Source organism: Larus michahellis, chromosome 3 (assembly GCF_964199755.1).
Source record: "Larus michahellis chromosome 3, bLarMic1.1, whole genome shotgun sequence".
Lineage (NCBI taxonomy): Eukaryota > Metazoa > Chordata > Aves > Charadriiformes > Laridae > Larus > Larus michahellis.
Window position 1 is genome coordinate 95,206,481 of NC_133898.1, and position 144,179 is coordinate 95,350,659.

General features: G+C 42.5%; 2 protein-coding genes across 6 annotated transcripts; one reads left to right on the plus strand and one right to left on the minus strand.

Annotated features, from left to right (window-relative positions):
* Positions 1-47,800: 47,800 nt before the first annotated feature.
* SH3BGRL2 (SH3 domain binding glutamate rich protein like 2) lies at positions 47,801-92,665 on the minus strand. Its single transcript, XM_074579374.1, has 5 exons — positions 92,565-92,665; positions 92,127-92,469; positions 68,515-68,700; positions 52,430-52,510; positions 47,801-51,300 (listed from the first exon to the last, which is right to left on the minus strand). Exons 1-5 carry the CDS (start codon positions 92,663-92,665, stop codon positions 51,286-51,288), a joined length of 726 nt encoding a protein of 241 aa, XP_074435475.1. The 3' UTR covers positions 47,801-51,285.
* A 24,504-nt stretch (positions 92,666-117,169) lies between these two features.
* LCA5 (lebercilin LCA5) lies at positions 117,170-140,606 on the plus strand. 5 transcript variants are annotated; one of them, XM_074581321.1, is made up of 10 exons: positions 117,170-117,258; positions 117,782-117,851; positions 123,981-124,364; positions 126,798-127,327; positions 128,838-128,975; positions 130,215-130,311; positions 131,470-131,615; positions 133,587-133,725; positions 135,546-135,922; positions 140,387-140,606. In XM_074581321.1, the coding sequence occupies exons 3-10, from the start codon at positions 124,166-124,168 to the stop codon at positions 140,471-140,473; spliced, it is 1,713 nt and encodes a 570-aa protein (XP_074437422.1). In that variant the 5' UTR covers positions 117,170-117,258; positions 117,782-117,851; positions 123,981-124,165; the 3' UTR covers positions 140,474-140,606. The 5 variants fall into 5 exon arrangements, with proteins under 5 accessions (XP_074437422.1, XP_074437421.1, XP_074437418.1 ...); XM_074581320.1 differs by lacking the exon at positions 140,387-140,606 and adding an exon at positions 137,234-139,725; XM_074581317.1 differs by lacking the exon at positions 140,387-140,606 and having other exon boundaries at positions 117,170-117,264; positions 135,546-138,664.
* The last annotated feature ends 3,573 nt before the right edge of the window (positions 140,607-144,179 follow it).

Below are 144,179 nucleotides of genomic sequence, written 5' to 3' on the forward strand. Positions count from 1 at the left end.
CTGTTAAATTGTGACAAACGAACAGCCAGTTACTTCCTGGAAATAACGATGATTCCCAGCAAAAGCAAAACTCCACCCATCAGGTTGGTTCAGAAATGAAAGCTTCGACCGTGACCAGTGTGTGGCGTAAGAACAGTGCATGAGGTCCAGCTTCAGTAGCCACGTCCAAAAGCTCCACAAGAAAAGACAACATTAAAAAACCAAGGTGAACAGCCAACATAAGACCAGGAGGGGTCCAGAAGCCTTTTAAGCCAACAGAGGTACTGTATTTTTTATGAAATATCCATCAGACCAGCATGGAGCTCGTGCTCCTGGAGAGAAATGAGACATGCAAAGGACAAAGTCTGATGGATGTCCCTGCAAAACAGCGGGCAGCAGCTGCAGCAACTTCCCTCCTAAGGAGATGGGGGAGAAGAGGTAAAGACAGATAAACATTTCTAGTATGCATTTAGAAAGAAGCAGGTTGGTATATTCAAGCAAAATGAGAGAAGTCATATTGTTTTTAGCTGCTGAGTTGTAAGTAAGAACATTAAAAATCTGTATTAGACATAAATAGGTTTAAGGCTTGCTACGTACTCCGGAGGCCTGGAAGATCTACCTAGGAGATAATTGGCCCACTCATCTTCATTTTGAATACATCCTGGTGTACCGGGGAAATTCCTGAAGCCTTACAGAGTATTAGCATTAAGCCACTGTTAAAAAGGCATAAAGCCGAGCCTGGTAATTGTACGACATTTAGTCTGACGTCAGCCCAAGGCGAACTGATGAGACTGCTGACAGAGGGCTTGGACTGGTAGATGACAGGAACAGAAACTAATAATATTCACTGTGATGAAGAGGAGAAAGGCATGGAGGTATTTTCTGCACGGAGACTATTTGTCTGCACGCCATGTAAGCAGATATTTGGGTTTCTGCGAATCTTTTGGTTCGGTAGGATGGAACACTAGTGAAAGCGTTGTCAGTAAGTTGCATCAGAAAGGGCAGAAAGCGCTGGATGGGCAGAGGAGGAGGGGAAAAGTGAGAAACAGCGGAGGGGACACCATGGTCGGAGGAGGAGTAGGAAGGGGGCAGGGGAGGAGGTACTCCAGGAGCTGGAGCAGATATCCACCACGCCGCTGAGGACCCAGGCTGGAGCAGGTTTATCCTGAACGACTGCAGCCCATGGAGGACCCCACACCGGAGCAGGGGAAAAGGCATGAGGAGAAAGGAGCAGCAGAAAGGGGCTGTTAGGGACCGACCCCAGCTCCCAATCCCCATCCTCCTGTACAACCTGGGGAGAGGAGGAGGTAGAGGAGTTGGGAACGAAGCTGAGCCTGGGAAAAGGGGGAGAAGAAAGGTATCATTTTAATGTTTGTCTTTGTTTGTCACTCCCTGAATCTATTTTAATTGGTAACAAATTAAAATGTTTTTCCCCCAGTCAAGTCTGGTTCCCGTGATGGTAATTGGCAAGTGAGCGCCCTGTCCTTACCTTAACACAAGTTCTTTTTCTTCCCATTTTCTGAGGCACAGGAGTGAGTGAGTGGCTGGGTGGGAGTCTGGCTCTTTGCAAAGTCTAACCCGTCACATAGAGTTCTCAGGAAGCAGAAAGACAATGCATTAGATAATTTTTAAAAAGGATAATTAATAAAGCTAATAAATAAAGGGTAAGGAGGCCAGTCACAGGGATACATCGTTGCTCCTTCCAGGAGCTCCTGCCATAATTTCCAGCCTGTCCTTGGATGCCGTAAGTTGGGGGTCTGATGCTATCCCAGGCTATTTCCAAAACTGAAAATGAAGGCTGTTGGCAGATTGATTTTTTTCCTTACATGTATTTTCGCCCTCTATGATTTTTGCCACCTCTACTAGTTCAGAAAAACGCCAGCAGCTTCTCTCTGAAGTATTGATTTTTAATCTTGTTTGCCCTTCATGTTTGATTTAACTAAAGAGAAGGAGCTCTTGTAAGAGTCTGCAACTGTTAGCATGTGCTGCACTTACAGTAATCCATCCCCTGGGTATCCTAACTATAAACACAAGGCTTCCCAGAGAGCTGCTGCTAAGGCTCCGGAGACCAAGGAAAGAGCTGAGCTATATTTTCCAAAAATATCCACTAGAGGGTACTCGATGACCTTCCAGTGAAGGCAGGTTTGCAATCTAGCGACTGGGAGAGGAAAGCCAAAAGAAGATGTCACTGTTAGTTGCATTAACAATAGCAGAGCACAACGCAGGACCAGAAAGCACAGTCAGGAGGATTTTAGGGGAAGGAAATGTTGGACTAGCTTAAATCCAGCAGGAACGGCTCTGTACCACAGCTCCAGCGACTCCAAGCTGCCAGATGGAAACTGGGCGATGGGAAATGGGGGTTTGGTGGCCCTTTGCCGGGGAGCGGAGCGGGGAGTGTGGGCCCGCGTCCAGCCCGACTGCGGGACGGCCGTGCGGGGCTGGCCAGGACCCCGATTCACAGCCCCGTGACAGCACGCTGCTGGGTTTTCTTTCTTTTTTTCCCTCCTTTTGTTGTCCAACTTGTAAGGAGAGAAGCTTTGGGGGTGACCTCCATGCTAGCTGGTTTGACACAGCTGAGGTTTTCTGAAAAATATGCTTTTTTTTTTTCTTTTTTTTTCTTATACTGCTGGCCACTGAGAGAATTGATCTTAGATGTTGAGGTATGAAAAAAATCTTGTAAAACAACAGTGATTGCTGTTCCACAGCGATTTATTTTTATTGCGCTAATCACTCGCGATCATTTTAAATGGGCAGCAAATGACTGTCCTTTGTAGGCAGGCTACAAAATGAGATGATTTTACCATGCAGATAAGTCACAAACACTCACAGAGGTTTTTATCAACCCGGCAAATCCCCTAATCATAAATTTCTGTTCATATTATTATTCCAGGCTTTTATTTCCCCATCAAATGCTGCAAAGGGCGTGTAAAATGCTAGGCATGGTCTCAGAAAGGCTGGCCCTGCAAGGATATGCCATTCATCTTTTGCCCTCTGCTTTCAAAAAATCAATAATAAGCATCTTATTTCAGGGTTGAAAGAGAAGATTTTTACTATCCAGCAGGACATCTGAGTTATTGACCTTGAACGCTAATCAGTATGTTTGAATGTTCTCACCAGGTTTAGAGCCGAGGCTAAAAAAAATTTAATTAAATCAGCAGGGGGCACGATTTCTTCAAAATATCACAGGATTACACAGCCGTGTGCCGGGTTTTCTTTCTATTACACAGCGCAGGGCTGCCCACCAATACTGTTTTTAAAGATCTAAAGTGTTTTTTCCCAGTTAACCTGTTCAGCCCCTGAGCTGCCCCACAGGGAATCCTCAGGTGTTACCAACACAATTCGGGGTCCTGCAAAGGGACCTTTGCCCACCCCATCAGTGGGTCAGTCTTGCAGGGTGTCACTTTAATCATCCTGAAGTCCTTTTTTCTTCTTTTCCTGGATGTCCCAGTTTCCTGGGGGCGGCTCAAGCCTCAGCTTCTTTGCCATTAACCTGTGGTGTGCCAAAGAAGCGGCGTGGAATCACATCTGCCCGTAGCTGTGGGCCCCAAGCCCAAAGGTCCTTGCGGGCAGTGGGAGCCTTGCCTGCACCCCTAAAATCCTTCGTAGCAATAAGCAAAAAGGAAGGCAAAACTGAGATAGACATAAACCAGCGTGCAACATCTAGGAGAGCAGGTGCAACTTTTGGAGGTGGCCGGAAAAAAATCTGGGGGTTATGACACCAACATAGGAATTGACACACCAGGGGGGACCCTAGAAAAGACCAGAGAAAGGTCCACCCAGCTCAGTGACCTGGCTCTGCCAGGAGACCGTACGTCCATAGGGAAGGTGTATAAAAAAGGGCGCATTTAGGGTGTCCGTCCTCTCCCTCCAGAAATCAGTCAGTAGCATCGGGATTTCCTGAGGCTGGATCTGGTCGATGGTGCTGTATAACCGTGAGTGGCTTTAGTCGTGGAAAGGCTGTAGTGGGGAGGCAAACAAACATTTGGGTCACCGTCCTCCCAGTTGAGTCTTGCTGTGGGTTTCTATTTCATTCCAGATTTTGAATGTGGAGAAGCTCAGGTTCTCTGTCCTGTTTTTTCCTCTGAAAGCCGATCTTTAAAGGCCAGGCACTCAAGCTGTCTGGCATTACCAGCAAAAAAGAAGGAAGAATTACTGAAAAAGTCGACTCCTCACATTTTTAATTAGCAAACCCCAATTAATAGCTGTGAGTAGCTTTAGGTGTGTACTTTGTTCCCTTCACAGACACACTCATGAAATGGCTTTGCCTGTTCCCAGTACGTGTGGTACCCCTCTGTCAGAGCCTCCTTTGAGGAACACACCGGTGGGGAGAGCACCTGAGAGGCACGGAGGTGACAGTGGCAAAAAAAAGCAGTGCTGATTATGAGCATGGATAAGGGAGCACTGTAAGTACTTTCTTAAGGAAGGCTTTTAAATGCTAAAATGCTGACTGTGAAGATCCTCCAGTAGCTCCTCTGGGAATTCCCCCCCCCCCCCCCGTATTTAACTCATTCTCAATTATGTCCCATTGCAAACGCTTTGCTTAAATACGCCTGCAGATTGGATTCAAAACTCAAGGACAAAGTAAAGGTATAGTCAAGGGTAACTGTAGGTGGATGGGGTTTATCCACTTTTAGTTCCAGGTAATGCAATTTCCCACTTCTCTAGCACACCGGCTGGATGAGCTTGCCATTTCTTTACCAGTTACACCTCCAGCTGGTTGTCGTTGCTTTCACCTCCAGAATAAGCAGGACAAAAGCAACAAATGTGCAGAAGGTGGCCAGTGGGATGGTGTTCTGAGATGGAAAGCAGTCAGGTCTGAGTGCCCACAGCCGTACGGACAAATAAGAAAAGAAGGATATCCTCCTTCATTTTTATCGTCTTCGATACCTGATCCAAAGGCTCGTGCCATTTTCATGATGAATTCTTATTCAAACTCCGCCTTAGGTTCTTGGAAAGTTCAAGTTCACCTTCAGCCTTTGATCATTAGAGAAGGGGATTTTCTCCTTGGCATCAATGATCGCACGTAGATTTTGGGGGCTTAGACTGACTGTGCTTGTTTTGTCTTGCTATAAAAGAAGTTGGCAATTAAGACACAACTGTGTGAGTAAATCAAAGTTGAGAATACAGCATAACCCTAGATATGTGGTTCATCGGCGTTTATAAAGCAACATGTTAGCTATTTTAATAATTACACAGTGTCTTTTTGTTTCATCCAAATGCCCTGCCTTCACTTCAGCGCGCTTATCTAGGCCTCTAACTAGGTCCCTTTGATTGAGCTGCTAGTAACATTTCACGTGCAACTCCCCCATCCCGGCTTTTTGATACCTCAGAAAATAAAATGGGGCTGGTGAGAGGCCTGTTTGGACTTCATTTCACAAGGCTGAGTGACAGTTTCTACTAAGGCAGACTTTCCAGAAGATGAAGTACTTCAGCTTTGCTGCTTCCCCGGTGAATACGTAGGTGTGGATTAAGGGCCACCCACCTTCTTCTGATCTCAGGGATAAATCATGCACTCTGAAGTGGGCGCATGTTACTATTGTCCGCCAGTTGCTAGAAAACCTCAGTGATATGTTTAAAAAGAGCTATTAAATGCTGAGGAAAAAAAAACAACAAACAACAACATAAACAAACAACTGTTTTCCACTTGGGAAATATTTTCCAACCATCTCCCCCCACTACTCCACTCTCGTGAGACCCCACCTGGAGTACTGTGTCCAATTCTGGAGCCCCTACTACAAGAAAGATATGGACGTGCTGGAACATTTCCAGAGAAGGGCCACGAGGATGATCAGAGGGCTGGAGCACCTCTCCTATGAGGACAGACTGAGAGAGATGGGGTTGTTCAGTCTGGAGAAAAGGCGGCTCCCAGGAGACCTTATAGTGGCCTGCCAGTATCTTAAGGGGGCCTACAAGAAAACTGGTGAGGGACTTTTTAGGATGTTGGGTAATGGTAGGACTAGAGGGAATGGATTAAAACTAGAGATGGGATGATTCAGACTGGACGTTAGGGAGAAGTTCTTCACCATGAGGGTGGTGAGACACTGGAACAGGTTGCCAAGTGAGGTGGTGGAAGCCCCATCCCTGGAAGTTTTAAGGCCAGGCTGGATGGGGCTCTGAGCAACCTGGTCTAGTGGGAGATGTCCCTGCCCACGGCAGGGGGGGTTGGAACTGGTCTTTAAGGTCCCTTTCAACCCTGACAATTCTATGATTCTACGATTCTATGATTAATGGCTGCAAAAAGCCAGTAATTTTTTTTCTTTCCAGTTTGCCCCACGAATGCACATGCAACTCTCATTCTGCACACACATGTGCCAAGGAATTCCATAGTTTGAACATGTAGGTCTCTATGTCTCCTACCTGCAGGCCAGGCAGAGGGTCTTATGCCTGCCCACAGCCCCTCTGAGACTTTGCTGTAGACAAATGTGTCAAATGGGTGGACTGGGCTGGATTGCTCAGTAAAGTGGCGTGACCCAACTGAAGAAGAAGTGACCCAGGAAGAGTTAATGATCCCATCACCCAATCCTGCCAATTTACTGTCTGGGTATTCCTGAGAGAGGGAAAAAAGAAGGGGACATACACAAATAAAATCCGACTTTGTAGCTTCATGGCTAAGGAGAGGAGCAGGTGTTCCACCTTCACGCACCATAAAATCCATGCATCTCAACCAAAGGATATAAAATAAGGAATATTTAGGTGTTCTTGGTAGTTTCTGGATACTTCCTTATAGCCAGGGCATTGCAGTTTCTCTGAACTCATTTCTCCCAGTGCACAATCATGCCAAAGGCTGCACAAGCAAACCCTTGCGGTCCCTCGCTATGGCAGCTGCCTGCTCCGCCTGGGTGTCTCTCTTCGCAGGCTGCTCAGGGGAGGACATCCCTCTGCAAAGCTGGATGGTAGGTCAGTTTGTGATTTGCAGCCCTCCGTGACATAGAGCAAGTGTCAAAAGCCTAATTACTCTTTTGAGACTAACAGAAACCCTTTGGCTACCTCCACCTTGAGGTGCAAGTGAGAAGGGGTTTTCCTTGAGTTCACTTGTTTGCTGACCCCTCTCTGGAGCCCACCAGTTTCAGCCTCATGTGCTTTAAGATGATGTGACCAAAACTGGCTAAAACATTTGGAATGCGGAAGGACCACTGATTTCTTAAGTGGCATTTTCTCACTTCTCTATCCCGGTCCTTTCTGTGTTTTGCTGAGGGCACCTAGATGGGAGCCTGCTGTTGGATCATAGCCCCAGAGGTTGTCCACGTCTTCTCCAAAATGGTCAGATTTATCCGAGACATGAACAAGGGGACAGGACAGCTCAACTTATTTCTTTTAAGGCTTATGATCTCATACTGACAGCAGTCAATTTCCTCTGTCATCTCGCTTCCTAGGTGCCTTTATTTTACCGCTTTCTCCTGGAGTTTCCCTACTCCAGGAAGGACCAATTTACCTTTAAAAAAAAAGTGATGTCCTCTTCAAATTGTTACCTCTGTGGGCTGTAATTTTAAGGTCTCTAAATGTGTCTTAAAATGGTTGCTAGGTTTCCTTCTTTCCAGTCGCTCATTTCAGTGTCTGCTTTTATTAAGAGTTTGCTCTTTTTGATGTTTTGGTTGGGTTTGGTTTTCCCCATGCGAAGACCTGAAGAAATCTCGTCTACGTAGCCCCCGCTCTTTAGCCAAACTCATAACTGGTGTGTGATGTGTGGGTGGATGTACACACTCTTGAAAGTCTCTGTGGCTTAATATCTTGTGAATGACTTTCAATTTTGTTATTTATTTAGCAAAATTTAGTGGCGTTATTTGGGTTTTGGTGGGTCAATGCGTTTCCAGGTAAATGCCACGTACAAGATGATCATCACGTAAAATATTCATGAACTTAGCAACTGGGAGAGAAAGTACACATCTGTGCTTGCAAACCTGCCTGCTACCAGTCTTTGGTATAAAAATATATATATATACACACACACATATATATACTCTATAACCCGGATACCCTTCAAAAGAGGGATGCTGCATCCAACCTGTCCATGGGGAGCAATGCCGCTGGGAGCAGCAGGGATTAGCCAGGCTCCTTCCCATGCCATGTCCATGCTTGTTGAGGAGAACACGTGCCGGCCAAGTCTCCGACAAGCTCATTGAGCTGGAGCAGACCCCAGACTCTCCATCACAGGGCTGACACCTTTCTCACACCACCCACAGGTATCACCCCCGTCTGCGATATTGCTGCATCCCAGCCACAAGTTCGGCAGCTCAGAGCAAGAGCTCTGGGAGCCAGAAACCAAGAGAAGCAGCATGGTGGGGAGGGGAGTTTGGTGGGCTGAGTCTCATGGGGGCTCCTTTTGGTTTTTGGAGACCTGCGGGAGAGCCATGTGCCCTCAGATATATTTCGTCCCATTTTTAAAAACTGAGGCTGTTCAGCTGGCACCCAACTTATCATACGCACCCGTTGGGCTAGATTTCTGAAGCAAAATGAGTGATATTACAAGCAGAGATGGGTTTCTCGCTTTACTAGATTATGTCGTCATATTGATGTATGGACGCCCAGGAACGCATCTGTCTTGATTTATTCATTGCAAGTGGGCAACGCTCTCTTTGTTTTCCAACTTCTCAGCAATGCAGGCCATTAATTAAAATGTATGGCTCTCTCAAGTGCTATTTTAATTGCATTTCAATTCCAACTTAAAGGGCCAGAAAATAATAAAACTGGGTATTATGTACACTTCGAAATGCTGAGAGACGCAGGGGGACCAGACAACTCCTGCAATCAATTTGCTCTCCCACACTGCTCAATTCCTGCGTGTGCCATTTGTTTGATTAATGGATGTTATTTTTTTCTGTGAAAAATCAACAATTTTAATATTGTTTTCCATCAGAAACTATTTGTGCCTTGCTTGTGGATTAAGGAGAAAGTTCTTCAGCATCTCTCCCATGTGCTGGTGAAATCATTAACCAGAACAGCCTCTCCTGACCTGGAAGGATGGGAGCCGTACCAAGCACAGCACGCACGTGTGGCTCGGTCTCTCCACCTGCTCGTTCCTGTCCGCGTTACTCCTTTGCCTGCCCTCCTCTTAACAAACCTCTCCTGGCCTTTTCTTCTCACCTCCTTTCTCCCTTCACTTTTCCTCCTCCCACCCATTTTGGCGGTGGGCTGTATGGAAAGTTGGTGTGCCCATCCAGCAGACAGCAAAGGCTCGGTGCCGCATCAGCTACAGCGATAGGGTAGAGGTTCAACACCTCAAGCTCCCAAACCTGATAAGACCATTAATACCTTCTTGTTCGACTCGCTGGCATAAAAATCCGCATTGCTCATGGTCCTCCTGCCACTCCGCTCCTGCCCCCTGGACCCCAGGACCCACCATGGAGGGGACACCTCTGCAGGCAGGTGAGAAGCCCCAGAGCTGAGTGGCAAGACCTGGATGTCACTGTCATCTCATGCACCCTCTTCCACAGGGATCTCCTGTCCAAGCAGCTTGTCTCATTCCCACTCAGTGTTTATCAGCAGAGCTTTAAACTTTCCCTCCTTGGTCAATACTGTCTTATCAGAGTTTTCTCTTGATAGAGAGATTAAGTAATTATGTTGTGGTTGAGCAGCTGCATCCTGCTCCTGGACACCACTGACTCCACCAGAAACACCTCCCATCAGCATTTCTTCCCACACGCCACTTTTCTTTCTTAGCAGGAAAACTAGAGGAAGATTATAGGATTGAAAGCTCTTTTTAAAGTTCCCATTAATCTTCTTACCAGAGTTACTAAAAATATGTATTTTTAAAATACAGGATGAGCTTTCCAATAAGAAAGTCTGCTTCTTGTTTTCTGTAGCGATTGCTTCTCCAGCCTCACTTCTTTTGACTTGGATGGTGCAAAGGGGCTGGAGCCCACCCTCAGCCCCAGCCCGTCCTGGGTTTCCCGGGCTGGGGCGAAGCTCTACTACCTGCTTGCAGGTGAGGCAGAAGAAGGCTTGCTGAACAGTTTCCATTCTGCCGAGGAGGTGCTTTTGGCTTTGGGAGACTCCTGGTCATTTCTGACCTTTGTAGGAGACTTTGCACATAACCTGGGGTGGATGGAGGTGCCTCTGGTACGGACATCGGTTGTATTTCGGCTCCATCTTGCCTCCGTGAACTCAGTCCTCAGCCTCCCTCTTCCCCATTTCCAAAATGTCGCTAACAGTATTTCACAGCTTCATGAAGGGACAGTGGGTCACAGTGAGTTTCAAGAGGCTGAAGGTTGTAGAGGATGCCGAGGCACACACATTTAAAGGTAGTTTAAAGTCAGCATATGGATATTTGCCGGAGCTGTACTTGTAACAGGAGTCACTGTTCCTTGCTCTGTATTCATGCCTTCCCAAACATACCTGCTCACGTGTGCTGAGCTTAACACACGTCTGCCCATTGATTTCATGTCCATATGTATGAAAATTAGGAATCCTAAATCATTGTTGTAGAAGAAATGTTTTTCTTTATTAACTATTAGCCTCAGAGTAGCCCATTTGGATGCAGTTCACTTTGCACTCTCATAAATTTTATACCACCCCTAGGAATATATAGGTTAGTCCTCGGTTTAAGAGTGCAGCTAGTATCAAAAACGATGAGCAGACGAAGAGACACCATTGACTTTGACAAGACGAATCTGTGTGATTCACATATAAGCAGGTGAAAAGGGCAGCACCTGATGCCTGCCATAACACCCCACTACCAAACATCAGACATGCTTATCACGTGCAAATGGTGAGTGTAACAGATTTCATTCCAAGACCCCTAAATTCTAACCCTGGGACTTATCGTTTTCCATTTGAATCACAGACCTTTGAACCATTTTGGCAGACCCAATTATTATTTTTTAAAACAATTTGGTTGCAACAGATACTTCTTTAGCTTACATGGTATAATAGCTTTGCTGCCTATTTCATTGCTCGTTTCATAATATTTGGTCCAATCTGACACCTATTTGTTACACAGTAAAGCTTGTCGCCTTCACTGGAAGGAGCATTCCTGACTTAGACAGTAGCAGACTCCTGATTTATTAAGATTTCCTCTCCCTTTTTTAAAAAGAGGAGCAAGAGTGAGCTAATACAGAGAAGAGCATGTCTAGTACTTACTAGACAATCCAAATTTGTCTAGTATTCCTTTAAATATTTTAATCAGACGAGTGGGAGGGGGAAGCTTGGTCTCATTAAACGGTACACTGGCAATATTCATGGATAAGCTCCTGAGGGAAGAATTGCAGGGTGTGGGTTATTTTAGGCAGCATTTGCCAGTCCATGCAGAACTGAAAATGCTTGTGACCTACAGCAGTCAACAAATAAAAATTTGAGGAATGACGTGAAGCCAAAGGAACCTATTCTGTGCTGAATTACAAATCACGCTACATGGACAGGTCTGGGGGAGCAATTGCACTGGCTAATGAAAGTCCAAACAAGCCTAATTACATAACAACGACATCAAATCCGACTTTTTATCTCCCTGCAGACCCACATCAGTATGAGGAAGGGAAAATCTTGGAATGTTTAATTCATCATCAAGAATTTAAAATGTATTAAACACCCAGGGAGCCTTAAGAACTTAAAACCTCTGCTATTTTGAACAAATTAAAGTTGGCTCTAAGTAAATGTTAATCTCCCTTCTGCATGTTGCCTCTTAACTCAGCAACGCATCATCCCATATCCTTTCCCAGTGCCGTGTGCCGGGGCAGGTTTGGTTGCACCAGTCAGATACTGACGTGAGCTATGGTTAAATTGCTTGAGATAGACACCAGCCAGATGTACAGGCTTACCAAAAGCACATTTTAGATCAATGACTACCCATAACTTAGCAGCTGGCTTACTGAAGACACCAGCCATGCTGCCTGCCAGGCTGTCATTTGACAAAGGTTCCCTTGATGGTTCCTGTCCTACCCTGTCTCTCAGCACTCCCAGCCCTGTGTCACAGAATCACAGAATTGTTGAGGTTGGAAGGGACCTCCAAGATCATCGAGTCCAACCTTTAGCCTACCCTGACAAGAGCCACTTCTAAACCATGTCCCTAAGTGCCCCATCTACCCTTTTTTTAAACACCTCCAGGGATGGTGAATCCACCACCTCCCTGGGCAGCCTATTCCAATGTTTAATAACCCTTTCAGTGAAAAAATGTCTCCTAATATCTAATCTAAACCTCCCCTGATGTAACTTGAACCCGTTTCCCCTCGTCCTATCACTTGTCACCAGGGAGAAGAGGTCAGCCCCCATCTCTCTACAACCTCCTTTCAGGTAGTTGTAGAGGGTGATAAGGTCTCCCCTCAGCCTCCTCTTCTCCAGGCTAAACAACCCCAGCTCCCTCAGTCGTTCTTCATAAGGTTTGTCCTCCAGACCCCTCACCAGCTTTGTAGCCCTTCTCTGGACACGCTCCAACACCTCAATGTCCCTCTTGTAGCGAGGGGCCCAAAACTGAACACAGTACTCGAGGTGGGGCCTCACCAGTGCTGAGTACAGAGGCACGATCACTTCCCTAGTCCGGCTCACCACACTATTCCTGATACAGGCTAGGATGCTGTTGGCCTTCTTGGCCACCTGGGCACACTGCTGGCTCATATTCAGCCGGCTGTCAACCAACACCCCCAAGTCCTTTTCTGTCGGGCTGCTTTCGAGCCTCTCTGCCCCAATCCTGTAGCGCTGCATGGGGTTGTTGTGACCCAAGTGCAGGACCTGGCACTTGGCCTTGTTGAACCTCATACCATTGGTCTCAGCCCATCGGTCCAGCCTGTCCAGATCCCTCTGCAGAGCCAACCTACCCTCAAGCAGATCAACACGCCCGCCCAGTTTAGTGTCATCTGCGAACTTACTGAGGGTGCATTCGATCCCTTCATCCAGATCATTGATAAAGATATTAAAGAGAACCGGCCCCAGCACCGAGCCCTGGGGGACACCACTTGTGACCGGACACCAACTGGATTTAAATCCATTTACCACCACTCTCTGGGCACGGCCATCCAGCCAGTTTTCTACCCAGCAAAGAGTACACCTGTCCAGGCCATGGGCAGCCAGTTTCTCCAGGAGAATGCTGTGGGAAACAGTGTCAAAAGCTTTGCAAAAATCCAAGCAGATAACATCCACAGCTTTTCCCTCATCCACTAAGTGGGTCACCTTATCATAGAAGGATATTAGTTTTGATAGGCATGACCTGCCCTTCACAAACCCATGCTGACTGGGCCTGATCACCCTGTTCTCCTGCATGCGCCGTGTAATGGCACTGAGGAGGATCTGTTCCATGACCTTCCCAGGCACCGAGGTCAGACTGACTGGCCTGTAGTTCCCCGGATCCTCCTTCTGGCCCTTCTTGTGGATGGGTGTCACATTTGCTAACCTCCAGTCAGCTGGGACCTCCCTGGTTGTCCAGGACTGCTCATAAACCTCCTCGGTTTTGCCTTCACAGCTTTTGTGGGATCACCAAATGACCCTGATTTGGGTCTTAAAAGGACCTTCTTTAATGGATTACTCTCGACCAGATCAGTTCCTCAGCCCAGTTCACTGTATGGCCCCAGACGCAGAAGTATTGGTGTGATTTTCCCACCAGCTCTAAGTGCTGCTTATTATCTACTCTAACAATGACTATAGAAGGACCTATAGTCTTTATATGTTCCGGAAATAAGTAAAAAAAATGCTTAAATAAAGCGCAATGGCCACCTTGTGTAAATGTTCTTAGGTTTGCCTGATTCACAACGTTTGAGATTCAAGATCCTCCCTACCTCACTGCACACAGAGGACATGGGGGTAACACCTCAAAAGAATTGTCCATTATCTTAGCACTCATAAATCAATTAAGCTGATGATAGTTATGCAACGGAGCCTCCCATTGCTGCAGTACCTCTGCTCACATGTATGTTTCACCCAAACAAGACCAACAGGAGATAAGGAAGTATCTTCACAGAAAGAAGCACTGAAATTTTTAAAGCTGAGACGTTGACTTATAAAAATGCGCATTGGCCCACAAAGATGAAAGGTCACTTCTTAAATTTGCAAAAACACCTGGCATGCTGCACCACATCCAAGTACATTGTCCAGAAACCATTTACGGTGGCGGTGACTGCAAACAGGCCAGGTCCCCAGCCCCAGCCAGAGGGAGGCACAGAGAATGACTAGTTTGGACTCAGTGCCCATATTTTTGTTAGTAAATTAAAGGGACCAGAGCTCATTTTCTAGGCTCAAGTGGCCTGGCAGAGTTCACAGAGGACTAAGTTCCCTAAATCCCCTCTCCCCCTACCCACGTTTAAGTGTGGTGGATAATGATGTGCCAGGACCCACTACCCCACCTCCATCTGATCTGCTCCAACAGACATATCCTTTGCATATCTGCAGTGGTTGAATGTAAGATTGAAAGTATAATTAAGGTCCCAAACATGAGGCAGGAATATTGTAATCCCCTCAAAACATACAAAAATGCAAAATGGTTTGTTGGTGAAAAAAACCCCAACACCCAGGCTCTACAAAAAGTCCAGACCCTTTCTAAGGGTGCCTGGTCTGTCACCTGGGGTCCTGGTGGGGGTGGTCCTGGGGTCCTGGTGGGGTGGTCCTGTGACACCTTCCCATTTCCACCTGCGCGTTTGGGCTGGCCTTCACCGCTTCATCCTCTCACACAACACTTGAGTGATCCTGGCCATTGGTTACAACCCACAAGCGTCCATGCTGGAGCTTTTCACAACTATAACTGGAAGGCTGATTTAGAGCAGCTCAAAAATGGCTGTTTGGGATGCGTCTGTAGAAAGGGGCAGCTTCTTCTGACCAAGGTCGGGACGCTCTTCGTTAGCGAATTGGAGAGCACCACGGATCCCAGACGAATCCCCATAGCATTCACCCCTGTGGCAGGATGGGCTGACGGAGAGGAGCCACTGGATCTGACAGTCTCTGGAAAATGCTCCCTCTTTCCCACAGGAGTGGTCTGGAAAAATACACACCTGCTCTCTTCCACCTGCACTTCCACAATGGCAACAGCAAGCTCACATCAGCTTTGAAGTTGAGGGAGGGAGACCTGGAGACCCTTTTTTAGTGCTGCGGTGCCATATTTTGCCTGTTTGTTTCTGCAGTTCGGGTGCAGACTGCAGCCAGCAAAATGTGCTGCTGCTCCTCCAGGAGCTCTCTGGGAATAGTGTCAAGGAATGGCGCCAATTCAGAACGGTTGATTAGGTCTTATGACAAGCAATAGCATTACTTATCTCTAGTATCCAAAGTCTTTGGGAATCTCATTTTGTAAACTTCTAAATCTTGCTATGCTTGCTGGGCAGCAATAAAATGGACAATGAAACCACAGCTGAAATATTTGGACAGATGAGCTTCTATGAAGTACAGCTTTAATGATGGATGATGGAGGTTGGCAATGAGGTTAAAATTCATGGATTTCAGCAAAGTACTAGACTTCTAGTTAAACTCCATGATTTTTTATAGAGAAGTACTTGCAACCTCCGATAGCCTCTTCAAAAACCTCTGTCATAGCCTGACTGCATGCATGGGACTGCATTTTATTAAAGATGACACGTGGTACCTTAGTGTTTAGGGCAGCCAGACTCGTGAGAGACATTTTACATATTAGAGAAAAGATTCCTTCCCCAGAGATTTTGGATGAACTGTGGGTACTGGGGAGCTGAAGGTAATTGTGGGATAGTGTAAAGTGGCACAAAAGCAGAAGCCATGTTCTGCAGTAGCAAAAAAAAATTAAATTGTTGCTTTGGAGACGTCTTAATACTGCAGTTGTGACCGTGAGATCAAGCTGAGGTTTTGGAAGAGAATAACATGGTAGAAGGATGAGAGGATTTTGTGGGCTGTGATTTATTTACGTGAACTTTTCATTGCTCAGAACTTACCCCCGAAGCAATCTAATATCCCATCGAATAATGGCCCATGTACGCTCATCTCAGCTCCATCGAATACTATGATTTAGAGAACAAAGACAACATCTTAAAGGGTATTTTGTTACTGTTGCTCTAATGGATCTAAAAAAATAACATGAAAGAGGTTAGAGATGCTGCTTGCTAATATAATCCTGCAAGTTTACTTTAGCAGCTGTACAAACCAAGTTAGGGATGTAATTGCAAAAGCCAGCAAGTTTGAGTCCGTGTTAAAATAATGACAATATTTATTCTGAAAAAAAACCCAAACCACCCTTAAAACATGTTTTGTCAATGAAATGCATGTTGGTTTTATATAAACTATATTAAGGGAGAAATTTTGAAACATCTGGAAGGAAAAAAAGCTGTGATTATCTCTAGTGGCAGTTAATGCATACCCTGAGAGAAGACAGAAAAAGTGAGATGGGAACTTGGTGCTATAGTATTTCTCTTTTTTCTCAGCATAACAAACCAATGTAAATAAATAAGCAGCTGGACTCCTTCCCCTCTCCTCCCTCCACAAAAAGTTAGCAGATCTTTTCCCAACTGGCAGGAAGACGATGGGAAGTAATTATGATGTTTGTAATCTAGGAATGGGAAAACCCACCAATTACCATAGCAAGACATTTCATATGCCATCTTTTGGGAAGTCTTACGTTTCTAAATAATATGCTGCCTAATTGGAATGTGACTGCCACTGAGCATCTATGCACATAAAACTAAATATTAAAAGCAATGCAGTGTCTGGGGTCCAAAGGTGAGAGGACTCATAAAGTGAGGATGCGAATGTGTTTCTGGCAAGCAGGGGGTTACAGAGCAGTAACGCAGCACCACCGCTTTGCTGATTTCAGGGCTGCTGTTTTCCATTTGACCTTCCCCTTATTCCTCATACATATTCTCTTCACAGAGAGATGGCGATTTGCTCCACGTCTCTGATAATAACATGCCATAGTCAAACCGCCTGTTAGGGCACAAAGGTAAGTTTTAGTATCTCCCACACCAGAAGTTATTCAGGCTTACAAAACCTGGGGTGGTCACGCCTTGGCCTTTGCAGTCCAGGGATAAAAGGGCCATATTCACACAGCGCATGTTTAGGTGTCTAACACAACTTGCCCAACTCCCTCCGTCAGCTGTAGGGCTACAATATGGCAGCAGAGAGTCTACATCGGTCATTGCTGTTGTCAATGCTGGCTCTGTTGCAGATGGTCTGAGCACATCCCTCTGTGACTACCAGCTGTTTCGTATTTATTTCTCTACTAGTTAATAAAGCAAGATACTTGAAAATGGAAAGTTAGAATTTCAGCTATCCGTTCTTTTTCTTTTGCTCAGTTGTTTGGGGTCTTGTTCCAGATGCTGGCGATGCCATCTCCTGCCACCAGTAATCTAATGCACTGTCCCGATGCTTCTGATGAGCAAGCTGCAGGAGTTACAAGGAGGACGGAGATGTCCCCACTTGTTTCACTATGGTACCAGAAGTCGTGGTCCTAGCCCAGTGCCTTGGCATGTCAGAAAGGACAGAGAGTAACACCCAGTTAGAGCATAGAATCATAGAATCACAGAATGGTTCGGGTTAGATCATCTCGTTCCAACCCCCTGCCATGGGCAGGGACACCTCCCACTCGACCAGGCTGCTCAAAGCCCCATCCAGCATCTCCTCCTGACTTCAGGTAGGGCAGGATTTTGCCAATTCTGCACTACCTAAGGGCTTCAGGGGGGGGCTCTTAAGCACATACAGGCTCGAGCAAAATTCACTGAAGTTTCCTTCTGGCTCCTCCTGCCCCCTCCACGAGCTCGCCTCGGGCCAGCCCTCGGTAGGCAGCTGCTTGCCTTCATCACGCTGTGCCTCAGAAGGGCGGGAAGCGAGGCTGCTGCAGGCATGTGGCGAAGGTAAGGTAATTAATGTTTGTGAAGCAGACACATTATGGGATAATCAATGCCACGGGAATAAAGTATTAGAAAATTAGTATTTGAGAGCAGGGTTTGGCTAGCGTGCCAGTAAAGAAGGCCTGGGGCCACGCGTTCGACAGCGAGGAAAAACGAAATATTGAACAGCTTGCTCCCAATGCAGGGCTAGAGCCTCCCCAGCTCCAGACTGGGCAGCAGCCCCATGGGAAAAGCCAAGCAGGAGCCAGTGACGACCAAGCACGGAGGGCCTGGCATTGGCTGCAGTGCTGCCCCAGCGGGGACACCGCCTCTCCTTGGGGCTTTTAACGCAGCTGCGAGTTCTGTGTGCACGTGTGCGATGTTGTTACCCAAGGAGAAGCAAATCAAAGCATGCTGAGCTGAAGCTCGCAACCTCCGACTCCCCACGAGCCGGGGGACGGTGCCAGATGATGCTGGAGATCCACAGCGATGTCCAGAACTGGGATTTTCTGTATCCCTGCTGACATCAGGGCTGTCACACAGCCTTAGGCGCTAGTGGAAACTAATATGAGAAAGGGTAATTTCAGCCCTCATCCCGTAACTGTCTTTTGTTTGCTGAAGGAGTTGAGCGTAGAAATGTATTTCTGTGACGCAGAGAGCTTGGGGTGAGTTAATCATGCTAGCAGCATACTTCGCACTATCGCCCAGCAGCGTCTGTCTATCTACCGTAGCATCTCATTAGGCTTGGAGCTCTCCCTGGGAAATACTGTTTCTGTGAAGAAGTGGCGAAAGGAGAAATGTTGTGGCTGCAGAGAGCCAGATGTCCTAATTTACCTCTCACGGAAATTTGGGTGTATAAACGGTCAAGGAAATGTAATGCAGGCGCCTCCAAGCTTTATTCACAAGATTAATGTAAAACCCCCGTTTCGAATCAGCAAGGGGAGGAGGGGAGAAATAGTTTAATTTAAGTCGTGAAAGGACGCTGATTTGTTTCCACATGGAGCTAACAGGCAGGGAAACGTGCCTGGCTGCCGGCACCCCAACGCCGGCGCGGAGCCGGGTGTTAATGGCACACAAATACCTTCTCGGGCAAACGCTCCGCCTGGATTTAAATCCAATGAAGCCAGCTTTCGCGAGGAGTGCTGAGAGAGCAATAACAAATGATTCTATTACTATTAATGCAGTCGGCTTGTGCTATTCATAACGTGAATATCATCTGAGTATAAAAATTACCTCTTTGGCAGAACAGAGGTAAAAATTCCATTTATCATGTTTTGAAATAGCCTAATCACACAATATGTATTTGGTAACCATAAATGAAAGGTTTTCTTAACATAAAGATGATTAATAATGGGCAGGTATGTCTTATGTATTTTCCTACTGGTGGAAAACATAAATATTTTGGCCCATACACAAAAGCTCTGATTTTATAGTGAAGTGTTTACGTTAATCTACCAAATGATTTCTTTTTATTCCTGCAGGGATTAGGGCCTCTAAAAGCACATAAAGGAAATGTGATTATATCTTATTTGACTGAAGAATGAAACATGCCGCAGGAGCTCTACACACACTTAAGTTTTTGTTTTTTCAAACGTTTACGTTTGAACCGCACCACTCCAAGGTGGGAGATCTCACCAGCAGCTCCAGACCACAAACAGTGGCACCATTTTGTGCCAATGTAGTCAGTGGAAGAGCAGCCAGAAGGTGAAGAAAAGACCTTTTGTGGGTGCAACGCCTCAGAAATACCTGGAACGTTAAGTGTGAAGTAATAAAAATATCTCCCTCCCAAAGGCTTCATGGGTGCTTGAATGTAGGACGGAGCAGGAGATGTAGCCCCCAAAGCAGAGGTGCCTGTCCCCAGCACATGTGTGGCACAGGGGCCCTCCCCACTGCCGTTCCACTGTTCCCCGCTCCCCACAGTGGCTACATCTCCTCCGCCAGAAGGAGCCTGACGCCACTAAGCAGCTCAGAGTGTTATCTCCCATCTCAGCCATAGAAGGATTTTCAAGCCAGGCATTTCTGCACCTGCCTTGTCTGCAAGGTCCTACCGACCCCAGAGCTTTTCTCAGAGTCTCTGAAGATGCAGGTGCTCACCTGACATTCAGAAGTGTGGTTTTAAAACCCTGGCTTGCCCAGTTCAATCTGAAACACTCATCCTTGGAAAATACCTGGTCCCCCTGGTCACTGGCTGGGGTGGACCTCCCCACCTGAGCATGTACTGCCATGCATTAGGGACCGCTGGTGCAGAAGGCATCGGATGGGAAGCTAGCGCTGTGCCCCATTTAACAGGCTCCTTGCGTCACGATTCAGACTATCCCATGAAAAATAAATTCTAGCACATAAGTCATTGCAAGCGAGGCAGCTTATGTGCTTACTTACTTATCTCATCCCTCCCATGTATTGTTTAAAGACTGCTTTGAAAGCAGGTGTGCTCTCTGCATTTAGCTGGAAGTTAGTCCAGAATTTATGTCACACATGGTTAGAATTTTTTGTTTCCCAGTGTAAGTTTATTCGTGGCCGGTTTACACCGCTTGTTCTTGTGGCCATGCTGCCTATAGCTGGAATAGCTCCATCCTTTCTGCTTATCCCCTCCACCCTTGGAGTGTCAGAATGCAGTAAACGCATCCCCTCTCTGCCTTACTTTTGCTACGTATAACACACCAAGCCCCTCCAATGGCATGCAATAAGAAGCTCATGAGAGGAAAGAGAGCCTCATGATCCTTTTCTGCCCCGGCGCCAGCTTGTCTGTCATGAACATGGAAGACCAGGACTGTACACAGCATGCCAACAAAGCCAATTTACTCATTTGTTGATGCTTCCTTCTTGTTGCTTTGAGAGATTTTCAGTTTGGCTGGTGGGCTCCGAGGTGCTCTCAGGGGCCATCACCCCGCAGGGAGCCCAGGCGTGCATGTCCCCGAGGGGCAGGATGCCAAAGGCTGCGTGCCACAACTCTGGCACCTCTCTGTAGGTTTCGCCCTTAGGTCTAGGAGGTGCCACTGGTTTCAGACCTGGAGAAGGTACCTGGCAGAAGTGGCCCACTGGATACTTTGGAGGTTCAACTAAAGGCATCATTTACATTTTCAGATGCATGTTTCTGACTAGAAATATTGCCCCAAATAGGGAGCAGATGACAAAGCGTAGGTGAGATTCTGACACAGTAGACACTTTTTCTCCCACTTTAACTATCTCATAAGTGAGGGAAAAAGTTTGGCAGAGACTATCACACAAACCGAGACTGCTGAGACAAATCACTTGGAATTGTTTGAAATCCAAATAATGGTCAGGAACAGTGAACTATTGTTCCAAAATTCCTGTCAGAACAAAACGGCCCTTAACACTGCCGTACTGCTCTGGCAGCTGATGTGAGCAGTGGTACCATCCTTAACCTACTCTACAGTGACACTTTCGGGTGCTTGCTCATAAGAAGTGCCGTGACTTGTAATTCTGCCTCCTGCACCACCAAGTCCCCTGTTAATTCAAAGGACTCAGCACAACTCAGCAGGACAAGCAAGGCAGGCTGGTAATGATGCAAGTAAAAATAGCAGCGAGCGATGCCCACGCTCCATTTTAAGCTCTCCTTCATTCCCCCACTTGTCTCTCAGCAGAGGTAGGTGGCTGTGATGAAAAACACCCACTGCCAGGCACCATACCTGCATTTTAAAAATGTAGCACCTCATATTCCCCTCACAGCCGCAGGGTGTGCTGAGCCCCAAGTCCAATGCTGCCTTCCAGCCAGCACAGAGATGGGCCTGGTGATGCTGCCATGTCCCTGAAGAGAGGACAGGATTCTGGAGGCATCTGAGCCTCCCTCTGCTGCGTCAGCCCTCATGTTGATGTAGGAGGACAAGGGGACCCTCGCAGGGACTGAAGTGGAGTTTGGCAGGGACCTGACCTGCAATTCCCAACCCAAAGATTTTCAAAATCTATTTTATCATGTAGCTCACCATTATGGAAACAAAAAAAGACTTCCAGATTAGTTGGGGTTTTTCATGCAAATGTGGCATCCAGCACTTCAACTTTTCCAGAAGCAGAGGGATGTCAGGGTTTGTTCTTCTTTGCTAAGTTTACATTGTATTTATTGTATAGAAAATGTACTTAATGAAGAATTTGATATGAAATTTCCATATGCAAAAGGATCATCTTAACAAAATCTGAAAAAGCTGCTGACAGAAAGGGAAAAAAAAAAAGGACATTATATTGTTTTAAAAGGACAGAACTGTGACTGCCAGCACTTTCCAGGAGTATGATGCATAACCAAAGCCTTTACTCTTCAAAATCTCTCTGAGACCCAGAAACAGATTTTTCCCTCTAATCTATGGGGTAGCCTAGAAAGTATTACCTATTTTGTTGATGTGACTTGTGGAGACACTGGGAGGACCACTCTCCCATGCCCAGGGATTCCTCAGCACTTTATAGGTGTCTGTGCCTGTAACACCTACTGAAGGGATGGTGGATAGGAAAAAAAATGTTTTGGAAGCTCAGATAAACTTGTTCATGGATAGGCTTTTGTTGTCAGTATAGTCTAATAGAATAAACTTTATAAACGAGGGAGAGAAAGGGGGGCAAAGGCAGTCCGAGACCCTTATTTCCCACATCCTTGCAACTACAGACAGAAGGGATAAAATTTTCAACAGAACTTGAATGAGCATAGTACAAAAAATGTCGCTTGCTTTGGCATAAAAAATTGTTCCATACAAGGATTTGCATAAACACTGCCTAAATTCCAGTAGATACAGCTTAATTATAAATATTTTGCTCCTCAGAAACTCATGCACACACCTCTACCACCTGCTTTTGGGACACTCTAACATCTGTAGCATAATCTCTGCTAACAACTCTTACCAGCACCTCAGGTGTGTTCCTGTCCAAGCCTGGAGCCGCTCCTGGACACCCACCACCTTGTCAGATGGTGAATTCATGCGCTATTTCACCTGCCAGGTCTGTCCCAGAGGCATTTCAGAGCACACTGGCTGCTTTGAGCCTCTGCAAAAGCCCACTGCAGAAGCAGCCAGTGTCTTGGAGGAGACCACCCTTCCCTCGCTTCCTTCCGATGACTGAAAAGGACCTGGGGTGTATTGACTCTCTGGTAAATCATAGAATCATAGAATTGCCTAGGTTGGAAGGGACCTTTCAGATCATCTAGTCCAATCATCAACCTGACTCTGACAAAAACCATCACTATATCTCTAAGCACTAAGTTTACCTGTCTTTTAAATTCATCCAGGGATGGTGCCTCAACCACTTCCCTGGGCAGCCTGTTCCAATGCTTAATAAGCCTTTCAGTGTAAACATTTTTCCAAATATCCAGTCTAAACCTCCCCTGGTGCAACTTGAAGCCGTTTCCACTTGTCCTAGTGCTGGCAGTTCCAGCACTGGGCTACCCCAATCTATCTCTCTGGGTGAATATTGCATCCAGGGACGTGGCTTTGAGCATCATCTCCGGTGAGTATTTAAGGGGAATATGAAATACACGTGTCCTCAATGCCTCAGCCACTTGTCTAAGGTATCATACCCTGTCTCCTCGTTAGCTAGATGAGCAGCAGTCACTTGATTTGCTGGTCTTCAGGTAAGAAGCAAAGAAGCTCATGTTTACCACGCAAACAAAATTGTGCATGCTATCACCGTGCATTCCCAAAGTGCTCCTAGATGTGCCATGATTAACTCTGCTTCTCTGTAATTTGAAAATTTACCCAAATTTGAATTTATCCAAAAGAAAGAGAAAAAACTCTGGGTTCTTTACTGTAATATCTGTATATCTGTAATATCTGTAGTACTGTAATATCATTATAACTAAAGTGGAAAAAAACCCCTTGGTTTCATTGGGTTAGGAAGGACAGCAAGGTCTGGCTACAAGACTTCCAGGGAAAAGAAGGCCTATGCTCCTCTAAAATTCTCTTATTTTTATTTTGCTTCTCTCACTAGAAAAGAAAAGCAAAAGAAAACACGGGATTTCAAAAAGTGCATCTAAAATCACAGTGAAATGAGGTTCGGAATTGCCTCACATTATAGGGTTGATCACTGGAAAACAGCTGAAATAACAGTATTTGGAATAAAAAATGGCATCAAAATAGGCACTATGGAGTAAACTTTCCCCTTTTTCTAGCTACCTTGGAAATGAGATACTTTACAAGTCGGGTGTTGTCTTTCAAGGAAAACCAGGTTCCAGAATTGCCAGTTCTTTGTGACTTAGCAGTAGGAAGCCCTCATGGGAGCAAATCACCCAGAGAAGCAATCTGACTGTTTTCCAGCAGAGATAACACATGCTAATAGAGCAGAGCTCTCAGTGAAATGCTGAGAGCAGGTTGTATCCCCTGATTTTAGGAAAGATACCTTTCAATCACACAGTTTACTTTCATGCTGCTTTATCCATGGCAGACAACTAAAAATCATGCAAAATGGGTTGGAAGAATAGAGTGGCGTAGACCCAGCCTGAGAAGTGACTTTTCAAGTTATGTGGCAAGAAATGGAAGATAGACAGAACTGTAAATGACAACTGGATTTAAGACTTCAAAGATGTAATATAAATGAAGAATGCACTTGGAAGATGGAGAAGACTTTGAGGGAATCATCTCCCAGAGGAGGGAGAGAAGAAAAACCCAGCAAGACCGCAGGTCTGAGAGGGTTACCTGAAGATGAAGAAGAGTACAGGAGGATACAAATAACAAACGTCTAAAAGACTCTCACAAAGAGAAAGGGAATTACCCATTCTCATATCTACTGTGAGAAGGATGAAGAGCATGAGCCTTAGCCAGAGGGTGCTGGGAAAACGTAGCTGAAATGCCAGGAGGAGCTTTCCAGATGTGAGGATTATGAAGCCCTGGCATGGATCACCCAGGGAGCACGAAGGGGTTCCGGCACTGAAAGGCTTTTAGGTTACTTAAACCTCTTTTGGGGATGGTTTGGGTACATCTTAGCTTCTCTGGAGCCGGAGGGTGGATTAAAAGGGCTCCCAAGAGCATATATCTGTAGCTGTATATTCATAATCTTCCGCAGCTACAATAAAATCTTGGTATGTCACCAGAAATAAAAAGGCACAAAATTTAATTAATTTTAGCCATCTAGGAGCTGGTACCCGGTGATTTAGGATTCCTTGGTAGTCAGGTGTGAGAGACGGAACCAAGCCAAAAATTTGTCAGATTTCCATTGCAAAAGCCTCACAGGAACGGTTGTCAGCAGCAGGACCTGCGTGGTCCTGGAAATCAGCCTGCTGCTGGGGACACAGCCGTATCTTGCCTCCACCAGGAGCTTAAATCTGTCGTTTATCCTCTGTGCTTTTCAGATGTAAGGTGGTCAAATATAAACTGTGAATAATATCGACACCTAAATCTTACACGCAGCTGCCTGGAGAAGAGAAGGCTCCAGGGAGACCTTATAGTGGCCTTCCAGTACCTGAAGGGGGCCTACAAGAAAGATGGGGAGGGACTGTTTGCAAGGGCATGTAGCACTAGGACGAGGGGCAATGGTTCTAAACTAGAGCAGGGTAGGTTTAGATTAGACGTTAGGAAGAAGTTCTTTACAATGAGGGTGGTGAGGCACTGGAACAGGTTGCCCAGAGAGGTGGTGGAGACACCATCCCTGGAGACATTCAAGGCCAGGCTTGATGAGGCTCTGATCAACCTGATCTAGTTGAAGAAGTCCCTGCTTACTGCAGGGGGGTTGGACTAGATGACCTTTAAAGGTCCCTTCCAACCCAACACATTCTGTGATTCTGCGTCTTTCCCGAGCTGATGCTGGGGGACTGAGCTCACGGTTCTCCCTCCCATCCATCCATTTTCTTTTGAAAATGAGAGTTTAGGATTTAAATCATTTATGTAAATTTCACTCTTTTGCATCTTGTAATAAATCACTGGATTTTCTTAGTGAATAGTGAATTCAATTCTTAGTGAATTGAATAAATCAGCCGAGGCTAAATAAATTTCAGCATTTTCTAAAGATGTCCAAATTGGTTGTTCTGTATCTGGTTTGAAGTAATTAGTCATCTCCATTGTGCTATTAGCAGTGGATTCTTATCTCGATATGGAAAATCAATCTTACTCTAAAGTAACAAGTTTGTTTAATTTATAACTTGAACACCTCTTTTTTAGGAAAAAAAAATACATCTGATTGTACTGATTTTGTACAGAAACTCATTTATGTTTTGGAAAAAAAGGTGTTAGCAAGACTGACCTTTATGCAGCGTGGTCCATTTTGAAATACAATCAGAAACTGGCGTTCACTTTTGGGACTTACCAGAACGCCCGTTTTTACCCCTTTTTCCCATAAGGCTGTTTCAGTCACTGCCCAGGAGAGAAGGAGACGGCCTGGCTGCCTGAGCTGCTTCTCCCAGGTAACCTTCTTCTCCCCTATAACTTTGAGCTCATTGATCAGTGATTCAAGCTACTTTGAGAGGAAAAGCAGAAGTGTTGATTTTTTAAAAAATTTTGTGCAAACTGTGTGGTTAAAGGCAAGGCAGCAGCAACGCCGCTGCTGAAGGAAGAGAGACCCCATTGCCCTCTTTATCCTGTTTATCAGAGACTTGGCTGGGGAAAGGCTTGAGCACACATGTGCAACACAGAGGAACTGGGAAGGAGATTACATTAGTTCTGCTACAGTGAAATTGTGCGCAGACGCTGCAAAGTCCACCTTTCCTCTTTCTCTTGTCTTCTAAACCTGTGGTTAATGCAGAGATTTTATGTTCAACCTTGCACATAGTTTTCATATGAAGAAGAGGTTTCTGCAACAGGGAGGAGAGGAACCTGGAAATGTATTTCAAAAAGTTAAAACCGACTGTAGTAGTGACCAGCATCATCAAGTACAACCTGCTACAGTAATTATAGAGGAAGTGCTTGAAATGTCTACTTTGGCTTTCAGTCCCTTATTATTTTATAAGCTAGAAATTAAAAATCTGTTTAGAAACAAGACAATGAAATATGGAGGAGAGACACAAGTGTCCCACAATGTATAACGATTCCATGTGCACCTCTCATCTAACAAAAACACTTGTGGCCACACTGGTGAAAGCAATGTCACCACACAAATGAGTAGAAAGCCCTTTCTGTTGAATTGGAAACTGTCAACTGTACATTAATGAATACTTTCTTCAGAACTTCATCCAAGCTGGGAAGACTTTCCCAGCTTTCCTGTCTTGCAGAAAGTGGTTTGGGCATCACCAGTACATCGTCTTGTACCACCGCAGTTTTGCTCTGTTTTAATAACTGATTTGAATGGTAACGGAGACCCAAGGGTTGCTTCTTCTGGAGAAAAGTGGTGTCACCAAATTTTAACTATTGGATTTTGAAATGAGATTCATGAAATAAGAAACAGAGCAATTATATGATTTTTTTTTTTTTTTACTGTTGAATTTCCTCTTAATGCCAGGGAAATGAAGTATAGAAATACAAAGATTAGTAAAATGAAGCTGGATATACAAATCTGATAAATAGTCTGATGAAGTCAAGCAGTCAGAAGGGTGGGGCCAGGTTCTTTTCAGTGGTGCCCAGCAACGGGACAAGAGGTAACGGGCACAAACTTCAACATAGGAAGTTCCACCTAAACATGAGGAGGAACTTCTTTACTTTGAGGGTGGCAGAGCACTGGAACAGGCTGCCCAGAGAGGTGGTGGAGTCTCCATCTCTGGAGACATTCAAAACCCCCCTGGACGCGTTCCTGTGCAACCTGCTCTAGGTGACCCTGCTCTGGCAGGGGGTTGGACTAGATGATCTCCAAGAGGTCTCTTCCAACCCCTCCCATTCTGTGATTCTGTGATTCTATGATTCTGTGATTCTGTGAAGGTTAGGAGAGAAGTGAAGTGAAAATACAGGCGTTGTTTGAGAAAGTATATAAAAAATAGACAGCAACGGGTAGCTTTGGTCATTACATTATAAATAAGAAATAATAAGATATTGAAGTGAAGCTATTATCAGAATTCGAATGAACTAGATTCGTGAACGTAAAATGCTTTCTTCCCAGTGGATATTTAGGAAGATCACTAAACAGGTCGAAACTGTGAGCTGTCTCCAAGCAAAGTAGTATTTACCACATCAGGACTCAGAAACCAGAATATCAGTGAAAACCTCTAGAGACAGTTAAAAATAAATGAATTAGTAGTACTAATCCATATGCTTCTGTCCAAGTGTGAATCTTGCAGTTTTAAACTAACTCAGGGTCAGCATACAGCTGGTAAAAATCAGTGACTCCCATCACGCTGGGTTTTTTAAGGGAAATCTGTGTTGGTTTTTCATGAGGACCTTTGGGGGATTGCAAGGAGTACGCACCAGCACAGTCTGGTCAATCACATATGATACTAAAGTGCTGGAAAGGGATGACTAACGACCCTTGAGAAGAGGCTGGAGTGGGAATTTCTCAAAGCATCACAGAGAAAAGAAATGTATTTTGTAGGAAACAGTATGAGATGGCAATATTCCAGAAGGTCCTTCAAGAGCCACAGTAGTGTGGTGGTCCTCCGTGCATGGTCAGGGCAACAGACACAGCTGATGGTCTCATTCCACTGATCTCCCACAAGTGTGAAATTCGTACCTCTGTAATAACGTGTGTTCCCTGCAGAAAATGATAACAAATATAAACGTAAGAATGTTTAATTATTTTTTTTTTATTTATTTACAGGGACAAGAACACTTCGAAGCCAGAAAAAATAAGAGTCTAAATTGGGAAATATTTCCACGGAGAAATTCTAATCCATTTTGATCAACTTCACAAAAAAATAAAGTACACGTGAAGGAAGAAATTCCAACTATCCTCCAGTTCCTTCCTTTTGACCTAGAAAATGTGTATTAAGCATAAATGATGATAACAGAACATGTAACCCTTAACATGGCAACAGCTTGCTGCTTCTGCAAGGCCTTCTAAAGGAGTGAGGAGCTATTTCAAATACTCACATGAAAATATTTGCCCATAGTATGTTGCCAATTTAAAATAAATGCAATTGTGAGTATATTAATAAGATAAAATGATTACAGAAAAACATGCAGAATTACTGAAAAAAAAAGTAGAAGATTCTGTTAAGGCTAAATGCAGATGGTCCCTGCGGGAATACAGTACAGATGGAAAGAGAGGTGGACAGTTAAACCCCTCCAGAGCTGAGTCCAGCAGGGGACATAAAAAGAATGGCTTCCTCAAGTGTGTCAGCAGCAAAAGAAAGACAGGGTAAATGCTGGCCTGCTGATGAATCTAACTGGAGATCTGGTGATGGAGGACATGGAAAGAGCCAAGGTCAGTGCCTTCTTTCCTTGGTCTTTAGTGGTAAAACCATCCCTCAGGAATCACAGGTCCCTGAGGTCAGTGGGAAAGTCTGGAGCAAGGAAGACTTACCTTCCTCTGTGAAGGAGGATCAGGTTAGGAAACATTCAAAGAAACTGGACATACACAGTCCATGAGACCTGACGGGATGCATCCATGACTGCTGAGGGCACTGGCCAATGTCATTGCAATACCAGTCCTGACCATCTTTGGAAGGTCGTGGCAAGTGGGAGAGGTTCCTGAGGACTGGAAGAAAAGAAATGTTGGTACTGTCTTCAAGAAGGGCAAGAAGGAGGATCCAGGGAACTAGAGACACGTCAGCCTCACCTCGATCCCTGGGAAGGTGATGGAAAAAGCCAAGGTACTCAATGCCTTCTTTGCCTTGATTTTTCCCAGTAAAATCAGCCTTTGGGAATCCCTGGAATTGGATGTGGCTTCCTCCTGGAAGGGAAAAGGAAGTATGAAAGACCTAATATCACACCAGGTAAACAGTCACTATAGCACCCACATCCGAGGTATAAATAATTATTTAAAGTAAGGAAATAAAAGGTTGTATAATGACAGGTTTTTGGTGATAACTTGAACAAGTATGCAATGATATATCATAATGCCTTTTCAAGATAGAGGCATAAGTCTACCCCACCCCCAAAGCCACCCCCCTTGATTGGATTGCACTCATATTTATATTTATTTTTTTAAAATCTAAACATAATAAAATGCATAGGAGTCCTTGGGCTTTATGGCATTCAATGAGAGCCACGGAAAAGTCATTCCTGCTCTTGGAATTCAGTGTACCTTCTCTTCCTGCAGCAGTTATTTGCCTTTTGGCTGTTTTGTCAGCTTCTCCAAATTAACAGCAGATTATCATCATCATCACACACGCTCATGCAGGCAAGAGACCAACACGTCTCTGATGCAGTTGCAGTAATTTTGAGTGGGGTCAGCACGCTGCCTTTGCACAATCCGGGACCCTCCAAAATTTGTGTGGACTGAGATGACCCCCTGGGCAAGGTCAGCAGAGTCTCAGCTGCTTGCTTCCCAACCAGCTTAGCCAGTAAGAAGATTATGGGTGCACTTGGAGAGTTTCTGATTGCTTAACCCAATGAGAGCCTCTCCGTACTCTGCACTCCCAGGCCCATGTTGATGTGCAAGACCGCAGAGACCGTTGCATTCTTGATAAGACGGTGCTCAGCGCTCAACCATTATCTGCCAGAACAGATGGTTAATAGGGAACAGTCCCACATTATTAGTTTACCAACCAGCTCATAAATGATGAACACTACTCTGTCACTTTCTAAATGCATACATGTTTCATCATCATTCATCGTAAAGAGGAAAAGTCAGGTTAACTACGTATCTGTCAACAAATATTTCACTCTAGCTGTGAGTGTGTTAAGAAATGCCTGTTGAATGCAAAGACGTTTTTTCAGCAACAAGAATGATGTTCAAAACACCATGCAAAATTTCTTTTTTTTTTTTTTTTTTTAGAATAGGTGATATTCATTTTTTGATTGTATTTATTTTTTAGCATGGGCGATAGCTCTATGATTTTTCCAGGGATTGACTGCAGTTTTATCTATCTGTTTATGAGACTGAAAGCTGTCATGGGAAACTGCACCAGTCCAGCAGATCACACCTTGGTCATTTCCAAAGGGTGGCGGCTCTGCCACCTTGCCCTGTGCGCAGGTGTTACTGCACTGCAGTTCCAACCCTCTTCGCTCTACCCTCCCACGCATGCCTCTTGCACGTAGACCCGATGAAGACTCTGGCAGGTTAACCAAGGGATTTCCTCCAGCATCCTGGTGGTCTTGGGATGTGCCCATCAGCTTCAGCACTGCCTATAGGCATCCACTCTCCTGCCATCAAACATCCCACCTCCTGCTGTTCACCGACTGATTTCATGCCTTGTTCTCCTTTTTCTTTTTCCCATTTCTGCTCTCCTTTTCACCACCTTTCCTTCCCTTTCTCCACGCAGTCTCCTCCCAGACAAACCACCCTGTTATCCCTATTTTGCTACAGTATCCCTATTTTGCTACACCCATTTCCAAATTTGGTATTCCTGCTACCATTACATACACAATCTCAGCATTATATGACATTAATGACATGGTTTCCTAGGTACAGCTGCCCTTGAAAGGCTCCATTCCCCAAAAGAGCCTCCAAACTCCCCTTATACTCTCTGGTTCATACTGGTTTCCATTGGCTTACCTTACATGCTCTCTGAGACATGCCATCCTGCTTCTGTCTTGATTCCTCTACTCAGCTCCAGGTAAGTTCAAGCACCATCTTTTCTCACACGCAAACCAGCCACGTGTCAAAGCTCATCCTGTAACATGCTTTTCTCACTCTGTTTTTGTGTTCGTAGCACATTCTGCTCTCCCTTTGCCCTCAGTCACAAATCTTTGCCCTGGATGTGTTTTTGGGACAACAGCCCACCTGCCACAGAGGCACCATCTCAACACCATCCTCATCCTCTGCAACTCGGTGCCCTACAGCAACGCTTTCCCCATGTTGGAGGGACACAGAGGCTGAGTGCGGCATCACTCCAAGCATTGCAGCAGGTGTAGAGCAACGGGGCAGATGCAACCTCCTACTGACTGGGAGCTACACAGAATATCTCTGAGGCTCAGGTCTGCCTGGATCTGTCACTGCTGGAGGGGGTTGGTCTCCATCGAGGTTTGCACTTGAGCAGACACGTGCATTGCTGCCTCTTTTTGTGGAGGATACACCTTTGATGAGATGCGGCCAAGCCTGGGTTTGGCTAAAGAGTGGAGTAAAACACCAAACCGCTTTGCCACGTTACTTGACATATGATGGAGCTAATGCAATTTTCCTGTATAAGGATCTGAGAAAAGTATTTTCTATTTCTTCAGATATTTTTCCTCCGAGGTGATAAATCATTTATTGTAGTAATTTTAGTAGGAACACATGCTTTGGGTGACCTCACTTGTCCTTGCAGCCAGCCAGTTACCTTCTCAGAGCGGTGATGCCACTGACTGCGAATTCAAGACAAGCGATTATGTGAAGCAGAAAACAGGGTGTTATCATCAGGACAGCCCATGAAAGGGTAGAGGAAGATACAGAAGAAACCTGGGCTTCCTTTGAAACACAAATGCACCAAGTGAAAAACAGGCAGTGAAATTTCTCTTCCCGAGTGAACAACACCTTATTTCTATGCATCATCATTTATAAAACACTTTATGAAGGGAGGCGGCCAGTGGGAAAGGAGTCACTTGCTCCATTGCTTGGTCCTCCTTCCCAACCCCTAAACCAGATGAAATGTCATTTGAGCAGGAATGTTTGTGAGTGTTGTCCGTGTAAGGTGTTTTTTTCCTATGATCTTGTGTCAATAAAGACCTGACTATATTCTTATCTGATCTCCATTTCATAAGAAACGTTTTTAAAAGTTATCATTGCTCATGCCAGTATTATTTGTGCTAAGCACTATGCCTCTGCTGCTCCTTCCTGCTGCCGCTGCCGCTGCATCCCCAGTAATCTTCTCAAAAAGAAGGTCATTCCGTATTGTTTCTAGTTCAGTAATTTACTGCGATAACAAGCCATGGACAACGGTAGTATTTATAGTGGTAGATAGAAGAAGGTCATTTTGAAAAGAAGATGGTCCCATTGCATTGAAAAATAAAATAAAGACCATGCAGCTGTAACCGCTTGGAAGGTTTGCTTCCACTTTTAAAGCAGATGTCTCTGATGTCTTTTAATTATGAATAAACTGGAATAGCTGGATGCTATGGGAAATCTGCTGTAAAGGCAGATGTCAGCCAAATTGTTCTGGTTCATACAAAGCACTTGTAAACTCCAGAGGGTTATAGCCTCTTTTAGTTAAACTACACAAAGTCTGTAACATATACCGCTTGATCTTCATTAAATGCTCTTCGTTAAAAGCAACTTCTTAGGGAACGCTGACATTGTCCTGTTCCCTGTCTCTGTTGTCCATCCCTCAAGAACAATTCAAGGGTGTTCTGCTCTCTTTTGGTATGAGAAACCAGGCAAAACCAGGTTAGTGCTTTATTAGCAATAAGTATATTTTTAGTCAAAACAAAACTCAGCCCTTTGCAGAGGGAAGCACAGTCATGATGTATTTTTTGGGTTCCATATTAGCACTCAGAAGGTGGGACCTTTGTTGCCCACAGATGACGCCATGGCCTGTGTTTTGCACGTGGTGATGCATTGCTCGTTCTGGTGTTAAAATGGCAGGAGGTGAAAGTCAGTCTCGTTGCCTGCATGGTGAGGGTCTATGATGCCAGGTGCTGTGGTGAAATACCCCTACATCTGGCAAGAGTGGACTTTGCTGCCAAATACCCTTCCTCAGACCACCTTTGTTTTTCACAGATGTTTATTTCATTAAGGGAATGATACACGGGGCCTATTTGAGAACCATCTTTGGGATACAGGTACGCCAGTTAAAACTAATATTGAGTATTTTCTGAACTTTCTTGTGATCAATGTAATGTACACATACAGGTTTGGAGAAAATCTTCTTGAGCACAGCTGAGACTTTCAAAGTTCTTGTAAGACCAAATTTGGCTTTGATTGGCCTTTCATTTTATGCTGAAATAAGTTTTTTCTCTAAAAGATAACCACTGCTAAATGACCTCAAGCAGTCTTTTTCTCATTTCACTCCATCCCCAAAATCTTGCCTCACAGTGGCTGTATTAAAGTTTTGGGCAATTGTAGTAGAACAAGCAGGAAGAAAACCATGGAATCATAGAATAGTTTGGGTTGGAAGGGACCTTTAAAGATCATTGAGTCCAACCCCCCCGCAATGAGGAGGGACATCTTCAACTAGATCAGGTTGCTCAGAGCCCCGTACAACCTGGCCTTGAATATTTCCCAGGATGGGACATCTACCACCTCTCTGGGCAACCTGTGCCAGTGTTTCACCATCCTCATTGTAAAAAATTTCTTCCTCATATCTAGTCTGAATCTACCCTCTTTTAGTTTAAAACCATTATCCCTTGTCCTATTGCAACAGGCCCTGCTAGAAAGTTTTCCCCCATCTTTCTTGTAAGCCCCTTTTCAGTGTTGAAAGGCCACAATAAGTTCTCCCTGGAGCCTTCTCTTCTCCAGGCTGAACAATCCCAACTCTCTCAGCCTGTCCTCATAGGAGAGGTGCTCCAGCTCTCAGATCATTTTTGTGGCCCTCTGCTGGATCCACTCCAACAGATCCATGTCTTTTCTGTGCTGAGGGCTCCAGAGCTGGACACAGTACTCCAGGTGGGGTCTCACCAGAGCAGAGTAAAGGGACAGAATCACCTCCCTTGACCTGCTGGCCACGCTTCTTTTGATGCAGCCCAGGATGCCATTGGCCTTCTGGGCTGCAAGCGCACATTGTTTGCTCATGTCCCAGCTTTTCATCCACCAGTACCCCCAAGTCCTTCTCCTCAGGGCTGCTCTCAATCCCTCATCCCCCAGCCTGTATTGATACCAGGGGTTGCCCCAACCCAGGTGCAGGACTCTGCATTTGGCCTTGTTGAACCTCATGAGGTTCATACAGGCCCATTTCTCAAGCTTGTCCAGGTTCCTCTGCATGGTATCCCATCCCTCAGGCATGTCAACCGCCATCACTCAGCTTGGTGTCATCCAAAAATGGGAGCAAGCTCCAGGTCCAACTCCCAGACACAAAAATCCACTGGATATAAAGTCCTCTCATCAAGGATGTGTCAGATATTAAAATGTGCCCCTGAAGGTCTGGAAGTTGTGACACCTGGTGCATTGGAGACGGGCATGGGATAAAATATGGACATTAGTTACCTTAGACATTAGTTACCACAGAAGCCAGGATTTGGGTCCAGGCTTAGATACCCTGCATTCAGGCAGCTGAACTGAGCCTTCCCTAGATGTCCATTTGCAGTAATAGGAACTTTCATACCTTGCTCACATGAGAACATGCATTTAGACATCTTGACTGAAGCATCCCTCTGTTTGTATGTTTTCTAAACTGGGTAAAAAACCACAAAGCCAAAGGATGCATTCAGCTGTTGGACCGTTCTGTTGATTGATGTCAACAGAACGATGACATATTTATTCAGTGATAAAGACAGCTAATGAGGTCGGAGGGTTGAGAACATATTTATAGAGTTCCTATGGCCTTGATGACATCATTAATGTTGAAGGATTGTAACCAATATTTAAACAATTGAAAATGGTGCTACTTATGTCTTGTGGCTGCTATGACCACTGTTTACTTTGATAGAACTTGTACTTTAAGTGGCTTGGGTTGTGAGAAAGCACGTAGCTGCTTTCAAAATGTACCTGGAACATCTGTTGGTCACTTTGACTGTCCAGCCAAGCGAGTGTGCAGGGACACCATTGCCAGCAAGCTTCTGCTTTCTCTTAAGTGCTTTTTTGAACCCAGCATTAAGGAGGGCTAACTTTACCCTGCGCATTTTGTTGAACTTGTGTCACCCTAGGTAGTTTTGGTCTCACTGCTCAGAAGGGCGTCTAGCAGAAGCAACACGTTTTAGTGGGAGCCCCTCTAATCTAACCCTAATTTGCTGCCTGATGACAGCAAGCACTGCAATTCTCAGAGGGGTTTTTCCCATTTCTCTGCGTTTCACAGAAACGTTTCACTCTGGCTCTCCCCCGGGAGCGCAGAGCTCCTGCCAGCCTCAGTGAAACAGCTGCTACCCTGGAGAAACCACTCCTAGGTAGGCAGGAGTCTCCTGTAAACTCCTTCACAACTCCTGTAAAACTTGTTTAAAATTGCTTTTTTTTATTTTAAATGGATATGGTAAATACTTCACTCTGCATATCATTATTAGTCTGTATTCCAGCTTTTCTTTAATCTATTTCTAGGCAAAGTAGGGATGAAAATAGGGCTTTATATAACCCTGATGAAAGCATCTGTCAAGTAATGGGAAAGAAAGAAGTACGAGAGACTTGTTAATAAAACAGTAAAAATATCTAGAGACACAGCATTACAACAAGGGAGCCTGATGCTCTGATTAAACCATCTGCTTTCAAAATTTATTTCCTTTAGCAACCGGCTTAAGCGCTGGGGCATCCCTGTGTGGCACAGACCTGAGCCCCCCCAGACCTCCTCCATCAGGCTGCCCCTGGGCACGCAGGCGCCGTCCTCCGCACCAGCTGTCTCAAGTGGTGCAAAACGGCCCCCAAAGCCATCGTCCTCATGCAGGAGCGCTCCAGAGAGGTGGCCTCAGTGCCAGGGAAGTGTTGTCCCCTGAGAAGGGGGCATATCTGCCTCATCTGTATATCTCCTTCACCAGGATCCATGCCGAAAACATGTCTGACAGCCCTACATTTGGGGGAGTAGGGAGGAGGACTGCAGTAACCTTTCTCTTTGCATCCACTGCCGAAATTTCCCTTGGTCTAGGGGTAGCGGCTACTGGCTGGTTTGTAAAGTGAAGCTGCTGAAGATTTGAGGGCTTTGTCCCAGGGCACAACTGGAAGAACTTTGCATTCTTAAAGCTTTGAGAAGAAGTCATTCCCTCTGTCATCCGGCTCTACTGAAACGCCACTGGACGTCCACTGCCCAACTTATTTTCCACACACAACACGCTTTCATTGCGGATGAAGTTTCCCCCACTTTTTTTCCAGTTATGCTTGTCTGCTTTTCCAGGAACGGTGTGCAGCAGCAGTGGAAGGGCCATCAGTAACACCGCAGGCATGTGGACCGTGCTCACCGATGACATCTCTCTATTGGAGATCCTTCATCACTCCAACAAAATAAAATAAGCCCCTGGAAATGCCAGCCACTGGGCTCCACTGCTTGCAAAAGCAAACGGGTAGAAGCCTTCCCAGCTGCGAAGTAGGCAGCACCGGGGGTGGCTGACGGCAGCGCCGCCCAGCTGCCGTGCAGAGCTGCTGGGAAGTGGTGGCACGGGTTACACCTACTGCGTCACCTGCCCTGGCTGACCTCAGCCCCGTAAATCCAGAGGACAAAGCTGAAAGCATGGGAAAAGCTAATTAAATGTAGCACTCCAATAAAATTCCTCTAAAAATTTTTTATTAGCTTTATGCAAAGCAGTTTACTCATTCTTTTACTATTCTGCTCATGCTTTCTTTATGAGGACAAGCCTCTTCACGAGTGCTGGAAAACCAAGGTGTGGGGTAATCTGCTGATTTTGTGACATCGCCCCATTAAGTGCCAGTTTGGCATGGTCTAAGAAGGGCGATGAGCTGCTGCGCACACGGTCAGCCACCCTGAGTGGAAGAAGTGGCTCCTTGGTTTCCAGTGATTACTGATCGCCTCCTGGGGCAAAAGAAACCAGCCAAAGATCTGCAAACAGTTAAAAATAAACCCACTGAAGACTTCTGGAAATGGTATGAAGCGCTATTTCAGCCTCTTCAGTTTTGTTCTACATCTGCAAAAACTTGGTGCCAGCAGAAAGTGGCAGAGAAGGTGGCCTGTCTGTAATGACTTTCATCTTCATCCTCTAGCTGTGCCCGGAAGAGGAGACTACTGTGAAAATACATCTCTGAAATTAAAAGTAATTTCCCAGGAGCCTCTCTGCTTATTTTCTTTAATTTAGAAAGCTGGCTTACCTTGCATTAACGGGGGCTTGAGCAACATATTCTTTATAAGCAGGTGTAAAATACACCTAATAAAAATGGATGATGACAGGATCTTGTAACGGTCCTGGCTGTTCCTCCATCCAGAAGGACCTCATGCAGCCCCCAGCCCCAAGCAGTGGGGTGGCAGAGCCACCTTGTAACAGAGCTTGTACCACGCACTGCCCGGCAGCACCCCACGGCCTCCTGCCCACACCTTGTTGGTGTTGGGTGCACCTCCTTAGCACCCATGGACCCAGCATCAGAGCCACAGGGGCTCTGCTGGTGCCCGGACTCCTTCACCCGGTCAGTTGAAACCTGTGGGCTTCACAGTCAGGGTGGGTGACAGCAGCTTGTGGAGCTGCTGGCGTGTTCCCCATTAGGAAATGTCTATCAATGCCTGTTGGTTTGGTCAGTCTCAGATGTTGTGTGTTTGCTGGAGAGAAGAGCTTGGCGAAGAGAGGGCTCTGGGGAGACCTTATAGCAGCCTTTCAGTACCTAAAGGGGGCCTACAGGAAGGATGGGGAGGGACTCTTGATCAGGGAGTGGAGCAATAGGACGAGGGGTAACGGTTTTAAACTGAAAGAGGGGAAGTTTAGATTAGATACTAGGAAGAAATTCTTTACTGTGAGGGTGGTGAGGCACTGGAACAGGTTGCCCAGGGACGCTGTGGATGCCCCATCCCTGGAAGTGTTCAAGGCCAGGCTGGATGGGGCTTTGAGCAGCCTGGTCTAGTGGGAGGTGTCCCTGCCCACAGCAGGGTGGTGGAACTAGATGATCTTTCAGGTCCCTTCCAACCCGAACCATTCTATGAAGATGAGAAGGCTCCCGCAGCAGGCAGCAGTGCTGGTGTCTCACCGACAATGAAAAATGCACCACCTGTGTCCGAACTGGGTAAAATGCCTACAGACAGCCTGAGCACCAGTTTGGAAAGCCAGTGAGTTTCAGCTGCGAGAGCTGCTGTGCCCGTGAGCGGCGCCAGGGTGAAGGAAGACTCATCATGCCCCAGGTTTGGTTACTTTATAACGCTTCACAACAGATATACTGCCTGCGCCGTCCTCTAGATGTCAGCGACAGCCAGCACGTCCCAACTCCCCACTCCCACCCACACCCCACCATGGCTGGGCTGGACTCTCCCCTCCTCCCCTGGCTTCATTCTCTCTGTGATACAGAACTGACCCTTCGTGGCAGCACCAAAGGAGATGGTCCTCCAAACCAACCTGAGACGCAAATCTGTGACCTCGTTTTTTGAAAAGGACAGTCTCCAGTTTTCCTGTGGGTTACCCATCGTTGATAATAACGGTTTCTCGCTATGCGTTGGTAGGACCAGGCCATCCAGATGATGAAGCTAACACAGGGGTGCTTTCCCAAAGCCGGTATGCTCTCCTCAGAGGTGAGCGGAGGAGGATTGCTGCAGTCCCCTGATCAGGATGGGGAATTCCGTGCCAGCATGTGCTGATGGTGTTACAGGAGGGTCTTCAACAACGGATAGACAAGGAGGTGCAGGAGAAACAGAAGGCTATTCAATAATTTTCTATGCTAATTTATATGAGAATGAACTTATTATGGAGCTTCTGGTAAAAGAATCTTCCATCAAAGTATTTCTCAGTGAAAAATGAGGTGATGAGAGTGCACAAAAAATGGCCAACATACCTAGTCTTTGGGGCTTCTATCTTTTAAGGAGGATGTGAAAAATAATTCATTTATTGATTTTGTGGGCTTGATTTCTAACATTTTATTCTACGAGGGAAGTGGACAACGTTTTTCTAAACACCTCTAACGTGAAAATCTTCAGTCAGCACAATGCGAAGACCACATTCACCAGAGACCTCATTCTCTACCTTCACCCTCTTTTCCTCCTCCCCTCTTTTTATTCCCCTCAGGGATGTCAAAAAGGTCTTCAAGAAGGCGCAGTCATCATTTGCTCTCCTACAGTGTTAAGTATCTATAAGAGGATCTTTTATAAGGACTGTTGTCTCTGATGGGTTGAAGACATTGCAAAGAAACAGACATCACAACGCACAGCTGGGTGGGATAGAGGAAGCTAAGAAAACCTGGAATGTATTTTGAGTCTCAACCATCACCATCCCTGAAGAAGGATTAATTTAAACTTCGGGTGGTATGTAACCCTGAGAGGATGTCGAGCAGGTCTTAATGGTAAAGATGATCATGTAAAGTTACAGTGATCAAAACTCTTGACAGTCTTTAGCTGGGAAAAACTGCTCAAGTAGCCACCATTTCATGTTTTATTCTCAGTGGTTTTAGGACATATGCAACACTGATTTTCTTATTATTATTAACCATACCAGCATCTGTCCCATTGGGGTTCGGAGAGCGTAAAATCCATAGCACCCCTTGGGGCAGTGACGCATCTGCTGCATGGGATTTCAGTGAACAGTGAGAGGTGTTCTCTGATGGGTGGTGCTTTGCCATGGCAATTGATTATCCTGGGAAGAAGATAATCAAGATGTTTGATACCCTTATCAAATATCCCAAGATATCTCGCGTATCTTCATAACTGGTCAGCTGGTGACGCAGGGCAGGGAGATTGACATGAAGTGAGGGAGGGTGGCAAAGGGAAGAGGCCACCGGCATGGAGGTTGTATTTGAAGACGTGACAAGGTGTGAAGTGAGGAGAGAGGACTGGAAAATACACTGATAAATGTGCTGGAAGTCCAGCTAGGATGGTATGACAAGGCCGGGGGGAGGAGGATCCAGCTGTGGGAGCCTGCTGAGGGATGCGTGCAGGGAGCAGGCTGGAGCAAACCCCACAAGAGTGATTTTGGGGGCAAACACTGTGCTTTTGGCTTGACGTGCAGGAAAGCCAGGCAGCAAGCCTGTGCCGGGAGGTGAAGGAGAGGCAGCAACAAGAGTAGGCAGAGGAGCGGGAAGAGGGAGAGCCTGAGCACTCGGCTGCTGAAAGGCAGATTTTGTACGTGCTCAGGGAAAAGTTGCCATTGCCCTTATCGCACTCCCCACAGCTCACACGAATAAAGCCACCACCGCAGCAGGTCTCAGGCCCCTCACATGCAGGATTTTATGCTGGGGTAACCGCTGTCTGCCGTGGAGAGTCACGTCCCTTGTTCAAATTAGTGGGGAATTAAGATACTCCTTTACCAACTTTTTTTAATATGCATGTCTAAACTGAAATCAATTTTTAAGAGACGGCTGTCTACTCGTGGTATTTCCAAGATCTGTATTTCACTCCTGCAGCTGATAGAAGTTCAAGGGGTGCGTATCTGGCTATCGATTTTTCTGACACCTTCAAATTAGTCGAAGGTTAAAGTCTGTCAAGAGAATGTTTAATTCATGTATTTAGCAAACGCAGTTCTGTCATCTGCCCACACAATATGCCCAGGAAATACGCTAAGTTGGAGCAATAGCTTGGTCAGGGCGAAAATGAGAAACTGTTGAACGGCAAGACTTCCACCAAGGCGCTGAAAGCAAGTATCAGGATCATCTCTGTCTTTGTTACACCTCTAAATTATGAATTCTGCTAGCTGAAGTAAAGGGATCTTTCTGGACTTGCTTCATGGAGTTCCTCTGTGCTATCGTAGAGGGGAGATCTCCTCATCCCAGGGATCTCAGTTGTCCCCAGACATCAGTGGCGTTGGCAGCAGAGCGGGACTCTGCACCGGCTCAGCTGCTGCTTCTGCCTGACAGAAGAGTCGCTACGGCAGTAGGGGAAACCTCATACGACAGCTACTTCCTGCAAGGGAGACTTACTAAAGTGAAAGGAGTCCGAGGGCGATGGAGATAAGCTGGCCATGAATAAACTTCAGCTGGAATTTGGAAGGAGGTTTATTTTTTGGTGCAAGAGAAGTGGGATTTTGAGACAACCTTCCAACTGACATAGTAGAGCCAAAAAAACAAACCAAACCAAAACAAAAACCCAGGGAAAAAATGTCAATCCAGACCCAGCTTTTAGCTAGAGTTGGGTAGTTTTACGAAACAGACTCTGTGACGACAGAAATGGCAGAGGATTTGGCTCTGTAACCCAAGAGATCTCCTTCAGGTTGACTACTCAATGCAGACCGTGACATTTTCTTGCACTGAGAAGCCGTCGCCTCTGCATGCTTCCGTGGGTTTGATGGATACCCACACTTTGCTCAGAGTGAGAATGCTCCAAAGGACATGAAACGACCACTTAGGGCTTAAGTATTATAGCCCGGCTGGAGCCCTACCGATGCTGCAGCAATCTACCTTAATGACTCCAGAGCGCATTTCACAGCAGTGCTGCAGAGCTGTCCTGACCTGAAAGGCCTCTCACGGCTTCGCCTGAAATTTACGCCACTCAAGGAAGACATCTGAAAGAAAAAAACACATCCGCCACAACCGGGAAGAAAACTGGAAGGATTTCAAGCTATGAAAACCCAGAGAAGATAGAGCGTTAAAGGAAAATTATACCAGCGGTGCCAAGGATTATAAAAGTCTCGTAGGTGGAGGAAGACCATTAGGGCCGGGGTCACGGTGAAAGCCATTATCAGCCCTTACGGGGCACAGCACGGCTGGATGGCGGTGGGATGCCCGGCCTCCATGGGTCCGGCGCCGGCGAGGGGCAGCTGCTCAGGGGGCTACATCCAGCTCAGCAAGCAGCTTTCCTGTCTTTCGGAGATGACATATGGCCCTGTCACCACTGCAGACAGGGGACGTCACCAAAGGGCTCTGCAAAGGCTGTTCCCAGCAGAGACAGTCATCAGGCAACAGCTAAAAGAGGACAATACGGGGATGCTGGCAAAGGAAGCTGAAGCAGAAAGAACTGGACTCCTCTCCAGACACAGCTTTAATTAGGAAATTTGTAATTAAATTATAAAAATTAAGTATTTGAACACGTTAGTATGCTGCCCATGTCGTGCTTAAGAGTGACTCAGCTTTATCAGTCCTCACACCTGAAAGGCTGCTCACACACCAGCCATCTCTGCCTCTCCGCACCTACGCTTTTCCCTCCCTGCCTCCATTAAGCACGTAAAAACATGGAATTCAGAGAAGTTAAAGGAAAAAGAAGGAGAAAAGAGCTGTTAGCGCGACTTCAGCCCTGGCTGCAGGCTCCACGGGACAGATTTTGCAGATGGAGGGAGGACAGGCTGGTGTTTATGTCCTGCAAGACCAGGAGCCCCGCGGTGGCTGCACGCACACCGTCTCCGGCACCGTGGGTGCCGTCCTTGCAGCTTTGTCCTGTGGAAGAGAAATTGGCACACAAATTGGCAGGGAAGAAAGAAAATTGGCTGAAGTTATCTTGAAAATGCATGCAAAACCCATGGAATCTGGCAATTACCCTTTTCCTACTGGGAAGGTGTGAGCTGGAAGTACTTAATGAAGAGAGGAGGAGGGATGGACTCGCAGCAGCTGGAAAAGCAGGCTGGGACAGACCTCAGCTGTCAAATTCAGCAAACCTCACCCGCTACAGCCCCGTGTTCTTCACCTCAGCTTGCCCACGGCCACCCCATCACCCTCAGTGGGTTTCTCTCCCTGCCAGCACTGAGCTGTGTCTTAATCATTCGGTCGCACATCGGGGAAATGAATCCCTCGTGCGTAGGTGCAGCTGGTGGTGGCCTGGTCCCTTTGGGAGGAACAGGGAAGAGCAGCCATGGCTTTTGTTTGGCAGCCGGGGCTGGCAGTCCTGCCACGCTCTCAGCTCTGGCACCTCACAGCGAGGTGTTTGCAAAACCTCGCTGATTCTTGAAGCGCCTCGCCCAAAGAAAAGAGGTACAATCCAAGCTGCTACCAGTTGTTTGTTTTTTCTGTTGGTTCCCAGCAGAATAACTTAGTCTGCCAAGTTTATTTATGGAAGGTGCTCTAATGCAGAGACACGTAGGCTCAATTCTTGTTTTACGCATCTTAATGTTCATCGATTTAAGTGGAAATGCTCATGTCTCCAAAGGGTTGCAAAGACAAGGTAAGTGGAGTTTGCTCTGCAGCACAGCTACGGGAGATAGCACCTGGGCCTGGAAGAGGTGTGTGATCTTTGGGACTCGAGGGGTGTCGAAACATTGTGCTGTTTATTCCCGTTATGTGAACAATACCTTCTCTCTCACGCATCAGGGAGAAGGAAGCACCCCCAGGTGGATGCAGGGCTGCTGCGTGATGTGAGGTGTCTTCTATATTAGAACAGTTATTAGAACATCTTATTAGATGTTCTTAGAAAGGTATATATTAGATGCTATTAGAAAGCTATATATTAGATGCTATTAGAAAGCTATATATTAGATTAGTGAGGCGTCTTTCTGTATTAGAAATAGTGTGACCAGCAGAAGGAGGGAGGTGATTGTCCCCCTGTACTCAGCACTGGTGAGACCACACCTTGAGTATTGTGTCCAGTTCTGGGCACCTCAATACAAGAGAGATATCGAGGTGCTGGAGCGAGTGCAGAGGAGGGCAACGAAGCTGGTGAAGGGCCTGGAGAATAAATCTTATGAGGAGCGATTGAAGGAGCTGGGACTGTTTAGTTTGAGGAAGAGGAGGCTGAGGGGAGACCTCATCACTCTCTACAACTACTTGAAAGGACATTGTAGAGAGGTTGGTGCTGGTCTCTTCTCACAGGTAATTAGCGATAGAACAAGAGGGAATGGCTTCAAGCTGCAGCAGGGTAGGTTTAGGCTGGACATTAGGAAAAAATTCTTCACAGAAAGAGTGGTCAGACACTGGAATAGGCTGCCCAGGGAGGTGGTGGAGTCACCATCCCTGAATGTGTTTAAGACTCATTTAGATGTGGTGTTAAGGGATATGCTGTAAAGGAGAACTTTGTAGAGTGGAGTTGGTGGTTGGGCTCGATGAGCCCAAGGGTCTTTTCCAACCTAAATGATTCTATGATTCTATGATTCTGAGGACAGCAGTAGCACCACGTAAGGGCTCTTTCCCTTACAGGGTGACCCCGCTGGGACCATCCTGGAGCGTGGGATGAGGTGCTCGGGGGTCTGCCTTCTTCCCCAGACACAAAGGAAGGAATTTCTGCTACTGCACCTACCTACATTGGCTTTGCATCTGAGCTCCTCTTGAGGGGAGAGGTGGAATTATTTTTAAGACACGAATCATTTGACTTCTGGATATTGCCCTGGGGTGAAATGAGTCATGGCCAGAAGTGTGTGCTTTCCCCGGAGAGTGTGAGGTGCCTCTCCCAAACGTAGATGTACGTACTTTGGATGGGGCAATTTAGCAGCTCGGGACTGGCCCACATTTCTCAAGGATTCTGCTTCTGAACTCCCTTTTTCCATGTCAGAATCTAACAATTTCTTTCTTGCCTTTTAAAAACAATTATTCAAGGCTGCAGCTGACCTTTTTTTCAGGGTGCTAGTTCCTTAATACTAATTTCTAATGTTTCCGAGATTCGTCAGGGGATTGAATGATGTGTAATACTCGCCTTTAAAGTAATGAATTCAGGGAGGACTTGCACCCAGAACCACATTGGCCTGTGCCGCACCGTGCAGCCTGAGGGAGGTTACTTCAGAGCGGAGTGTAAGGGCACCTTTAGCGACAGCTCGGTTGAAGTCTACGGAATGAACATGGGAAGTCCTTCTGGCATCTAAAAAGCAAATCAAGTGAATGTGCCAGTTCAGGAGAACCTTCTCACCGCCCAGACAGCCTGCTCCAGGGTAGGTACAAGGAGATGCAGACAGACTGACAGACACATGACTTTTAAGTACTTTTGCCCACTGATGCACCCCTGGCACAGAGAGAACACACAGAGCTGGGGACACATGAGGGGATAACAGCTAGTGGCAACGCTGACTGCCCTCGGTGTATTCCCTGGCAGGAATGGCAGTGCCACGGGTTTACAGACAGAGCACAGGCAGCGATGCTATAGGAGCAAAGTGATGCAGAACATCTCTTCAACTTACGCTCTGGAAATCAAGAATTTTCCGCCCACCCCTGCAGCAAAATCTGGCTGCTTCTACCCACTGTGACACAACAGCTGAGCTGCTACAGCTCCGCTCGCTTCAGAGAGGTGCTACCGATGCTGCATCAGCTGAGGATCTCATTTCAGGAATTTCAGGCTTGCCTGTCCCATCCGTATCTCTTTTACTCTTCCTGTCTTACAGCAGGTGGCACAGAACCTCGCTCCAGGGTGCAGAAGAAACCACAAACGGGTAGAGTTTTCATAGCGGTGTTCACACTGGAGATAACGGGCAAGTTTCAGGCCAGCATGATAAGGTATTAAAAATTACACGCTAGACTGAGAATCAAGGGAAGACTGCAATGATGCAAACCTCTACCTTTGGTCAGTCTCTTAAATGTGTAAAACATATTTAAATACAGATTGGCAAAGTGGACAGGCAAAACAGGAACCCACATTCCTTTCAGAAAAGAAAAAGCAGCGCTCCTTAATATTTTAGCCCGAGGAGCAAAACTTCCAGCGTGTGAAAATTTCCCGGCCGCACTGCCCAAGCCACCCCAGAGGATCTGTCCTTTATTTCCATGGTATTTATTGACTAACCCAAGCACAAAAATGGAAGACAAGAAATCACCCTTTTTTTTTTTTTCTTTACTGCTATTTATCTGGGGAGGACCTAGACCCTAACCCTGCAGGTATTCTGCACATTGCAACTCCCACTGAGTCAAGAGGGACAAAAGCCGCTCAGCACCTTACAGAAAGGGGGTCCCCCACCCCAGGCGCAGAGCTCTGCCGTGCCCTTCCAGCTGCCCGAGCCAAAGCGCAGGCTGTCACCAGAGGGAGCTGCAGCAAGGAGAGAGACTCGTATTTTTTCATTGTTCTCTTTGGCACACACAACACTCTTCTGATGCCCTTTTTATTGAATTACATTTTTTATTAGACGAACACGGTTTATAATATATAATTTAAAACTCCACGTGTACACAGCCTAGGATGCAACGTGCTCCCTCCCCGCGCTGAGTTACGAAAAACACTGACGCCGTGAAGGTGAACACACCAGCTCTGCGTTTGCGACCTCACAGGGGTGTTACAAATGGTGGGGAGTGGAAGCTTTGCACGCAGGTAGGTCTACGCGGGACAGGACAAAGCACATTAGGAAGAGGTAAAGAACAGGAAGAAGAGAATAAGCCAGATCTGCTCCGGCTGCTCTCAAGAAACCGTTCTCCATTTCCCCTCCCAAATCCATTAAGAGGGTGAAGGATAGGCCGTGATGGAGGTGGAGTCGCTCCATTTCACACACGGCCCTGCCAGCCAAGGGCCCTGGTGAGGACTGCGGCTCAGGCGGCCGTCAACAAGCCACAAGCCGTCCTGCACCACATCTCCCACTCCCGCTCTCTGTGCGGGACGAACACGCGGGGCTCCCTCCTCCTCCTCCCACTTGCTGCCAAGACATAGTGAAATCAGCAGACAAGTCACTGAAGACTAACGGGATTCGGCGCTTTCCTGGTGATGACCCCACTCCTGCACTCCTATGAAGTGCCACAAGGCACTGCCTAAAATCTCAGGGACCTACTGCTGAATCACGGCATTCCCAGAATTGGACTCCTTAAATAAATGGCCTGATGCGGGGACAGGGCAGGAAGGGACAACCAAGAAATCCACTGAGAGCCCGGCAGCTCCTCTTCATTTCAGTGATAGCACTTGGGCTGCTCAACACTGGAATCAGATAGTTAAAATGTGTAAACATGGACTTAGGGGCTTTAGAATCATAGAATAACGACAGACTAGGATTACATAGAATTACTCCAGGTCCACTTCCCTTGGAAGGTTTGATTCTAGACAGCCAACAAAAAGGAAAGGGGGGGTGGGGGGAAGAGAGAAAGCCATACTAGGAAAAATCAAGAGTTCTGAAGACTCATCAAAAACTGTTTCAACCTTACAGAGCGTGTGTCTTTTTACTCAGGCCTCAAAATTAATTTACTGCATTATTAAAAAAATAGCAATATAGAAACTACCCCTTTCTCAGTTCAAAATTTAAGCGCATCTAAGAAGACCCTACAGTAACAGCCTTCTTTCTGGCAAGGCACTATCCAGTAGTGTGTGGCACAAACAGAACCACCTCTATCAAAGCCACTGATACAGTGAATGTGCACGTGCACGTCAGCCCACACAGCAGCTTTAGCTAGGTACGAAGATTTACAGTTCAATCCACACTGCCCTCCCTTTTAAAAAGTGGGGTAGTTACAAGTATGAGCTAAAAATCGGGATCATTTGGTTCTCAAGCATACCTTTATATGCAAGTATTTTAAACAAAACTAAGAATTTGCTATTTCTTTCAATGAATGGCTCTAGTTTCCACAGACTTTTTCAGTTAACCGATAGCTACATTTCATCATTACAAAACTGGTTTAAAAAATTCCAGATCATCTTGTGTAACAAACTAGAACTCTACTTGTTTTAATTACAAAAATAAGGCTGTCGCACAACAGACCAAAATTCACATTCAAGCAACGTATATACTTTTTTTTTTTTTTTTAAACTAGCCACTTATAATTCAAAAGCAAATATTCTAAGGGACTTACACTGCCAATCCATGCAAGCAAGCAGGATATCTTTGGAGCTAGTGCTGTCCGCCATACGACCGATTATGCCCCCATGCGTGCTCTGAAATAAGCTCGGTTTACCTAACGGCCGTAAGAGGACTAGCTCTCCACTGAAGAGCAGGCTTCTATTCTGCAATTATCAAAATTCAAGAGGAGTTTTGTGAAACTAATTTCATCCCTGGAGAAATCAGTGTGGTTTTGCCTTTCACATCAGTAAACCTGGGATTTTGCCCAGGATTACTCACGTGAATTTTCTTACACACTTTTAGGTAAGTTTTTCGAAACTGGAACTTCAGGGAGTTCTCAAAGTTTACAACATATCAAGTACGTGATAAATCCAGGATGGCTTCTCTGTAATCAACTGCGTAATTATGTAAATTTCTATCTGTATTCATTTGCAAAGTTAAATATTTTTCTTCAACCTTTTTTTTAGGAACAGTTATACTGAACTCAGTGAAGTTAACAACATACAGCTCCACCTCATGTCACACTCCCTTCCTATAGTGAGGTTCAAGTCTCATGAAAATACGGGATTGGTGACAAGAATGTCACAGTAACTTACCACAGACAACGTAATTCTTAAAAATGCACATACAGATATGTATATGCCTGTTATCAACTCCCATTCAGGATTCCTCTAGAGAAGGTGCTGTAGCTAAGATTTTGACCAGTAAATGGAACACTGACTTGAAATCTGTGTGTGCTTTTGCTCCACCCAACCCTTTAACTGAGCTGAGGAGGCATCAGAGGATTCAGAGAGAAACTGATTTACAGATGGACTCCTTTAGCATCTCCTTTTTCAAAGCTTTCTTGCCTTTGTACTAGAGGGAAAAGCCACATAGCTGTAAGCAGTTTGCAGCTGAGACAACACAAACAGGAAGGCAACCTGTTCTTTGCTCTAGCAACTGGTAGTCGTGAACATTGTTCGTGTCATACCTCTGTAGTTATGAGTAAGCCCTTGTCCAAAATCTGAGAGGCTACAGTTCTCCCTACAGGAGAAGGGACTCGGATGATGACCTAGCATGCACCCTCAGCAAATCTGTGAATAACACCTGAACCTGGTTCGGTGGTTGGTAACAGCCGGCAGAGCTTCAGTCCAGTGGCATCTCAATAACCTTGAGGGTTGGGCCAACAGAAACATCGGGAAGTTTGATAAGGGCAAGTAGAAACTTCTGCCCTTGGGGGTGGTGAGGCAGCAGTATGGGCTTGGAAGCAACCACCAGAAGTAACACCCCTGCTGAAGGGACCTGGGGATTTTAGAGAATGCCAAATTGATCGTAATCCAGCAACGTACTCACTGCAAATAGGGGAAAGCATGCAGTGCACCACTGCAGGCTGAGGAAAGTTATTATCCCCCTCTACTCAGCACTGGTGAGGCAAATCCGAAGTATCGTTTTGGGACCTTCTCTCAGTTCAAGAGGGATGTAAACAAAGTGGAAAAAGTAGCCCTCCACCAAAGCAAAGCAGCCAGGGGCCTAAAGCTCACAGCTTGTGAAAAGAGGTTGAGGTGGCCAGGTTTGTTTAGTCTGGTAACGAAGGCAGCTAAGAGGTAATCTAATGGTAGCCTACAACTATCTTGAGGGCAGCTACAAAAAGGATGGTGCCAATCTCTTCCTGTGAGTACCAGAAAACATAGCAAAGGAACCAGCCACAAATTACAGCCTGGGAGTAGAGGCCGGACCTTAAAAGGAAGTTTTCACTAGGAGAGTACTGGAGCACTGGCACAGGTTACCTAGAGGGTTACGAGATCCTTGTATTTGGATATTTTTAACACTCTGCTAAACAAACCCATATCTGACTCGAGCTAGTGTTGGTGTTAGCCCTGATTTTGACAGTGCTGGACCAGATGACCTCCACTTGTCCCTTCCAACTAACATGTCTCAGATGCCATGGTTATTGATTTTAACAGAACATGTGATTTGTTGCACAAAGCATTGCTTTCTGATACTTTTTACAAGTTTGTCTTCCTTCAAACCACACGGCACAGTCTGAGTGATGCTGTGATTGCAAAGAAGCTTTCCCACATAATGGTTGTCTTTCATTTACCCAAAGACATGAAGAAATTTATTGGAATGGCACTACCCTGTCATTATGAAATCACTTGAGTAAAAGCTACATTACAGCATAGCTGTTATTTTCATACCCAGACTTGATTCAAAATGCATAATGCAATTTGACTTCTGTCTAGAATGCATTTTGTAATGGCTATTGGCAAGTCAGGGGCCCAAGTTCTGCTGTGTGCATCAATGCAGTCCTACTGGAACAATCCCCACTTCCTTTACTTGGCTCCTGTTCCTCAGTTGAGCTGACCATTGTGGCTTCATCCAGAAAAGCACATGTTCAGCTTTCTCACTGTCTTGCAGGCACCTCCACATTTTCACACCTAGGGATATAACCAGCACAACAGCTGGGCAAGTTAGGTGTGTTCTTGGACCATGGTAGAGGGTTTAACCATCCATGGGACTGAGCCCTGGCTCTCAGAGTATCCCCCTGACTCTCATGTGGCTAATGGTGGAGCTGTGTGTTATTGAAGGTAAACTCAAGGTTTTGGCAAAATTTCATTTTAAGACAGTCCAACTGTAGAGCTCCAACTTTGGGTGTTAAGTCTTTCTCAGTCAAGAGAGAACAATATTATCATTAGCTATGAGACCTCTTCTTCTGAACTACCCAGTATTTTTCAGCAAATGTTTTCCTGCACATTTCACCTGCATTTGGAACAGGAACCACGTCAAAATATTTAACTTTGGCATCTCCTCCATGATAACAACTGTTTTTAAACAGTCAGTTGCAACGTGCATCATTAGACAAATCAAGTTTTCATGAACAAAGTTAGCAGCCCATGTCTCTTACGATAAACGTGATCTAACATAAACATCACAATAAATAAATATAGAGCAAAAATACAGCAGTATTGGCTTAGACTGAGATCTTAAGATTGATGATTTTTACCTTCTGGATCACAGCCAGCATAAGCGTTCTAATAACCACCGGCAATTTAACTATCATGATGAGCTAAGTTCAACTACAGTAGTTGGAAGAATTAAAAAAGGTAAGGAATCTGACTACATAAGAACGTAGACGACATGAATGACAGACGCCCTACACTTCCGCTCCTTATTCTCAAACATAGGTGTCTGTTAGAGTACCAGTGCCCAGTTGCAAAAGCAATCCAAAGACAAAAGTGAAACATTAACAATGAGTATTTTTAAAAAGGAAGATGAGTAGCCTGGCCTTAATCCTGTTTCATATATGTGTTATTAACTCCACATTACTGGAGAGCACCGACTCATGGCAAGCAGACTACTACTAATGATGCATGTTTGCTCTATCACAGTGATCCATTAGGGAAGCTGTTGTGTGCTGAAGAACAGGGTCATTCATCCAGGAGATGTGCTTGTCGATACTTCAGGCAGGCCTTCTAGGGTTCTGACTCCTATTTAAGAGAAAAGGGGGAAAAAAAAAAAAAAAAAAAAGGATTTTTAATGGTATGAATACATTCTCATCTCCTGTGTCTGTGACCTTCACATTAAAGGTGCCCCTAAACCTGGTCCACACAGCAGCTGAGGATGCATCACTCTGCAGTACTACCAGACTGAAGCAGTGATCTGGCCAAGTTTATAGAGACGCTCCTCCAGGCCTACAACGGGTTACTTCCCAGGAACAGAGCTGCAGAGAAACTGCTATTTCTGATTGCAGTGGGACATCATCTTTTTCCTAGGACTGGTTATTCAAGCTATGAAGCAAGGCAGGCTGCCAAAATAACCTGCTTTTGCAGTTCCCTGCTGAGGTTTCCTCCCACTCCTGTCCCTCATGGGGTCCAGAAATAAATGAATTCCTGGCAGAAGAACGCCATAGATAACCAAGAGCTACCGTCCAGGCACAAAACAGTACTACTACCAAACACAGCTATACCTACAGTAGTCAAGGGAAGAAAAATCCTCCCGTCTGATCTACTGCCCAAAGGTGCACCATACAGTCTCTCTGAACAAGTGTTCAGGCTTCCATATGGCAATAAACTCTCCTCTATTATACTGCCCTCAACAGAAAGATGTTATCTGGCTTTGTGTTCTGACCTGTATATATGTGTTTGTTAAAACTGAATTCTTATCAAAAAAGTTAATATAACTCCTCACTGCTCCAGCATGTAAGCATTTTAAAAAGGAATGCCTAATGAATAAAAGCTGTCCTGCTTGAGCCATTAGGCCAGGCTGGCTCAGTAAGATGATGTTTTGGTAACATAAACTGCAGATATTCCAGTGAATAAGATCCTAGTTCTGTCTCCTGTTGCTTTCAATTTAGATTGATAATGTGAAGGAGAATGCATTCTCTAAACTTCGCTTATCTGCTGCCTCAAATTAACTTCCATGTATAATGCTTGGTTTCATTTGAAATGCTTTGCTTTTCATGGCAACCATTTCAATTACCTCATTAGCATGAAGTTGATAAGGACAAGGTGCGGATCAGGGCAGTGGCGCATCTGAACACACAGAGTTGTTTCGGTTCAAAAAAATTCAATCTCAATATTTCAAGAATTCCATTAAAAGTTTGGAATCTACACTGACCTTTGATGCCAAAGTAGGTTTCAGTCCAAGAAAGGCAAAGACAGTGTTGCTCTCCTTTGATTCAAAAAAGCTATCGTAATCCTAAAGAGGAAAAAAAAAAAAGAGATGACTCAACATTTGTATTCATGTTTTCCTCATTGATCTTACCAAACCAGGTACTACACTAAAGGGTGATATGTAATAATGCTCAGGAAAATACTGATACTTATGCATATTTTCCTATGCAAACCTAAAAGCTGTTCTAAACTGCAATGGTATCACCAACTACAATGGCAAAGAAAAACACGTAAATTCTCTAACTACAACACCTTTCACCTCTTTATTTGACAGAAAAATACAAACATGGACTTGCATTAAAAGGAAATATATAGTGGGTATATTTTAAAGGGTATTTAATTGCCTAACAATGCAAATAAGTTTCTGACTGGCTTTCCAATTTGCATTTTAGCAAATAAAATACTTCCTAACATGGAAAGCTCCAAGAAGTCATCCTAAGGCAGCTGAACTCCTTATTTCTTCTGTGGTGGAACAGAGACTTCATCATCATTGTATCCTTTGAAATCAGCTATCATATCTCAGCCTTGGACAACCACATACTTAAATATAAAACATTACCATAAAGTAACTTGTTGTACAGAAAGATAAAAAACGAGCCTCATTATCATGATTAAGTTACTTTTAGGTTCCAGCTGCTTAAGATCAGGTTCTGATGTCAATGTGCTACTACTACTTTTACTGATTTGTTTATTGCGTTGGACACCTGCTAATCTTCTCTCATCAGATGAGCTGACCATATTCAGTTTTCAAGGGAAAGAGAGAAAAACGGAACACAGTTTAGAGAATAGATTTGGCAACTGGCAAGAAGCCAAGAAGCTACAGGTTCTTTTCATGGTTTGGCAAAGATTTCCTCTATGACCACTAGCAAACAATAAAGCACCCAGTTGAGAGTCTTTTCCTCCACCACATAACTGCAGAATGGAAATATTAATCCTTATTTAACCACTTCTGACAAGTAAAATACTCTGTAAATGTCAGGAAATTTCAGGTATGTGCTCATCACTACATTGCAATTATCTCTAAATATCTAAGATTAGTAGTTACGCTTAACTTGCAAGCATTCAACAAGAGAAATCCCTTTTAAATATTGACTGTGCACACACATGCTTTCAATACAGAATAGTATCAGGCAGTCTCCATGCCTCCACACACTTCCCATCTGTGTAACAGTCATTCCCAAAGTTAGCACTTCAGCTCCTAACCTCTAATCTCATTGTTACAGTTTCAGGTGCTTTCCCTGAAATTGGACCTCAATTTTTCCCCAAGAGCACCTGCTTTGCACGCCTGTGTCCTTCCACTCCTGCCTTCTCTTGAACCTGTAACCTCACAAACCACCCCACGATCACAGGGGACCATGTAAGATAAAGAGAGGCAGCCCTAACCGAAAAGCAGAAATCTTTCTCTGACCTGGCTATTCTTGGAAGGCCATCATAGGATATACAAAGATTAGGAACCTTCTTTTATCTCCCAACTCATGCCTGGACAATATCCACTTGTGCTTACATTTTGGCTTCTCAAATCCTAGGCAGGAAGTAAAAAAGATCTGAGCAAGCATTCTGCTTCCCAGTATTTCTCTGCGTCTTCACAATGCAGTGTGAATCCCTGAATGGCCCTTCATCCCACCTGCCAGACCCAATTATAAGATACACCAAATTATATCCTTGCAGAAGGATGGTTGGTATTTCATGAAATAGCTTTGTAAGGAAAGCGTGTGCTTGTAGATGAAGACTTTACTTCTCTTCATTCTCTTTTTTTTTCTCTCCACCAACGTAAAATAAAAGATTGTTTGGACAGAAAATACACAGTCATCATAGCAAGGATAATATACCTCCCACGAGATCCATAATCTTCCTGCAGATGTGCAGAATTTCTCTGAAACCCTTTATGGTGTGCTAGACAAAGATGCTTTACTAGCATTTCCATAATGAAAATATATACAAATATATACAAACATGAATACAACTGTCCTGGGGAAGTTGCCTAATCATTCAAATAGGCCCAGAAAAAACATTGCTGCACAGCAGCAGTTTCCCAGCCTAACCCTCTGTATTAAAAGCTATATTAAAATGTCTACAGATCCTTTCAGCTTTCATACACATGTGTATCTATATATATACAGAGAGAGCACAGACATTTCTTTTCTCTGGTTTTCAATTCCATGGTTTTTCTATGTGCGATACATAATTTCCAATGAAATCCACTCACTTCACTGTATGGGAAGAGCCAAGTGTATTTGCTTTCACTGCCAGGGGAACGAAACACTTCAAGGAACAAAACAGTTCTGGAGCAAAGGAAGGTAGAATCTCCTGCGATGATCAGCATCATAGATGGGAAAACAGACTTTGCAGACAGATGCTGCTTACCATTATGAGCACAGAACTATTACTGTTACTGTTTAAAATGCTAACATATGAAGTTTTAAGTTCCTCACTGTTAATTTTAGGTATGGTCTGTTCTACCTAACTTTGAAATTAAACATATAATTAAACAGAGGAAATAGCCACTTTTACATTAAATTAAAAACTCACTGAACTGACACTAACTTCTGAATTAACATAAATTTACAATTAATAGCCAGAAAGTAAATCCAAATAAAATAGACAGGTCTCACAACTAAGCCACGGCATAAACTGAAACAGTATTGAAAGCAACCCCAACAATGCCATGGATTAAAAAGGGATGATGTAATCACTGAATACCTAGAGGAGTAATCAGTAATACTGAAGCTCTGCAGAAGGGTGTTTGATTAAGCCCTTGACCTTTACAAATGAGACTTGAAAAACACATGGATGCTCTTAAACCTGAAAAAGGTCTGGCCTGATTCTGCTAAAGCAGATGAAAAGCCAAGAGGGACACAAGCTATGTAAGCAACCACCACCTGTGAAGACAGCGCCTGATCTAACTGAGAAATAACCTTAATTTTCTCCACCTGGGGTCATCTACAAGTGAGTCACGCTATCTCTGGAGCTGAAGGTAGGGGAGCAGTGGATGAGTACAGCCCACAGTGAGAAGAACAAGGGCAACATTCCCCCCTCCTTAATATCAGGGCGGGTCTAAATTGCCTTAAACTGCTCGTTATGGCCCTGTAAACTGTAAGCCGCCAACCTGGTGGCAGGCAGCTATTGCGAGCGTTTCTGCAGCAGCATGGCTCAAGACAGACATGATTTTCACTCCCTGCCAGGAGTGCCCTTTCTTCCTAAGCACACAGAACCCCCAGACACCTGTTTGTCTCACCAGTTTGTCCAAGGAAGGCTCTCTGTTTGTTCAGGTGAGTCATCATCTCTCATCACTGTTTTCAAGTGCTGGGGTTCTCCTGAAGTGTCTTAATCCCAGTACTTCAATTAGGTCTAAAACCATCACTACCCTAAAACCATGGTTTTTTTCACTCTTTGTTAATAAGTCGGAAAGAAAAACAGGGCAGGGAAAGATTCACAGCCTGAAAATAATGTCATCAGAAATAACGCTGCATTCCTGGCTCTGAGAGTGACTTTCTGACTCAGCTAATCCACCGATATCTATGAACATCTGTTTACCTTAGCCTCTGTAAAGTAATTTAAGACTTAATCATAAAAAGCTTTCTTCAAGTGCTAGTTACCAATTTTTACTTCCAGAAGTACCCAGGCCTGATTTAATATGTTTTTTGCACATTTTTAGATTATCAAACCTGGATTCACTTACTGAAAAAACTGTGAAGGTTAAACAGTGAGCTAAACTGAGTAAGCGTATGTTTGAAAGAGCACAAAGCCTAGCGGATTGATTCATTTTAAAAGGAGCAGAATATTTAATAACCACAAGAGATTATCCACCAGAAGCAATCTCCCCGATGTTTTGAAATATCTGCATTGCAAAACATATTAAAATGCAATTGACACTGTCATGGGGAATGGGAGGAAGAAGCATCCTGCTTTTAGATAAAGTAGCAGTAAAATTTTAAATAGGAGAATTTTCCCACTAATCTCTGCAATGAAAATACATGATCCCAAAATATTCAAATGTGAAAAAAATGTTATAAAAATGCATAACAGTCCAATAAAAGTTGAAAGAAATCAGTTTAGTATGGTAGTTTCTTAAGAGATTTTTGAGAAGCATGATCTCAAGGAATACGACCTCAAGGACTCATCCGCCATGCTTTGGAATGTGGTAGTAGTTCAAAGTGGGCATCCCTGGCTTTCCCTGTAATACAGCCGAGACAACAGATGTTCCAAAAACCTCTTGCCTTTCACCTTACCTTTATAAGGAGACAGTCTGTGCAGATTTGAGCCACATGTAAAGACACTAAATCCACAGGTGAGGACATGAAAATTATCGTCACATAAAGAACATCCCACTGCTGCCAGCAGTCGATGCAGAGGCAGAAGGAGGAAACTGGTGCCAAGCTCAGTGGAAGCTGAGAGCTCCATACACAGGCAAGAGAGCAACTCGCTTGCGAGCCAATGGCTTCCACTTGGAAAAACTCTGTGGGACACCCTGCCTCCCACAGATGAAGAACACCACCATCCGCTGGTTTTGGCAAGGCAAGAGTTCTCTGTTCTTCACCACCAGTAGCAAGTTACTACAGTCCCCTTGTCACTGTCCCAAGCAGCTCTACCAAGCCAGCGGGCACCGTGGCTTTGCTGGCATCCACTGAGCAATGCTGTCTCGCCCCTCTGCAGGGAAGTGGCACCCACCGGTGCCCTAGAGGCACATCACTTCCATAGCTTTGTTTTCAAAATCTGAATCCTTGCAGTCTATCCTGAAACTAAAAGGTGCTGTGGTTGCTTTGCACCTCTTTAAAACCAGGTTAGTCAAAGACAGGAGAACTCTCTTAAAGTCTAGATTATGCAGAAATCCCAACAGCCAACCACTGCCCAAATGCTACAGTAAACTAAGAGCAGCTCAGTCTTGGTGGACAAGCCCTCAGGAAATCTGGATTTAACTCCTCATTATGACACAAATATCTTGCATCCTTCTGGCATTCATGTGGGTTTTATGTCAATTTACTCCAGTAGGAAAACTGTTGGTCCTTGGGAATTCTCTCCACCTCAGAAATCCCACTTCCAGGGTAGCTTCTCCTTCTTTCACAGCAACTGCCAAGTTCACAAAGCTCAACTTGGCTAACAGCAGTGGCTGTATCCCAACTGTGATGCGGAGACCTTAGGTGTGCTGTATTCCTGGTGCTGGGAAACGAGATCACTGTAGTGATGTGATTACAGACACTGCCATAATTAATTTGGCCTAGCATTTTGTTCAGCAGGTACACTGAAGCTTGTTTAAATAAACACTGTCACTGCTGGGAGAAACTATTTACTGCACACCAAAGTTAAAAGTAGCAGGACTGCAGTTCAGCATAAATAATTATTTGTGCTTCAAGGAATATAACACAAGCGTGATGGCATTGGGTCAAAGTAAAACATTAACACAAAGTAGACTGCATTTACAATTAGCAATTATACAGTCACTGTCAATCCATTACTGCAACAGAGATTAGGAAAACATTGCATCTAATGAAGTTTCAGAGACAGTAACTGTGAATAAAATTCCTCCCAATAAGTCTCTCTAAAAGAGCAAGTTGGCTTTGTCGCTGTTTGCTTTTAGTTTGCAAAAAGTGAAAAGTTACACATCTCAGACAAGTCCTTATTGCTTACCACACCAAAAAGCAGAAAAATAAGGAATCCGTCCAAATGTAGCTTGCACTGCTTTTTAAACAGGTTTTTTAAAAGGCACTAATTATTGGGCAGCCCTAAAAGATAAGCCTATTGGAATGCTGTTCGAATTTGTTTCTCTTTGGCAACAATTTTTTTCAATATATGATTGTGGTCTCTTCATTCTTATAAAAGGGGCAAGGTAATTGCTTTTACAATTTATAATGGTGAACTCATAACTTAGATGCATTGAGTCAGCACTGTGCTGCTGAGTTAAACCGTACGCCATTGAGAACGAGCTGTTAGCATGCCTCCTGAAAAGGGCAGTCCAGTTCTCCACGACAGATGACATTCATTTACTGATCTGATTAGGATTACAATGGAAAGCTCTTACTCAGCACAGCTCTCCTTGGAGAATGAGTGTGTGTGCATGTCTGAGTCTTTTTTTAATATTATATAAATACAGAAAAATAAGAGGATCTTGTCTGCACAACACAGGACAGTCTAAACATGAGATTTCAATTAGCTAACCCTCTGATAAGATCTCTGCACAGGATTTTTAAAGAGCTTATACAATTGACTCTACAAAGCAACCTGTTACTCCTCTCCTAAGGGCCAGATGTTTATTTCAGTAATCTCCAAAAACAAAGGCTTTAATAAAAGCGAGGCAGATGTCAGCAACAGCTCTATTGTTTGAAGAGTACATGACAAACTCGGGCTGATGTGATGTTTGCCATTCATTCAGCACAGACATCAACTCTTTAAGAACCAATAACCCCCACCTCTAAGACAGGGAGTCAAAGTGCAGGAGGGCTTCCCCCAGCCAAGCACTGAAGACCTCAAACCGGCACAGTGCCCACCTGGGCCAGGGGAACATGCAGGGGCAGTTAAGTGTCAGAATCAGTAACTACTACAGACGATAACAGGTGCCACCTCCCGCTTCTGTGCGCCTTCCAGCTCATCATATTATTTTACAAGTTGTTCGGATAAGAATTTTATCAAATCAGACCGTGACAGGAGTTTGAGAGAGGAAAGGCCTGAAACATCAGGGAGTTAACTGTACTTATCCTTTTAAATGAAATCATGGCTCAGAAACATAAACTGACCCTGCTGCACAGAAGCTCTGCATACACAGGTTTTAACTTGGATGTGTTTTAAGGCAGATGCAAGTTTACAAGGGACATAACAACCACATTGTTGGTTGGTTTTCCTTTCAGAATGTTTTACTCATATCAGTATTAGGTGACATGTCAGAGAACTAAATGAAATATGGATTTCCCCCTTCCGTTTGTTTATTTTAGGAACGGGACACTGTCAGAATCATCTTTCCACCTTTCCTTTGTTTTCTGTGGTTAATTCAGAGAAGAACAGAAATGTGAATCTACTAAAGAAAGAGGAAAGCCACGCTAATTGTAATGGCACTGCAATGTATTAACAGCATTTTTACTTTTACTTATAAATGGATTATAACTTCTTTATCTTCAAAGTGTGTCTTAGAACATAATCATATTGGCACAATCACAAGTGAAACAGTGGTGCCAAAAAAAAAAAAAAAATCTTATTTCATCCTGCATCCATATGCTGTGCAATACTCTGTGCCCTCAAAGTATTACTTTCCCCTAGTAAGTTTTCTTACCCTTACCGCAGTATATTTTAATAGACCAGGCCCTTTAGAAGACTTTAGTGAAAGTAGTTATGATGCCTTCAACAATAAACCCCTTCTCCCCAAGAAAGTATGGCACAATAGGAAGTTTCCATTCCATGCAAAGGAGAATTAGGATCCCAAACACAAGTACTAGTAGCTTCTGTCACACTTAATGATTATCCATAAGTTCTGCAGAACATCAATGTAATAAATACAAAAATCTAAAAGACAAAAAAATGGTGCTATTTTCTACTATCTCCTGTAAAGGTGACAATTCTAATTTTATACTGGTCACCTTTAAATGTTTTAAAATACATAATCAACTGATATAATTATATTTAAGAAATAGAGCGTCTAAAACCAGAGTAAGTTATATCCAGACATGTATCAAATATTTGACAGCTATCATCTTTATATGATGGGATGGTTTACAAGAAAATGTCTGCTACTTCACCTCAAACAGCTATTCGTGAAGTTTAGAAAGCAGAGAGGAAAGAGCCCAAATAAAAACTGCGGTGCTGAGCAGGCATGTACTCTCTCCACTACAGGGTAAACAGCAGCCCTGAGACATTACTGATATCAGTTCTAATGGCTCTGGGGAAGATAAAATTCTTGGATTATTTTATTTTTACTGACTTGTGGAGTTTCTATTTTTTAAGGTCCTACACCGGGCAGGCTGACTGCTCTACACTTAGCCTCTGGTACCACACTTCCTTTTATTAAGCATGTATCACACAGAACTGAAGCTCTTTGCCTCCAGACACAGAAAAGCAGTGGAGAAGTGGACAGCAAAAGCATAGGCATAGCCTGTAAGTTACAACCATACAGACCTTGTGGATGGTCTGAACAGTATCTTGCCAATATGCAGAAGACACATGGGCAGGGGTTGCTTTCCAACACCAGCTTTGCCTTCTACTTTCCTTGCTTGAGAAAAAGGGGCTTAATCAGGAAGATAAACAGTGCTGTGTCACTGCCCCCAAGTCACTCACGTTCAGCCTAGGGTCTGTGGACATCTGTGAGCCACAAACTGCTCCAGTGCAACTGCAAAAGGTAATTAAGAACAATTTCAAACAAAGAGCTTAAAATGGCCATACAGGAAGCTCTACCTCTGATGGAAAAACTAATTAATCAAGAAAGTTTCAGCATCACCAATCATTAACAGCTGTTATATGATTTCTGAGCAATTCATACTTTTATCTAGTGAGATTATCCCTCTTCTAAAGACAGACCCCGACCACCAAGATGCTAAGTGAGTTGGGTAAGACAACTCCAAGGGTGCAGGGAACTGAATGTGGACTTGCTGAATACCAAATTACCCTCACAACGGCCCTAGCTCCTGAAGTAAGCACACTACAGCAGATGTGCTAAGGTGAATTCTGCCACATTGCTTAAGGATCTAGAGAGACAGAGTTCAAGCTCTCCGTATCTGTAGGCACAACAATAATGACAAACTCTTCAACGACAGGCCAAGGCAGAAACTCTGAGGTGGCCTTTAGCCAGTTTTCTTAAATCTTCCTTCTCTTACGAGTGAGTAGTTACTGATTTGTCATTTGACACGTATAAAAAAGGAAGAAAAAGAAATGTATATGAATCTTTCCAGGATCTTTAAAAAAAAACATTAGAGACTGATACTTAACAGTGCAAAGAAATCAGTGTCACAGTAATTGCCTGTGCACTGAATAGCTTCCCAAGAACACTGCACCTCTTTCAGCAGCCTATTTTATTTCTTTCTTGTCTATAGACCTCCACTGTTTTGATGGAGTTGATACCCATATATTACATTTCAGCGAAGGACAATAAATCTCATGTATCTCCATTTCTACTCCTGGCCACTAGGCACTCTACCAGGACTTACCCTAACACTCTAAACCATCTAAGCAGTGTCCAAGAAAAAAAAAAAAAAAAAAGGTTAAAAAAAAATTCAGCCTGCTATGTAAATATTTTCCCCATCAGCTCAAACTCCCGCCTGGAAACAGATTTCTTTTTAATTTTGGTTGGCCTAAATTTCAGACGATCTCACATCAATAGCAGATTTCTGCATATAAAACTGTCAGTATCTCAAAATGCTAATTTACAGCTTTGTAAGGTTAAAATTAAAGTGCAGTTTCACAGGAAAGTGGAGATTTCCAGTCTTCTGAAAGATCCAGGAGTCACTTTTAGTCTAAGAAGGGTTGTGTATTCAATTGTGGAGATTTCAGAGAAAGTGGAAGAGGGAGATGTGAGGCACAGGCGTAATTTTCAGACATCGCTTTTCCAGCATTTCTCGCTTTCTGCTTTAAGAACTCTCCATGTCCAGTGTTCTGGCTACTGCAGATCCTGTTTGGATAACATTTTCTCACCTACTATGTGACAAAGCTAGAGCCCTAGCTGGGGGCTGCAAATTCCACTCTGGAAGCCACATGCTTAAAATTCAGGCATTTCAGTGCTTGGCATTGTGCTACAGTCCCTCTGTGAATCTGGCCCTAATACACCAATCTGCAGCGATCTCTCCATCTGTCTGGACTTTCCATTATCTGTGTAAAAAAGGTAACATAGGTAATAAGTAAGGATGAGTAATCATTTGTTCATTATTTTAGTGTTTTTAACCTGCAGGATACTTAATAGTTAGTATTATGTTGTGTCCTAGCAGCAGTACTTTAGAAAAATCTGAATAACTCACATGCAAAATCACTGATCTGGCTGTATATAAAATAAATTCACAATGAGAGGCAGAGCATTTAGAAATTTTTCTGTAACCTTGAAAGCAAAGGATTTAGTTAGCGAAAACTTAGAAAACAAACTACAGTCTTCATGTTTTTACTGGGTCCAGCTGGGATGGAGTTAAGCTTCTTCACAGTAACCCCTATGGTGCTGTGTTTTGTATCTGTGACTAAAACAGCTTTGATAACACACCAATGTTTTGGCTATTGCCAAGCAGTGCTTGCACTGCATCAAGGCCTTCGCTCTTTCTCACTCTTCTCCCCCAGAGAGTAGGCTGGGAGTGGGCAAGATATTGAGAAGAGACACAGCTGGGACAGCTAACCCCAGCTGACCAAAGGGATGTTCCATACCAGTAACATCATGCACTTAAAAAAATGGGGAGCGTTTGTCTTCGAAGGTAGCCATTGCTCAGAGACTGGCTGGGCATCGGTCTGCTTTTGGGAGATGGTGAGTGATTGCATTTGTATCACTTGGGTTTTTTATCTTTCCTTCACTTATTAAGCTGTCTCTATCTCAACTCATGAGTTCTCTTGCTTTTGCTCTTCCTATTTTCCCCACTGTCCTGCTTAGGAAAATCAGGGGGAGCAAGCAGCTGTGTGGTTGCTGGCTGGGATCAACCCACAACAGTCCTTTTTGGCTCCTGAACAGGGACTCAAAAAGCTTCAAGATAACGACAGATTTCATCAGAGTGTGCCAGACTGAATTTACAGCTGTTATACCTGTTCAGCTGTTACTTGTTACTTGTTCAGTGTTACTTTGTGTTGCTGGTCATGATGTTGACTCTCTTGTTCTTGGTGCCGATCAGTTTTTTTCTCTCAGTTGCTCTATTTCTTGCTCCCTTTCTTCATGTATGTCAAACTCAAGAGCTTGTTGATGGCTGTTTTCAGCTTTTGCTGTTTGCTTTGCTGTTCATCACTTTCTTTTGCTTTGCCTGGGAAAGCCATGATAAAACTATTGGCCTGGAACCTAATCTGGTATTTGGCCCCTGCACTGCTGCCATCCCAGTACTCCAGGAATCATCTCATGGAGACAATTAGCAATTACACCTTTTTCCTCTTCCGCTCTGGGAGGCCCTTTGTGGAGTAAATGAAGAATGGCATCTTCTTCTCCAGGACAGAGTTTTCAACCCTTGTTGCAATGGCCCTTCAGTTTCTTGAACATTCCAACGCAACCAGAAGGTTGTATTGGTGCATGCAGTGACACCGATTTTGGCTTTTCGTAAAGCTAACCAACCAGCTGGGAATGCCACACAGGAACATGCCCTGAGGCAGCCAATTCCCAGGTGGCAAGGTGTAGAGGAGAATTGGGGCAGGAGTCTAGAACAGTTTTCACCTCCGATGGTCTGGGACTTCTGAACAGACGTGGAATCCTGTTGAATTGTCAGAATACTTGAAGGACGGATGCCTTGCATATACCATAAAGACACAACTTCCGGCAATGGGGTAGGCCTATGCCTATGCTCAAAGGAATGAGGTGGTCTCTGGATCTGAGGCCACACAAACAGATACTGGGGATAAATCAGAAATTCAACCTTCAACTACAGCAGTTGTTCCTGCAGTCAAGAAGAAACAATGGAAGCACAGTTAGTAAAGGAGATAGAAGCTCCTCCTGAGGGAGAGCAGGAAGAAGAGATCACGGACTGTCCAGAAGGCAGACATGTCCAAGCATCACCCAAGGAGGTAACTCATGCCAAAGAGGCCCCACTGTATAATAAATAACCAGAAAATGAAAAACAATATGCCCTATTTACTCATGGGCCCTGTCATATTGTGGGAAAACAATGGAGATGGAAAGCTGCTGTGTGGAGTCCCACAAGACAAGTCACAGAAACTGTCACAGGCAAAGGCAAATTAAGCCAGTTTGCAGAATTGAAAGCCATCCAGCTGGCCCTAGACATTGCCGAAAGAGAAAAGCGTCCAGCACTCTATCTCTTACACTGACTCACGGATGGCGGCAAATGCCCTGTGGGGGTGGCTACAGCAACAGAAGCAGACTAACTGTCAGCACAGAGGTAAGCCCATCTGGTCTGCTGCATTGTGTCAAGACGTTGCTGCCTACATAGAGAACCTCATTGTAAAAGTACATAGATACTCACATGCCCAAGAGCCATGCAACTGAAGAACACCAGGCTGCCAGAATTGAAATGGCTAAGGTGGACCCAGACTGGGAACATAAGGGTGAGCTATTCATAGCTCAATGGGCCCACGACACATCAGGACACCTAGAAAAAGATGCAATGTATAGATGGGCTCATGATCGAGGGGTGGACTTGACCCTTGAAGCCATTGAGCAGGTTATCCATGAATGCGAAACATGCACCATGATCAAACAAGTCAAGTGGGTAAAGCTTCTCTGCTGTGGGGAGAACACTGGTTGGGAAAGAGAGCGTGGGTTGCTCATCCCTCAGGAAAAGGCAAACCCGTTTGTGGGGTTCCTTTTGCCGAAGGGCCAGGGTGCACTTGGTGGGTAATGAAAGAGGATGGAGAAACCCGGTGTGTACCACAAGGACATTTAACCTTGGGGTAAAACAATCCATGATTTGAATTGTATGCCATAGCTGTATGTCAAAGTACTACAGCAGGAGCCACTCAAACGAACTGAGGAAGAGCCTTGTAAGGAACCAGGCAAGATGCAACTGGTTTCAATGTCCAGCAACCCAACCCAACACACCAGGCTCCTATTAAAGCTGTATTGCTCCTTTTTTTTTTTCTTTAATCTTTTCCAAAGTATCTCTGCTTTTCTTTATGCAAAGTGCAGGATTTCCCTCTCCAAACGTGCACTTGGCAGTAACATTTCCTTACTCTTACATAGCACTAACTAGAGTAACTAGAGCAAGGCAATTGTAGTAATTTCAGATTTATACTACTGTAAATTAGAAGAGCAGGTTCATGTGTCTGATTTGTCTGAAATGTAGACTCTCTTCTCCCATACTTACAATGTTATAGCAATGTCACTAAGATGAAACAACAGATTGTAAAGTCATAAAAATAGATAAATTATCATAGTGTCACTGCTATGACATAGCACTGGATAATCAGTAAGATGATTTGTGTCCTTGTGTGCTCACAGGTCTTATCTTGTTCACAGGAAATAAAAATGGTTGTTGCCGAGTACTTTATTTCAGAATCCATTAGCAGAACTTGTTACTGAAAGATTGGAGAGTGCATCTCAGAAGACTGAGAAAAGGAAAAGACAGATCAATAATCATATTTGAGATTACACTGATCCAGAAAAATTTCAAGGGTTTGCTCACATTTCAAAATATGGAGTTTGTCTGTTGGTACCAGAAGGAACCCTGCTCCTGGTACTCTTTATTTTGTGAACCAGTAAGCATCAGTCATCTTTTTGTACCTTTCTCCCCTCTTACACCAGCTACCGCATGTTCGAATGGCTGACAACAACCCCTTTTGGATACTTACTGAAAACACTGAAGATAAACTTCCTCTAATACTGCAGTTACATTCTGAAAAGCGATTATTTCAAGCGGTAATGTCCTAGCTAGAAAAATCTATTCTGAGACACTACCTTTGTGCTCATTGCTGAGGTTTTCTACTAAAGCAAAAATGGGGAGAGGAAAAAAAAATGCTTTTACTAACACAGAAAAAACAGTAGGGCTATGAACATGACACGGAGTCATGGCTCGTATACCATATCCTTGTGAACCTCTATTGAAATAACTTGAAGAAAATAAAAAGTGCACCTGTTTCGCTTTGCCTTCTCTAGGCCTCATACATTTAGAGGAACAGCAATGGATCTGACCAGTTCGTGTTTTAAGTAAGTCTGTACTGTCAGTAACAGCGTATAAGCCACAATGAGTACATAGGCAGCTTTCTGGTGAGGCTGTAGAACTGGCAGGCAGAAGAACAGACAGTGTTCAGTAATACAGCAAATTGGATTAAAAATTGCCCCGACACAAATCAGGAATGATAAGCCACAATTTTCACTAACTCAACTAACAGAAAACTCACTGGGTATTTTTTTCAGTTTAAGTTATTTAATAGTGATTTTTATTACTATTATTTATGTCAAGATAAACATATGAAAACACCCGTTGTGGAAATGACAAAGAGAGACAAGTTGTGCAATGTCTGCTAATTTCATCTAATTGTGATATTTTAACTCCCTTTCCAGCACTGATCTCCTTTGCCTCCTACCTAACGTTTTGCTTCCACTCTATTACCTAAGCACTTCATTAACTTATGCACTAGCCTAACTGATGAATGTTGGAGATCCTGCACATAGTTATTCCTTCATCCTAGAACATACAGTTCCTTTCAAAGCATGTTGGCTCTTTAAAGATGTTCATGCAGGCAGTGAGGTCTAGTAATAGGATTAACTCCGCTCAACCAAAACAGCTATCAGCTGAGCAGTCAGATTAACAAGATCATCTCACATGTTGCATGACATCTTCTTTGCTAATTCCAAACAGCAATTTCCAAGACGAGGTTAAAACATGCTATAAAGACAAGATGAAATGGTAAGAAACAACAGCTTAAAACATTGTATTTCCCAGGCAAACTAAAATCACACAGAACAACATAAATGTTATTTGTAAGTGAGGGGCTGCTCCACAAGTGAAGGTGAAAATCCCTTCCACATCCCAGGAATGCTTCTTTAACTGACATTTCTTACCCAGAAGTAGAAAAATATTATTTATACTGCCGAGGCGAACAAGTAAGGCAAATATAAAACATATGGGAGGGATGTTAAATACCTCACTTCAAGAAGCCAGCTAGATGCTGCACCATACCCAATCTGTTGCAGAGGATCCTAAATCACTTGTTATATGCCTCCTATATTAAGCTAACAACTGCGCTGCAGTTGACAGGTTCTCAGCAGATCTGAATGATCCATCAGCCAGAAGCAGCTTGGTTACAGCACTGTAGATTCTGGCAGGGACTGAGTTAGAACCAGCTTGGATGTATCTCCACCACGTTGTAGTCAGAAACCCACACAATACCCACGTTTACTCTGGTCCAGCTATCTTAACTACAGAGACTCTCTTCCCCATTTAATTCTCCAACTGAATTCACAGATAAACCTTACCCAATCACTTCCCGAAGCAGCCAGGCTGGCACATCAAACCTCCCTTTCTGCATCAGCTAGTCTAACAGGTACCTCAAACCTGCCTCATAAAGGATGTACAAGTCACATGGTTGAAATATAAAAAGATACAGCAAGGCAAAGAGGTGCTGTGTAAAGAGACCAGCTGTGGTCTTTTTACAACATTTTGTTCAAAGTTGAATGAAAGTTCTGGGACAGTTCTCCCAAACTACAACAGTGTCCAAGCCTCGGAGCTGCAGTGTACCATGCTGGCTAAGCAAGGGAGTAAAACATTCATATGGTGCCATTCTTTACATATCAAAGGCTGCAGTTTCAGCTTCGCACTAGCAGACGGAGAAGTTATTGTAGCTTACATCATCAGAAAGAACAGTCCACCCAACAATCTGTTGTCAGACTCACAGGCTCTCATGCTTAGCAGTTTTTCGGCAGCGGAATACAAGTCTCAAGCTGCTTTGCTTCAGGGAAAACTAAAACTGTTCTACAATTTAAAAAGCAAATAGTTTTTATTTATCCTAGAGACTGAAGCACATAAATGCTCTCTGACCATAAATGAAATTTACACTTTGACAGCAGCAGAGAAGGAGCTTAATTACAATGACAATATAAATCAGTCTAGCCAATGTTCTCATTTACTATGCCAAAGATTTCCTTCTGAATTTTTATGCTTGAACTAGACCCAAGTAGCAAGAAAACCATAAATCCCCAGCTTATAGTGGGGTTTCACAAGGGATTTGACCATCAACAGCTTGTACATGAAGCATGTGACATTACAAATTCTTACTTTTGTGGAGGGAATCCACCAGCTGAAGATAACTTTAGGATTTACAGATGAATGATCTGAATTTTCACTGTATGATCATCACCCGCTCCTATCGCCCCAGTCTGTCACCATTAATTCAGATACTACTAGAGAAAGCTCAACAGCAACGCCCAGCTTTTTAAATAGCCCACAGGGTATACTAATATATCAGCCATTAACAACCGTAACAGCTACTTACTCCACAGTACCGATCATCACTGAATATCTGTGGTGGCAGTGGATTGCCTTGCGCAGGCTGCCTATCCTCAGGAATATTTTTATACATCCATTGTCTTTTCTCCTCTGACATTGTGATATCCACTTCTTCAAACTCTATGCGATTGGCTTCCAGAAACCTCACCACATCTTGCTGCCTCTTCTTTATCTAGATGAAAGAAAATTAAAAAAAAAACAAACAAAACAATACTCAGAGCAAATCCACCATAACTCAGACGTGCTTACAAACCTGAGATCATTCCTCCTCTCCCGTCCCACTTTCATGGGATGGGAAGTCACAGACTAAGGAAGATAAAGGAGAACATATTTTTTTCAGTTTTAAATTCATAAAAGTTAAACACTTGTTTATTTACAAGTTGGCAAAGGTTATACTTCCTCACCTCATTTCTAGAAAGCTGTCTCTTTAGTTAAATTGGGGGAATTTCAGCCTTTACAGTCGAAAGATGCTTTAAAAAAAAAAATCTGCATGGGACTTCAGAAGGAGGAATTAAAAGAGGCAGCTTGTTTTCAAAGACATTAGGGCCTATATTTTTTAAGTATACAGGCACCACTTACCAAGGTAAGCAACACGGCAAGCCCCAGAAGAATCTAATCCGTTAAGTGTTCATTGAGATAAACATGTTGGTACAGCTAAAAAAAAAAACACCTCAGCTACACACATTTTTGTTTTCCTAGACACCTACACGTCTTTTAAAAATGCAGCTTGATGGTTCCCTGAACAAGGCTTGTTGAATCTTTAATTAAGAGTGTCTGTCTGCATAATACACATGCCTAAAAATAAGCATGATCTCATCTCTTGAAAATTAACTTCACTGCAAAAAAAATGTATGAGGTTTGTACTAAATGTATGGGGTTTCTGCCCCTCAAGGAGATCATCATCTTTATACAAAAGCCTAACAGGCCGAACACTGGCCTCATTTTAGCTCATTGTAGCTAACTGAGATCAACCCTTAACAGCTAGCTGGGCTTCAAGCAGATACACTCGGGTGAAGACTACTTCTCCCTCAAATAGCACTTGATATCAAGATAGCAACCTTTGAAATGAAAGTCTGTAGGGCCAAGGAAAGCCACCTGGGCTCATTCAGCTAGGTCTGCTCTGTATTCTCGTCAGTCCATATTGTACTTTTTGCATCTACTTAATGAAACTAATTCTTTCAGAAAGGAACTATAAAATATATGCTGTATTTTTTTACAGTTATCATCAACAGCGTTATTTGAAGAAAAAAAAATAATACAGCTTTAATATTTTTACAGTATTCCTGGAGTGTCAGATCCACGCAGTTGCTGACTGGCATAAAGCCCAGGTGGATGAATCATGCCTTTGGGTATCATATGACCTAGATACTATTTGGAAATCAGAGAATTTTTAAAGTGCATGTGCTAGTTGTTATTGTCACACAACCCATTCTGTCTACCTAAATGCACCACAAAGATACATAACTTTTGGAGGTAAAGCTGATGGAATCATTGTTTCCTTGAAATAAGAGGGTAACCATCCCAAGAAACTGCAAAGACAAAGCTCCTTGATTACTGTCTGTCTTAAGAAGTGGGCTGCATAATAAGTTTGTGTCTGTTATGGTTTGAGGAACCCACAACAATTTAGTGTCATTTAGATAATTATTCTATCAGCCGATGACTCCTGGGAAGGGGAATCGGGGGAAAAAACGAGGAAACCTGAGGGTTGAAATATAAACAGATCTAATAAAAAAAGACTAGATAATTAACATTAGTAACATTAAAGAACCAATATTGATACTGATATCAATATAAAAATATACAAGGATTATACTCAGCCAATTCTATCAGTAGGAAGCTGTGCACTCCCAGCAGTGGACAGCAAATGTTGGACACTGCAAGTGTTACAGATCTGGGAGAAAGAAAAGGGCTCAGAGTTCTGTCACCGGGGCAAGAAGTTCTCAGGATCACAGCCATTAAGGAAGAGAGAGAACTTCTCAGCAAACTTTCTAATTTACATTCAATGCGATGTTCATGGTATGAAATAATCCTGTTGGTCTGCTTGGGTCAAGTGTCCGGGTCTCACTCTTCCTCATCCTTGCACCTGTCTAGCTCAAAACCACAGACCTTGAAAGCCACATACCATAGCTGGCTATAAAGTAAATATTTTCACAAATTCAGACACTAGAGTCTTCTAAAAGTGCAGTTTTCCCAGGATTAGAAGAGAAATCAGTCCTGCGTCACTCAAACCAGGACAGTGTCTTATTCTTTTTCCTTTTCTTACATATTCTGGTGGGTTTTTTTAGGCATATATGAAAGGTTCACTTTTTCATACAGAAGGCAGCTCTTAAAATTGTGTGCAAATAATGCATTATCAACAACAGCAAAATTACTGCATCATCATTGCTGCTGGTACCAAATACAACATGCCTTTCACTGCCTCCCTGAAAATCGCAAAGACAAATTCTGTTGTCAATGTAGAAGCGAAAGACAAAAATATTTTCCTCTTTCACCAAAAAAAGCTGCAAGAGAGGCCCAAAAGAGACAGACTGAGGTTTTCTTGACACGAATATTAAGTATTTGTTCAAACAGAAATGAGACATCTAAAATGACGTGTGAGAGAGGTCATCTCCTTATAGTGGAGTACTGCTAAAACCAATATGAATTCCCTCCTCCTCTGGTCAGAGCAACTAGCAAACTACCGTCGACAATCATTCTTCTAACAGTTTCACAGTACACAGTACCAGAGACCCCCATTGCACAGGCCCAGGTCACATACCAGTGCACATATATCTACATGTACCCATTTTCGTCTACTGTCTTCCAGTAGTCTGTACACAAGTTTAACTGCATCTCAGATTTAATCATATCCCTAATATTTTACTGTTCACACCATGAGAGTTCTCCCACAAACCCAGATTTCTTAATCATTCTTTTTTATTTTTATAAAACTAATTAAGATGTTGAAGTGAAATAAATTGTGGGGTGGGGTTTTTTTTAGCCAGAAGCCTTGCAATTCTCCACACAACATCTGCCTGCGTTATCAGCTGTGGATGTGCCAGCTGCATAAATTTAAGCAAAATGCCCTGAAAATTTTTAGCCAAAAAAGGAGCATCTTCTTCTCCCCCAAGTGATTCAATTCAAGTCTAGAAACTGAAACAAGGGCATTAGTTACATTAAAAATTCTATTAAATTATGCCTTGTTATTTAAGATGGGTGCTCAGAGCATCTGCCACAATAGAAGCCAGCTGATTATTCCCCAAGAAAACCACAGGACCTTTGTCTTCCTCTACAACTGGATCTGTGCCCCAGGAGTGCGTCAGCCTCACAACCCTGCCTGCAGCTCTCATCTGTGGTTACTCTGAACTCTAAAAACTTCCAGCGTTCGACCACATGAAACACCGAGCAAGGACAACATGACACAAAGAGCAGTATCAGTTCTCCCTTCCTCACTAGCTTATCCAGAGGATCTGAGCTCCTGTCAAGAGTCCAGTGGAGAAAAATACAACCTCATTTGACAAACTATGGAGGTGGATACTTCAATCCTCTTTGTGAAACTTAGCCTTGTACCTTGCTGCTTCTGAGGTTTCCAGAGTGTGATGCAACCAAAAGGAATCTGAAAAGAATATTCACATAATCAGAGGTACCACATTCAGAAAAAACTTGGTCCATGGCTATTCATATACCATTTCAGGAAAGCATCTGTATTCTTACAGGGTAGACTGCTTTAGCATCAAAGTATTTTGTTTTTAATACATTTCAGCATACCAGAAGACACTACGAGATACACCATGAAAACATATATCCGTTGTGAAGTTTCAGAAGAAAACACATCCCCCATTAATTTTGTCTTCTATAAAGAGACTGCAGCTTCCATATGCATCCTATTTATCTCATCTCAAACAGGCAGTTTGATGTTGATTTTTTTTGAACTTCCTTATAGTCATGAAAGAGTATTAGCAATAAGTACAACTAGGAACAGGCAACATCATCTCTTTTTATTAAGCAGCAATACTGACTTTGAAATAAAATCTGTGTCTCCTTACGAAATATGATCTTAATCTATCTTTAACATGGTGAAGAAAACTCTGATAGGGTTAATCATAATACGATGTTTGTCTCTCATATTTTTAGTAGGCTGATTGTTTTCTGAACAACATTTCTCTGGGTTTGGTTTTACTGTTAATCTATATTTTTATTGACAAAAGTAAGCCAGGAAAAAACTCCTGGAGACACCTCCATTTTATCCCAGTATTTGAAGCTAGTCTCCTTACTAGGATTGAAAAGCAGAAAAACAGAATGCCTGTTTTGACATGTATAACTGTTAAAATGAGCTAATCACTTGTTCAGTAGCTTGATTTACAAAAAGAGTCTATCTCAGGTAAAGTATCCCAGGTTTTTCCCCTAGTTCTCATTTCTTTATACTGATTTGCAACAGGTAACAGGAGGATATGCTTTCAGACTGCTTTGAAGAAATACTTCAAAGACATCCTCAGGCCAGGCCAGGTGGGACCACTGGGATTATCTGTTCTGACCTTCAGCATCCCTGAATTAATACCTCTTAGGAGTAAAGAGTTTCTTTGGATTTTTTTCTCCCTAAGCTCCATTCCTGAACTGATAATAACAGAGAATCTGCTATCCTGTAAATTTTTCCCATAGTTAATTAACTGCCTTCACTTAAAATATTTGCTTGCTTCTGTTCAGAATTTGCCTCACTTCTGGCTTTCAGACACTTTACTTTTTGTATCTTTGGTTAGACTGAAAACTCTTCTGTTTAAGCTTTATGTTTCCTACACAGCTAATGGGTGTGTGTGGAACAGATCTCCCACCTAACCTGCAGAATAAGCATATTACCATCATAAATCATGTCCACACTGGACCAGAAGTTTAGCAAAATCAGATCACATCCTCTATTCAAAATTCCCCGGAAGCTTCTCATCATTTCCAACAGGTCACAATTTCCTTCTTTTATTCCCCTCTCTCTGTTTCCTGAACCTGTTTTCATAAGATCTTCTGTACTTGAAAGGCTTGCCTACTGACAGCTGCTGAACCAGCAGAGCTTATCATGTGGTCTCTCCATTACCAAATGGCAACGGTATTTCATTATTCTACACTATCTTAACCAAGATATTCAATACACTGCAAAAATCTCATTAGTCCAGGATTTATCTAACCCAGATAGGACAAATACTATACTATACTATAGGCAGATGACTCAAGTAGCAGTATTAATAGGAACTGTGAAATAGCTGTGATTAAAGAGAATTTCTCTGCCTTAATTCATTAGCCTAGTTAATATAAATGGGACAAAGCAGACACGTTCTCAGTTCCAAATCTCTTCAGGGTGTCAGCAGGCATGTTCCTGAGTGTCTGGTCCCCACAAAGCAGACGCAGGAGGTTGGTCTTCTGCTCTGGATTCTTAACTTCCACCATCTGGAGATAAGGCATTCCCTGGGCTTCAGTGCTCCTGCCTTCAAGTGCAGGTACCACTCAGTGAGTGCACTGGCTCCTGAGTGAGATGTGTAGCACCAACTGCCCTGCAGCCTCTTCATCCCAGAACCGAAAGGACCGAAAGCCTAACCTGCACTGTCCACTCATTGCAGACAGATACCAAGAATAAACAGCCTGCCTTCTAATGCAAAATCCCACCCCAAAAAATATTCAGACCACACATGCTGAGAACAAGGCCTTACGATGAGTATCTTCTAAGCCGGCTTGTTAGACCACAAACACAAAGTCTGGCATTTAAAAAAAACAAAACAGAATGCATGTCTAAGTCCACCTCAAAGTCTTGTTTCACAGACTGGCGTATGTCTATCTAGACCTGTGCCTCTAAAGACAAGAGATGGTCCTGCTTGTTCCCTTCCTTCTCTTTCAATCTGGTGACTCTTTCCTGATGCCTGCCCTTACTCCAGAACTGCAGCAGCCACGTTATCCACTCACTGACTCAGCTGAAAAATGAATGTATTGCATTTGGCAGAGGCACCTTTAGGGTGCAGTTTGATGAGACAGCTAAGCAGATCTCACCACTGTCCGTCACTGAGATGACACAATGTTCCTCCCTCCTGCCAAGCAGCTCCTGCAGCTTTCCCTGCACAAGCATAATGCAGGAACCAGGGGAACAAGGGAAAGAGCATCAATAATGTCAGCACCACAATCTCATCGGTTTGTATCAGTAGCAAAACTGCACCCCAAGAAAACGGCTCAGCAGAAGCTAAAGCATGACCAGCTACAGGTATTTGAAATATGAACTGCAAAACCAGCATCTGTGTTACATAAACACAAGCTCCAGCTCACTCCCACAGCCGAAAATATCAAACAGGAGCCTCTGCCTTTACAAGTCATGCAAACATAACCACAGGGATTATTCAGTGTAAAATGCAGATCTAATATAGTTACTGCAGAGGATTACTAACCTTCACTTCTCATACAGATGAGGCTTAATACATACTCCTAGATAATAAGGAGATACTACGCTCTAACAAAGAGATGCAAGCCCTAACCACATCAAATGAGCAGAACTCTAAACAGCGTTAACTGCAAACCTACGCATACCTTCCTTAGAAAAGCAAGGAGGAGGCAATGCCTCTTACAAACACACTAAACAACATCTGCATTCTTTTCTTCTGTTTCTACTGCAGTTCTGCTTTCATACAGAAGCAAATCCTTATGGTCCTGTTACATTTGCAACCTGTAGCGACAGAGACTTTCTGCCAAATTTCTCTTTCTCTGCCTGGCTTAGGAAAGGATCGCACAACTGACCCTTGGCAATTTTCATTGCAGAGAGATGGCAGTGCTGTGACAGACCTTAACAAAGGTTCGTATGATTAATTCATTGCTCTTGGCAGAGGAAAATACAACTCAGCTACGTACCTAGGGGAAAAAGGAGATGAGAAGCTGTGGTGAGGGTAATACAGAAGAAATTTTGAAAATAAAAATAAAAAAGTCATCATTGTGTGACTATTCCCAAAAGTAAAGTAAGTGGCTACCTGCTGTAGCAAATATTGCATTACATGCAATAGAAGGAAAAAACAGTCTCCTCAGAACAGACCTCCAAATAGCTGAAAACACCTTCAATGCTTCATCCTCAAGAAAATATTTCAACGTCCTGGAAATGGACCACGGAACTTTACAATCTGAAAAGAAATAGACCATTCCCTGAAGAGTGGCCACATGCAGCCTGCACTGCCCTGGTCTCCTGCTAGCAGCAATCTTCCGCTTGCACACAGAGACGTAATTAAGGACACGCCATATGAAATACTCTCTTGAACTGGGAGGGCAATCTGTTCGGCTTTACGCAAAATAAGTTTGCAGGTCCCTGGGAGCTGCTGAGACACTGCTTAGCCAGGCAATCTGCACACCTTTCCCTCTGCGTGGTATATGTATGGTATCTATGAAAGAGTCCGGTATTTAAGAAACACAATTAAAATTTGAGCCAGGTTTGTTTTTTTAAAAGACTCCTAATCACAAGCAGTCAGCAAAGGAAAACATATTATTTTCTTTTTCTATAGAAGACAGTACATTGTTCCATGCCCAATGCCTGCTAACCTTGTATTTTCCTTGTCTGATGTTGCACTATGATAACATGCATTTAGAACTATTTCTGTGTAAGTATGTCTATTACCTTATGTTTATTTCCCTTTCCTGAAGGGAAAAGTTTCTTATTTAAGATAGTTTGTAAGAAACCACTGTCCTCTGTGCAAGTAACAAGGTAACACTCAGAAACATGAAGGAGTTTTTAGCAAGTACAAACACATCTATCACTGCACAAAACAAGAGATGGTGGGAGTTTGCTCAGGGGTTTACTTGGTATTGTTTTGGTAAGCATAAAGGGAAAAGAAAAGGCAGATATGGAACAGGAAAAAGGGGAAAGACTAAGAAAGGAAAAGGAGAAGGTTCTACAGAAATATCAGCTACAGGCAGTGCCATGCAGGGCATCTTTGAGCTGTATGTAGCTGAGAAAGCCTCTACAGTCACTCCCAAGTCTACTTCTTTTGATTTCTTCTGTATTTCAGGAAACAAGACTTGCCAATGATGTACACAAATGAAGTAAGTGATTCTATCATCATTTTCTTCTTGCAGTAGGAACAACGTGTTCCTACAGCGTTGAAAATCCACTTACATGTGAGTCTCTGATGGACAGGAGGAAACCAGATGCTATGAGAACCAAATCTTGGCTTATTACTTCCCATCAAAAGAGTAAGAATAACAGTGAAGCTGGATCTATCTTCCAATTAATGACATGAATTTGTATCTCGTTGCATCAATGTGAAACCAAAACAACAAAAAAAAAAAAAACAGCATTGCTTGTGGAAATAAAAAAATGGCTAAACCAAAGTGAAACTTGAAGACTGCAACAGGAACCGAACCAGAAGCTGGAAGTCCTACTGAGTGTACAGGCAGACAGTTCCAAATCAGAGAGACCTTGAGGGCCCAGCAGCCAGAGGACTCCACGTAGACCATGAAACGTAATGAAAGCATTCCCAGCCTCCCCTGGCAAGCAGCAGGTGACCACCAGATTGAAGATCAGGATGCACAGTTGGTTGTTCCAGTAGGGAAGCTTGCAAAACCTACCACCAGTTTGGATCGTAACCTACAGCAAGAGCTCCATTCTGTGGAATTACGCCATCCTGAAAACTTTCACATTTCGATTTGACAAAATGCACACTGGAAATTATATTGGTGCTACAGATACAGGATCTTTCCTAGTCATAGGTATTCTCTTGTGAGGACACTGGGAAGGCATTCAGCTGGGCCTCTAGCTAAGACAGAGGACAGATTACTGGAGCAAGCTAGTAACTTGGTCTTTTTTTAAAAATGTCTCAGCCAACAGTGAGCCAAGAAGTTTCAAAATTACTAGAATTATATGCCAGGATTGTTTTTTTTTTTTTTTTTTTTGAAACAAGGTTGGGAATCCTAGTGGCTGGCACAAAAGACAAGAGAAACTTTAAGCAGCCTGGAAGACTTCAGGGATTCATAAAGTGTATTTTCAGCTATCAAAAACTTCACCTGATGGAACCATCCTGCAAGACTAGAATAATTCATTTCGAAAGACAAACAATTCAAACCCTAGCTGGCAGCTAGCTTCTTTCAATAGATAGATGGTTTTGTTTGTAATTTGCCATACGTTTCAGTAATTCAAGAGAGTGGTTAAAAAGAAAATGTTATTTTCATGCATTTTTACAACAGAAACCTCTCTAAGTTGCCAGAGAATAATTTAAATCTCCTGTTTGGCATTCTATATTTAACTCCTCCTCATACTACTCTTTTGTCAAAGTGGCATATTTATAGCAAGTATTTTGCATCATGAAAGAAACCCTTTCAACAAGCAACATCTATCTTCCTTTTCAAAATGTATACTACACATAAATACAAGCACGATAACTGCAACCCTTATTAATTCAGCTACTCTTTAGTACCTCCTAATTAAATGCAAGTTGTTCTCTGATCTCCGTCCTATATTACGTTTATTCATATGTTTATTTCTTTTGATTTCTGTAAGGTACTTGATTCTGAAGAATATCCTTTGGTTCCCACTAAAGTCCCCGCTCAGCAAGGTAATTGAGAAATATAAAGTCAACTACTGGAAACTCAGTCCTTAGTCCTGCAGCGATGAACAGAAAATTGACCTTTGAATCTCACAGTTCCTCCTGCAGAGTTAGGAGAGCAGGCAATAGTTTGGTGTCTTGCACATGGAAGTCCAACACTTTGTTAATGTGAATCAAGCTTGCCTGGTAGAATTATGATTTTGTGGAGGGAAGAAAAAACACAATAATTATGTTTTGTTTCTTTATTTTCTTAAAATGTATTAAATATTTGGTAGTTGTTTAAAGTTCACTGAAATAGCATTGAAGAGAGCAGTTTGATAAGCAAGTTTTGGAAAGCAAGAAAATGCTATAATACTCATATAAGTCAGCAGTGTGCCCTGGCAGCCAAGAAGGCAAACTGCATCCTGGGGTGCATCAAACACAGCATCACCAGCCAGTCAAAAGAGGTGATTAACCCACCATATTTAGCCTTGGTGTGGCCTCACCTTGAATACTGTATGCAGTTCTGGGTCCCACAATCTAAGAAGGATGTGAAGGTCCTTAAATGCATTCAGAGGAGGGCAGCAAAGCTGGCGAGAGGGCTGGAAGGAATGTCCTATGAGGAGCAGCTGAGGACTTTGGGCTTGTCTAGTTTAGAGAACAGAAGACTGAGGGGCGACCTCATTGGTCTCTACAGCTTCCTGAGGAGGGAAAGGGGAGAGGGAGGTGCTGAGCTCTTCTCCCTGGTACCCAGTGACAGGATGTGCGGGAATGGTTCAAAGCTGCATCAGGAGAGGCTCAGATTTGACATTAGGAAGCATTTCTTTACCAAGAGGGTGGTCAAACACTAGACCAGGCTTCCTAGAGAGGTGGTCGATGCCCCAAGCCTATCAATGTTTAAGAGGCATTTGGACAAAGCCCTTAATAACATGCTTTAACTTTTGGTCAGCCCTGAACTGGTCAGGCAGATGGACTAGATGATCGTTGTAGGTTCCTTCCAACTGAAATATTCTGTTCTACTTTAAATTCTGCAAAGAAAAATAAAATTTTAAAAACAAAAAATCCCCCTAACAAGAAATTCACAGACATCTCCCATTATGTAAGATGTTTATCACCTAAACTTTCAAGATGAAGACACACAATTGTCTTTTTTTTTGTGACATAGTGAGTCAGCAGAGCACTGAAAGTGTTGTGAACTAGTTCTATGTATTTATCAGTCACATTGTTCTGTAACAATGAATAAAGCATCCCTAGCCGTATTTTCTGTACTTATTGCAAATGTGATATAAAAGCAAATTTCTCGGCACTTAAAAAAAAAAAAAAATAGGTCATGTTTCTTCTTTCTCATTAGCTTTAAGCACAAAAACCCAGTGGCATAGGAATCTTTCTCTCTCAGAATGGATAAAAACACCTAGCAGCCCATAAGACACAATAAGTAATTAGCCCTGTTTTGTCTGGGTGGGGTTTCAGTTCTGTTAGCTTGAGATGTAAGTCCTGCTGGCCACCTCCTACCCTACCTGAGAGGCTGCACCCTCTATATTTTGTCACTCGGGACCCACAGCCCAACACTCAGTTACACCCAAATGCAGCTCCAGCTCTTTCTGAAACACGAGCTAGGTGATGAAGAACGTAGAGCCGTAAGACGCCACATGCAGCAGGGAGTCTACTGACAGTATGGTAGAGTTTCAAAGAGACATTAAGGCAAACTCCAAGACTACAGTACTGCCTAGCCCAGAAGTGGCATACTGGGTTTCATGGAGAACCTTGTTCCCACATAGGTCACGTCCATATTTTTTCCACACAGCTACTAATCCCCCATGATGAATTTGAGAGAATGACGGGACCCTTGGAAAAAACATCTGGCCTTTCCCGAAGAAGGGCCAGAAGGATTTATTTGTTTTCTCATCCTGAAGGATCAGGGATATTATGATTCCAACACTCTCCAAAGAATTTGAAAAACAAGCTTGTGAAATAAAGCTGTCAATACTTTCACTATTTTCTCCTGACAGTTACTATCCACACAGCACAGATGTGTCATTCTGCCAACTACAGATATACACACCCCTGATAATGCACTTTAAAATAACAGCAGGAACAGGAATGCTAAGTCATTCAGAATTTGTTGTGCTAAGTTTTTACAGATATTTACAGGTTTTCCCAGCAGTATACGAAATAGCAACAAAAAAATGCATTTGTGGCTCTAGATAAATGTCAGGTTTCAGATAAAATGGGACTGTATTACTACAAAGTCCTATCAGTATGTTTTTGTAAAGCTCGGATGATGGATTTTGTTGATATCATTCTCTAAACTAGGACTGACTGCCACTGCTGTTATTCAGATCAATAACAGAATTACCTTTGACTCAACTGAGAGCAGAACAAGGCTTCTAACTTTATTAACAAATGTCAACGTTATTTCTCTTTCAACAAAAGCAACTATATCCCTGTAGCTTGTGTGCTCTTGCAGCTCCATTTGTGCAAATTCCCTTCTCTTTTATACTTTCTGCAGCCCCATTTCTTAATGACTAGCTACATCCCCAAACACAGCAGCCATCTGGTTATTATCCCATAAACTGCAGACACATCTCCTGTGAGGTCAACAGGAGTCACCTCCACATAGCCAAAGGTATCGCTGAATACTGTGCTGAATAAACCCACAGATTTTCAGACTCTCCTGGGGCCTGATGCTGGGAACCTTTACCAGAAAACAGACCTTGCTGCAGGCCAGCCAGTCTCAATGGGTAGGATGGGACTGCTTGCACATCAGGGCCTCCAAGGCAGCTGTCTTCTCTGATCAAAGACTAGTTTTGTATCTCCTTTCTAACTAATTTTAGCTTCCTAGCAGGTTCCTACTGAGGAATTTGACGCTATCTAAATCCTTCAAATGCCGCTCCTGTCACTGCTTCTAAATAAACGTACCAAATCACTCAATTGGAGATGCTTCAGGAAGATTGTCTGACCTTAGGAGATGCAGATCCAGATCAAAGGTTTAATGCATACGTGAATTGTGTTTCTTTAGATTAGATGGGGATGATAATTTCACTATCCCTGCAGCAAAGTAATGACAGGTTTCAGTTGCTGATACTCCATTGTTCCTCAGATCAAAGGAAGCTTTCTTTCAAATGAAGACACACACAAATTCACTTGCCTTTCTCTGAAAAATCCAGACCCCAATTCCATGATTAAGAAACCAGTCTTTAATTGATTTGTAATGTTACTATTAAATTGTTCCAAATAATCACTCATAAAGGTTTTAATAGCACAGATAATACCCAATATCATCCTCTGCTGTATATGAAAACGTCAGGAAATAAAACAAATTTGTGAAAGTTGTGACGGACTTCCACCATTACATTCTGATTCATTTATTTTCTGAGTCACATTCTCTTGCTTCAGCTGGTGAATTCATTCTCTTGCTTCAACCCCGCGAATTCAGAAGACCTGTGTTACGTAGCAGATCGGTGAAAAGGATCACAACAGGCCATATCAGGCCAGACAGAAGATAAAGTTCTGTCTTTTTGTATAAGCATAAAAAGCCAAAAGCCAACAGGAAAAGCTTAGCAGCATGTGTGAAGGGAACATACACAACCACATGTTTTGATGTGTATTCAATACAGAGTACAAGTTCATGGTTTCGGGGCTCTGCCTACAAAAAAAAAAAGCTTTGAGAGTAACCCTGATGGCAGAGTTTGCAGCACAACAATCCCATGAAATGGGACATTCAGAAAGCCAGAAACTGCATCTGCTTAAAGCTTTGTCACAAGCAGAAGCTTGCTACCCTCCTCTTGCCAAAAGTTGTCACCACCTCTGCAACAGTGGCAAAACTGGACACATCCTGGCGCTGCAGATGCTCAGTTTCACAGTCCAATGTACTACTAGCCTGCCTTCAGCACCCATGAAGGCAACACCTGTGAAGGCTGCAACCAAAGAGGCCAGACTGCAGGGACGCGTTCTGCCCTGAAGCTCTGCAGCAGGCAGGAGAGCAACTTTGAAGTTACAGCAGTAAGGTCTTAAACTAGCCTTGTCAGAGCTCTCAGATAAAAATCTTCATAACATTGCTCCCACTGATGTTAACCTTTTTCCTATGTAGGAAGGAAAATATTTATGCCACTGTATGTCCCCATTAGCCAGCACAATTATATTGGTATAACTATTTTGATGTTTTGTAAGCACCTCATTATCTGAAATAAGTTACGTAAGTAAAGCTCTTAAGTGTAGGCCAGACGCATGGAATAACAGAGACAGCTGAGCAAGCACCACAATTTTAACACTCTAGCTTACATAGAAGACAGACATCCATGGTTACAATTCCATAAGGTCCAGCCGTTCAAATAAAGGAGCAGTCATTTTTGACAGGGCCCTGACAGATGCTGACGTACCTTGAACAACCAATGTGAGGCACGTTATCTTTATTTCTTTTCTGGGGATGCAAAAATCAGTGGTTTACTTTTACCACTAATATGATAAATAGCATCTATCAGTGATTCCAAGGTTAAGAAACATACACACACACACATATAGATTTAAACATACATAACATACACACACACTAAATATCAAAATATATATATGTGTATGCAAAAATGCACATCTACATACATATATTCAAACAAAACGCAGGTTGACACATTTGCAAAGGTCCCTCCCAGGCATTAAGTTCTGCAAGCTTATTCCTTGCAGTAAAATGAGAAACGTCTTGCTGTTTCCCATGTTGTCTTACCAGGAATGGTGGGGATAAGTTATCCAGAGGTAAATAAGCAAAACCAACATCAACAAATCCTGGAACTCTTAACTGTCAAGACAAGCTCTATCCTACCCCAGGGAAATGGGCAACAACAGAAGGGCATGCTGTTATTGATGATTAACACGAGGCACCAAAAAAACTGAGCCTCCTAAGAGCTTCTCTTCATAAATTAGCTGGCAGGACAGTTACTCCCCTCCCTCCATGCCAAATTCAATTACTTTATAGTGAAGTACAGTATTAAATTTAGACTAAACAAGCTTGTTTACTGTTGTAAAATCCAGTTGTTTTTCTCTTCTCCCACTAACTAGATAGAAATAACTTCTTTTAAGAATGTTCCTCATCACTATAGTTCTTATCACCCCAAAAGAAGAATATCCACATGCTTTAGACTCAGCCCCTTCAGACTGGTGACAAATAACTCTAAAGTAACACACCTGAATGAAACGACTGCCACAGCCTTGAACAGAAGTATCAAAAGATTTCACCCCAAAATACTTTATAGATGGAGGCCTAAAGCCCAAGAAAAACAAAAAAAGCAGGCTTTGTATCCATGCTCTCTTGCTATGAGACAAACTATGTTAAATGAGTTGCCTCCATTATGTTTGTATCTCGGCTATCCCTTCCTCCCAGTCAAAGCACCTGAAGTTCACCAACAAGTTTGAGTTGTTCCTTGAAAGATCAGGTCACCCTTTGCTCACCTACATGAGTCCCACTGAAATGAATCTGATGTTTGTTTTTAGAAATGAGAGTCAACAGTGACTTAGGTTTCTGAATTGACTCCATCTGCCCATCCAACAGGTGCTGACTCAATATCATACCAACCCCAGGAGAGAAGATTAAGGAAGTGATCTCATGGCTACAGAGGAACTCAGAAGCTCCTCCAAGCTATTACAGCTAACTGCAGACCGTTTCCATTGACAGTCATGGGTAAGAAACACTGCCACCACCTCTACCTTTCCCCTCATCTTGCCAAGAAGGAAATCCACCAACTTAAGGGACATGCAAAATGTCAACTATCTACCTTCTGTAAAACTTACCAAACATTAAGCTGGTAAAAAGCACTGACATACTGGAACATGACCATGGTTTTGGATACAGCAGATTTCCACTAAGAATAGAATCCAAGGACTACCGTATTTCCGTGTTTATTATTCTTCTTATCAAGCTTTCATACTGCAAGCAAAATAAAGATAGCAGTATTTCATTCTGGATAGCCTCCCTTAGGAGTCCAGCACTTGAAGCTGCAGGTGAGAAAACACTGCCCTCAGTGTATTTGCTAGTAAAATGATACAGCCTAGATTACTGGCTTAGTGACAAGTCTTCATCTCCAAACTGAACGGAAATTGCTAAAGACAAAAGCGATCCTGATTTTATACAATAAGACACTTCCTTAAATGCTGACTACTTTCCTCCAGATCCTAATTTCTTCTACATTTCCCTCTTTGGATAAATAGAAATGTCTGAAATAATTAAATTGGAAGATGCATTGTACAGAGGAGTCCCAGAGAGAATCTAACATAGGTCAACTGAAACATGTTGCATTCTAGATTTAAGTTTTGCTTTGATTTTAATTAAAATCAAAAGCATTCATATAGCAAGTGTGAAATGGACTTGTTCAACAGTATAATTCACCTTTGACAAGACTATTATAACCAGAATATTCAATATATTAGTTAAAATATAGGATTTTTTTTTAAGCTCTTACAAATACTAAGAAAGGTAATTTGCTCTGAATAAATATTGTCCCATGACATTGGCAAACTTTGTTTTCTGGGCTTTGGTACTATCAGGTAACTTTGACTAGTACACTTTCACATGTACTGGTATGTCTTTCTTGACTAGGGAAGCATTCAGGAACAGAAAGGACACATAACTTTGCAAGAACTAGTCATTTGTTTCTAGCCTCGCTGTCCACCAGAATGGTGGAAATTCAGGAAATTCAGTGTTCTTGCCTAGAACAGGACCTGTAAGTCATGCAACTGGTACTTGGTATGGTTTGCACAAGGGCAGAGGCTTAGGAGTCCAATACAACTGTTCTACCAACAATCTCGTTTTAGGTTGAAGATTATATCCCAAGGTTCATTTCTCCCTACTGCTAATGAGGACGTTATGTTTGCAGACAGTACTCGAGCAATTCCAAATTGGAGCCAGCAGCATTGTACAGTTCACATGCATGAATAAAAACATTTAGAACAATACACATTATTAAAACCCTGAAGTTTTCACACACATGAGACACCATTTAGGTTTAATGGTAAGCACAGAAGGCACCTGGCTTGAATGAAAGCCCAGTTAGCCAACTTAATGTTTTTACTAGTTTTAACAAGCTTTGGATCACATCTTAGAATTTAGTACATCAGACATCACATCTCAGTAAATGACTGCAGATGACAGGATTTGCATTAGTCCATCGGTGACTTGAATTCAGAGGTCTTTTTTAGTACCTCTTTTTACAAAGATACTTAGCTCCAAAAGAAAAAAAAAAAGTCCTGATGCTCTGGTGCTTGGCATATTTTGCCCAAATAAGACTTCTTGGAAAAAAAATCTAGAGAGGAAGTAAAAATGTGACCTAGGTTTACAAAAGAATAGCTGAACAAATTTTGGGAAGGCAGTTCTGAGATGCCCATACATAACAGTATTCAATTCATTGTCCTTTGGCTGAGAAGCCTTTGTAGTGACAAGAAACCAGACACCAAGCCTGCATATGGAAAAACACGTCGCTTTCAATTTGAATTCACCAGCTTAAAGTTGCTGGTACCAAGAGCTCCAGTTCAGCAGCACTGAAGCGAGCAGCTGCAGTGATCCAATGTGTTACAGCAGGAGAGCTGCCTGCCTTGCCCCTCTGCTGGAGTTTGTCTCTGCAGGAGCAATGTTGGCAGAGAATAACGTGAGGATGACAGCTATAAATGTGGCAGTTTATATGTTGCTGTACTAGTGCCAGACAACAAAAATGGGGACGACCAAAGAACGGCATATGCTTCATTGCCTACCTTTCTTCCTGGGTTGCACTCTCTAGAAAACAGACAGGTGAGTTATGTGCCCAAATTAATTTTCATTTCACAAAACAACGTGGAAAATAGAAGTCATCCAAAAGTCATTTGTACCAATAAATTTCATGCAAGTTAATTATTAGGTCTTTTTTTTTTTGTTATTGTAATCAAATTCAGTTATATGTGACTTCCAGCGATCACTGACACTATGACCAGGATTAGAAAAATGAATTTCCAGGCTTTGATGATATGGGTGAAAGATTAAGGAGAATAGGTCACCATTTGTGAAGTATGCGCCTTCAGGGACTTGCACTTTGACAATGCTGTACGCTATAGAAAAACAGAGGGGGAAAAACCTTCTTAAAATGAACAAGTTGCTTTTTATTACTCATTTTATTCTAACCCATGTGAATATATTCAAAATAAAGGGCTAAATCTTTAACAAAAACATCACTATATAGTAGAGATATTGAACCATATGCCTGTACAAAGCAGATCGGTAAATGGAGAGTTAAAACACACTCCAAACTGTCTTCAGAAACCCAGTCAGAACAATACCTCCTTTGAAGTTTTATTACAGCTGTAATTGTAATCAAAGGTCAGTAACAGTCCTGCTGCTCGTGACACTATGTAGTCTAAAGTGTGTTCTTCAAGGTAGCATTATTTCTGTCATAATCTATCTGCCAAGAAGAAATGTAAATATTTGAAAAGCGCTAGAGCACACAAGAATGGTGCAACAGTTAGGTACTGAATACCATACACAGACGGTCTAAATTCCACCTGCATCCTTGTGACTAGGGTTCTCATCTGGCTCCCTCCTGAGCGTGTTCCTTAAGCTATCTGAAACGATGTTCAGAGGCTCCAAGTTCTCTCCATCACAAGGCAGGAGGACATAACTAGAATTTAGACTTCTTTGGAATACAGATTTGAGAGCTACATCCACAGAGGGTCCTCAATGTGAAAAATAGCTAAAGCCTTCAGTGATGACCTCCCTGTCTCACAGAATTCGCAGTCATAAGCGAGGTTCTCAAGCTCCTTCTGACATGTGAACCATGCAAAACAGGACTGATGGAAGCCAACAAAGATGAGTATGAGCCACCTGACCTGACAATAAGAAACGTAAGGAAAGATGAGGGAACTAATTCTGTCAGTCAAAGGGACTAGATCCAGAAAGTTCCCAGATCTCTCCTATGGGCACAATATAATTGCTATGGCCCAAGACATGGATACACACATGTCCTGTGACTGAGCAAGGACCCTGCTTTTCTTCCAGTATTGCTGCTTTTGCCACAGCACCGCTCTGTATGTGCACAGCCAAAAGCACCACCATCTTCACCAAGTGAAGTGAAACAATGTTCATGCACAATTTATAAATCAGGCTTTGAGGATCCAATCCAATAGGTGTATCCTCAGCTGCTATTTGACATGTAAATATTGCAAGATCAACTCTAGTCATAAAGATTATTGTCTCACTTCTGAAAAGCTAACTTACCTGCTGCTATGACCTGATTTTACAATTTCTAATATTAAAAAATCATTATAACGTTTATAATTTGCAAAACTTAATATTTAATATCATAGGTAGTTGAATATCTGTCAATCACATGCAACAAGTTGTAAATCCCTCCAAATGACCACCATAACTAATACAGTTTTCACAAAAGGCACTTCTATCACATTGTGCTTTTGGGGTGCAGAGGGGCAAAAAAACCTGTTAGGTGGTGGATATTCTAGAACTGGCATATTCTAAATTAATTTATTCCACACCTCTCAACAAGAAGTACATTCTTCCTGAGAAGTGCTATGAGAAATGTGTTACAATGACTGTACAAACAAGGGTGGAGTTGAAATTCATCATTATCGCTAGGAGACAAGCTTAGCCTTAAGAATGTTAGCATTGTATTTGTCTTCATTCAATTACCCAACAACATGTGAACCAAACAAACGTGACTGCAATTTTTCTGACACTCTGATGTTTTATACTGTTTTTTAAAATCATTCCAGGAAACAAAAATTCCAACTTGTTTGATCTCCATAATATGCTTAAACACAAGCAGAGCTTTGGTCTCATAAAACCAATATTTGCTATAGAAACAATTTAGCTATAACTGCACCTGTCTTACCAAGCTTCCTAGTAAAAAAATCCATCATTCTCTTCAGTAGCAAGAGTCAAAGTTCAAGCTTTGGTCATTTTAAAAAGTCTATTCATTTCAAGTTGGTGCTGTTCTCCCCAGATCTTCCTGTCCCCCTAAACACATTCTCATGGAGAATATGGCTGGCAGCACTTGCCCTTGTACGCTAAATGGAATTCATTTCAGTCACGAGTTTTTTCTCATCTTGTGAATACGCAAAAATTTCAATGGGAAAGTGTTTCACATCTCTCACTGGTCAGAAGAGATTCTACCTGCTGTTCCATTATTTCAGTAACTCCCCTATAATATCTGTTCAGCTTAACAATTTATTGCCTTGGAGCTTCATCTGTTACCACAGAGGAGAAAGTACAAGTGAGACAGTGGTTTGAAATTTCTCCGTTATTTGTAAGGTCTTCAATGACATCCACTTTACCTATCTTCAGTCCTCTGACTGCAAGAGGACTTAAGTCTCCTCAGGTGTGGCATTTCTAGATAACTGTAGGAATTCCAGGTGTAGAGTTACTTAGCTTCCTGTCAAAGGTAGAGCTGCTTTAAGGCACTGAAAACCATTTAACTGAGTCAATACGCAATACAGTAGCACGAGTATAAATTTTTATTGATAGACTGGAAAATGTGAAACAGATTAAATTACAGTCACCTTGGAATGATTTGATGAAAAACGAGGGCATAAAATATTTCCTGAAAACAGTGAAGCACTGCTGAAGGAGAAAAGTAAACGCTAAATTTTAAAGTAGCCTTTCTCTTCAGCACAAAAGAACGCTGATTGTCCTTATCAGGGAGGAGTAGCAAAGCCTGCCTCCCCAGTCCTACAAAGAAGTGCTCGGAATTCGAGCCACAGCTTACCAACAACAAGTAGAAATTCAGGTCAGAAAAAGTAGGAGGTAGTAAGGCTTGTAGAAACATGCCTGCCTGCCTATTCAGAGGCTTCCCATTGTGATACGATTGGATCTGCCTAATGCATGCTTAAAACAACAGGAGGTTATTTAGAAACGTACACACAATGCCCCTCTCCTCCCTTCCCACAAGAAGGTCCCAGGAACTTGTCTACAGCATCCCTACAGGATAAACGCAAAGTCCAGCTTCCATAAACACTGAAGATTAATGTTTCCACTCAAGCAACAACTAGGTTTTGGGATCTTTGAGCTCTTTTAAGGCACTTATATTCATAAGTTTTATTTAAAAAAAAAAAAAAAAATAGTTACTACCATTAACCTCCCAGGTGTCTAAGAACCTACATACACGAGGAAGATGCTGCAGGGAGAAGTCCAAGACCAAATGGAGGGAAGGGTCACATTGTTCTCGGCTCCTCATCCACTCCAGTTATTTCCTTTTCTCATTCTCCAGAATGACCCCCCTCAAAACATTTTACATGCTGAACTCCTAGAATTATGTATGACTACTACATATTTTTATCTTCGTTAGCATAAAATAAATTACAACAAGTATCAGGATCAATAAAAATTTTTAAAGTTTCCATAGAAAGTTATATTTACACAAACTGAAGCTTTTGCTGACTACACAACCAGTGTATTTCTCAGGAATGTTTCAGCCAAATGCCTATCATTTGGCCTGGGTATTCTGAAGATTTCAAAAAGGAGTCATACACAAAGAGTTTAGCTCATTATATTTGCTAGGTAATACCATCTCTTCCACCAGTTAACACAAGGAAATTGATGCATGTTATTTTTATTTAAACAAATCACTGTCTTCTCTCCTAACTCTCTGCAAACTCAAACCAGCCTTATTCCAGGCACAAAAAGGAAAGAAGACTGAGAAGTGCCCCTGCTTTAACAGCACACTGCTGGTGAGGTAACAAATGAAACCAAAAGCTTACTCTAGAGACTAGATGGACTTTTCATTTTAAAATAGAGAGTAATTTAAAAAAATATCTCTAACGAGATCAGGAAAGGAAATTGTGTCACTATGATATTGGTTTTAATTTATCAACAAATATTATATATAGAAGTTTTCGGTCAATTAGAGCAGGACAGATACTAGTCTCCGCCACATCCACTCTCACAAGCAGCTAGCCTACAATTTGACCTACAGGTGGAAATTAAACCATGGATTCTGATGCTGTTTTTAGCAGGAGACAGAGTAAGATCTATAAAGGGTACTTATTTCTCTAGAGAGGGAAATCATCCTGTCTCAAGAATTGCGCAGGATCCCAAAAAATAGCTGATGTAGTTGTGCTGAAGTCTGGAGGAGATGACAAGGAATTACATGACTCAAACACTTTTTTGTTTCCTTTGACTAATGTTTAGTTCCAGGAGGATGAAAATAATTTTGAAACTTCCCTGTTTAGAGACTTGCAGTATGGTAACAACCCTTTTCTCCAGATGCATATTCCCACATAACCAGCTGATAATTGTTTTTTCTTTGTCATTTTTCTCAGTCACTTAGCCGTGATCTATGGACGCCCCCTGCAAAGTTGACAGAAAAAAGCCTCGGTCGTGTGACACTGAGCACAGCAGGAATCTAGCCCATTATGAAGGTTCCTAAATGCTGTGATAACACATATGAAGAAAAACTGACAGAAGAGAGACAGCACAGCTCTGGTCCTGTGTAACAGTATCTTCAATCACTAAATTATCTACTCTTCTCTAGCTAGGTTGTACTCAGACATACTGTTGTCTATACGAAGAAAGTTGACTATCACCAGTGTACAAACTGTTATCCGTACTATATGTCATCTTCTTGTTGTCCAGCCCAAAAAAAAGTCAGCAAACAAACAGATGTGCAAATTAAATTGCTCGTCTACCTCAGATTTGGTTTGCTGGGTTAATAGATAATGAAGAGGGTTATATTGCTGCTGCAAACAGGATATGGACCTTGCAGGCAGAGACAGGGGAACAAGAGAGCAGAATCAAAAACTCCCATCAATAACCTATTTGCAGACTGGTCAGAACAGGAGATATGGGTGAGCTAATTACGTGGCCCTTTCCCCCACCTTCAACAAAAACAAAATATAGAACTATGCATTATTGTTCAGGCTACGAGGCATGAAACAGAAACTAAACCTAGCAATACCGAGCTACCACAGCATGAACCAACTGCCCATGCAGTTGAAGGGGATGTTTCTATTATGGATGTTTGATGAACATTGAATTACAGAGTTCTGAAGATGCTCTGTGTCTACTCGGTTAGCTATTGAAATGGATAATTAGTTTTTATTAGCTGTAATGCAGCCACTAAGCATTTTGAACACTTCATGCCAAAACATATCAGAACACATACCTGTCACCATGCCACTGAACTGAAAACAAGTATCGCCCAGTAAAAGGCTGAAGGAAGTGAACACAATAAACCTTCAGATGGGAAAATACAGTGCTATGCATCCTTCCGCAATGCAAAAATGCTGCTGCCTTCACTGCTGAAGCATAAAGAACACCAATTATATCTAAATCCCTTCTGATGTTTTTCATTAAAGAACAAATTCAGTAGAATGCTTATGCCAAGACTGCCTTAACGGAAATCAGAGCTGTCACTTTATATGAAAATATGGAAATTCATAGGTCACATGCATAATTAATTCAACAAGAGAACGCTGTAAGAGCTTCAATTAAGCAGAGGGACGCCTTTCAAAACCGAGTTTGAAAGGAGTTGTACCTTTCCCAGAGTATTGGTTAGTGCAGAGAGGTGCTACCGGCCCAAAGTTTGTCTCTATGCTCGTCTTTTATTTATTTGCTAAACCTGCAGCGGTTGGCACCACACCTGACGGGGCTCAGGCTCGGGCTCCCCCTGCACCAAGGCGCTGAAACCCCTCCTAAGCGGCCAAGTTTATCCCACTCTAATCACCTTTAAGACCCTTCAAACACACCCAATATTTGTCCCCTACAAATTTCGGGGGGGGGGGGGGGGGGGGGACGACTTTGTTTGACAAAGGCGATTTACGAATAAGTTACTCCTCGGCAGCCTTTCAGGGGCAAGGTTGGGTGGTGGGGGGGGAGAAATAGTTGTCATTTTTGCCCCCCATCCCACACGCAACCCCGGCAAATTCAGCCCCGCGTTTGGCAGCAGCCCCCGGGTGGGTGCCGGTGTGCAGGGCAAGCGCTGGGAGCCGAGGGCGAGCACGGCAACCGCGGGGGACGGCGAGCGGCGACCAACAACGCCGGGCAGCTTCGCCCCCGCGGCTGTGTCCCGGCCCCGGAGGCTCAGCCCTGGCCACGGCAGCCCCCGCTCCTCGCCCCTTCTCCCCGACTCACCGCCACCGAGCCCGAGGAGGAGGCGACGAAGACGCGGATCACCATCTTCACCTCATGAGCCGCCGCGGCGACGGGACCGGACGGGACGGGGCAGCGAGAGGCGGCAGGGACGCCGCTTCCTCCAACACGGGATGGGGGACGAGGCCACCCCGCTACCGCCGCCACCCGCAGCACCCCACTTCCCGGCGGCGGCAGCCCCTCTGTGGCGAGCCGGGTCCGGCGGCTGGCTGACAGGAGGCAGGCGGTAACGGCGAGAGGCGGGAAAGGTGGGGGCGGCGCGCAGGGGCCGACGGGCGCTGTAGTTCTCGCTGGGCGGGAGCGGGAGGGCAGCCGGCTGCCTGTCCTGCTTCGCCGGAAAAAACCGAGCCAAGCCGGTGGCCTGCGCGCTTCAGGCGGCCTCGCCTCCAGGGCCCGGGGCTGCTAAGTGCCGCCATTCGCCTTTGAAGAGGCTTCTGCCGCCCTCCAGGTGCGCTGCCTCGCAGGTCAAGGTGGCTCCGGCGCATGGCGAACTCGGTGATGAAATTCAGCCTGTCCGCCATCCAGGCTGCTCCTCCCTGACGGCTCCTGGCATTCCTGCCTCGTGCGGAGCCGCCAGGTCGGCTCTGCCGGGCCCCAGTCCAGCCCTGCTGGCCACCATTTGCAGCGGCGAAGGGGTGGGAAATGAGGCTGGTGTGGAGATATTACCAAAGACAGGCCTCCGCTTGGTTTCTAAAATAATTGTTTCTTACTAACCTTCTTACCGTGTGAGAAAATAGTTAATTACTGACCTTCTTACTGTGTAAAAATAGTTAGTCACTGTGCTGATGTTACAGACAGTGATAATGAGGAGACAACCAGAAATAGTTAATCACCAAGGATGGAATAACAAGAAGTAGTTAATCACTTCAAGGTTCTTCTATACGTCAAGTATGTACTCCTATACCAACTAGGATAAAGTTATGGCTACTTCAAAGAACATCCCTATTATCTTCAAGAAGTTGGCAAACTTACAGCAAACTTTTACTGTCCTGAGATGACTCAATACCTTAAAAGGATAATGTGAGGAAGGGTCTCCTTACCCAAACGACCACCGAGACACTCACGCCTGCGCAGAAGTGTTTTGCCAATGCAGCAAAATTTGATACGCATGTGCAAAAAGACCATTCGGTCATCCTAATGAATAGGTAAGCCTAGGTGGAGTTATGTATTAGGTAGGCGGAACTATGAGAATATTTTGTGTATAAATAATAGGTGAATATCCCCGGCAAGGTGTGGTAGATTTGTGGGTTTTTCCTTCTAGCACCCAACGTCGAATAAAGCAATGTCTCCTCTCTAAACTACTTTTGCTTTCGAGGGCTTTTATTTCAGGTAACAGAGAGACCACGCAGGCGCGTTCCTCTCAGGGCAGGGACAACGTGAAGCAGGTAGGCCACTGGGCGAGGGAGTTCTCCCGTGTGCATCTCAAAGGAGCTAAACAGCACTGCGTGTTAATGTCACAACGGGCACAAAATTGAACGTAGAAGTTCCATCTAAACGTGAGAAGGAACTTCTTTACTTTGAGGGTGGCAGAGCACTGGAACAGGCTGCCCAGAGAGGTGGTGGAGTCTCCATCTCTGGAGACATTCAAAACCCGCTTGGACGCGTTCCTGTGCAACCTGCTCTAGGTGACCCTGCTCTGGCAGGGGGGTTGGACTAGATGATCTCCAGAGGTCCCTTCCAACCCCTCCCATTCTGTGATTCTGTGTTTTCACTCCCTGGTATAGATGTTCAGTTCTCAATACTGTCAGCTGTGGAACAGATGTTATTAATCAACAGGATCAGCAGATAACCCCAAATAACCCTTCATCAGTCAGCTCATCTGCAAGTGACTGAGAGGAATGCCTGCAGCCCTCATCAGGTTTTGGGTCTGTGAGGACACAGCCTGTCTTTATTTCAAGACTCAGAACCATGTAGCTGGCAGCCGTATCCATGTTATTACAGCCATAACCCTCATCCTCTTACTTCCCCACATGCAGCCAGATGGTTGCTCCTTCCCTCTGACTAAACTCTCCCTCACCACCGTTTCACCCTGATGGTGAACAGTGTGGTGTCCATCTCCTTCACACCTTTGCCTCGCCACCACCCTCGGTGAACTTCCATTTTCCAGACTAAGCACAGACCTCGACTCACTGACAAATATGTCCTCAAAGCTTTCTTTATATTTTAATATTGATCACTCATTTTTAAATCCTGCAGGTCTCATGGAAGGTACCTAGCAAGAGCCATAAAAAATAATCAGGACGCTCAGTGCTCATTTTGAGCTTGATTTGTATCTTGTGGAAGTCATTGGGAGGCTTTGCGCTGACTTCACTGTCCTCTGGACTGGAGCTCAATATCAGCAATATAAAGTCCAACCCTGTAATGGAAATTCACATACCAGTCTTGCAAAGATTTATGACTATGCATTACTTTGCTTTCATGAGAGTGCTTGTTGAAAACAGAGTAAACTTCATCGGAGTAAACTTAGGTACAAAGGTTAAGATTTTCTGGCTTCAGTGCTCCTGTCTCATTTGAGCGCAACTCTTAACTGTGGGAACCACAAGCCAGTGACCAACAATTGTTTACTGGTTAATCGCTGATGAACGACCAGCAAAAGGAACAAAGGAGGCAAACATTTTTTATGTTGGTTTGTGAGGTAACTCTGAGGAACTTGTTAAAACTCTGTGATAGGTGAGTAATTATAGGAATTTGCTGGAAAATCCCGATTACCTTACTCAGTGAATTTCCTTCACAGTGCAGGATTATTTCTGACAACATATTTTCCTGTCTCTCTCTAAATTTTCTTTAAAAGGTGGAGATTACTTCTCTATTTACTCCCTACTATAAAATACTGGTTTTAATATTCTAGTTTGGCCATATTGTTATTATATGAAACAAATAGAATTAGGGGAACTCACTGCAGCTGGCTGTATTTGATTATCTCACATCATTCATATATAGCATTAAATGATAACATTAATAAATCCTGCCTCTAATATATTTCTTAGATACAGCAAAACAGAAAAAAAGATAGCAAAGTCTGATTCTGAAGGGTGCTGAGCATCTCTAACTCTTCCTAAAGAGAAGAGGAGGATGCTCCCACATCTCTGAGACAGCCTTGACACATAAACAATAACCTAGAGAAACCATATGGCAATGGCACTAACAGGAAAAAGCATGAGATGTAAATAAGAAAATTAAGAAATTCTAATGGGACTGCAAAAACTGTAACTAAGGTATTTTTAAGGATGTTTGCTCTCCTTGTAAGAGTCCTCTACTTTGTCAGCTCCAAAAGACCCAAACCTAGTCTTCTTTCCCATCTGGAAAACAAACAACTTGCAGTTCGGTTCATTTGAAAGTGTTACTGAGCTGCAGAAATTCTCAAAAGCTATGGGGAAGAAAGAGGTAGTAGGAAAACGAAAACCAAGTAAAACCAGCACCCTTTAGAAGAATCCAAACCCACTATTCCATTTTGAATGCCCCAAACCTATCCCCAGCCAGCCAAGGCAATGTACATTTTCCTTATCAGTGTTTTTAGAGTCTCCTTTTTGTTCCTGTAGCCCTTGGGTGAGTAGACTCCTACAGCTTGAACTTCAAAACAAGAGTCTGAGCAGCCAAACTCATGGCCAGAGTTGATAGACCAAAATTGAGCTGAAGTGCCAGAGCTCCTGGAGATCTTCCATGATAGAGCTTCTAGCCAATGCTTCAGCATCTTTATTCCACACATATTTAAAGACACCAACAAAGCCAGAGCAGGGGGCTTCTACTACTTGACCATGAATGCAGAAACTTAAGGTGTCCTTTCAAACACCTTTTGAAACACATTTTGAACAATCTCAAGCTGTATTTCAATGAATTCTCTTGTAATTCTCTATTTTTATAAGTAAATTTATGTTTTGGACTAAAAATCTCGCACCTATAACTTCTCCTTATTAACTTTGACGTAGCACGGACACTGAGAATCCAGACAGCTGGATTCATTTCTCCCTTTTGTTAGTGTTTCCACACACACAAAAGGAGCTAGTTCTGTCATGGAAGTAATCCAGAAAGTTAGGAAAAAGAAATATTACACTGAGAAATTGAAGATTTCAAAGCTTGTAGAGCGACCTCTTACTTTACATGGCTCCCTGAGCAGAGATCTACTCCAATACTCTGTGGAGGGTAAAACCTATCAGATACCACCACGTGAAATTCTGCACTTCCAGGCAGGCCACCATCCTCCGTCCTGCAGCCACTGCTGGTAAAAGTCCTGAGGCCATACCTTTAAGTCCATTTCTGTTGTACAGTTCTAGAGGCTTGAAGACCAAATGGTACAAATATTTAGTTAAGTAGAAGAAATGTGATAAATTAAAAACATTGTTAAAATGATTTATGAGCAGTTTTCTGTGTTTACAGGAAGTGCAGACTGGAGTTGGAGATGTAAATTTATGGGGGGCAGGGGGTAGTTTCTAAAGATTTCATGGTAAGAATGATTCATTGTTATGCCAGATCTTCATGGAAGATTAAACAGAACTTTGCTGCTGCTAAGGTAACAAAGAACACACAAAACCAAGGCTTGCAAATATGTGAAAACAGAAGTATAAAAGCACAACCTCGGACAAATAAGATTCTAATTATGATAAAAGATTATTTGTGTAGCAAGATGCAACAGGCATAGGAGAAAAATCCTGCAGAAATGGAACATTATATTCAGAACTGAAAAAGTGGTTAAGATGGCCTCATCTCTCACTTGAAAGGAGCAGTCTGTTTGAGGCATATTAGAAGTTTTCTGGTCTGTGGATTGTTGGTACGCATCAGTTATTTCTCTGGGCTCTGTGAAAGGTTGCTAAGAAGCAGCAGTAAATTCACATAGACTCTGCAACAATCCACACACTTGAAATTTCTAAAGGGGTATTTAGGACTGTTTTTAAAAATTCTAAATATCAAAACATGTTGAAAATTACGGTTTCAGAGTGTCATTAAAAGCTCTGGCAGTCCTGAGCAATCTTCCTTGGTAGAAATGTGGCTGTCACGCCAGTGAGCAGCAAAAGAAGATAAATAGTAGAGAAAGCAGAATAGTCCAGCTGCAATAGAGCTACGGAGTATCATCAGCTGATCTCGCACTCCAGACCCCAAGAGAAAGTAGATAACTTAAAGGCTCTAAAACACAGAAAGTGGCCAAAGTGCTGTGATGTAAGTACAGGATTGTTCCATTTGTTGAGTAATGGCACTCAGTGTGGTGGCTGACAGCCTGTAAATGTCTTGTCTAGACACAGCTTGAAAGCCTATGAGATAATGCTGTTTGGAGCCTGATTCTCCACATACGTCCTAGAAGCCACTGTATTTTTCAGGTATCAGTTTAATCACGGAAGGAACCTCCAGGGTACACTCTCTCAGTTGTGCATGAATGCCGGCAGTCGTGGGTTGTCTGTGCTATCGTGACTCCTCCTCTACACGCACAGATCAAGCAGCTCCTAGTCAAGGTCACCCTATCCCTTGCAAAAATGGCTTCAGAGGTTGTGTAAATCACACCAGCGTGTCCCAGTAACAAACTCAGTTTCATGCAGGACTCTGTTCCAGAACCTTGACTGCAGCCAGAGGTTTACATTCAGAGCATTTCACAGCTTTCCTCACTGACAGATTTTAGAGATAACATCAACAGAACTAAACACTGTCCTTTTTTTTCTCTTTTGACTTGAGGTACTCTGAAGCTACTACAAAGTGCAAGTGTTAAAGCAGGCTCTTGGGAAGAGACAGAGCTGGAACAATTTTGAGAAATGTTTTGATTCTCGCATTCACAAATTTGTGGGATGTTGAAGAAAGCAGAAAGGTACAGATATTCTTGATTTCAGAATGATTTTTGTACCATCTCTTTATAACTGATAGCACACCAAAAAAACCCACAGAGAGCCGAGTAAACCTTCCTTCATGCCATTTAAATCTAAATATATCTAGATAATTCCGAAGCTGTATAAAAGTTTATTCTTCTCAGCTGCTGCCCTTCGGTGGAAGTCACAATCTGCTGACCCTTAGTTGAAGCATGACTAGTTGTTAGTATCTGTGGCTGCTTTGATTCCCTCCATGAATTCCTAATACTAGGGACCTTTGAAAAGAAAAACATTTTCCTGTGAAATTCATCATCTGATGTAGCTCAGTCATCTGACTTGCAATAACTGAACCTGGAGGTGAAAACATCTTTCACGCTCTGTATGAAATCATTCATCATTCCTTAAACTTACGGCTACATTGTGTAAGAAGTGCCAGAGTTCGTCTTGCACTCGCGTCTTTAAAGATCCCACCATTGCTGAGGCTGGTGGCTCTGGCTGAGGAGCAGGAATCCACAGGCAGATTTCAGTCAGTGCCCAGCCTTCTACCCCAGCTGTTCTTTCAGCCCAAGGTATTGCAAACAAATCAGGCTCAACACTGTCAGGCCCTGTAGGCTTGCATTTCTTGGTGAAACCAAGCTTCTGAGCAGCTTTATCCTTCTTTTTAGGGAAGGGACTCATCCTTATTTCCGCTACTTTGAACAACGTTTAGTAATCTACATTACTGCAGACGGATGAGGGTTGAAAGCCCCCACAAACCTCACTTCCCGATCTGCAGTTCCCAACAAAACTTAAATTAGTGAGCACTCGAGATGCAAAGTGCACTCAGGGAGCAGTCATAGAGCATTACAGTCCTGCCAGCCCTTTCCTGAGGGATCTTCTGCCAAGCCCTTGGAAAAGCAATCTACCACCACATTCGTTCTGGCTGTTGTCCAGCTGGTTTTCCATGTCTGTCCAGTTCCACTCTGACAAGGCACTTTAGAAGATTCATTTCTTGCAGGATGCAGAAGTGGATCAGCAATAATATTTATGTATACAAGGACAAAGAGCGAGTAATCTTGTGGAGAATAAGAAGCAGCTGAGTACATGAATACTGGCAACATCCCTAAAGTGTGTGCACCAAATAAACTAAGAATAGTTATTATTTTTATAGTACTTAGGAGTTTTTTAGATGTTTCACAGAACAGAGAGGGGGAAGAAATCTCAAATTTGGAAAGCTGACATAAATTTGAGGATAAAGATTATGTGTGCACTGCATTTCAAGTACAGGTTCAAGCCCACAGATGGAGGCCACAATCACAATCATAGAATCATAGAATCATAGAACCATAGAATGGTTCTGGTTGGAAGGGACCTTAAAGATCACCTAGTTCCAACCCCCCTGCCATGGGCAGGGACACCTCCCACTAGACCAGGCGGCTCAAAGCCCCATCCAGCCTGGCCTTGAACACTTCCAGGGATGGGGCATCCACAGCTTCTCTGGGCAACCTGTGCCAGTGCCTCACCACCCTCACAGTAAAGGATTTCTTCCTAATACCTAAACTTCCCCTCTTTCAGTTTAAAACCATTACCCCTCGTCCTATTGCTCCACTCCCTGATAAAGAGTCCCTCCCCATCCTTCCTGTAGGCCCCCTTTAGGTACTGGAGGGCTGCTATAAGGTCTCCCCGGAGCCTTCTCTTCTCCAGGCTGAACAACCCCAAATGCAGGAACACAAGGCTGTACTCGGGCACAGGTTTGAGGTGACCTTTAGGAACTTTCTCAAGCTGGAGTGGGGACTAGCAAGTGGGATCCAAAGCTGGTGGAGGGAGAAGGCAGAAAAGGAAAATGTGGCAGCAGTGATTGGGAATGTACTGCAGACAGGTTGTATCAGCCTACATGGGAACCGATTGCAATTTCATGAGCTGGTTTGAACAGAGAGGACCCTCTCCTGCCTAGACAGATGTGGAAGAGAGGTGGATTCAGAGCAGCAGCACACTGGAGGGAAACCAGCTGCCTGGCCTGGCACCGTCAGGTCAGCATAGATACAACCTGTGCAAACTAATGCGTTGAGCAAAGGAGGATGTAGGAGGCAACGTAACCCAGGCCAAACAGCAGCTAAGTGAATGAGAAACCGTACAACTTCTCAAGTGAGGGGTAGGCAAATCACTGCCCTTTCACGCATCGTCTTATTAGTCTCAACCAAGTGCTAAGCATGGACCTGCCTTACAAAGCAGATAGATACACTCTTTGTATTCTTTGGTACAGTAACCCTGCAAAATTTGCTAACATTTATTTACTCCTTACAGATTTGTACCATAAAGTTTGCTACGTTTTGCATTTCCATGTTCTGTTTTTTGCACCGTGTTTTCCCAGATCAGATCTTCAGTGCGGCTGTCGCTCTGTCTCAGAGCTATCTGAGATTTATTGTCTACTAACATAAAGGTACTGGGGAGGTAGCGGTTGGGAAGTAATATTTTCCATAGAGGACTAATTAACGTATAACTGTTGTTCAGTTCTAAAATGTAAAATGGTGAAAATGCTAAGTGGCTTTTTTAGCACTTCCCAAAAGTTAGCTACAAAAAGCACTGTTACCCCTGGTCACATTTGACCTTACCAGCTCTTCTTTACAGAAAAAATGACATTCTTTGTGTCCATGTTTTTCCATTGGGAGAACTGTCGGTTGACACAATAAGTATGTATTACTTTTGTCAGTGAAGGCACAGCTTAGGACAGCTTCCAGACTATTCAGAGCATGACTTGGATGGTAAGAACAAAAAACTAATTCAACCCGTTTTTTTTTAATTAACTGGAAAAAGGATGGCGAAAGGCACACAACTGGTCTTCATCGGAAATCTGTAAAACAAACATGACAAGCCAAATGAGAAGTTGTGAGAGGTTAGCAAAATTAATCTTGCTGCAAGAAATATTACTTGTTCGATTCATCAAAATCATCTTCTCAAGACACGTACTTTCTGTTTCACTAAGCAACATATCATGCAGCCAGCAGGGTCAAGTCCACTGTAGTACTAATGGCGTGGCAAGGGTAAGCATGTCAAAGCTGCTATTGATTTTTTCTAAATGTAGCCAGTCCGAACTAGCATTACTTTCAGAATAGCAGATATAAAATAACTAATGAAGGTACGGCCAAACAACTACATTGCTAAACCTAACAGCAACCTTTTGCTCTCGGATGCTTTTGGGGATTAATTTGAGTGCAGAACGTGACCCTGGGCTATGTAAAAATGCTAAAGATTGGACTAAAATTTAAAAGATAAAATGATTAAGGAGGTTGTTTAGCAAATAGAAATACACCTCAAATCTTAAAGTTTATAAGAGCAACACACACAAACTAGCCTATTTTAGACAGCATACCTGTCTCAATCATAACTTGTTATTTTAGCCATGAATTGGTCAGCATAGGCCGCTTCTAGATAACTCCTGAAAAAGAAGTTACTTTAAAAAAAAAAAACAAAACCAAACAAAACAACAAACATTCTTTTATTAATTATCTCCTTACTTGTGTAAAGAAAGTTGTTTTTTGACCACAAACAGACAAATATACCACAGCTATTGCAGGCCCTAAGTTGGTTAAATATCTGTGATGCCCAGTCTATCTGCTGCTTACTTTGAAAGAAAATGAGGTAACTTTTTCTCAATGTTAACTTTTTAATGTTGGTGATTGCAGTCTAGGGAAGTCTGAGAAATATTAAACCCAGCACAGTGGATACTTTGGTATCATAATCAGATGCAGCATTTCTTACGGGAACCTAGGCAAAAGTCCATACAACAGACCCTTTCTCAGAGTTTTTGGCATACAGAATAGGCTGCAGTGGAGGAGGGGGTCCTGTCTGTTAGGGGTTCCTCCTAAGATCCTTCACATCATCAGCGGGTCAAAGACCAGGAAGGGTCAAGCAAAGACCTCATGGGAGGCTTCACAGAAAGGAAAATTATTGTTTCACGTGTCCCCAGAGACAGTTCAGCTTCTTCACTTCCATTCACTCACCTGCCTCCCCATCTAATCAGTAAAGCCTCTATCTGCAGTCCTTGTGCCCATCGAGTAGACCTCACTCAGACAAGTGAAATAAATGGGACTATCTGTGTGAATGAATGATACTCAGCAAATTGGGCTGCAGATTCAGGCTGTGAGACAACAACTGTGAGTCAATGTGACCTCAAACAGCAGGCTTCCCTTTGGGATATGACTGGTGAGGGCCTTACAAACCTTCCATAATGTGACCCAGTGGCCAGATACTGGCCTACAGGCCAAGAAGCCTGGGTTGATTCTGAGTTGTGCAGCCAACCTAATGTGTAGCAGGTATGTCATCTTTAAAGCAATTTCTAACAGTCCCTCTTTCAATATTTCTGTTGGGATCTTTCTATTTTGTCACTCACTGGGATGCAGCCATGAAGCATGACAAGCAGTAGATAATTGTTAGTGGTGGTTTTTATACCTACAGACATCTCCGTCTTGCCATGATTCAGCTTTACCTGTGGTATCTTCATGCTATCTCCATGTTGCTGTCACTCCCAAGCCTGGGTTGTCTTACCTGTTTTTCCGAAAGCTGCATCTAGATGTTGAACCGAACGAGACTGATTTTTACAGGACTTGGATTTTATGAAGATCACAGTTGAAGATGTAGTTTCTCTCATGGGCTGGAATTCATGTATTAAGAATAAACCCCTTAGGGATTCAGGGCAAATTTCTTGTGAGGCTGATCAAAAACAGTGCCATGAACTTCCCCAGGAACTAAGGGCTATTTATACTTCTTGGTCCAAGTTACACTAACAAATAAATAAAACCAAGTGAACTGGGTTACAATATTTCTTCTATGTTTGGAGCTTGCTGAATTCCAACAGAGATAGGAACCTTTGTCAGTGAAGCAAATCTTTTTTGTCTGTCACGTGGAAATTCATGTCTTGCACTAATATGGGAAATGAAAGACTATTCCCAAATGGGCTCAGTGCCACAGAGACGGTTCTCACACACAAGCAGCTCTCTTATCTACAAAATGTTAGTAGGGACTTATTAAATTGGAATCGCACCTGCCTACATAATACATTTTATGATACTTACATTCTTCAGGAATTTAGGAGACTTGAGGAGAAAACAAAAAACCTGCATACAGCCTTAATCTCAGCTCCCCACTCCCTGGTTCCTTCTCTGACCTTGCAGTTTTTTCACAGTATTGATTTGTAGCATTTCCTAAAATATAAGTTCTTTCCTAAAGGTTTTGCTGTTCTGATTTTTTGGAAACTATTTCATATTTGTTTATTTTAATGAAAAAGAAAAAAAAGAGTTTGTTTTAGTTATAATGAATGATTCATAGCTCCTGCAGATCATCCAGGGACGCCATTCATAGTTAATGATGAAAATGCAGTAATAAAACATGAAATGTTTAAAAGTCAACAGTGATGCCTCTGAAGGTAGATCTTTGACAGAAATTGCTGACAGCATCAGAAACTCTCCCTCTATAAATATATATTCAAACATACTAATTTCTCTATTTATTTTTTCCCTCTCCCTTGCAGCTGTCTTTTATATGTGCAGTTTCAGGTCAATATTCTAGCAAGATGACAGTTTGTCTATAATTTAATTTAACTTTTTTCTTTCTTAATTTACATTTTTACTCATTTTTAGCCTGCAGTGATTATTTGCATGGAAAGACATTGTCTTCAAAGGCTATATTTAGCCTGGTATATCGGATTAGAAATGTAAGCCAATCATGCAATGAGGTTAATTTTAAATCCTGTGGAAATTGTACCACTCTATTCCGTTTTCTCAGCACTGGCACCCATCTTGTTGGCACCCATATGACCTTTCACTCCAATGTCGAATGTAATTTCCCACCAAAAGCAATACAAGCAATCCCCTTAAAATAGGCATTTTAGAATTTATAAGGAGAATAAGCCTGAGCAAATTTTTACTATTTTTTTCAAAGCTATGATCTGAGAGCTGTGATTGTGTTTAAAAATATGCAAAGAATGAATAGAAAAGTCAAGCAAGAAAAGCAGAAACTTGTGCTTGTTCTCCTTTTCTTACCACAAGCAGTATTCACCAATTCTTAATTCAGGGTCACCCACCAATATTGACAGACCTGTGTTTTAGCCAGTGCTGTATTTATTATATTTAGCCAATGTTAATATCAGTTAACGCTATTTTTGAGTGTTACATTTGCCTTAGCTGCTTCCTTCCACCTCAGTTTGTCCTCATTCACTGCCCCCCCCCAAAAAAAAATCCAAACATTTTGGATTTTTTTTTTTTAAATAATGTTGCTGGTTTTTTGTCAGTGAGTGTTTAGGGATGACTATCACATTCATTGTCCCCATCAAATCTATTCATATCTATTGGTTAAAATTCGGCTTGTGATAACTGAGCTGCAGATGGAGCTCCCTGAACAGCAAAAGGAGACCATGCATCCGTGCCAGGAACAGTTGGAGCCACAGTGGAGAGGGGGCTGAGAGGATCTGTCGTTATGGAGCCTTTATCCCTTCAACCTCAGAGAGGTGTCAAAGAAAGGCACAGGCTGCCACCTCACCTGTGTGTTAGCGTCAGGGCTTTCAGCAGACTCAAGAGAAACCTGATTATTCAGGGTTTTTTGCAAGGTGACATGAATTTTACAAGAGAGAATATAAGGAGTAGATGTGATTGTCAATCTTCCAATGAACTATTAACAAAATAGTAAAAAGATGTATTTTTAAAGTATGGAAAAATCAGGGTAGGAGTTCTTTTTAAACCGCGTTTTTCCAGCAGAACTCATTAAAGGCAGTTCCATTCTAACCTATAAACTTCTGGATGATCTGCTATAGGGATATTTTTGTTTTCTAGGGCATGGGCTCATTTGAATGTTTCATTTCTTAAGTGCATGAACAGGAGCTAAAGAAAGGGTTTTACAAAAGAAGGAAGGACCAGACAACTGGAAAGTATATTCTTCTCCAAGGCCGTGAGCCCTGCAGGAGGGTCCCCATCCCTGCGCCGGGTTCCACTGACTTCAGAAGGGCTCCAGATGGACATCAGGGTGTCTCCTCATGGAGCGCTGCAGAATTAGGCTAAACCGAACATATTTAATATGATCTCGAACAGCTAAGCTGCTTATCACTGTGTGTCAGATAATACATTATAGAGCTGAGTGGCTAATAGATTAAACAGAGAAAGGCTTATGGCAGGGCATTTTCAGTTGCTTTGGATTATATTCTTCCCCCTAGGAATGACACTGGGAACTTGCAAGGCACAGGAAAGATTCTCAGCTGCCTGTTTTTCCAGAAAACCTGCTTAAAAATACATATAAAGTAAATACTGTCTTCTGTATGCAAAAAAAAATGAGCAGTCCTAAAAGTCATCATGTTTTATAAATCTTGATATGAATGGATCTTCACCAGGAATAAAGAATTAATAATTAGATATATGTATTATTACAGAAAATCAGTCAAATGTTAAGAACTCTAGTTTGGTTCTGAATTTTCAGTTTTCCATTTCAAAAAGGGTTTTCAATCTTTTTCAGTCTACAAAATTGCAAATGAAATATCACCGCTAAAGAAAAGATATTTGCATATGGTCATTAATAGTGTGCACAAGCCTTTGGTGATACCTGTCCCGTATGAAGCCTGAGAAGGATCAAGATTTCACACTTGTAACTCCTGCCATAGATGAAATGAACAGACTGAACAAGCTAACAGCATTTGCATCAAAGTAATGCAGTGTTCTTATTTTCTGTATTTATATTTTATGTTTCTATTTCTGGAAACTGTGTTTATTTATTCAAACCATTCTAGACACTGGAAGTCAGTCTCCTTCACTGTTAAATTATGACAGTGGCCAGTGCTGTGCCTGTGCCCCTAGTCAGGTAGCACTTTCCCCAAGGATTCCCATGCAGGGTTTGGGGAGCAGCACAGGGTGGGAAGCACTGCTGGTTTGGCTGCAGCCCCACAGTTTCAGAATCACAGACTCACAGACTAATATCACAGAATCATAGAATTATAGAATGGTTAGAGTTGGAAGGGACCTTCAAGATCATTTAGTTCTAACCCCCCTGCCATGGGCAGGGACACCTCCCACTAGAGCAGGCTGCTCAAAGCCCCATCCAGCCTGGCCTTGAACACTTCCAGGGATGGGGCATCCACAACTTCCCCAGGCAACCTGTGCCAGTGTCTCACCACCCTCACAGTGAAAAATTGTTTCCAAATATCTAATCTAAATCCACCCTCTTTCAGTTTAAAGCCACCATTACCCCTCATCCTATCACTACACTCCCTGATGAAGCGTCCCTCCCCATCTTTCCTGTAGGCCCCCTTCAGGTACTGGAAAGCCACGATACGGTCTCCCTGGAGCCTCCTCTTCTCCAGGCTGCACAACCCCAACTCTCTCCGCCTGTCTTCATAGGAGAGGTGCTTCAGCCCTCTGATCATCTTAGTGGCCCTACTATAGTTTGGAAGGGATTTCTAGAAGTCATCAGTTAGACAATCCACTCAAACTAGGGGCAACTACATTGGTGTGCTCAGGGCTGTGTCCAGTCAAGCTTGGAATATCTCCAAAGACAGAGACTCCATGACCTCTCTGAGCAGTCTGCTCCAGTGTTTGACCACCCTCGTGGTGAACAACTTTCTCCTAACAGGCGGTCAGAATTCCTCATGTTGCAACTTGTGTCCAGCTGCCTCTTGTCCCTCCACCAGGCACCTCAGGGAAGAGACTGGATCAATCTTCTCCACACCCTCCCAACCTTGCAACCTAGCGGCCTCAGCCTCTCCTCAGACATCCTGTGTTCCGGCCCCTTGTTCATTTGATGCTCGCCTACAGGACTCACTCCAGGTTTTCAATGTTTTTCCTGTACCGGGAATCTCAGGGCGCGTTGCTGACTCATGTTCAACCTGTGTCCACCAGGATCCCAGGGCTTTTTTTGGAGACCTGTTTCCTGGCCTGTGCTTCCCAGTGTGCACTGCTGGATGGGGCTACTCCACCCCTGAGGGTGACAGTGGGGCCCTCAGGGAGGAACCTTTAAAGGTCCCTTCCAACCCAAACTATTATATGATTCTATACTAGTGCAGTAAGATGCGAGGTTGACACGTGCAAAACAGTTTAGAGGACTGGTGGATGTATCTCCTGCTAACAAGACTACACCCTTGCCCTGCCGTGCAAACATCCTCCATGCACGTTTTGCCACACACATCCTAATTTTAAGGGAAGATAAACAGGACCGGACAGAAAGGTTTTCTCGTTAAACACGACGAAAATTGTAAAAAGGCAGTGAGAGCGAAGGAACGAGGACGAATTCGAAGACGGGCCAAAGCTGTTCCACCCCCTGCACCGCCTGGGGGGGCTGGCTGGGCCCGCAGGGAGGCGGGCGGGCCGGCCCGCGCCCTCCGCCGGTGCTGAAGCCCCCCCTAGAGCATCGCCGCGCTACTGCGCCCGCTCCGCTCCGCACCGCACCGCACCGCACCGCCGGGACCGGGCACCGGCAGCGACGAATAACGCGGCCATCGCCTTTAAGGAAGGGGAGAAGAGTAAAGGAACCGGAGTCAAAACGGTCTGCCCGGCAATCCCGTGCTTCCGCTGGCAGGTGGCTTGGCAATGGCACTTCCGTTATTTGGATTTCAGACTTTGTAACAGAAAGTTAACGTCGAACCAATATTTTCAGACAATGAATGTAATCGCTTGGGTAAGCACAGGCAGTTTGAGCTAGCAAGTGTCACCAAGCAAACTAACAGAAACGCTGATGTGGGATACTAATGAAAGAATTAACGGATTACGGATTTATTAATGTCAGTCGACAGGGTTTCCCAGGAACTCAGACTGTCAAACAAATTTGATACTGTTTTAATGAGATTAAGCATTAGGCTGATAATGAAGATTGTGGTTGAATAATGGCTTTACAAAACACAGGACATAATTTTGCATTAAAAAATAACTCTAAACAAAATCAATGTAACACATACTAAATGATAGTTTTTAAAACTGATTAACAACCAGGTCATAAAAATATACTATAAAGTGTTTTCATTCCAAGGGATTGCATATTTTGTGAGCTTATAGAGGGATCTCTTTGGGTATGAATTTTTTTCAATATGTTTATCAATGCCGTTGATGAAAACATAGCATTACTGCATGTAAAATTTGCAATATGACACACAAATTGCTAATGTGGAAAACAACAAAGGCAACAGTTCTATTATACAGACTGACCGATCGTTTGTTGAGGAAAAAAAAAGTCCAGTTTTATTAATGCAGATTTGAACCCAAATGCAAGCTCACGTACCTAAGAACAAAAATCATCATCAAATTTGTAGATCTGGGGGCTGAGTCCTAAAATTAAATAGGACATGGAGAAAGAACCCCATCAGAAGAAGTTCTGTGGGGTTAATCAACAGCAGTTGGATGCTGATGCCACAGTGAGAAGTCCTAATCAAAACAACGCATACACGAGAATTCAAATTATAAAGTATCTTATTAGGACCAGTGTCATCAGTCCCAGCACTCTTCACATGTAATACACATTCTGGTATCGCAGAATCACAGAATGGCTGAGGTTGTGGGGACCTCTGGAGATTGTCTAGTCCATCCCCCCGCTCACCCTACTCAAACAGGCTCAGCCAGAGTAGGTTGTCCAGGAATACGTCCAGTCAGGTTTTGAGGATCTCTGAGGATGGAGACTCCAAAACCTCCTTGGAACTTCTTGTCTTTGATCACTTGCACAGTAAAAAGTGTTTTCTTATGTTTAAATGGAATTTCCTGTATTTCAAAATGTGTCCATTGCTTCTTCTCCTGTTTCTGGGCACCACTGAGAGTTTGGTTCCTTTTTCTTTACTCCCCACATCAAGTACTTGTAGGCATTGATGAGTCCCCCTGGAGCCTTCTCCAGGCTGAACAGTCCCACGTTGCTCAGCCTCTCCACGTATGTCAGATGCCTCAACCCCTTCATCACCTTCATGGCCCTTCACTGGACCCACGCCAGTATGTCCATGTCTCTCTTGCACTGGGGAGCCCAGAACTGGTCCCAGCACTCCTGATGTGCCCCACCGGCGCTGAGCAGAGAAGGGTCCCCTCCCTCACCTGCTGGCAGCGCTCCCCCTCCTGCAACCCCGGGTGCCATTGGCTGCCTTTGCCACAAGGGTGCATTGCTGGTTCATCTCAAAGCTCATACATAGAGCATGATGTACCCGAGCACACAGTTACAGGTTATGTTCAAGCCATCAGGAACTAATTATCTTCTGGCACAGGTACACAGCTATCCTCGTCACACAGTCCAGACTGGAAATGACCTTGAAGCCAGGATCCAGTTAAAACTACGAGGTTAGCTGCTTTCAACATCCTGCTTTTGAGAACAACTCCAGCCTGCTTCGTCGCATTTATTTCACCAAGTGACACCTAGCCACAGTCAACCAGGCCTTTCACATTGTTCTCACAGTGTAATGAGGACCCAACCCACCAGTTCTGGCAAACACTGCTATGGTAATTTAGCGTGATACAATTCCCCCTTCCCCAGAACAGCAACTTCAGTTACCAGTGAAGAGGAGTTTGACTAAAAACACCAGACTTACTCTGAAGTACACGAGATACAGCCCCTCACCTCCTCCTCTAGGCTCTTGTAAGAGCAGTCGCCTGCAGCAGCAGGGCAGAGCAGACAGCTGGGGTGCTCACGACTTAAAACTCCGCCATCTCTTCTACTCAGTTCATCTGGGTAAAAGGAACTTCCTTTCACTGTTAAAAATGTGCACTTTGTTGCTTTGAACTAGCTCCAACTTCTAACCACCGAGGTTCACTGCACCTTTTTACTGCTAGGCAAAAAGCCATCTACCCCCAGGAGCAACAGACTATCAAATGATCTCTCAACTCCTTTTTGTATTGAATCTTCTCAGGTGTGTCTCTCCCTGTAACATCAAGTTTTATGGAGCCCAGTGATTCCCGAGAAGTGTTTGTGAAGCCTTTTTAGTTTTTGAACACTCTTCTTGTAACTGTGGACACCAGAACTGCCTACTTTATTTCTGTTGACAGGTTTCACTTGTGGCACAGAAAGATGTGATGTTACTTTTCCCTCCAAACTAAACCCCCAACAACCAGTACTTCTTATTATTTTTTATTAATTTAACTAAAAGGGACTAAAAGCCCCAACTACCATTTCTCCATCTCCAGAACTGCAGTGAACTCATGACCATGAAAGGTGCAGGACAGAAAGAAAGGAGGAGAATCTGCTCTGTGGTACGTGTGAATCCCACCCTTTCTTGCGGAAGCATTCCCCATCATCGCCTTCCCCCACCTGGAAGTAGCTGGCTCACCACACTTCAGAAGGTGCATCCATCAGGGAGGCGGTTCATGTCACTGCGCTGGGCTACTAGAAGGTTCCCTGCATGAAGAGAAAGAGATAAAGCAAATGAGAGTAAAGCCTACTTCACCTGCTCTGTCTGGATGGGCATCTCTCCCTTTTTATTGATGGCATGGGTTGTCCAGAGGACTAGCCCCTTGAGCCTAACATTAGCTTTTGCAAACATCCCTCGTGCAGTCCTTCAGTCTGTCTGAGCAGGCCCAGGATTTTGCTTTAACCTCCTGAAATATCCCTCCCCTGTTTGTTCGCCCGCAGTCCAGGTTTGGCTCAGTCACTGTCCTTGCTTTTCCACCAACTACACAGTGATTGATCTCATCATTTACTAGGTCTTAGGAGAGGACTGACAGTTTCGGTTATAAAAACAGAATGGGAAAAAACATCAAGAAAGCAGTCTTCATCAATCAAAGCATTCTTGAAGCACAGTATGGAGATGCAACATGAATAATAGAATATTCTAGCTTTTTTATTGCCAACAAAAAAGTTAAACTACTGCAAATCCTGAGATTAAAAGGATGCTGGCTTAACATTATTTAATTCCGATAAAGAGAATTCCAGTAAGCTGATGAATACATTGCAAGAGTTCATACACTTCAAGCTGTAAAGGCTCAGACTTACCCTAAATAACATTTTAACAAATTAAGGTAATTTGGAAACAAGAATGCTGTCTCCAAGTTGCTGTCCTAATCAGTGGTGCCCTAAGTTCCCAAGGCACGTGTTCTGCTCAGAAGCATCTCAGCCTCTGCCGTGACGGGCAGCTCGGGATGTATCTCATGGATAACCTTGGTCTGCCCACACTCCCTTAACAAGCTTGACTTGGGAGGCGCATCCAGAAATCCGAGGACCCAAGTTTCAACTCCCTCCTTTAACTGAGTGGGCAAAAATCCCTACCTCCTACGTGCCCAAAGTCTAGGATTCGTAAGACTGTGGGCTGAAATGTTGGCACTTCTCCCCCCACACGGGAAGTGTTCCATTTTGCATTAAAAAAAATAAATAAGATTTTGATAATACGATCAGTTGCCTAGAAGTGGTGTGAGTTGCCTAGGTCTCTTTCATAGTTTAACGCTAATAAGACGTATATATATTTTGAATGAAGATTTTTTTTTAAGGGGAAGATTTTTCTTTGTCCCTATACCATGCTTGTGTAACTGGGACAATAACTGTGTTTTCTAAGCAGTCACATTCAACACCAAGAACAAATTTATTTTGATAGAACATCCATTCTCTTTACTGGTTTCAAAGATATATTTGACCTTATTTCTCTACAACATAATTTATATCACTAAACTCTACAGAGACAGAACAAAATTCATTTGCTATCCTAGCAATCGAAATGAATTTTAAAGCCAAAAGAGATGGATGTTCAGAAGCAACACACATTGCTTTTGATTAAAGAATATGTCAAAATTATTTGGTGACTGCATTACTTTTTTTTTATCAGACTAATATACATATTGTGAATATGAAATTGTAGATTATGCAAAAGCAGTAGAAACAAGTCCACAGATACCATGTTTGTCCTTCAAAAAGTGGTTTTCTAGAAAAACGTCACTAAAACCTGCTAAAAACCAAATGCAGCATTTAACATAGAACTGCCAGATCGTGAACAATCTGCGTGAAATTTTCCTCCCAGTAGCATATGTCTTCTGCAGAAAGATGTCCTTAACTGAATTGTCTCCTTCAAATAATATTTTTTTTTCTAATCAAACATTCAAGACTTGTTTCCTCAGCATCTTCTCCACCTTCCCAGGCTTTACTGGGCTTTTTCGTTATTTAAATTGCTTATGAAATATTGGTTGCTAGCCCATAAGCAGTAATTACATCGTTTTAACTTGGGACCTTGTCAAAACACACCTATATCCACAACATGAGCAGTTAAAGCTTTATATTGTAGTAATGGAGCATCTTATTTTGTTATGTGGAATGTTAATTCATCACATTGTAAATTATATTCCCATGATTCACCAGCAACCACTTCTGTTATTCACCTAGTATCTCTCCACAAGGTGGTATCTCAAAATCCAAGCACGTATACTAAAACAAAAAAAATTAACAAATTTGTAAAATCTCTGAAATCAGCTGGTGGTGTGAAGTATAAGTAAATGTTTCTTTCATTGCACTGTATTTTCCCTTTTAATATTTCAGTATTTCACAGCCTTGGAAAATTGTATTGTTAAAAACAATTCGCCACGAACAATGCCCAACATGCTGCTTTTATACGTCTTCAAGTTCAGCTGAGTTCACAGAAGCCCATTCTCCGTTGCCTGTCAGAGACACAAAAGAGGTGTCAGTAACGCCGTGACAGCTCCAACCCCACCACAGTCAGAGAATGCTCAAGAAAACCCCCTTGAGGGGGTTGCAACTAGTCATAGTATGAAAAGTGACACCAATAGACATTCTTTCAAAGAATCATAACACGAAATTGTAAAAGGTGAGCGGTCACTTTTCAGCAGATGACTCGGGAGCGCTTTGAGAAAAGAAACAGTGAAAAGATTTTGGGTCATTTCAGAGTCCAGGGCATGGAAGACAAGCTTTGGCTTCTCATTTCTGAAGGTAGGTGAGCATGCACTAAGAAAAGCAGCCAGCCTCTAACAAAACCACAGCTTATTTTGACAAATGCATTAAACAGTACAAGGAGATCATGAATATTTATAGCATTGAAACAGACTGACGTTTAATTTTATTTGCATTAGAATTTAAAATATTTTGATGATATGATTGCAGATAATTGAGAACAAAGGGAAGTATGTGCTGATAGACAACATGCCCTGTATGCAGGAGAATATTCCAACATACGTTAAGGAAAAACCTTCAGCTGGACCCTCACTACATCCATACTCATGCCCTAATGGAGAGATCTTAAGTCACATCACCAGACACCTTTATAACAGTGGAGAGAGGGAACCTTGCTACTGGAAACAGCAGCCTGAACTGGTACTCTTGGCTACCCAGATCCGCGGAACTGCTTTGAGCCAAACTCTCTTTAGTATCAATGCCTAGATTTTGAGCACAGCTTTTCTGCAAGAGCAGATGCAAGTTAGTACCTCTGGTGTATACGTAGAGAGATGTGTATAAATATTTATGCATATGTTCTACTGTGCAAGGCAGTATCATATAGCCTGTTCTGAGGGAAAGCATCAGAAAATGTGAAGGCTGAAGGAGCCAAAAGGGATCTTCTTTGGTATTTCATACTCAACCTGACGGTTTTCATCAGCCTTTGATCTTTTGCAGAAATTGAGTGTCTAAGTTGGAATCTCACAGCCAAGTTTCACATTGTGCCATACTCCTGGTTAAAGCAAGGAGCAGGTCACTTTGGCTCCCTCAGATATATCATCATGTGTTCTTTAAGTCCCCACTTCTGCACCAAGTTATGGTATTCAAAGAAATACCATGAAGATTTTCCCTTTCCAAATTTAAACACCAACCTGGCAATTCAGGGAATCTGTTTTATCCATCACATTAAATACAGTCATTGTAATGGCTCCCGCCCCATATGCCACAGCCATTGCTATGGCGCAGTGGAAATCAATAGCATTTTGTCTGTGCATCAGGGATTTCCCATCGATATTTATGTGTAACAATTAAATGAGCACGGGTCCCACTCATCTTTGTAAGCCTGGGGGCTTTATCCCTGTTGGTACCTCTGGGAATATCAAACTGCATGATGCTATGACCTGATTTAGTTTTCTAAGGTTTTCACCTTCCTTTCTGAAGCAGCCCTTCCCTCAGTGAAGCTCTGAAGCTAGGACCATTCCTTTCAAGCCTTCTACTTCCACATCCAGCTCTTGAATGAAATACTCCATTTCCGCAACCCTCCCATCCAAACAAGCAGTTAAGACATCAGACTTGCTTTACAAAGACAGAAGAAAACTGCAAAACATTATTTCTTGCTCAGGTGATTTATATTTGTCCTCTCCAAAGGCAACTGAAATATCACACCATTTACCTGCACTGTATCAACTGCTACGTAGAGGATAATACCTTAAATACATTATTTGTAGGGTTTAGATTAACAAACTTCCATCAATTATTGCACAATACCTGAACTTATTCCAGTTCAGCAGCTATATGTGTTATTCTGGATGAAGCAGTTGATGGAGAAGTCTGGTGAGATGTCATTTGTTCTGAACAAGAGGCCTGTATTCAATATAATTCAATACCTGTATTAAATATACATACTGCCTAAATACGATATCTATATTACCTATATTCTACAACTAATGGTTAGTTGCTAACCAAGAGCCAAATCGTTAGTCATGACAATTAGTCTATAAATTATCAACACAAAAAAAAAGTCTCTTCCACATTTTTTAATGTTTTCTCTTGTTGTTGTTTTAATTGCTTTTTCTGCTTATAATTTTCCTAGCTACAGTGGGCATGGAGATGGATTATGCATCCCTTTCATCCTATTTACAGCAGCAACAGCATTTCGGATTCTGGCCTGGCCTGCTGCCAGATACAAGCAATACATTTCCTCTGGTTGCAAGCAATAAAATTATTCTGTCTTTGTTATTCCGCATTTCTCTGGATCTTTTTGAAGGACATCAATGATTCTCTGCCAGCATTACTGTGATGAATTATATGCTCTAGCTGTTTAGCACAAGGGTGAGCTATACAAAGCCAAAGGAGAATGAATTTTAAAAATTATCTATGAGTTTGGGGGTTTTTTTTAAACCAATTTCATAATAGTAATGCATATATAGCAAAAATATTAAGTGCAATTAGGGAGACAATCAAAATTACGGCATTCACAGACTGGCTGTTACTTTTTTTGCATGCTTCATGCCTGTTGTCTGGTCTTTTAGGATCAAAAAATTAAAAGCTCTGTTCAGCTTGGGAGAGTCCATGTCAGGTCTATGCCTCCCAGGTGCTTTCATGCTTTTGAAATACCTGTTCCCGTCTTCTCTTCTTTTACACAAGTTATGCCCACATGTTCATGACTGCATTCCAGACTACTCATTACATCATATTTTCCAGAAATTTAATTAAGAATATTCGGAGTGCACAATGCCTAAGTCAGTTTTGAGAATCTCTCAATTCTTACTTTTACAATCATGAATTACTTTTTTTCTTTTTCCATTGAAATGGATACCATTTTTCCTTCTAAAACTTATATTCGGGGCGGGATGGCAACCTTTTAATTTCAAGTGCATTAAAACTGTATTTTCTCACATACTTCCTTGCATTTTATTGTGAAGAATGTGAGCGGGTTTGCCTGAAAACATTACCTTGGTTAAAAAAAACTGGTACGTTGTCCTGTTTCCTCCAGTTTTTTTATTTTCGTTGTGTGGTCTATGGGTATTAATTTTGAGCATTCAGAACTGCAGAGACACGGTTCTGTCAAGTGCAAACCTGTCCCCCTCTCCTGAATGTCCCGCGTGAAAGGTTATACCTTTCATATGAAATGTTCTGTTTTATTCTACCCCACCCAAATTCTTATGTCACTTTCATCACTGTGCTACGATAACATATTCCATCAGTAAGGTGAGGCAAGCAAGATCTGCTATTTGTTTCTTTTTCCCTTCCTCTCTCCAGAAAGAAGTTTACTTGACTACATTCGTTAATTGTTACAACCGTTAAAGGTTAGCATTAAGGGGGTGGGGGTGCGGAAAGGCAGTAACTTGCAGTATAAAAGCGAAGGTTTAGAAACCCTTTTCCTTCTTTGGGGAATAAAACACAACAGCCTTGTTAAATTGAACCTGCCCTTTAATTCAAGCTTACTTGATAGCCTTACACAGTACTTTTATCCTTTTGTCAGTATAATCCATTTTGCTTTAAGTTCTGGGGTATTTTCTAATTTGATACCATCCCTCTTTTTTTTTTCCTTTCCTCCTAGTTTAGGGGAGTTTTGCTTTTAAATTACATCACACACACACAGAGCGTATCTGCGTGTTTATATACACGCACAGGGCCACAAAGATCATCAGAGGGCTGGAGCACCTCTCCTGTGAAGACAGGCTGAGAGAGTTGGGGTTGTTCAGCCTGGAGAAGAGAAGGCTCTGCGGAGACCTTATAGCAGCCTTCCAGTACCTGAAGGGGGCCTACAAGAAAGCTGGGGAGGGACTGTTTGCAAGGGCATGTAGCGATAGGACGAGGGGCAATGGTTCTAAACTAGAGCAGGGTAGGTTTTGATTAGACATTAGGAAAAGTTCTTTACAATGAGGGTGGTGAGGCACTGGAACAGGTTGCCCAGGGAGGTGGTGGAGGCCCCATCCCTGGAGACATTCAAGGCCAGGCTTGATGAGGCTCTGAGCAACCTGATCTAGTGAAAGACGTCCCTGCTTACTGCAGGGGGGCTGGAGTGGATTACCTTTAAAGGTCCCTTCCAACCCATTCAATGATTCTATGATATATATATATATATATACACACATATACATGCATAAAAGCTGTCATATATTGGTTATTCACCTAGCTTCCCATGCTACTTAAATATTAAAGCAAAGAGTATTTTTTTTCCCTTTTGCTGTCACCTCTTATCAGTCCTTACTCCCAGATGTTGCTCTGAACCCAAAGCCTCCTTTTCAAACCCCAGATGATGGTAAGGGCCCGAGGCCACCCAAGGCTTCCCTTGACCCCTCTCTTTGGAGGGGTTATGAGGGGGACGGGTTATGAGGGGGACGGCTCATTACCAAGCTACGCGTACCGGCTCAAAGGTGGGCTGCTGCCTTTATCCCCCGCCCTCCTGGGTGCCTCTCTAACCTCGCACTTGTCGCCTCCTTCGGTTACACCCACCCGCCCCTTCAAACCCGAGATGGCGGCGTCAGGGCGTTGAGCCCCCCTCAATCCCCCCTGCAGCGCTTTAACCAATCAGCAGCCGGAATGTAGCCTCCCACCAATGAGGAGAGAGGTTGCCTCCCGGCCGCCGCCAGCCGCTCGTACCAATCAGCCGCTGCGGCCCGTCGAGGTGGCAGGTTGGGTAGCCAATGGCTAGAGACGAGAGCCCGCCTCCTCGTCCGCCCCGTTGCCGGGGCAGCCGCTGGCAGTCGCCCCTTTAAGCGTAGCGCGGCAACCGCCGGCGCGTCCGCCCGGTGGGCGGGCAGGTACCGGTGTGTGGGGCCAGGCTGGGCCCGGTGGGGGTGTCGTGGGGCGGAGGGAGGAGCAGCAGCAGCTGAGGCGGGGGCATTCTTCCTGGGGTCTGTGGGACTTGGGAGCGGGCACGGGGCTAGGCCCAGGCCTAGGCTTTGCCTCAGGGGGGCTGGGGGCGGGGGAGGGCTCGGATATGCAGCTGCGGATCTTACTCCCGACGTGCTGCTGTGAGCCGGGCTGACCGGCTTGGTCCCGGGGCAAGTAGTGGGGAAGGCGGCTGGGCCCCGGGACTCCCAGCGTTGGAGTTCAGGCGAGGAGGAGAGGCCTTGTCCCCAGCGCTGGCGGGTCTCAAGCAGCAGACCTTCCAAAAAGCAGTGTGTGCTGGGCCACAAGTGTTCGGTCCCTTTCCTCAGAAGTCATTTATTTTAGGGTTAAATGGTTGCACTTGAAATGTACTCTCACGTGTAGTCATTAGCTGTTTTAAAAAGCGTTAATTAAAAATAATGTTCTATGTGTTCCTTAATATCTTCTCCCCAGTGAAGGAAAATCCCTTGCTTACGGTTTGGGAACTGGAGAGCTGCTTTCGGGAATGGCTAAGTTGAACTAGGTAAGTCTACATGCACACGAAGTATAGGTGGAAATATGAACAACAGCATGGGACTCCTTGGTAGAGGATTTAGAAACATAATCTCTTTTCCTGGTTGTAGGACTGGCCTGTGTATTACCTATTTGGACGACTGTTTCTTCATCTCTGACCTGGGACTTATAGCAACTTTTTAATTTTGAGATCTGCTGCTGAAAGTAACGCTAAGTATTACTGTCGCAGAGTCAGATAAATTTAACATTGTCTTTTAAACACACATAGCATTTCAATTCACCAGAAGCTGGTAAACCTAGAAGAGATGCTTACAGTTAAGCTGCAGAAAGCTTCCCTAATAAAATATTTGCTCCTCACTAGAACCTCTTTAGTGCGCGTATATTTTGATGTGATACAAGTAAATTACTTTGCTCCTCTATTTTCTGGAAAAACTACAGTATTTGTATGTGAAAAAGATGGGTGGAGGAAGAGGAGGGAGACTTAATTTCTTTTGAAGTTATTCTTTTTTCTTAAATTCAGTACTTTAACAATTTGGATTGATGCTTTTTTACTTGCCTGAAGCTGGCTCTTTCTTGTGCTGTCTGTCTCTCAGAATAAGTAGAAAAACTGAGTAGACCATTAGAGGTCAGTATTTGTGCTCAGGAAGTGTCATGTGGCTACCAGTAAAAGCATCTAGCTGCTTCTGCTCTTAGAAGGGTATTATGATTGAAAAGGACTTAAAAAGTTTTATGAGTCTTGCATTACAGAACTAGGCTCCAGATGTACTTTAAGAGAAGAATTACTCAGTAATTTACCTTTCTCTCTTTTGCTTAGTATCTGTAATACAGTAGTTCAATTTCTGTTTCTGTGATTTACTTAGAAGCAATAGGGAGCCAGTATTCTGTCACCATTGCAGTTGCTTTTTGTTCCCTGTTTTGTCTGTCACATCCTTCGCAGTGACTTGGAGCTTGACTGGTTTTTGCAATAATAAGCATGTTTTCAATACAAAATATGTAAATAATAGCAATAGTAGAAGTTGCTGAAGTGAAGGAGTAAGAAATTCTGGAAACAAAACTGTTTCTAAAGTTTGTACGAGTCCCAGATTTACTTCATCTGTTCTGTACTCATCTGATCTTGATGCATGAGGCTTCTAAAAGCATGAGTGGAGCTGTTAGAGGGAGAGGCTTGGGGTTTTGGGGGTAGGAGGGAGCTTACTAGACCCACTGCTGACGCCCCATGTTTCACTCCTCACAAACTTATAAAATGTACCAGGGGAAAATAGGTATCTTTGTGGATCTTACACGAGTTGAACTTATTTTATAATCAACTCAAACTAGCTGGTAACAATTGAAAAGTCAATGAACCAAAGCGCTTCTTAATTACACAGTCCTTAGGCAAACTGAAGTAAAACTCAAATATCCTAGTGATTCATTCGTTCTCAAGATGAACTGTGTGTTCTTCATGTTAATCAAGCTACATTATAAACTGGTGGAAAACTGGATTTGGCAAGGCTTGATAGACTAAGGTTTCTTGTTTTGTATAGAAATTATGATAATATTACCAATTTATAAACCTGAAAACCATCTGAAGATTCAGAAAATGTTTTTGGCGATGTCTCAAGGAAGCTTTTATTGGTTCACCTTTTTCAATTTGTTTTCAGTCCATTGCTTTTCAAAGTACTTCCAGAATGCATCACAAATTACTGTTCGTTTATGTTGCTATATGTCAAAATGATACTTAGCAAAAAATTCTCAAAAGTGGGGATTATCAGTACAGAAACAATGGCTAATCCTAATCCTCTAGTTCTTACAATTTGCCTGTTTGAAATACAGTCAGTTATGAAAAACATTCTTAAAAATTATTACCTCTTCAGTGAACACTTGTGGGACTATAAAGTAACTGATCAGTTTTAAGCCAGTAAATGAAAGTGAGTGTTCTTGCTTTGTATATATAATTAGACACCTTGATGATTGAATTGTAGGCACTTCTTTTTTTCCCCTAAATGCAGACCCATTTGTTTTCATTCATAATTGTTTTTCTTCTCAAGAAAAAGTCTGTGCATGATGATTTCTTTCTGTCCTTCTGTGTCCTGAAGGCAGACAAAATTTGGGTGTACCTTGGCTATGTTTACACTGTTGAAGATAGTGTAATCGCCCCCATAGCGTAATCCCTGCCTCCACACAGGGCTTGGTTAACACCTCTAGAAGTGGTGGTGCCTCTAACACTGGTGTGCCCGCTCCAGGAGGATTCCTCTGGATGCCACATGTGGCCCTGGGACCCACTTGCATCCAAGTCACAGACTAGGTTGCTTGAATTCCCAGCAGTTTGTTTTATTCAGCTTGTTAGGAACAAAACTGGGAACACAGATGCAGAGCCAAAAACTGATTGTTAGTCTAACTAAAATCTTAACGGGCTAATCGAAGACTTACTATTAGTCCAGATACTAACACAGTTCAAGCTATATACAGTGATGATGATATAGGCACAAGCTCTAGTGCCAAACCCTTTCTCTGGTGTTGTCTTCACCCACCCACTCTCCCTCTGGGACTTGGCTGGCTTCAGCTGGGAGGGGGAATTCTTTACAGCAAGTCATCAGTATCCCAAATCCTTCCTGCCAGGGGGAGAATGGTGATGGTTTCTTTCTCCTTGCCTTGGGTCCATTTGGGATCATTTTTGTGTCCTTGTTAACACACTGTGCACCTTGCTCGTTATTCTGTTCTGTTCAACTCTGTTCATTGATTCATGATTCCACATTACATCTGAATTTATTACATGTGGAGTCATTTACATATGTTGAGTACTTGTTCTTTGTTCTATATGTTGCCTCAAAAACTGGTTTTACCCAGCTCCCAAGACTGCATCCTGTTGGTGACCAGTAATTAAGCACAGGTGGGCTGTTATAGCTGTTACGGGGGCCCAGTGTTGTCCTGTGTTTGTGCTTTCTGGCCCCTGCAGTCACCCATACCTGTACTCCTCTGCTGCATTTTTGCACTAACTTCTTGTTATTGCTGTCTGTTAGTTATAAACATAAATGTAGGTGGTAGACACTTGTACGAAGCAAAAAGCTCAAACAAATTAGATAAGTCCCCTGGTTCTTAACTAGTTTTGTTGCAGTTAAATAAGCTATAGCAAAGCTCCAGGCGCCCAAGATGAGTTCAGACAAAGTCTGACGGGTTTTGTGGTCCATGTTGTTAGCTAGAAATGGAGCCTTTGGAGCCTGACTCCTGGAAAACGTAATCCAGGAGTCCAGCACAGACTGGGATCTACCTGGCTGAGGAGCAGCATTGTGGAAAGGGACCTGGGGGTCCTGGTGGGCAACAAGCTCAGTATGAGCGAACAGTGTGCTGCTGCGATGAAGAAAGCCAACAGGATGCTGGGTCGCATCAACAAGGACGTCACCAACAGAGAGAATGAAGTTATTATCCCACTTTACTCAGTGCTTGTCAGGCCACACCTGGAATACTGTGTTCAGTTTTGATCCCTGCTGTACAAATAAGATGGGGACGGTCTGGAGAGAGTCCAGAGAAGAGCCACCAAGATGATCAAAGGACTGTGAAACCTGCCTTATGAGGAAAAGCTGAGAGAACTGGGTTTGTTCAGCCTTGAGAAAAGAAGGCTCAGGGGAGACAAATATTTATAGGGTGGCTACAAAGAAGGTGGAGACTGCCTTTTTACAAGGAGTCACATGGAAAAGACGAGGGGTAATGCGTACAAGTTACTCCTGGGAAGATTCTGATTGGACACAAGAGGAAAACTTTTCACCATGAGAACAATCAGCCATTGGAATAATCTCCCCAGGGAAGTGGTGGATTTCCCAAGATTGGACACTTTTAAGATTCGACTGGACAGAGTGCTGGGTCATCTTGTCTAGACTGTACTTTTCCCAAGAAAGGTTGGACCAGGTGATCCTTAAGGTCCCTTCCAGCCAGGTATTCGATGATTGACAACACCACACTTTATGTGGGTTACAAACACGACTACTGTTTGGAAAATTTTTTTCAGTCAGGATGACTGTAATAATATGAGGTCTGTGTTACAGCCTTACAGAGTACTATTTTTATATTTTATATTATTTTAGTATTTAAATATATTAGTTTATATTTTATTTTATATTTTTTGCATTCCCTGAGATTCTGTCCTGTGGAGACAGAACTGATGCAGTCTTGCCTATGCACCCTCTAGAGAACAGGTTGTCCCCAAAATTCTGCCTGTGTTTCAGTTTGGTCTTGGTTTGCTCTTCAGGGAGAAAAATAACATATATTCTGTGCAGATGTTTTTGAGGCCAGGACTCGGGAGTGGAGGTGTTTGGGAGTAGTGATGCACCCTGATACGTTCTAATAATCTTACATGATCTTAGTTTTGCATTTATGAACATATCTGAGGATCTTCATTACACTTAAAGACAAACAAGGTAATACAATTATGGTTAGGTATATACTTTTGAAATATCTTTAATAACTGCATTATTTCAGAAGAAAAAAGAACAGTCATTACTGATCGTTTGAATGTTCGCAATAACCAATACCTTCCATCTCTAGGACAAGTGATCTCAAGCATAGCTTGTCTTCTTTCTGAGCTTTGCAGTGCAATTTTAGTTTTCATCAGAATCCTCTCTGACATAAGTTTTAGGCATGTGATTTATTTGAACCACTTCAAAAATACTTAGGTGCTTAAAAAACATTATTTTGAAAAGTTACTCCCCAGGTAAAGACAGACACTCTCCTCCAAATAATTCAGTATTAATTTCCCAGCAGCTGCCCAGTTTAGAAATATTTATTCCTCTAATTCCTTCTGTATAGATTATGAGGGCAAATGGATTCCAGTCACTCGAAACAGTTGTGCTGACAGTGAACTAGGCCAGAAAACTTCAATTTGTAACGAAGCCTGTCTTGGGAGCTGAAGCTTCTGTTCTCCTTGACTATGCAATTCTCCATGTATAGACAGTGGAATAGAAGGCCGAGAAGCATGCTATGTTTATTTTATTGGGAAATAATATAGTGAAAAGCTTACAGCTCATTTACAGGTATGTTGTAAAAGAGTTATGATTGAAAGCTGCTCAATTCTTTGTGTGTAGTTTGCTTTACCATTTAGAAATGGGCTAGGAGCTTCTGTCACTCAACAGGCAGAACTGATGGCCTCTGATGCAAGTCCTATCTATTCACCCATTAGATGCTTGATGTCCTGAAGTTGGATTGAAGTGAGATAGATGGTGAAATAAGCTTGAGAGAGAGACAAAAAACATGGGAGGCTGAGCATAGGCAGTAAAATACTTCTTAAACTGATGAGAAAATTCTTTTCACTGGGAAGGTGAGGAAAATTTTAGATACATTTGTTCCATTATATTCTCAGGAAGTGTCTCCAAAAATGCAAATAAGGTCACTTTACTTTGAGATTAGGGGATTTTTCAGTTTGCTGCAGGAGTAGTCCTTCTTGGTTTATACCTGCTGCGGATATAATGTTTACTGTATACCAGCACTGCGGTCTCTCTTAGCAGATATGAAAACCCCAAAAGGCTATATCTGCATTTTCCTATAAAGCACGTGACACAAATTTGTGTGCTCCTACCAGTTCTTGAAGGCATGAAACACTAAATGTAGGGTACGAGATTACTTTCTGGGGCAAAGACTGTGATATATAGGTACAGTCTCATTAGCAGTTAGGGACAGAATGTCCTCCAGGCAAATGGGAAAAGGGATTTATTTAACATCATTGGAGTGTCAGAAATAGAGACATGGAAGATTTAGTCAAATTCTACAAATATCTCAATTCTAGTTACACAAATGTTAGTTTATTTGGTTAAAAAGCTTTTAAATAGGTTTACATTATTTTCTGAATAGCGCCAAGCTTTCACTTGTCTTCTGTTTTGTTTTTCCAAATGCTTTTCCCTGCTGTCTAACCTGGGAGTAATTCCTTATTCTAGATTTAGCCGTGTTAATTTTCTTATTTCTCTTTTGGGGATGAAGCGCCTCAAACTACTGAGTATAATACTAGTAGCATTCCTAGAGGGATGTCTGTTACATTTAATATAAATAATAAGGCTAATGTAGCACAGCACATGGCAAAAGGTTATAGGAATCCTGAATAATTTTACAGGTTTTTTTACCTATCTTTAACAGCAAAACCATTCTCACTTTTTTTCATCTCTCTAAATTGTTACAGAAAAAATGCATTCTGAATAATAACAACTGCTTGCTGAACTGAACTGCAAAGATCTCATGCTTTGGAGATGAAGATGATAAATCCAAGGAAATAATCCAGCTGCTGCCATTGTGACAACTGAAAAGTCCTTTGTGTCAAAATGAACAGTCTTTGAGAAAAATCTGGGAAGCGGTTAAATCTGAAAAATGGGAGAAAGAGTAAGGAGCCCAGATTCTGAACACGACAGGAAATCAGATGGGGATAAAAATAGTGACTCCTATTATTCAGATGAAGATAATGCATCTCATTCATCTGGCCAGTCGCCAACACTAAGCTATCCGTCTACAAGCCAAGAAAAAAGAGATCACAAAACACAAACTTCAAACAGCCTTGTACACTACCAAGGTAGGTAGATAGCAGAAACTGCTGCTTTGTAACTGCTCTAAAGAGTTAATTATCTTTGAAAACTGAAATAAAAGTGGGAAACTACCATTATAAGAGTCTACAAATAAGGTTCGTGTGAATTATGCTACAGATGGCAGGTAGACTGTAACTGCTCTGTTGAAAACTGAAATTAACCTGTTCCTGTATTAGGAGGATTTTTGGTCATTTTCAGAATTATTCGTATTTTTCTTAACAAGTGAGTTTGGCTCTTATACTAGCCTTTTGTTGAATCGTGCTGATGATCCTCTCTTTCTGTCTTTGACAAAAAGACTCGAGGCCAAGGACTCAAGGCAAGTCTTTACTATGCAGTCAGTAAAAGAGAGACGATTGTTAACATTTCTCTGACAAAATACCCTTAAAGATATCCATCTTGTGGCAGTCTAGTTGACTAAGCTTTACAGTGTAATACTGGGTACTTTCAAAAAAACAAACAAAAGACCCCTAATGTGGTAAGACAGAGAAAATGCATTTGGTGAAAGTTAATGTGGAAATTCAAAAGAAAGTTTTTCCTAGTCCTTCCTTGTGGGTAAAATACCTCCAATTTGAGATGAAGTAACACTTTGAGCTCCCTCACACGCAGCTCACCTACATAAGGTGCTTTCTTGGTTGAGATTGTGGGGAAGTGAACATCCCTACAAAGGGGAGAGAATGGTTATACAGGTCCTGGGCTGAAGTAGGGGTGTGAAGCTTCTCTGCCATACTTTGACAGCTTGTTCTAAATAATTGCACACGTTTTCTGGTGAAGTCGGAGCATATCTTGCCTTTCTCAGGCAAGTGCTCTATTCCATTCGTTAGGTGCTTGATACTGTATGAATGATTTGGCCAACATTATGACCTAGAGCGCGCTAGAAGATATAACCATAAATACTGAAGTTGCCCAGGGGGAATATCTCTTCAGATCCTTGACAGTGTTGGTGTCCTGGTGCAACCGGTGGCATCTTGTCCATAGCAGTCATGGGTTAGCTTTCTGGGAAACAAAAATTGTGCTATTTAATTTGGAGGGGGCAAACAAATGACTAGTTCTTTGATTACATAGTCATAATTGAACACAATTATTCCATGAAGGTATTGTGAATGTCATGTTGTTCTTGAAAGACACTATTCTTCAGTAGTGCAAACTTGGTATCAGAATTTTCTGTTCTGCCCGAAATGTGGAGAAATTCTTGAAGGGGTTGGAAGTCCAGGGTTAATGAGAATTCTCTTAGTTGGTCATAGGAGTGGCATCATTTCTGCAGTGCATGTATTAAATAATCTTTTCACACCTGAATGTGACATAAGTATTTTTTGTAAAGGGAAACAAACCCCTTCTTTTTGTTTGCCCAAGCTGTGGGGAAAAAAAGAGCATTATGCAGAAAACGAATGAGTATTTCTGCAAAATGTTTAGAGGAAATTATAGGAAAATATTTTAAAGCTGGGTTTTTTTGGCTGTAAAATATTGTCTGTAGAATAGAAACATGGTGAATGCCAAAGGGTCGGAAGAATTTGCTGTCACACACGCTCACTGTCTGTGTATAGGTAGCTGCACTATTGCTGTATCCCAGCTTTCAAGCCTGAATTATAAGCTGCTGCTCAGTATCTTTCCTCTGAACACTGCTGTACCTTAATGAATTATGCACTCTCTATATAGTCAGTTGTTTTAAGAGATATTTTTTGTGAATTATAAGCGTCATTCCTTGAGAGGCAAATAAGGTAGAAACAAAATGTTTAGTTTTTATCTATGGCAATGATAATAAAATAATAATATCAGAAAGGAATGCGAGTGATGCATGCTAGTAATCAGATACGGATACTCTGTGAAAAATAACTTGTGATACAAGAATAAATTATTAACGTAAGAACTGAATTTTCATGGGATTTTTAATTTTGCTTTGGAGGCTTTTTGCATTGAGCCTTTGAAATCTGCTGTTTTGTCTGTAAGCATGGCAGCTGGATTTGAAAATACTACTGCATTTGTCTGAGAGAATTACATCTTGCATAATACATAACTAGCTAATGCTCGGCTAATTGTTGCCATTTTAAAAGCATTTGATAATATTGTATGCATAAGAGTACAGTATTTCTAAAACATTTTAATAAACATCATCAAATATTAACAAAATATGAGTGTTGCTTCTGATACAATTTGCAGATGATTACTTTACAGTGGTCCTATGTTTATGGCTGCAAATATTACCTCTTACAGCAGATCACAAACATAAATCTCCATTTTTTTTTATCTATCAAAAGGAACATAAGTCTATCATATATGTGCCTTTTATTGTCTGGTTTGAAAGCTGCAATCTCTGCTAAGTATTGTAAAATTTTTTCAGGCAGAGCTTTATTCCAAGAAGGATGTCTGAATAGACAAATTGCATTGTCTTATAGTAAACATGCTTTTTATTTTTCCTTTCTTAGCCACAAAGAAATTGGGTTCCAAATATGCACCAAGCAAAAGAGGGACACAATGGGGTTTCCGTTCTCAGAGCCTCACTAGGGATTCTCCTGCAAAAGATATAGATCTTGTTACAAAAAGAGTTCTTTCTGCTAGGCTGCTGAAAATCAATGAGCTCCGAAATGAACTGACTGAACTCCACATCAAACTAGATGAGCTGCAGAAGGAAAACAGGGCACTGAAGAGGCTTCAGCACAGGCAGGAGAAAGCCTTGAATAAGTTTGAAGATACGGAAAACGAAATCTCTCAGCTCCTTGCTCGGCACAACAATGAGATTAGAATATTAAGGGAGCGCCTACGAAAATCTCAAGAGAGAGAACGTGCAACTGAGAGACGGCTGAAAGATTCGGAAGATGAACTGTACAGAACAAAAACTGTCTTGCAGAAACTGAAAAAACTGTCTGCAGATAAGCACCTTGCCGAAAGAGATGACCTGGCAAAGAAACTAGCCTATGCGGAGAGCAGGCTAGAGGAGAGTGAAAAAAGAATTAAGGTGAGATGACTTTCTTTTCATAAGAAATTCTGGTACAGATATTTCTTACCATAGTGAGCTTCATGAATTGTATTTTTTCACAGTTGTGGAGCAAATAGAAAAATGTTCTTTTTTTTGTTTTTACACATAAGTAGCATCAAGTAAATTATTTCTGAGGTGACTATATACTTACATACTTGGTAGTTGTGCATTCAAATTTCTATTTACAAATTATATACAAAATTGTTAAATTAAGTACAAAATTCTTGGTATTTTGTCAGAATATGTACTGTGGACATGTGCTTTTAAGTGTTTTTATAACTAGTAATAATGTTTCAGAAATGCATGCATCTATAATACAACTTTATGCAATCTAATTTATCATCTGGGAGGGGAAGCATTTGTTAAATATTGACTGGCTATTTAGGGAACTGTATACTAAAATTCTAAAAAACATACGTATAGTAATTCTTTTTCAATTTTGTGAACTGCATTCATGCAGTGTTTGATTGTCCACTATTCTGCATATCTGAGAGCTGAGCTGAACAAAATTACAGCAATTTTTTTTTTAATACCAAAATGAGCTTTGGAATGTTTTATGGGTATGCATTTTAGGAATTTTGTGCAATATATTTTAATTTTGTTCAGCAGAAATGTTTACATCTTTGTAAGCATGTCTAAACACGTCTACATTGTAAAACATGTCTAAAACCTCATCTTATTTAGAAATAATTGTGTTGCCACTATTAAACTGTTGGTAGCTGTATGTAATACTATTTTTAGCTGAAATTATGTTGGTCATTAAAATGGTGTTTAAAATTTAGTGTCTATATTAGTAATTAAACCTAAATTACATTACAGAGATAATAGATCTGGAAATACAAAGGATTAATCTGGAAACTAGGCTTTCATAAAATAAATACCAAGATATAAACTGCTGAGCTACCTAAATCACCTCACCCTGTAGTGTCACTATCTGGCATCTGTAGTTTTATTATCAGGTATTTCAACGTTTGTAGTATTGAATAACGTGAAAATGAATCATGCTCTAAAAAGTAAGGGATTTTTCTTTTTTTCCTTCTCTCATCATCTCAGGTTCACTTAAAACAACTATTGCAAAGTGAAGGTGTGTGAAGGAAAGCATGATGACAAATTTGTTTCTAGTAGAAAGGTTAAATTTTTTTTCTTGTTTTCTTCTAATCCTGCACTTTGAGGGAGGCATTCTGTTTCTTAACCATCAGTTTGAGATTTGTCTTAAGAGATGGGGAGGTCCATTGCGCCAAGAGCCTTGCAGAAAGTAGTGTGTTCCCATTATGTCCTCAAATCACCTCTCAATACTCCAGAAGGATGAGCTGCAGCATTTGCAGGTGCTCTGTCTGCCCCCTCAAAGTTAGGATTAAGGGTTTAAATGTATTTAGTGTTACAGCAATGGTGGAGCCAATATCTGAATCCAAAACACTGGTTTACTGTAATTTGTTAAAAAAAAGTACTTCCATTATTAAAAAAAAATATTATTTTATTTTAATTGAAGGATCTGGAAAAAAATCTTGAATTAAGTGGTAGCAGTTTTCAACGAGAGTTACATTCAAAGAAAAAAAAGATGCATGAGGTTCAAGAAGAAAATAGAGTTCTCCAAGAAGAGCTTAATCAACTTAATCAGAAGCTGAAGGTAAAATGTGAAGCAATACAAGCTGCTAACCATGTTCTAGCATTTTATCTTTGGAACTATCTGTAATCAGGTTTGAATAGTTTACCAGTGATTGCACTCTCTGATGCGTACTTAATTGTATACTACATATGAGTTCTTTTCCTGCTTTAAATTGAAATGTTCTGTGCTCTGACCCTACGGTGTTTATAACAAGAATGTCTCTGTGTTAATCATTATTGTTAGCACTAGTTAAGAAAAGCAAGATCAAGTACATAACCAAGCATTGCCATTAAACCACAAGATCTACTGGAAAATTAGGTTTTGAAGGCTTGATTTTTAAAATTAAATCTGCAGGTATTTACAGTACTTTATGTTACTAATGTACTTACATTACAGTGGGTTTGTGTAAAGATTAATTTCATGTATTTGCGATACCCACGTGTGTTACTAAATTTGTGCAAAGGTTTATTTGCCTCCCCCCACTCCATCGTTGCCTGAATTCTAAATTTCAGGACTGAAAATATTGTTCTACCTAGTCATTTTATCTTTAGAAAAAAAAATTAAATAAGACTTGAACTGAAGTACTTATTTTCTAGGAAAATTTCCTTGAAACCCCAAGTCTCATGCATATTTAGATAGTGGAGATACACCAGTTTACCACCTTACTAGCTGTCAAGCAAGTAGCAGTAGCATCACTAACTCAAAAACTTACTTGTTTAGAGTGTTTTAAGCCTGACTTGTTAGTCGAGAGTTTGATATTTTGAAAATATTTTCATTATTGTATGACTGCTGATAATTCACTGTTCTATGTATTTTATTCAATAAATGTAATGAAAGAAGAATATGTCTCTGATGCCGCGGGCCCACCCTGTGACAAGTAACATTGCTAGCACTGAAATGTTTACAATACTGAAAATGCAGTTATGCAATCCATGCTTACATTGTAAGTCTTATTCAAGTTTATGGAAACATTGGCATTTAGTTTTGTTTTCACTGGAGAGATGCTTCCCTGCACCCCTCAAGATTATTTTGCTAATGAGTTTTTTTCAGGGGGGAAGTTTTGTCTTGCTTTCTTATAGCATAGGAAAAGTTAAGAATGTGATTATTCTCCTTAAAACATTGGACATAGTTATTATTGATTGCTTTACTCTGTTCTATTTACAACATGTATTTTTAACTTAATTTGCAGCTTTGCTATATTAACTAGTAAATGAAAACATTAGTAACTTACTCTATTATTCCTACCTTTTTCACTCACAGGAAAAAGAAAGAGAACTTGAAGCAAAAAATATATATGCTAATCGTATGTTGAAGGTATCACCAAGAAAAGACATGGATATCATCCAAAGAAAAAGAGGTAACTTATATAAAACAATAAAGGCAGAAAAATTAATAGTGACACTTTTAAATTACTCTGCTAGGTTATATCATTCATGCCATTCAGTGTTTGACCCTACCGCTGCTTGTTCAAGAATGTTTACTTTCTTGCACTGCTTTCAACACAGCACTGATTACAAAGAAGGGCACGTTGTTTGACTATTCTGTAACTGCAGCAGAACCAAAACCCAGAACTTCATCAAACAGCATTCTTAACTCCTTTCATACCAGATGTTCCTGGGTAAAGGAGGAGGGGAAGACTGTTTAGTAAATTCTCTAATAGATCATAGATAATATGTATATGACAATAAAGTACAGAAGCTTTAAAAATATGTAACTTCACTGCTATGAATATTTTAGTTATGCTTTTTATTTACTTTTTACTAATTCAAATTTATTGTCTGTCAGACGAGCTGCACTCTTTTTCCTGCCCAAAGAGTACATATGTCCCAGAACATAATCTTCTAAAAGTATCAGTGCAGTGATTTCTTCTGGTGTGACAAGGCAGCCTCAAGCCTTATGCTACCCCCATAAATATGTGTGTATATATGTGTGTGTGTAATGTATTTAACCTATTTTCACTCGCTCAGTAGAATCTACTTGTCAGAAGAAGCAGGAATTTATGGGACTCTTTTAAATATTTAATGCCAGCATTTCAAACAGTTTGTCTGCTGCTCGTTTTTTTTTATAGATACGTTACTATTATTCTATTTAAGGTTCAGATTTTTTAAAATGTCATTCCATAGAGATAAGTGTATGTGTTTCAAAGATACAAACAAGTGAATTTTAATTTTATGAGTTTGCTTCTTTACATGTAGCTTCTGTGACAAACAGTAAGATGAATGAGATATTTTGTGGGGATTTTTTTGAAAAATATTCACTATACTGTAATGTCTTTATAAGTAGTTTTAAGGTGGTTTTTTTTTGGTTTTTTTTCAGTAGAAGTTTTGCGTGCAATTTTTTTATTAGCTTTTACAGATGCTGAAAACAACTATGTGAAACTTGTCAATGCTTTCCTCTTCCATTGGCTCTGATACTGTCTTTTATTTTTGCTGCAAATCATTAAAAATGAGAGATAGGTATATTGTGGGATATTTTCAAGTGAAAGCATTACTTGATTAGTTTGTATTTTCCACAGGCAACAACCAAAATATTAAAAAAGGTGCACAGCTCACAAAAGCTGTACAGACCAGTGGATACTTCTCACCAGTAGAATTTCTTCCAGAACCAGAACTTATCTGTGGTGACACAGTAAACAAGAAAGAAGGAATTCTTCCGAAAATAGTGAGTTCCATAAAAATTTGATACTTGCTTCAGATAACTCACCTATCAGACTGAAAGTTTAATGCAGAGCTTGTATTTTAGAAATTATGTGGGAATATACAAATATAAATAGATAGAAAATATAATTTAGAAAATATTCTGTTCTTTAACAGAAATTCTACCCTTCCAGAAATATCATGCTCCATTTTTGTGACACTTAGTTCATCATATTCTAGGTCTTACTGATAATCATTAGCTCCATTTGGGGGTTTTTTCTGCCACTGTCATTAGTTCATCATATTCTAGGTCTTACTGATAATCATTAGCTCCATTTGGGGTTTTTTTCTGCCACTGTCATTTCTTTGAAGTTTTTAAGACTTCATTTTGGTTTTCTCCCCTTTTCTTTATTTCTAATGCTTATTTGAGCAATCTGTTGTAACAGTGCTGGCTGCCTTGTCTTTTTGCTTTGGTCTTAATTATGGTTTCTTTTACTTTCCAGATTTATTTCACAATGCATAAATCTAACACTTCCTCTTATTGTCATAGTGCTGGTATTTCTTCTGTCGTTTTTCCAGCTTTGTGAATATGGTTGGAATTTTTTGTTGTTTTTCCATTTCCCTTTTTATTACAAAATAGTACCATTAGAAGTATTGCTAATGCTTCTGTGACCTCAGGCCAAAATCAGAAAGATTTCTAAGGTATTACAAATCAGAATGATACAGATTCTGGTACAAATTGTACAAATTCTGATTACATAAGGCTCGGCCTATTTGTCAGAAATAATGCTCTGATTATGGTCACGACTGGCTTCCTGATAGGGCTGAAGCTTTTTCATGACTGTTTCATTCATATATTCTCTCTTCCAAAATCCTTTCTGTAAGTGTGGATGTAGTTTAATATATGCATTCTTCCAGCACATACTGAGTTAGAACCACACAGTTGGTACAAGTGCAGCTTGTACCAGTTATATGCCATCTTACAAACCTCTCTAGGTTGTATATGGCTATGGCTACTGCTTTACGTAACGTAAGTTAGATTTGGGAAGCCTGTGCTTTCATCAGTTTTCTAAGTCAAGCTTTTTAAATACCTGGCTGCCATCTCTTTATGAAATTGTTTTTGTGTTGGTTTGTTTGGGGTGGTTTTTTTTTAATATAATGATGATAATCTTTTACATGAAGGGAAAATATGTGAAGTTGTTTTGGCTAATAGTTATATTTTCGTTGTTCATTAAGTAGTAACTGTTTCTCTTATTTTTCTTAGAAGTGTATTTCAATCTAGACGCTTATTTTACTCTAAAATAAGCACAAGCTACAGAGTTAGCGTGCACGTGTTGGGTTATACTGGCTTTCTCTTCACTTCATTGCCACTTCTTTTCTGTGTTAGTGATTTTTACTGCTGCCGTTAATACCTTTTCTGCAGGTTCTTTCCTTTTAAATGTGTATATACACTCACTAGCTGAATTTTTGAGCCAAGATTAATCCTTTCTTTTTCACTGTTTGTTACTTGATACTCCATAAATTTAAGTACCCCCGTGAAACGCTCTGAATCTACAACCCACTCACTAGAGTAAAAAGATCAGGTTGTGGAAATAGAGGGTAACTAATTGCTTGCTTGTTAAAAGAATAAGGTGGTGGGCTCTGGCCTTCTATTAAAGTCCTTGACATAGACAACTTCTGACTTCTAAAGAGAACTACGCTTACACAGTGGTAATTTTGCTTTATGACCTTGTAGCTGCAGCTTTCCTGAAATGTGTAATACGGAATAGAGTTGATTGTCTGGTCATTTTGCTTCTGGTTCCTAAAACTATGTTAGAGCTGAGAAGATTTTTAGAGCCAAACCCCTGGGTTGTCAAAGCTGGTTTGGTTTAGATGACTTGCTCGTTTTTGTATTTAGCAGTAATGTGATTTCAGAATCACATAAAACTTCCTGATTTTGTTTGTTTTATTGATTATTTTCCCCCATCAGTTTCAGTTTTGTATTAATTTATTTCAGGAAAAAGAAACTCAAGACAAAGAATGGAAAGAGCAAGCAGACCTCCTAAGACAAGACCAAGACAAGGAAAGGGAAGAGAAATTGAAACGTTTTCAGGAAATACAGGCTTTGGAGGAGAGAGTTCAAAAGCTACATGATGGTAAGGAAACAGGCAGCTGAAGCCTGGAAAATACACCATAGAATACTAATCAAGTGAGGCTGCTAGTTTCTTGTGAGAAGAGCAAAATGATTTTGCAGAGATCGCTACAGTGGAAAATTATTTTCAGTTATATTATGCAAAGAGAATCAGAAAGAAGTACGGGATATAGAGTAATCTGTATCCTGTATTCAGCTGTGATTAAATATGCAGCAGCAAAAAATGCTGTCCACTAAAAAATATGGAAGCCTGAGAGATTTTGCTTTACAAAACAAGGATGACTTAGCAGGCAAATGCTGATGTTATCTCTGGCTTGCTAGATGTTATTGAGCTAGGCAGTAGATTTTTACTATTATAGAACAAATCTGCTTTCCTTAATACAGCCTGTTTTTTCAGTACATATCTACTTCACTTGTGTCACTTGAAATTGTAGTTTCTCTTTTCCTTTGTGGTTATCTGAATCATTTGGTGTGGCTATTTGAGAAATGTCATTTTCTATCATTATATTTTAATATTGCTTTTTTACTCATTTGATTTCCACACCATCTTAATGACTTACATTCATAAGTCTCTTAATATTTTAAAGTATTTTAGATGGACTGCATCCTGCCATGCTAAAATACTCTTTCAGTGATTATAGTTAATGAGCAGAAACACTCATTCTAGATGACAAAGAATAATTCTAAAAATCCATAGCTGCTTTCAGAGGTAAATTCTGTGTAAAATCTCCTGCCTCCACTGGCATCAGTGCACAACTTACACAAGCCAAGAATCTGCTCCATTGTGTCTGTAGGATGAATCTGACCTCCTTTCCCATCTTACAGTATAAGCTGATATTTTCCCCACCTTACATACAGGAAGGTGGCTCCTTACTTCACTTAGTATAACGATATGCTCCTGGGGAAAAAATATATTAAATATATTAACTGAACTGTTGCAGTTATTTCTGTAAGCTTGATCTGAAGTACAATAGATAACGTGGAACTTCTTGAAAAGGTCAGTCAGAAATTTGAATAAAGTGTGTTGATGGGCCCAAGTAGTTGTATTCAACTTTTGGCCGAACACGTCTGTTGTCTGGATAGAAAAATATTTTGAAGAGAGAAGTATTTGGGAAGCTTCCTTTTTTTGTACGCGTAAGTATTTGCAGTTTCTATCTGGAAATTTTTTACTGTTTTGTACCTTTTGGTGTCCCTTTATGGCTGTGCAAACTGACATTTGGTATTTGCACAGACACTGTCATTGAGTTCACGTGGTGATTCACAGAACGCTTGTGTGAAAGTGTTTTCTGTGTGCAGCAGATGCAGTATATTTTAAATCATTCACAAGTTGAAACTGGTAATGACTGCTATGACTTTGGGGCCTGATAGCTTCACAAGAATAGTTCCCTTCATGGAAAAAAAAAAAAGAAAACCAAACCAAAAACACATATCCCAGAACTGTCCTGAGGTCAGTGATGCTGACAAAGAAAAATAAAGAACTGTGCAAGTCAGAACTATTAAAACCAGTGATCTTGTATTCATTTTCATTCAGACCCGGGAAATGGGAAGGCAATTGGCAGAAATGAAATTCTGAAAACTCTAAAACATGGATAATGTCCTAATCCCTTTGGAAGATGACAGTAAACTTTCATATCTTAGCAGAGAACCTGGTGTGAATTTAGTTGTCACTTCTGAAGAATTTATTTTTGCAGTAGGAAAACCACGTTATGCATAGAAGAGTGTATGAAAAACTCAATGGCTTTTGCTTGCATTATTTTAAAAATATTCTTTTAAAGGCATTTTAAAACTAAAACACTTTAAATAATGTTTAAACATTTCCTGCAGAGTGGGAAAGGGAAGAATATGACAAGATGAAAAAAGAAAGCAGCTTTTTATTGGATAAAGAAGAGAAAACAAAGACGGAGACAGAAATCCATAAACCTGAAGTAGAGAGAGAAAGCACTGAAATGCTGGAAGAGCGGCAAAAAAGGGAGTTCCTGCTTGCTAAAATGCAAGAAATTGATAGAGAAACTCAAAATGTAACAAACGTGAGACCTGCTTCCCAAGCACCACTCATAAATACAGCAAGAAAATCTGATTCATTGGAGAAAAAAGATAAAACTAATCAATTCTTTGAGATTCCTGGGAGGGTTACGAATGGATTTCCTGGAGATGGCAGCCAGGATGATGCCACAAGAGCGCAAGGGCAGAAGCAACGAAATGTAAGGACCGTAGATTTAAGTAGTGAGTTAACATTTGGTAGTTACATACCTTCCTTTGGGAAAGGATCAGGGAGACCAAGTTGGCTTACTCAAAAAAGTGACAACTTAGAAGAAAATGTTAAGGAAAATGCAGATAGCAATAGTAAGAAAGAAAAGAAGTCGAATTTAATGGAACAACTATTTGGAAGCAGTGCCAGTACCATCCTTCTTTCTAAAAATAACGATACAACACCCCTTGACATAGATTGGGACTCTAGAAATACTCTTCTTGTTGATAAAAACAGTAAAGTCAAAGTAAAAGAAGACAATGACCTTTTTGGTGAAGGAAGAAACTTAACCAGACACCGTTTGCAACACACTACAAGCAAGCCAGGACTTAAGACCCTTGGTTCTTTAGAAGATGAAATCGAAGAAGTAGTCTTACAATGATCATATTTTTATGTGTTTCAAATGTAAATACAGAAAAATATTTTCGTGTAATATTTATTAGATACAGAATTGAAACATTTCAGATATATTGTAAAGCCTTATGAAGGAATAATTTACATAAGTGGGTATATGTATAGAGGAAAGATGCACTTTAATAGAACAGCCTATATGCAGAAAATTTCTTCTAAAATGTAGTATCCAAATACAGACATTGGAGATCTGGCAGTGGGTCTTTTGGCAGAAAGACAGGGAACGGTGTCCTGAGGGACTTTGATAGATGAGATAGGCGCTGGCTGGCCCTTTCAGTCAATTGGAGAAGACGTTTTTGCCCCAGTCACTGTTGCCACATGGCACCATGTGACTTGTGCAGCTGTGGCTTGGGGTCCCAGAGGCTCGGTAGCACAGAGCTGGCAGGGATGCCATAGGAATGGAAGGACTTGTAAAGGCTTACGCTCACTTGTGCCCTTTGCTCACGCTCTGTCTCGCCCCCGTCACGCTCCCTCTCACTTCTGTCTCTTGGGTACTCGCTCTGTCCGCCCGCCCCTTCTCTCTGTCACTCTTTCCCTTTACTTGTTCTTTGCCCTCTCTCTCTGGCAGTCACTCTCTAATTTTTTTTTTTTAAGACTTACTGGTGTGTAATGGTATGTTAAGTAAAATTGCACTTCTCACAATTACTCTGCAATTATTTGTTGCAGACTGAGTTGGCTAAGAAAGGCGGCAAGCTTTTATGTGGCAGCCTTGGCATTCAGGGCAGCTACTAGATGGGCATCTCTGGCTAGCCAGCATAGGAAGCGTTGGGGTGTTTTTACCTGTGGGCTGCTCACAGTTCACTGCTTTTCATTTGGAGTACTTTTTTTAGGCATCAGATATTTTCTTTCTCAGGCATTTGGAGAGCCTCTTAAAACTCTGTCAGGAGAAGGCATGTGTAACGTCAGTGTCATGAAATGGATAGAAGAGACGTACCTAGCACAAAGGCTCAGGTAGAAAGAGAATGTTCTACACTGCAATCATGTTGTCTCAGAAGAACATCAACAGAAACACAACTGACTCAGGAACAGCTGATCTGTCTTCTGCGTAGGTTTTCTGTAGACCTTACTACCAAATTTGTCTAACTCTTCTCATATATTCAGATTATATTTATTACATAATGCCATTTTTTGTAATTTCTGAATTTTGTATGTGAAATTCCAATCATTACTAAGTCATTTTTTAACAAAATGGTTTTATTAAATGAGTTGAGTAAAATTTTTGTGTGTAGGTCATCCTTAACACAAAGTTCTGACATTTTTATATCATGTTATTGATACTGGGGGGGAGGGGGGTTGGTAGCAACACTGCTAGTGATGTTATTCACCAGATGGTGCCATGTACACAAATTAAAAAGGTAGGCAATGAAGGATTTAGCAGAGGCATTACAGAAAATAAGTTGAAGTTCATTCCTTACTAGAAGAAGAGATTTTTGAAATGCCTCTCTGATATGCTCCCTATGAGCCTGATTCAAAACACACTAAAGTACAGAGAAGAATTCTCGTGATTTCAAGATGCTTTGAGTCAAGATTTCTCTGAACACAATGGCTCTTCTGAAAAGAAAGGCTGCTGTCTGCATCATGCAATAACTTTGTTTGTTCCCCCATTCAGAAAGGAAATTAGTCACAGATCCAGACCCAATGTGTGGCAGCATTCTCACTAGGCACCCTGTTGTAAAGAGCAACTCATGTTCACCTGCTTGCTTAAAATCCCAGTTATATTGATTATAATATTACAGAATGTAGCTGGGTCGTTTTGCTTGCAGATGGTCAGGATATCAGGACAATTCTGACCAGCAACAGTGAATTCAAGTATCTGCGTTACTCTTTCGCAATGACTTCTGTGGTGTAAGAGGTAGGACAACGCAGGACTTCTGTGGTGTAAGAGGCAGTTAAACGCTGTAGGTGGCTGTAAGTAGATGGTTATTTGTCTTCCCTTTCTTGTCCTGCTTGTGGTTCGGTGCTGCCCTTCTAGAAGGCACTTTGCTCCTGAAGACGCTGCTGGCATGGGTTGTTTATTTTTCTTTCCTGTGGTTGAGGATTCTAAAGCATAAAACAATGATGTAGCTGCTGATCATGTAGCGTATGGAGGGTTGTTTTTTGTTTCTTTGCGAGTCAACCCATTAACATCTGGCAAATTCAAACTGTCGTGCTGAACTGACAGGCCGTGCTGTTTCAACTACAAATGTATAGTTTCTAAGCTGTTTCCTATTATCAGCCCCTTCTTAACATCATAAATGTTCACATCCTGTTACCAGACTCTTCCTGAAGCAGACACCGTGGCGACTTGCGCAAAAAAAAAAATAAGGTGTATCTGCATTAGGAAGGTGAAAACAAATTAATCTGCTGGGAACAGTATCACAGCTATAGTTTCCCTCCTTGCTCTCTATCACTACAGCTTAGTCTCTTTTCTTGATACGCTTTCCAGTTTTAGAGTTACTTGCATGCAAATATTGTTGCCAGCTCTTTGAGAGGGAATCTTCTGTTTGTGGGGGGAAACCTTGGGTCCTCCTAACATCTGTAAGCAGTGTTTCTGCTGTTGAGTAACAGTTTTCTGCTGACTGGGACTGGAAGCAACTTTTGCAAGGCCTTAAAAGGGTCTGTGGAGCTTACGCTTGGGCACACGGATCCCCTGTGGTCCTCTTGACCCCTGGTCTTAACTACTGTATCCAGATAGTCTGTGTGGTGCTTTTAGTGGTGGCAGTGTTTGTTTAATAGCACCTGATTGACTGTGAAAGGATCCATGTTTTGTGGTAAAAAGTTGGTCACAAATGCTTTGATGGTGATTTGTGTCTGATTTGATGTTTATGTCCAGCTGTAGATTCTGTTTGTTAGATGTTTGGATCATACGGCTATTACATCTGTTGCGTTTTGCTATCCTTCTGAACCACCAAAGGTGGTGGGAGCAATTCCTCCATTCCAACAGGAAAAGATCATTAAAGTTTGATTAACTGTTACAGTGAAATATTCAGGGAGATTGTTACTGTCCCAGGAAAACTGGTCTTCCAGTTCTGATCCCAGGAGAGTGGTCATCAAACAAAAGTATCTGAGGAGCGTCTGATGAAGGTGGTCAGGTGTCAGGGCTCACCTGACAGAGAAAACAGGCAGTTTTAAGAGTAAAGATTTTTCTCTTTGGCAGAGGAGATAAACGGTGGAGGGTGGGGGGAGCGTAGCAGATCTTTTCTTACCCAGAAGAAGAGATGTGAGCTGTAGGAGGAGAACTTGGGATGCCCTTCACAACTCTGAACTGAAGCCTGAAGAACACTACGGTGGTGAAAAAAGTGAACTGAGAAATGCTTCAATGTATTGAATATTTTTGTCAGATCTGCGTCATCTTTGGGCTAGCTATAGAGTAAAAAAAAAAAAAAGTAATTTTTCAGAACCCAAATAAATCCTGTGTTTCTGATTTTGCTCCGCCTATTGCATACACGCCTAAAGAAGTGAAATGCAAATCTATAGCCCTTCCAAAATGGGGGCGCTTGGATAGGATGTGCTTGGGATACTTGGTAGCCTCAGGTTCATTGCTGGTCCTGAGACAGAAGGTCTAATCCAGCCCGCCCTGAGCCTATTTGCGCTGTCAGGAGATGTGAAAGAATATCTGATCTGGCACATTAGGAGTAGGAATTTGTTCAGGGAAATGTCTTGGGGCAAATGGCTACAAGAGCATCAGCAGGGCTTTTGCTGATGCTTGGGCTCTAGAGAGTGCTTTGAGTGAGCCTTTGCTATTCAAGAAAATAGCAACAAATTCTGCATGGCGCTCTAAACCAGAGACCAGCAAAAATTGACACGGCAGAAGCGTGCGCCATGGGGAGAATCGTGCTGCCAATCGCAGGAAGGGAGGTTTTGTTCCCAGAGTTGCATGGCTTCGCTAAGCCTGACCTACTCTTGTTCCGAGATGACAACTTTTAAGCATAAGACATGCCCTGGGTGACATTGCTCGTTTATAAAATTCCCTTTTGTTGGATCAAATTTAACGTGGTCTCCTGTTTCGAATTATCTCTTTGATTAGCTGCAAAGTTTTGATGTCTGCAGGAGGAGAACAATTGCATCAGTGTGCACTGTCAGGCGGGACTTGTGGCTGCTGGGGAGTTGCTAGGATACCTCTCTAAAAGGTACGATTCACTTGATTAACCACCAACCCAGTTTGCATGAGAAATATTTTTTCCTATCTTTGTTTTGTGCTGGCATCAACTGTGCATCAGATGTGCACGTGTGTTTAGAGCAAGCTACAGGTTGATTGTCGTGTGTGTCTTTTGCCTGCTTTTGAGATGCAAGAAAAAAAACATAACAAAGAATCCAGAGCCATTCCAGTAATCTGTAAGGTGAGGATTACTTCCGGGGGGAACATCAACCATAGGGGAACCATGGGAAGGTTTGACTTCGGATACGCATTTCTGGTGTTATAGCTAAGGCTTAACTTTCTATCTGTGAAGATGCAAGGGAAATTTTCATCTCCTATGTATTATTTTCTATCCCCGCTCTGAGCAGGGCGTTGCACCAGATGACCTGCCAAGGTCCCAACCGAAGCGACTCTTATGATTCTGTCATCCTTGCCACGTCCCACTGTTATTAATGCTCCCTTCCAGCAGAAATCCTTTGTATAAAGCTCTTTCGTGCTACTTGCACAAAGTTGCCTCAGACACATCCTGTGTGTCCATCTGTTCTTGAATATGACAGCATTGTTTTCAGGACACAAATCCTAACTCAACTCTCCCTCTCCACAATAGCTGCTTTCTGCATGCTCATCCTTCCAATACCCTTTTTTTTTTTTTTTCTTCATCTTCCTCTTTCCTGAAATATTTTGTTCAAACTTTGTCTTCAGGACCCTTTGCTGTTATTTCTGTGAATCTTCCCTTGTTTCACAACCCTCTTTCTTCTCTTTCCCTCTAACTTTCATAAACTCCTCTTGCTGCTTCCACTCTGTCTTTCCTCTCGATGGCCCATCACGCCTTCTGTCTGAACAGTCTTCTGCTTTTGGCCCTAAGCACCACAGTTATCTTCTCCCTAAATTTCCTTTACCTCCTCTTCTCTCCTGCAGTGTCTCTCCTTGCTCTGGAGCTGACTACCAACCACGTTGGGCTGTGTTTCTTCTCACCCATGGGTGGAAGTAACGTTGCAAGAGGGTAGGAAGGGCCTCGCAGGAAGGGGAGGTGATCTTATTTTTAAAACTGATTTTGCTTGTACTCACATACCCACGTATGAGCACTAAGATGCCTGTACTCAAGCCATCTGTCCAGTGGCCAGGCACCAAGATACTTGTACCCAGTTGGCCTGGTCAGGGGTCCTTATGGCAACCCAGAGAACAAGGCTTGCCTGCTCTGAGGTCCTCACATCTCCTGCTTTGGCTGGGGAGGGTGGCTGGCTTTGGAAGTGCCCTTCGTGCCCTTTAGGAGCTGCTGGTTATTTTTGTATCTGTCCTGTCCCACCTTTGTGATTCATTAGGATTTCCTCACTGTCCTTTCTCACCTTCTCTGAGCTGCCAAGGGCTCCAGCCTGTTCTTCTTCCCACCATCTCCTCTCAGTGGCTTAAGCCTTTGTTTTAGTCTGGGTATAGGCCACCCCTTCTCTTCAAGCAACCTGAGAAGCTGCACGTTGCCGTGCTAGGATCTTGATGACTTGCTAATCTGAGTGCCTCTCATAGCCCTTCTGCCCATCCTCCTGCTGCTCCCACATCCCAGACCCTCCCAGTCACTCTCCCTTTATACCAGTCATCTTGTTTCCATTGCTGTTATCTACGCTGCGATATATCGGGAGTCTGTGGGACTCGGGCTATGTGCTGCTGTGTTTTGCAAAGCGTCTAATGAGCTGTTAGCTTCACAGTTTGCTGCTTAATAATTCTCATGGTAGCGAGGATGGATAACCCAGGTGCTATAATTCACTAGAGATCAGTTAATTACTAGCACTCAGCCTGAAGAAATCGTGTTTGGATTGGCAAAGGGCACAAACTGAAATCCTGTACCTGACCTTCCTCTTGCTATAAAGCTAACTTTGCCTTTGAATTGAAAGTCAAAACAAGCACAAAACTAAGCCTTGAACTGCCTGCGTGAACGAAGCACCCAAGCCCTGGGGAATGATTCTTATTTAACTGGCAAGCGTTTGTTTGCTTGGTACGAGGTTTCCTCGACTCACAACCCATCTTACAGAGGAACATCATCATTGCTTGGGTTTCAGAGATGTTTTTGTCTTCAATGTGCTTTCTAGGCCTATTAGCCTCATGCCAGCCCAGTGGAAACACTGAGGAAATGAGAGGTGCAAAAGTCCTTCTCTGAGTCGAAGTTAGACTAGAAATTTCCACATTCTCACATGTTATAAGGCACCGCCCCTGTTTTTGTGTGCGTATAGGCGTCATCTATCCAAATCTCAGGTATTCTAATGAAAAAGGCATTCAACAAATCTTCAGTCCTGTAATCACCTGCAATGTGTTATTTCTTCTATCGAAGAAATGTATGAATCTAGGATGAAAATGTTCCCAAGAATATTGTAGTGTCTTCTAAAAATCCTGTCTCTTCGATTTTTTTGTTTGTTCGTTTCTGGTGAATAGGCCACATACGCTGGCACATGGATGTAACTTTTGTAAGCCAAGGATGTAACTTCACTTTAACTGATAAATCACAGCATCCTGATGATACTATACCTGCAATCCAGAGAAAAAAGCACAGTTAAAGCATGGGCAACATTTACAACGTTCACTAGAAATAATTCATTCTAACCAATATTAATATTTTTTGTGTTCTTCTCTGTTATAAATTACACCCTGGGATCTAGAGTTCCTCCAAATCCTCATCAAGGGAATACAAACTTTAATGAGCGGCAATCACAAAACCTGGGAATAATTGTCCTGACTTTCTGAGCGGCAAAGCATTGCAGTGCCTGTTAAATTCAATGCAAGATTAATCTTCCTGGGCAGCAGGCTGTTGTCCTGAAATAATATATACCCCTGTATAAGATCTGTGCCATCAGTACATTGGAGATCAATAGCTCTTTCCCTGATTTGGCCAAACGACATCCTTTGGCTGGTGCAATCAGCCGGGGCTCAACTGAGAGTCTGAAACAAAGCATGTGTTATTTGTTCATGGTACTTCATATTTCTTGAAAGAGAACGTGTTGAATTTTATAAGCAAATCACAGGGTGATCGCAGGCCCCTGTTGGCTGAGGTTGAGACAAAGCACTGCTTAAAGAGCCCTCGTTCCTCTCCGGTGCTTGTTTATTCACACACTTCATTCCCGAGTACCTCTTGTAATTGTCCTCTCTGCACCTGCTGCTGTTTTGTGCTATTTAGCTCAGGATAAAGATTCATGAAATACATCATGGCCCACTTTCACTTGTGCACGCTCGCTTGCCAGTTTGATTTAGTTTTCTTTTCTGAGCCATGATCTGAGGTCTTGCTCCCGATAATATTTACTCATGTTTTGGGACAGGGATGCCTTCTTACCCTACACAATAAAAGTTTGGAAAAAAATTAACTTTATACAGGCTGTCTTTGCCAAATCCAGAAGGGGTATTAAGGACTCCGAATTTTGTCAGCTTATTGATTATTTAAATTATTACTCAGAAATGGTTCCTGGATTATTGAGTGTCTGTGTGGGCAGTGGGTACCACAGCTGTCAAGAGCTCCTGTGTATCACATGAGTTTCCTTTAGAGGGCACCATTGACTGCCCTGAAGTCTATGCAAACGTCTGTACTTGCTGCTAATGGGGCTTGTTATCGACATCTGAGGACCACCTCTTGAATATTTCTTGCTCTAAATATTTGGGATGCTGTGGGCTAGTGCACATTATCTACTGTACGCAAATATTTGAC

Bases quoted from the DNA above. Each gene is read 5' to 3' on its own strand.
- SH3BGRL2 (XM_074579374.1), bottom strand. From the start codon at position 92,665: ATGGCGGACAGGCTGAATTTCATCACCGAGTTCGCCATGCGCCGGAGC. The intron at 92,470-92,564 runs GCGAATGGCGGC...CCGGCGAAGCAG, and splicing joins CGGCAGAAGCCTCTTCAAAG to GACAGGCAGCCGGCTGCCCT. The intron at 52,511-68,514 runs GTAAGTAGCTGT...TTTCCTCTTTAG, and splicing joins GTGATGATCGGTACTGTGGA to GATTACGATAGCTTTTTTGA.
- LCA5 (XM_074581317.1), top strand. From the start codon at position 124,166: ATGGGAGAAAGAGTAAGGAGCCCAGATTCTGAACACGACAGGAAATCA. The intron at 131,616-133,586 runs GTGAGTTCCATA...AATTTATTTCAG, and splicing joins AAGGAATTCTTCCGAAAATA to GAAAAAGAAACTCAAGACAA. The intron at 133,726-135,545 runs GTAAGGAAACAG...CATTTCCTGCAG, and splicing joins AGTTCAAAAGCTACATGATG to AGTGGGAAAGGGAAGAATAT.